A 144,179-nucleotide genomic window follows, 5' to 3' on the forward strand; every position below is an offset into this window, starting at 1 on the left:
AAAATCGGTTTTGATTCACTCGAATGAGTTCATGAATATTATAGCCACGGTTTGAAAAGATTGCATTCCTTATTATATAAATGTATTTGTTCATGAGTATGTAAGCATACTTAACCGATTTTAGAACTTAACCCACTCAAGTATGCAAACGGGTATGCATACTTATGTTCCCGGATTTGGTCTTGTTCACCAGTATGCAAACGGGTACGCAAACTGTCGTTCATGACCGAACTCAGTTGAAATCAGTACGCATACGGGTATGCATACTATAATTATCGGACTTCAACTGTTGAATCAGTACGCTATGGGTATGCATACTAAACTCCCAGACTTGGAATACACTTGCAACAGTTAGCATACAAGTACGCATACTGTGCTATATCCAATCAATGGTTAATTGCTCTAAACTCTCATTTTAATCATTGAAACATTCTTAGAAGACGAGAATAACTGTCTCACACAAACTATTAGCTTCAAAGCAATTTTCAAGTGATCAAATGATCAATACGAAACATTCCGAGTCTACATTAAATGACTGTCTCACACAAATCATATAAGATGTTACCAGGCGATCTTCACATGATCATCTTTTGACTTTCGTCAAGAATAAAAGATGAACTTGGTTAAAGCGAAAGCTTATCAACACATATTTCGAGAAATATGTAAGCGAGTTAAACTCAGCTCGAAATGTCAAATGTGTATAAAGTAAAGTCTATATAGCTATATGACTTTTGTCTCAATAGGAGATAGAATAGAAATAGACTTCTGAGTGAAAGATGAGTTCAAGTCTCCACATACCTTTTGTTGATGAAGTTCCACAAGCTCCCCTTAGTAGTTCTTCGTCTTCAATCGATGAACGTCGTGAAGTCTAAATCTCAACTACACATTCTATCCTAATCTGAGACATAGCTATAAGTACACTAGAAATCAAGACTTATAGTTTTGACAACTAAACTTGACATAGAAACGCTTGCGAGTTCGACCGAGCAGTGCTCTAACATATCAAAAGAGATTCAAGTGGTGTTGTGCAGGTATTTGAAGGCAATAGAATATTTGAAGACGAAGAAGAATTCTTATTAGTTTTCGTATCTTGTGGATTTAGTGCACAAACCTTGATCGGTCGGGATCCAACTAGAATCAGTTAATCTTTGATAGATCTGATTGATTAGTTGCGTGAGATCGACATTCTCTATATTTCTCTTTGAGATCCATATTGATTGAATGCAAATCTATACTTGACTATTTTGGTAGTTATTGTTTAGATTGATCTAACCAGACAAAGGAGTTTATTAGATTAAACATAAGATCCTTTGTCAAAGACTCATCTTATCTTGTGACAAGATTGATTAGAGTGGTTACCACACAGATTCTTTCTTTGTTGTTTGGAATACGATCCAAATAACTTGTTAATGACGTGCGTGACTCTAGAAGTCGAAGGTACAGGGATACTGAGAGAACTAAGTATCTAGGGATAGTCTGCTTGGTCTCAACTATACGAAGTTGGTATTAGATTTTGTATAGCGACTTAATTTTGAGAGTATTCAAATCTGGACTAGGTCCCGGGGTTTTTCTGCATTTGTAGTTTCCTCGTTAACAAAATCTTGATGTGTCTTTTACTTTTATTTCCGTATTATAATTGTTATTATAATTAAGTAAAATACACAAGTACGTTAACTCCGTAATACTTGATATTGATCCTATAGAGTTTCGGTTATTTCCGAACCTATTATCAAGTAGACACTTTGTTGTCGTATCGTCTCGATCTTGTATCCATAGTTAATCACACAAGTGATCTTGTTGTTGTATTGTTTTGATCTCGTATCCATAAACGATCACACGAAGTGTGAACCGAATTTTCGTATTGTCTCGACTCTGTCCATAAAAGATCACATTCGGTAGAGGACTTATAGGTTGATAAACAAAAGATTGTGGTGTATTTGGGTACCCTCGTCTTTTCAACTTCAAAATACTAGATTTTTCTCCTTAAAGCAATAATTGAGAAGAAATTCTTTCAAGGAGTTAACTAGGAACTGAAAAGAAATAATTCTTCATATTAATTGAGATATTCACTGACTTAAGATTTCAAAGAGGAAAGATCTTCGGAAGCTCTCTTCAGTTCTGATCTCAGAAACTCTTGATCCTTTTTAACAACAAGAAGATGAAAAAAAATACTTCAAAGTCTCTCAGAAGATTATCAACTAGGCCAGAATACATGGAGGTGTTTGTTTTTAGCTTTTTAACAAGATACGACATGATGATATTCGCTGAATTCAAAATATCAACATCATAATCAGTAATAACTTTCTTTTCTTCTCCTATACTTTCCCAAATTTTGCAATTGGTGACACAAGAGGTATTTCATATCTTTGTCAGTTTTACAAGGCTGACTTGAAAAAAACTGTATGAAGATTATCAAAACAAGCGTGTGGTATATAAATAGTTTCTCAAGGTATAAAAACAAGAAGTTTGAGAAGTTTTTTTCAAAAACACGTATTGATACCAAAGAGGGGTTTAAGGGTATAGATGGTGACTTTTGGACTGAGGGTAAAATGGTTATTTTATGAGTCAGGGGTGAAACCATCATTTTGTAATCTAAGGGAAAAATTATCATATTTCCAAAACGTCCAACTCGGTCGAGGTACTCATGCCCACGAGTATGGTCAGCTATCAGGCTATGCGGAGAAGTGAGTAAACTCAAACACAGTTTAGTCAAAATAAAGCCCAAAGATTCATCGAGGAAATCAAGACGAACTTCGACTTATGAAGAAAGAGAAGATGGCTCAAAGATGAGGAAGCCTAGTTAGGCCGAAAAATCCTTCATCACTCTTAAGAGAAAATCCTCCATCACTCAGAGGCAAAGATCCATCATCGCTCTGAGGCGAAGAACCTCCACCGCTTCAAGTTAAAGGGTCTTCGTCACTTCACTCCAAGGTGAAGATCCCCATTCCCCAAAAGGCTCAATCTCTCACGTGACCATGGTCGGCCTCTCAAGTTAAAGACTCCTCAGCGTTACAACGAGTCTTTAGACGACAACTATTAGAGACTCCCAGGGTCGTCCTAAACCTCCAATAGAACAACAAGACTCCTTATAATTATCACGGGTCTTGGCTCGAGCATGAGAGACCTTAGAGTTACCATGAGTCTCTCTAAAATCCACGAACTCCTTAGCCTTTCCCGGGTTCGGAGGAGGTTTACTACTTTGAGACAAAATCACGAGTGCTAAGCCTCGCCATAGCGCATCGTCAGGTTCGACTACATTTTCCAGTGCTGAGCAGTGCACCATTCATATTTTACGACGTCCCTGAGACCCACTGCTAAAGGTTGATGATATCTTCGTAGTACGACAACAAATGTTGATGACATCTTAGTCGTATTCTGTTGAGAATGAGCGACACTACGATGGGTTGATGACATTACAGTCATACTGCTCGCTTTCACTGATCACGGACAGCCACAACATGTCAACATTTGATCAAATTCAGGTCATAGGGACCGACCTTGCCTTAAATCCTCTTCACAGAGCCGACCCCACACTCCTTCACCTAAAGAAGACCGTCTACGATCAGGTCATGATAGGCCTCATCCAAGCTTGGGTTCAGCACACACACGGCTACAACCAACCTTCTTGATCTCTTTATATGACTCTGAATGGCCTCCACGTGTGAACATACATATTTTTCCATTTAAAGTTATAACAAATCAGAGAATCTTATCACGTCGTACAACACATCACATACAAAGGATGGCCACGTCACAAATTGGGGATAAACTTAGGGTTTTGGTTTGGCGGTCTACGACGACGTATGTATATCATCCTACCCACACAGAAAGAGAATAATCGTTTATGAGTAGTCAGTTGTATAAGATATACTCAACTGTCGATCTATCCTTAGCTACTCCTGGGATCTAGAAGAAGGTGTTGATCATCTCTTCTTATAGTTATCCCACCGACTAGAGATTAGGGTTTTGAATAGCTATAGATATACCAACAATCAGTCATTCTAAACACAACACGGAACAACCAGAACAACGTAACAAGTTCTCTACAACACACACTCTCTCTTAGGGTCTCTTCTTTTACAACTCTCTGCAACTGAGAAACTCTAATCTCATCTATTTCGGCTTCCCTCCCTAGACCAACCCTACCTCTTCATCTGCGATAAAAACATTCTTTGAACGACCATTATCTTAGTTTAGGCAAGGACTGTTCGTCATCAGCCTCTCGTCCTCACAGTCGAACAAGTCATATTACACGACTAACCCTCCTATATTTTTCGACATATACAAAGGGAAACCCTTGTGGCGGTTTCATAACTTTCCAGAAAAATTAACATAAAACCAACAGTCATGAACCAGACCCGGGATCAAAATCCTTTAAGTTGCGGAACAGACGGCAACAAAGATTTTAGGGATATAATTTTCAAACAAATTTCAAGAAATAATTATGAAACCCTTTCGGGAAAAGTTTTGAAATTTATTTTGTGAGATCACAAAGTCTGAGACGAATAATACTTTGTGATTTCTATCTATTTTGTTCCTGATTTATAGTTCGCGAACTAGAATAATCAATAAGAACAAGATCCAGATATCAAGAACTACCAGGTAAAGGATAGTTTGGTAGGGCTTTACAAATCCCTTAATAAAGACTTTAAAAGTTGTAACCTGATATTGTTTCACAAAGAAACCTAGGTTTTTAGAGGATAAATATAGTTGCAACTAGGATACAAAAGTTCCAAGATTGAGATTCTAGTATGAAGAGAGTCCTCTATTTATATTGATGAAGATGTCTAGGTAGTCTACAAACAAATCTGAGTTCGTAAACTTGTTTCCATATTTACGAATTACTTTGTTACCAAACAAGATTAATTTCTCCTTACAGATTGATCATGTAAGCATGTGAGAAGTTTTCCCTAAATCACAAAGAAGAATGTGCAACAACATAGTAGTCGAAATAAACGTCGTGCACCAAGTGGTTATCCTAAGAACAATGATTAAGTTGTTCGTGAAACCTCAAGTAAAAATCGGAGTTTAATAACTCTCAAAACCATAATAGTTTGCGAGTACTTTTTCGTCTCGGTGTGACTACTAATTTTCCCATAGTCTACGTAATATGAGAAGCTCAGAGGATCATATACTAAGTAGTATGGATACCTCAATAGAACTGACATTGTTGAGTAAGTAAAAGGTATGTTCGAAATAAGATCTACTCAGAAGATCATATACTAAGTAAGTAAAGATACTTTGAAAGAGCAGATGCTAAGAAATCAAAGGTATCTCTATAATACAGAGACGAGTAAGCAAATAAGCTAAATAAAGAGATATTTCAGAATACAGAGATAACTCAACAAGTAAATCTCTAAGAGAGAATATATTGTAAGTGCATCTAAGTTATCAACACACAAGAGAATACGTGGTTTGGTTAATCTTAACCTACGTCCACGGGTAAAGATGGTTATAAGTTTATTATTGATCTTGTTACATTTGAGTGGAAGAACTCCATTGAAGAAAGTATGAAGCTCTAGAAGTAAAGAGTAGAAAGAGAGAGCCTTTTCCCTAGTTCCTAACCAACCCAAATTGCCCCTTCTCTTGAGATGAGGATGGGTATTTATAGCTCCACATGCATCATGGATATCTTTGGTGTATTATGTTCCATCGAGATATGATGGTCCTTGGTCAATCTAGTACCTTCGTTGGCCACCCACCATCTCCAATTAGACGATGCCACCTGAGCTTCCCCCACGTGCCATCGTGAACTGTGAAATCCCCGTACAAGTTGTACCTTCGTTGGACACGTACCTTCGCCAGTCAGAGGATGCCACGTACTCAAAGCCCACGTGGTTGAAGACCGCGCCTTCGTACTAAAAGCTGTGCAGACTGCTCAACTACCTCTGACAGAAAGACACACCCACGTGCCTATACTACAATCTACTGCTTAATAACTAAGCAATCTTCGTAGTGATTTGGTGTACTCCGTTGTAACGTACTTTGATACTCCCACCTTTAGCATTGCGCCACATGTTGATGGAGATAACTTCATAACTTAGCATCCTAAGGAGATATGTGGTATATGCTGTTGTAACATAATAATTTGCTCCACCTTTAATGTTATGCCACGTGGCGCATCAGATTTTTGGTACTCACAGTTTGCCCCTTTACTTGAGGGTTGTTCGAAGAATGACCCTTAAGAAAAAATCTTGATGCTCTTTCGTTTATTTCGCTGAAATATCACCGAAGTATCAAATAATTTTGCTGAGATACCTTCGAAGCAACTTTCTAGGGTATCCTTGAAGTAAATTCGCCAAGGTACCATTGAAGTAAATTCGCTGAGGTACGATTGAAGTATTGAAGTAAATTGCTGAGGTATCCTCGAAGTATAAAAGTATCGAAGTAATTTGCTGAGGTACCCTCGAAGTATAGAAGTATCGAAGTAATTTACTGAGGTACTTTCGAAGTATATTACTGAGGTACCCTCGAAGTATAGAAGTATCGAAGTATATTACTGAAGTACCCTCGAAGTACAAAAGTATCGAAGTATATTACTGAGGTACCCTCGATGTATAGAAGTACCGAAGTATATTACTGAGGTACCCTCGAAGTATTGAAGTATCGATGAAGTACTTGTATAAGTATCAAAGTACAAGATTCTAATGCTAATATTATCACACAAATATGCGTATGCTTGTATGTATGTATGTATGTATGTATGTATGCATGCATGCATGCATGCATGCATGCATGTATTTATTTGTTTACAAGGGACACGCCTTAGTAAATGACAGCTTAGACTGGGATGGTGGTTTTCACCCTTTTTTAAAGTGGAGCCTTCGCTTGCTGCTTAGGTATTTTTGCTACCTTTTGGACCAGCTGTCGCCTGATTAAAATATAATGAGGCTAGAAGGTACCCCCTTCATAGCATGCATCTAAGTTTTAGCTGAGTTTGAGCTTATTGCTTAGGCGTATATTGTTTACCTTTTAGTTTTTCTTTTGGCTAAGGTGACTCTAAGATGTCTCTTTACTTGCCTGGTATGGAGTTGTCTCCTGGTGTGCCTTCGTTGTTGTAGCTTCGCTCCTTTGCAATGGAAATATACCTTTTGGATCCTTTATCTTTGGTTAATATTTTCGCAGTATTGTTTGTACCAGCGTAAATATAATACGTACATATACCACTCCGTATTTTTTACCTTTTGGTAATGTGTGTTATAACATTTTGCTTGCTTTGTTGCACAATATTTATGACATAGTGTGACCAGTTTGTCGTACAATCACACCATCTTGGTACTAAGGTATGATTAACCTTGGTGGAACATTCAACTTCCTACCAGGATATCCTTTAGCCAGAAGGTATCGTGGCGGAGAGGATCCCTACGTGGGAAATAATTTTCCTGTAATCCTACGCTTTCAGCGCGAAGGCTGCTTTACTTCGACAGGGTATCTCTATAGGGGATATCTTATTTTTTTTCTTATGCCTCATAAAAGGAGCAATCGCCCCGAGGATCCGAGATTGACATATGCGCAGTTATGCCTTGCCTTGCCTCATCGTCAATTCTGACGATGGGTGTCATTTCTAACCCTTCGTTTTTGTCGTCAATTCTGACGGTGGGTGTCAGTTCTAACCCTTTTTTTTGCATGTTTGTTTTATTTTATACGCGTTAAAAGCTATATTCGAAATCCAAGCTTTATATTGATTGCTGAGGCTTATAATACCTCTTTCCAGGGGTATATCACAGTTACATATATAATTATATCATATAAAGATAGCATACCTTAAAGTTGTATTACCTTCAACATGTATTTGTTGTCTTTGATTGATGTTGTAGAGGCGCCATGATTGATGTATGTTTGCCCCCTTTTGCTTTTGAATGCTGGTTCTTGTAGCTTTTGAAAGGAAAAGTATTTGTATTTATGGAGCCTTCGTCCGTGAGGTTGCCTCCTTGTCTGTATCAGCTACATGTTCGTCCTAGGTATCACATGGTACTTTGTTTGTAGCAAGATGCTCATTGTGGCTTCGTTATGGTTGTAGTGAGTTGCTCTTGCAGGCTTCGTTCCCTTACACTAGTATTTTGCACTTCATAGGTTCCTCAGATGGGAGAGTCGGGGTATTAATTGCTGAGGCTTGGGGTATGCGTATGTATACATACTTGTTCATCGTTGCGTCTGAGTTGTGCACTTGTGGGTATACAAATGTATACAGGCTTAATGTATTTCTAGGCCAGGAGCATTGCAGTAGTGGTGGTTGAGAGGTTGCGTCTTCTTATGCGTCGTTGTCTGACTCCTCGTAGCCGAGTATGAGTTGTAGCCTCGTTGAGTATGCATACACCTACGCACACGGGCTTTGTTGACTTGTACATAGATAACTTAGAAAACAGAGATAACTCAACAAGTAAATCTCTAAGAGAGAAGATAATTTAAGTGCATCTAAGTTATCAACACACAAGAGATTACGTGGTTCGGTTAATCTTAACCTACGTCCACGGATAAAGATGGTTATAAGTTTATTAGTGATCTTTTTACATTTGTGTGGAAGAACTCCATTGAAGAAAGTATGAAGCTCTAGAAGTAAAGAGTAGAAAGAGAGAGCTTTTTCCCTAGTTCCTAACCAACCCAATTTGTCCCTTCTCTTGAGATGAGGATGGGTATTTATAGCTCCACATGCATCATGGATATCTTTGGTGTCTTATGTTCCATCGAGATATAATGGTCCTTGGTCAATCTAGTACCTTCGTTGGTCGCCCACCATCTCCAATCAGACGATGCCACCTGAGCTTTCCCCACGTGCCATCGTGAACTGTGAAATCTCCGTACAAGTTGTAGCTTCGTTGGCCGCGTACCTTCGCCAGTCAGAGGATGCCACGTACTCTGAACCCATGTGGTTGAAGACTGCGCCTTCGTACTAAAAGTTGTGCAGACTGCTCATCTACCTCTGACAGACAGACACACCCACGTGCCTATACTACAATCTATTGCTTAATAACTAAGCAATCTTGGTAGTGATTTGGTGTATTCCGTTGTAACGTACTTTGCTACTCCCACCTTTAACATTGCGCCACACGTTGATGGAGATAACTTCATAACTTAGCATCCTAAGGAGAGATGTGGTGTATTTTGTTGTAACATAATAAGTTGCTCCATATTTTGTTGCGCCACGTGGCACATCAGATTTTTGGTACTCACACTCGGAGTTCAGCAATCTTTCCAAATTAGTTCGTGTACTCAAATACTCCATGAACCTCTTAAAATCAATTCGTTCACGAACTGAACGAATCAGTTCGTGTTATGGAGAATTAAAAATTATCCATTAACATCTCAAAATCAACCAGTTCGCAAACTAAACAAATCAGTTCGTGTACACGAGTTAATTAAAGAATAATTCATCAAGTCTTATTATTTATAAGTTCCAAATTTGTGAATATAAAAACCAACTTCACGACTCCTTATGAACTTAATATGCAGTTGTGATGTGTCGAATAATAAATTGCTCTCATCCAATTATGCGATAAGTTCTATATTGCTTGAATTTAAGTTTCGAGTTTTACCATGTAAGAGTTTGTACTTGAGATTTTTCATTGCAATGTGCATCACAATATTAAAGTCTTATGACATGTATCGGTAGATGGAATGGTAGATAATATGATAAAATAGGATACTCAGTCTTCACATACCTTTGTTATTAAAGTTTTTGTATAGACGTCTCATTTGTTCTCCACTCTTGAATCTTCAAGGTCAATTGGTGAACTCTGATACTCAACTACCATCCTTTATTCCAAGTCCGAGACTGACCATAGTAGACTATAAATCAAGTTGTAGTTTTGATAAACTAAATTTGACAACAAGCTTGACATACCAAAACTTGTGAGTTTGACCGAGCGATGCTCTAACATGTGTCCTCGGTGGGAGAATTGATGAAAACAAGTAGGAGTGAATATTTTTCAACCGAGAGAGCAATTACTGCTCGTTGTGCAATTTGAGTTTCTTGGTCTACCGTTGTAATGTTAACAATGGTGTCGGACGAAGACGGGGACCATGCAGATGATATCACTTTTCACGAACATGGCCACGATAATTGCTGTAATCAGAGTGAAGTCTAGGATGTTTGTTGTGACTAGTGGAAGGGCGAGATATTTGAGAAGCATGTCGATCAATGTTGAGTGCATCAGATTCAACATGAGGAAGTAGAATATCATTGATATTCTGGTTATCTTAGAGCATTGCTCGGTTGGATCCGCTAAGCGTTGGTATGTTAAAGTTGGTTATCAAATTTTAGTATCAAAACTCAAAGTAGCTTGATTAGATTACTAGAGTCAACTTTGTTAGGTTAGACTAGGAAGTCTAGAAATATTAATACATACAAGTATTACTATGAAGACCTACAGATTCTGAAGACGTATCGACATCAACGAAGACATCATCCTTCTAGTTGAGGTTAGTAATACAAGACTTGACTTATTTCCATTTATACATACATTACTTTCAAGTCGTTTAGATTGAAAACATAACATGCGAAGTTATATATATGAAACTCTATTATTAGAGACTTGATCATCTTATTATGATCAAACTGTCATGGAAGAATATACAAGTTGTTTTACAAATTTGGTATATTGAATTACGAAGTATAACATCTATCTTTTGAACTTCGTAATTTCAACATATACATAATCTTTATAACTTTTTATTAGATTGTGTAATGAACTTAGGATTGATTTCATGCCTAGAAAACTATGTTTGATTACATGAGTTTGAGGAAGTAGACCTATGAACTTGTTTCGTATTTGAACAAAATTAATGAATTGGTAGTCCGGTTCATATATAGGATCTATATCAGAACCTATCCATATGCTTTTGGGATCTCTAGCAAAACCAATACCTACCTATTGGGGATCTCTAGCAGAACCGACCCCTATGGAAAAACCGATTTCCGATCTCACATGCACTTTATGGATTGTGAGATTTTGAAGGTTGGGTTTGAAAAATATGAAAGTTCAACATGTCGACATTATGAGTAATTTTAACTTGTATGTAAATCTTATCTTTTATTGTTCAAAGATATTCTTTCATACTCAAGATGGGATCTCAAGCCGAAATGTTTGAGAATATTTTTGTTAAGATCTTCGTATGTATATGTTTTGTTTTTCGAGCAAGCAAAACATATCTATGGAAGATATATTAGTTAAGTATCTTGTATGCTAGCTCATATTGACCTGTAATCCAAGAGGGATTTCGGTACGACGGTTGGATATTGGTTGGAATTAAACAAAACCGAAAATAAGTGTTTATTGCATATCTTGAGAATATTTTCGGTTATGGAAATTCCTTTGTGTCCAAACTACCTTGGTTTATAAATAGTAAAGTTTTTTCTTCTTGCAAACTCATCCTAAGGCAAGCTGACAACTTCGTTTGTAGTCTTGCAAACTCATCAAAATCAGTTCCTAGTTTTACCTTCTCTTTGTTCAAAACTTCAATATCACTATGCAGCTTACTCTTCTCATCTTGGAGGCATTCAAAACCAGTTTCCACTTCAGAGTTTCTTTTCTTGAGCAGTACAACATCCATTCCTAGTTGAGTTTTCTCTTGGTTGAGAAATTTAAAATCACTTCGCCTTACATCTTCTCCTTGTTGAGAAACTCAGTTTCAGTTATCAATTTAGTCTTCACACTGTTAAGCAACTTAGTATCATTTGAATTGGGATTTCAAATGTAGGCTAGGGTTGTGTGTTACGCCATGATTGCTCCCTGCAACCTTAATTCCTAGCACTCTCAGCTCTGCATTCATTCAGGTCATCAACAAACACCTCAATCAGCTATTCTGCTTCACACCAGCACAACCACCAACATAACATCACCAAGTCGCTTCAGTTTAGCTCACAAAGCCTAGCCATTAATTTCCACATCTCCTAGTACTATCTCAGCTCATTCTTCTGCACTCATCAACACTTACTTAGCTGCCTCAAGCAACTGAAACTGTGCATCAACTCACACTTCATAACTCAACCATAGTCATAACCTGCAACTCCATGCCTTCCACTTACTCCATCTCAGACTGTAATTCCTTCTCAGCATAACCTGCTTGTAACCCTAGCATACATCTATAAAGCAATCATCAATCCGCTTCATTTTTTTTTCTGCATTTTCGTATTCATCAATAGGGAATACTGACCAATAAGAATCAATAGGGAAGACTGACCTTTTGGCTTTTGGATATAATCTCTGAATTGGAAATTCCCTGCAATTTTGGCTACATCAATTTGTCTTATAGATAACAGAAAGCTCTGCAGATTGTATCTAAGATTTTGAAACCAAGTAAGTGCAAACTCAAAAATTAAAGAATGGAAACGTGAGAAAAGGAGGAACATCAATATGAAGTTCGTAGCAAAGAATTCCACCATTTTCAGAACCCTAATTTCACTTTCAGTTCTTCAATTTCAACCCTCATCGTTACACAGCAACATCTCCATCATCTTCTCTGAACAAAACCCATAAATTACACACCCCAGGACTTCGTTCTTCTGTTAATTTGACAACATCCCCATACCTTGACAATCACCATGGTAACAGCATCGAACCCATCTCTCTGATTTCCATCATCACCGATTTGAGTTCCTCAACCCTTCTCTCTATTAACAGAGAACCACATCTTCTTCTCCGTAACATCCAGACTCAGAAAAAACCTCAAATTCTCAGACCCTGGATTTAATTCTTCAATTAATTTTGAATTTCGCTGCAAAACCCTAACTCTTTACCTCAAACAGCAACGACCATTTCCATTCTTCATGTTGTTAATTGATGGCAGCATTCACATCTTCTACTTCGAATCCTTCTCAATTTCTATCTTCAATCATTTTTATTTCAATCATCTTCCATCAATCTTATATGTTTCGATCTCTTCTCTCGGTTTCATGACTGAAGAATGAAGAAGAACGAACGAGAAGGAAGAAGAAGAAGAAGAAGTGTATCTCTCGGTTTCGAATCCTTAGTTATTTCCTTCTTAATTTAATCCACGTAACTTCTTAAGTTGTCAATAACCTCTTGAAGTTCTTGTAGTGTATCTTCCGTCTTTTTGTTGTGTTCATCCGGTTATTGGTTTTTCCGATCAAAACTATTCATAAATTGGTGCATTAGATCTTCGAGAATAGAAGAACTATCTTTAGGAGCATAACTTTTCATAGTCTGGTCGCGTTCATCCATCATTTGAATGTACTGGTCCGATTTTTGATTTTCTTGATCCATATTATCCATAAATCGGTGCATTAGAGCTGTAAGACTAGAAGAATCGTGATTAGAAGGATAACTATCCCCCATCCTTGTGGTTTTTCACTTACATACCCGTCATAAGGTTGTTGATATGCATGAGAATAACCATAAGGTTTCGTATGATATTGATCATAGCCAAAATATTGGTTTTGATAATACCCATGGAATGGTTTGTAGCTATCATAATATTGAGATTGAAAACTAAATTGATTACCACTATAATATGATGATTGGTCTTGTGCTCCGTACATGTTATGTCTGTAAGGAAACACGACGACTCAAAAGAACAAAAGAAAAAATCTAAAAACAAGCTAAACAAATAACAAATCAATTAACAACCTCTCCCGGCAACGACGCCAAAATTTGATGCGTGTCGTAACCACAACAAATTAATCAAGATATTTCCCACTAACTAACTGGTAATATAGCGGTAGTAAGAGATCGTTCCCACAGAGAGCTGTGTAATTGATATGTTATTTAGTTCAACAAAATAATAAAAGACAAGGGGGATTGTTTGATCAAGTAAAATAAAAGTAATAACAAATAAAAGAAAGAGATGATTAAGGAATCCTTCGTCTTTACCAAGCGATAACTAGATTAGTATACTTATTTACCTTCGTTAGAACCATTCATAACCAACCGTAGAATAGCAACTAGCTCAGTGCTATCCCCCAAAACTCCTTTTACCACGAATACAAAAGCTCTCCAATATCATATTCTATCCAACCGAACCACCAAGTAGTAGCTCACTCAAGGTGTAATCCAATCGAACACTTTAGGCTTTGTGAATTAGGTTGATCCCAGTAGTTAAACTCTTATCTCAAGGTTCACTTGCTGATGTTATCTTCACTCGCAATTTCTCCACAGAATCCCTCTGCAAGGTCTCGCGATTTCTACTTGTGTATGAATTATTCGACGATTACTTATCTCCTAACTCAATACTAACAATAGAACAATCAATAGACTAATCTAGTATGCATCCCAAATCAATCTAAGAATCACTTATAAACATTAGATGTAGTGAAAACAAACGATAAGATGATTAAAACTCATAACAAACTTGTATAATAATAAAGCTTCACGCTAGAACATTGAATTCATCCTTTATCAATAAAGTTTAGCCTCTCATGTTTACACCGTTTCCGGTTTTTCGATAAGCCCTAATTTTTAATGAAGAACAAAAGTATAATATGATGTGTGTTGTCTTTTTCTTAGGTTAAGAAGTCCCTTATAAAATCTCCAAATTGTACAAGTGCTTGTGTATCGATTCCCGTGCAAAGTAGTTGCCAAAACTAGTCAGGATTCCCAGAATAATGCACGTCCAATTCTGGCCATGCAAAGAAGTTGCTTACGCACAGACTATTGAGCTCGTGCTGCAACTGTAGAAGCCCGGCCCATAAACTTGTTTCACTGTCAGTCTCGGATGACGGACAGTACATTCTTTGTTTCCTCCCACGGACAGGACTTTCTGTCCGTAACTTCTCCTGTATCTTTCTTTTCCTTTTTCTTACACTGTAATCACGGCTAGGACTTCTATCCGTAAGTTTTCCTGTAACTTCTTCCATATTTCTTTTAGTTTCTCGGCTTCTCTAACTCCAACTCCTCCCCTGTCACTGGCAACAACTCCTATCACCATCACATCGCTGGTTAAAACTCACAGCAGCTTCCCTTGTTGAACTCAGGACACAAAACTCATGAAGACGTTAACTCCTTCATTGCTTCTCAACTCGCATCATTCGATCATTCTCCAACGACTGCATCATTATCTATCAGTTTCATAAACTCGAAACATCCTCCAAGTCTTCACTATCAATCAAACCAAACACCATTGATCACTGTCGAGCTCCATTGACAGCGTCAATCAATCAGCGACCAAAACTCAGCTCGGATAATACTTCTCCATAACTCCATCTCTTCTCAGCAAACCCATGACCTTCTGATAAGCCGCAACAGTCCCAGCTGACTTACTTCTCGGTTCAAGCTGCATCTCCATCAACGACTGCATTTCCATCATCCATCCCTCACAGCAAGCCACTTCTTCGTCACTCCTCCATCACAACACCGATCACCATCTCATCCCAGCAAGTTCCACCGTCGAATATGATCATCAGCATCAACCTCCAACTCCATTAACACCAACTGCTATGCGCTAAGTCGAGCTATCACTGCATGTACCTCTTGCTTTTGCCAAGCTCATCATCCAACTATCTCGAGCTCAACTACTGACTCCATCACCAGCGTAACGACCAGTCCAAACACCCATGAATCGCCAGTCTCCAACATCAGCCATCGATTAATCATTAGCTGCTGGGTCACGGGAATTTGGGAAGAAGATGAAGGGCTCCCTTATCGATCTTAATGGTGTCTTTAACAATTGTCTGACTGACAGTTTAGTTCCTCGCAGTGGCCGCCCCTAACGAAAGAGCGGGTGCTCTTAGTAATTCTGTGCGCTCACTTTTCCGACAATGTTGACTTACTTCCAATGCTCCTAACTTCTTCATACGACGTCTGAATAACTTCGTTCCTTCGTCGTTGCCTTCGTCTTTTCGTCATCTTCAAGGTGATAGTAAGAATTCTTAGATTCGAACGAGTTTCACTTGGTCTTTGGCCCTTCTCCACTTGTAGACTTTACTTTTGTAGCCCTTTTCACTTCTTTTCGGATGATCCACCTAATAAAAGATAAAAACTAGAAAACAATCATAATACAAGATAATATGCTAGAAATATAGCTAGAAATATAGCTAAAACAAGCATGGAATTGACACTCAAAACTTGTAAATTAAGCACTTATCACATGTACATAAGAAGACATTGAAGACAAGAAGATTTCTTATTGGTTTCGTATTTCTGTGATTTATCTTCGTGCTCAAACTTGATCGGCTGGGATCCAACTAGAACTTATTTATCTTTAATATACAATTGATTTGCTAGTTGTATTAGATCGACAAACTATCATTTGGTGGTATTCTTTAGTATCCAAATCTGATAGTTTGCATACCTGGATCCGGTTATCTTGATAATCCAGATCTTGGTAGATCTTACCCAACAAAGAAGTTTATTAGATTAAACGGAAGAGCCTTTGTTGAACTCAATTATAGTCTCTGATTTAATTCTTGAGATTGAAAGAGTGGTTATCGAACAGATTAGTCATTTCCTGTTTCGAAAGACGATCCAAAGGAGTTGAGTGCTTGAAGTCTTCACAGCGGCTGAAACAACTTAAAATATTGGACTCTATCTTAGGATTCGGGTGCGTTGACCAGATTGGTTGTAGGCGCAGAGATACTGAGGGAACTAGGTGACTAGGGGTAGTTTACTTGGTCTCAACTATACGAAGTTGGTAGTAGTCTTTGTATAGCGACTTAATTCTGATAGTATTCAAAATTGGACTAGCTCCCGGGGTTTTCTGCATTTGCGGTTTCCTCGTTGACAAAATCTTGTTGTGTGCTTTTACTTTACTTTCCGCATTATAATTATTGTTTAGTTATAATTAAAGTAATTGCACTTCTACGTTAATCAAGCACTTGGATTGATCCCTTTAGTTAAGTTTCAGTTTCGTACTTATACTATATACCAAGTGTATATCTTGTTGTCGCCATTTTATTGATAGTCTCTATGTATATTAGATCACACAAATTATCGAAATTATAAGTTATTATCGAAAAGATTATGGTTTACTTGGTACCCTCATCATTTCAAGTTCTCTTCCCCTAGTTGAACCTGATTGAATATCGCAATACACTTGGTAAATGTTCCAAATTTGACTCCTTAAGTTGGAGAAACAATTCGTGTAGACCTTGGAGAAACTCATTGCACTATCGCATTCAAGACGTTCGAGCAAGGATTTTACAGCTCCACAAATACAGTGTTCAATATCAATAGTGAATCAAATTGATCCTACAAAGCCTTGATCTTGGTATACCCAAAAAAAGAGATTCTTGTCGTATTGCAGCCGCGGCAGATTTCACAAAGTAGCAATATTCGAGAGAGGAAAACGCACTTTTAAATCTTTTCGTACAAAATGAGAAGATTTAGGATATAATCAACTAGCACAGATGACCAGATGGACTGAATTAAGTAGCCAACTTCCGACGAGGTCTTCACAACGTTCTCAACAATTATATGTTAAAGGATCAATTGGAGGGGTTAAGGTGCCGTATATAAAACCTAATTTTCCTTTAACATTCATGCCTTTAATAATCTCACGAACCCAAGAAATATAGTTATCTTCTCGTAGAAGGTGAGAAAACGACACAATGGCCGGGTTATCAGAAGGGTGGGTTAACACAAGAATCTAACACTGGGGTATGCCAGAGTGATTCCTCACTAGTTTTGGAATGAGAGGATTGGATCGTGAAGTGTGATGACTTGGAGTGGATAAAATGGTTTCATAGTGGCTTCCATTAGAGGAGGATTAAACAAGGCTAACAATGTAGGGGAAAAAATGGATCGTCTAAGATGATACCATATGAAAACTAGACATGTTCCATGTTTTCTGTCACACAACTGCATAGGCTGAGAGTTCCTCTTTCATTATGTTTCCATCAAAGATACAAGTTAGAGAAGATAATCTTAATCAGACTAAACGAGATTACAAGATAAGTTACAGGAGGTTTCTAATTACAACATACCTACAACAGAATTCGTTCAGGCAAAGTCAAAGTGATTTACAACAGAATTCAGTTTCTTCTAACCGCACACTTGAAAACACATTAGACTGCACGCAATACTTGAACTGTTGGGTTACTTCTAATACTTGCATTGACTGCATACTTAACTGGAACATGTATAGACATACTTGACGACAGTTCATGAAGTGATCACGCAATCGGCCCAACGAACAGTTACAAGGGAAAACATTGCACAACCGCCTATAGCACTTTCCAGATGAACCACATTTAGATCGTAATACAAATTATTCTGCGTTATCTCCGATGAATCATGTGGTGTAAAGAAGCTATAAGATGTAAACAATGAGAAAAAATAATATCTGGTAATTCATGAATATTTTTAAACCTAGAGAAAAAACCTTTTTTATCTTTGATACTGTAATTTAGAGGATGTTTGGATATCAGAAGCAAATTTCCATTCTAAAAGTCAGACACTAAAAAGAGTTCGCTCCACGAAATTTAATTTTCTTGCTTATAGAATTCACTTATAAATTTTGCTCCTAGCCTAACTTCTGGTTTCGTCTTTTCTTCCAATGTATCCAAACATGCGCTTACTCTTGGACGAATATACTACTTACATTACTACGACATCTATGACCAAGCACACCTACTTGGCCTTCACATTTTCTGATTGCAGATTGTAATTAGCCCCCCAAAAAATGTATTCCCCGCAATAAATATCCTTGATTTGTAATCCAAATTGGATCAATTGGGCCAATGTTAATACGATGTAGGTATTTGTTTTGATCAGAAAAGACCAGGGGTGTAAATTTTGCCCAGCAGCCCAAAGCCCAGTATCGTCCGCCCTGTCCCATGACAGCCTAAGGGTGCCCATGGCCAGTTATGAGATGGTCTGACCTAACCCATTTAAATAAGGGGACGGGCACATACCACAAGTCAAATCTCCTTGCCCGGCACAATAACCGTCTTTTTAGCCCGTCAATATTACCCGTCATGTTAGCCCGCCAATATTACCCGTGTACCTAACTTAGATGACTGTTTTCATTTTTTTATCGTAGAACATACTCGGTATAAATACTTAATACAGTCAACCCACATTATTCTCGTCTCCATTTTTCAACTTTCATTCCATAGGAATCCAAATTTCCTTACCATATAGAGAAAATCTTGGGTAAAATCTAAGGCAGTGTCTTTATCTGATGATTCAATTCAAGAAATATTATAGGAAGTTTGGTTTATCTTGTTCTCATCTCCATTTTGTATTCTTTTCATATATTAGGGCTAGGAAAAACCGGGAAAAAAAAGAGTTAGATTTCTTGAGTTTGATTTGGGCGCGGCCATTTCCACCTACAGTGTGTTTATTAACTTTTTTGATTCACCTGAGGAGTTTTTTCTCTTTTAGGTTTTAGTTATCTGATTAGAATACTTTGAACATGATTAACTTCATTTGAATTGGTAATAAAAATATTTGATTATTGATTTTAAGTAAAACTTTCTGTATTATGTTAATAAATCTTCTCTTTCGAAGAAAAAAAGGAAAAAAAAGATTTTAAGTAAAACTTGTATATTACTGCATTAATTTCTTTTTACTTAAGTATTTGTAATATTGAAGGCCCTTTCCAGCAGCCATAAATCCCGTCCCATTTAATAAGTGAGATGTTTGTTCCTCTTCCAATTTACACCCCTAAAAAACACTCAGGGAGACTCGAAACCCTGATCGGGGGGGTTAGAATTAAAAAGTCTGAGGTCTGAACAATTAGGCCATCGGAGTCTAGTTGACTTAGGTATTTGTTTATATTCATACAGAGTGTTTGAGATCTTATGGAAACGGCGGAAAATTTCGATTAGGAGCGTATGAGTGTGTATCTTCGTCAAGGAAAGCTTCTAATGAGGATCTTGAGATGGACTACCTTCTAGAAGATGAAGAAGACATAAATAGAGACGAAGAAGACGAAGATAATGATGCATTTACACTTAGATTTCACGGGGAGATGAATCCTTTGGATTTCACAGAGGATGATGCGTCTGGAGTTGAACCCTATCAGAAATTCGAACGCCTTGAATATGAAGCGTTGACTGCAAAAAAACGAAAATTGTTAATAAATAACCGCCCTCGTAATACTTCTGCAAAGAAGTCTAGGCAAGAGGATGATTATGATCATGTCAGGAATGTGTTAGAAAAAACGGGTTTTTTTTGTTTTAAAACCAAATATGCATGGACTATGTTTTGATCCCTAGACCTATTGCCCACTAGTTGTTTTTTCTTTTGAATTGATAAAACAACAGTCCCACATAGACTAAAATCTAAAGAGTTTTAGACTTAAATACCATAGAATTTGCTAATGGGCATGGCCCTTTGGGTCAACACACTTTTGTGTGAGGGAGAAAACCTAGACTAGAGCAAGGTTGCCTTTCCCGTACGCGCGGTACTTCGCAACGAAGCACGCACGCCGCCGTCCGTCGGTGTGGGTGTGGGTTCACTAGATCCTATCTTTTTTCTGAAAGTTTTCTTACGGGTTTTTTTTCTTATGGGTTTCCATACATGTAAAAGAATCTTCTCTTGTCTTATGTGTCTGACACGCGTGCTTCTTTGTTGACTGATTTGTCTGTCACGCGTGTTTCTTTGTTGACTGACAAAAGCATATACTGTTTTCTGTTCGCATGCTTCTCTTGGACAGACAAAAACTTTCACTTTACACAGTCTTCTAGTCAGCAGCTTTACAGCCTTTTCTTTTACACGGTATTCTTAGCGACTGTTTTCCTGACAAGGTGAGAATCTCTGTCCCTCTTTTGTCATACGCATGGGAATCTCATTCCATTATTTCTAACGTCCAAATTTTTCTTGAACACTATATAAGAGAGGAGTTTTCAGCTCAATTACACACAACAGAGAAACATCTCTTCTTCTGCTCTTTTGTTTTCTGTAAACAGTTACTACCCAGTTTTCTCTGTTTTAAGTTTTGTTAATCATTGCTGCCAAGTTCTAAGGGTGTTCTCTTGTATGCTACAATGAGGAACGCTAACGATAGTTGTATCCTGGAGGAATCTCGTCGATAGTGCTATAGCATATCTCTACAAGAGGAGTAGCCGGAGAATATTGTCTTTAGGACAACTATATCATACGTGCCTCTATTATTCTGCGACAATTTTCTGCTGCATCAGAAATCAACCATTGGTTCGAGCTAAGTATTTTTCACAGTATTTTTTCAATTGTTGTCAATATTTCCAACAATCTAAAGACAATACCCGACTACTTTTGGTTTTTCGTAACAACATGGGTAAAAGTACTGTTGACAAACCGGATAAGTTTAGTGGAAAAGACTTTAAAGGATGGCAATCAAAAATGTTGTTTTTCCTCAAAGACCAAAGGTTAGATGAAGTTGCTTTACAAAAACCCTCAAGAAGGCTTCATGACCGTGGTTATGAAGATAGACTGGATAGGTGGACTTGGAAGAATTACATGTGCAAAAATCATATTCTCAACTGCTTGGATGATTCCTTGTATGATTTTTATAATGCAAAAGACAATTTTCCTGCTTTTGATTTATGGGAAGCCTTGAAGGAAAAATATCTCGCTGAGGCTGCTGGAAGCAAGAAGTTTTTGGTAGCTAGGTTCCTTGATTACAAAATGACCGATGAAAAACCTGTGGTCGATCAATTCTTGGAACTTCAGCTGATCATCAACGAAATTCTTGCTGAAGGCAATGTTATTGATGAACCTTTCCAAGTATCTGCAGTTATAGAAAAACTTCCACCTTCGTGGAACGAGTACAAAAGGAAGCTGCGACACAAGACTCGTGAAATCACCATGATAGAGCTGGGGAAAAGGATTCAAGTTGAGGAACTATTGTGTTGCAAGGACAAAAGCCTGATGCTGAGCAAAGACATGTCCAACAAAGCTCATATCCTAGAAGAGAATGCTGCATCAAAGAAAGGACATGAAGGAAAATCTGAATCCAACAAAAATGGTAACAAACGTAATAAACGTCGTAACTCCAAAGGTAACCATCTTAAACCAAAGGGTGGTGTCTCTAAAAACACCATCAAAGGTGACTGCTATAACTTTGGTAAACCTGGCCATATGGTAAAAGACTATAAGGCACCTAAAAAGAGCAAAAATGATCCAAAACAGAAAAATAAGGCGAACTTTGTAGATAATTCTGGATATTTTTCTGGCAAGGTGTCTGAAGTCAACCTTGTCTCTAATATAACCAATGTGAGAGACTGGTGGTTAGACTCTGGAGCCACCAGGCATGTCTGCAAGTTCAGAAATGCTTTCTCCTCTTATAATACAGTAGGACGATAAGAAATTGTTTATGGGTAACTCTTCCACCACGAAAGTGGTGGGAAAAGGCAAGGTTGAATTGAAGCTCACTTCAGGAAAAACTCTCGCATTGAATGACGTGTATCACGTCCCGGACATATGCAAGAATCTTATCTCAGAAACCATTTTACTTGGTAAAGGTTTTAAATTTGTAGCTGAGTCTAACAAAGTTGTAATCTCTAAGGGTGGTGACTTCATAGGAAAAGGTTATGTCACTGAAAACATGATTAAGCTTAATGTACTTTCTTTGAACTTGAATGTTAATGCATCTTCTTCTGCTTATGTTTGTGACTCCTCACATGTATGGCATGATAGACTAGGACATGTTAATTTCAAATCCATTGAAAGACTTTCTAATTTAGGCTGCATTCCTAAAATAAACATTGACAGAGGTCATAAATGTGAAATTTGTGTTGAATTTAAATATGCAAGAAAACCCTTTAACAAAAAGGTTGAACGTAGTACAACTCCCCTAGAACTAATCCACTCGGACTTCGGAGATTTGAAATCAACACCAACTAGAGGTGGTAAAAAATGGTACATTACTTTTATCGATGATTACTCACGATACTGTCAGGTTTATCTTCTTAGAAGTAAAGATGAAGCCTTAGACGCTTTCAAATTGTATAAACTTGAAGTAGAAAACCAAAGAGGTGTTACAATTAAAACTCTTAGGTCAGACCGAGGCGGTGAGTATGTGATACCTATAGGAGAATTTTGCAAACTTAATGGCATCATTCATGAAACTACAACACCTTCTTCACCTGAGTCGAATGGAGTAGTTGAAAGGAAAAACCGAACACTCATAGATATGGTGAACGTTATGTTAGCTAGTTCAGGGCTACCTACGAACTTGTGGGGGGAAGCAATTCTCTCTGCTTGTTATATCTTGAACCGAGTTCAATTTAAGAAATATGACAAAACTCCATATGAGTTATGGAGAGGTAGACAACCTTCCTATGCATTCTTTAAAGTGTGTGGGTGTTTGGCCAAGGTGGCCATTCCTCGCTCCAAAAAAACCAAAATAGGACCTAAAACTGTGGATTGTGTTTTCCTAGGCTATCCTGAGCACACTAGTGCTTATAGGTTCATGGTCATTGGTCAGAACACCATAATGGAATCTAGAGATGCAGTGTTTTTTGAACACATTTTTCCTTTAGGGTATGGACCTCGCAAAAGGGTCCACGATGATCGCTCAGATGTTCCTTCAACTAGTCAGCCCCCGTATCTAGATGATGAGACCGAACCTAGAAGAAGTAAGAGGGTTAGAACCGAGAAAAGTTTCGGTCCAGATTTTGTGACTCTTACTGTAGAGTCTGAACCCCAAACCTATAAGGAAGCTATGACTTCTCCGGAAGCTCCCTTCTGGGAAGAAGCTTCGATTAATGAGTGGGATTCCATTCAACAAAACGAAACTTGGGAGATTGTAGACTTACCTCCTGGTAGTAAAACCATAGGTTGCAAGTGGGTCTTCAAAAGGAAGCTTAGAACAGATGGAACTATAGAAAAACACAAAGCTAGGTTGGTAGCTAAGGGCTATAGACAACAGGAAGGATTAGATTTCTTTGATACCTATTCACCGGTCACAAGAATCACTCCTATTAGGATGCTGATTGCTATTGCTTCTATTTATGATTTGCATATACATCAGATGGATGTTAAAACTGCATTTTTATATGGTGAATTGAATGACGAAATTTATATGGACCAACCTGAAGGTTTTGTTATGAAAAGGTTTGAAGACAAAGTATGCAAATTGAAAAAATCTCTATATGGTTTAAAACAAGCACCTAAACAGTGGCATGAAAAATTTGATCATGTAATGATTTCTAATGGCTTCAAGGTTAATGAATCTGATAAATGTGTTTACATTAAATCTGTGGATGATTCTCATGTTATTGTGTGCCTATATGTTGATGATATTCTCATATTAGGCAGTAACCTTGATATTATTAATACCACTAAAAGCATGCTTAACGAAAATTTTGACATGAAAGACTTAGGCCCCGCAGATGTAATCTTAGGGATGAAAATCAGAAAGACGTCTGATGGATATAGTCTTGATTTTGCTGAAACTGTACTTAAGAGATTTAATCATGAAAGTGTGAAACATGTATCTACTCCTTATGATCCCAATTGTAACTTGAAAAAGAACAAGGGTGAGGGAATTTCTCAACTTGAGTATTCTCGCATTATTGGCAGTCTTATGTATTTGATGAACTGCACAAGACCTGACATTGCCTACACTGTGAGTAGATTGAGCAGGTACACTTGCAACCCTGGGAAGGATCACTGGAATGCTCTCTACAGAGTTCTACGGTACCTGAGAGGAACTTCAAACTATTGCTTAAGTTTTGGGAAGTATCCTGTTGTGCTAGAAGGGTATTGCGATGCTAACTGGATATCAGACTCAGATGAGTGGAAATCCACTATTGGGTACATCTTCACACTTGGAGGTGCGTCTGTGTCATGGAAGTCTTCCAAACAGACATGTATAGCTCGATCGACCATGGAGTATGAGTTTATAGCCTTGGAGAAAGCTGGAGAGGAAGCTGAATGGATACGAGGTTTCCTGGGAGGAATTCCACTCTGGCCCAAGCCTGTGTCTTCCATCGCAATCCACTGTGACAGTCAAGCTTCTATTGGTTGGAAAAGAATAGTGTATACAACGGAAAGTCTATACATCTACAAAGAAGACACAAGACAGTGAAACAACTACTCTCTACTGGTATCATCTCTATAGACTTTGTGAGGTCTAAAGAGAATATTGCAGATCCTTTGACGAAAGGATTATCTAGAGAGGTAGTTAGATCCACATCGAGGGGGATAAGACTTAAGCTCATAGAATAAATCGCCATGAAGGATACTCAACCTTGTGAATGGAGCTCCAAGATCAAGGTTCAATGAGACAACTAATTTTTGGTGATGTCGGAACAACACTATCTTAGTCCCTCCCTATGGTGTAACTTTGTGATAGTGATACCTGCATGATTTAGGATGATCTGTAAAGATCTTAATGAGTACCATGGCTTTGCTTAAAGAGGGGTGTGGCAGGAAACTCTTAATGGACTCACCTATGTGGATGTTGGAAGTGAGGCCGCTTCCTATGAGAATTTGAGCTGATTCTCTAGAGACATTCATTAAGTCCGGGATTTAGCCCACGGCCAAAACGGGCACAACGGCAAGAGCTTGGCAGCTTTTCTTCGAGACATCAAGTGTGGTTGTTATTTCTGAATTGCATTCACTGTTGGCGGTTCAAGACATTGTGTTCACCGCTACAACAAGCAGTTCCGGTAACCTCTCACTAAGTTAAGGTTCAATCTCTGGGACACCTTAGCCTAAATTTGATGTAATCAGTTTTCTCGTAATTTTGTCGACATGTTTTATCATTCATGTGGGGGATTTTTAGAAAAAAACGGGTTTTTTGTTTTAAAACCAAATATGCATGGACTATGTTTTGATCCCTAGACCTATCGCCCACTAGTTGTTTTTTCTTTTGAATTGATAAAACAATAGTCCCACATAGACTAAAATCTAAAGAGTTTTAGACTTAAATACCATAGAATTGGCTAAAGGGCATGGCCCTTTGGGTCAACACAATTTTGTGTGAGGGAGAAGACCTAGACTAGGGCAAGGTTGCCTTTCTCTTACGCGCGGTGCTTCGCACCGAAGCACGCACGCCGCCGTCCGTCTGGTCGGGTGTGGGTGTGGGTGTGGGTTCACTAGATCCTATATTTTTGCTGAAAGTTTTCTTACGGGTTTTTTTTTCTTATGGGTTTCCATACATGTATAAGAATCTTCTCTTGTCTTATGTGTCTGACACGCGTGCTTCTTTGTTGACTGATTTGTCTGCCACGCGTGTTTCTTTGTTGACTGACAAAAGCATACACTGTTTTCTGTTCGCATGCTTCTCTTGGACAGACAAAAACTTTCACTTTACACAGTCTTCTAGTCAGCAGCTTTGCAGCCTTTTCTTTTACACAGTTTTCTTAGTGACTGTTTTCCTGACAAAGTGAGAATCTCTGCCCCTCTTTTGTCATACGCATGGGAATCTTATTCCATTATTTCTAACGTCCAAATTTTTCTTGAACACGATATAAGAGAGGAGTTTTCAGCTCAATTACACACAACAGAGAAACATCTCTTCTTCTACTCCTTTGTTTTCTGTAAACAGTTACTACCCAGTTTTCTCTGTTTTAAGTTTTGTTAATCATTGTTGCCAAGTTCTAAGGGTGTTCTCTTGTATGCTACAATGAGGAACGCTAACGATAGTTGTATCCCGGAGGCATTTTGTCGATAGGGCTATAGCATCTCTCTACAAGAGGAGTAGCCGGCAAATATTGTCTTTAGGACAGCGTATATCATACGTGCCTCTATTACTCTGCGACAATTTGCTGCTGCATCAGAAATCAACCATTGGTTCGAGCTAAGTATTTTTCACAGTATTTTTTCAATTGTTGTCAATATTTCCAACAGAATGTTGATGAGCTGATGGGAGGGATGGTTCAGTGGAAATGGAAAAAATCAAAGAAGATGAAGAAAATGGGTAGAAAGAAGGGATCCAGAAACAAACTTAGCAGTGAAATCTCTGGAAAACTTGGTGAGGCTTATATCCTTTTTGCTAAACGGCAATATGAAGAGGCAATACGTATACTGATGGATGTAATCAAGCATGCTCCAAATTTATCTGAAACGTACCACACTCTTGGCCTTAATACGAGGAATTTGGAGATAAGAAAAGAGCCATCAACTTTTACATGATTGCTTGTCATATGGCACCCAAGGAACACTCATCTCTCTGGAAGAGGCTTGTAGCTCTGTCTGTAGAGCAAGGGTATACTGGCATGGCTGCATATTGCCTCTCTAAAGCGATAAAGGCCGATCCTAATGATTTGGGTCTTGGATTAGATCGTGCAGCACTTCACATTGAGCTTGGAGAGCATCAGAAAGCTGCGGAAGAATATAACCGGATAGTCGGACTGTTTCCTGAAAATGTTGAAGCGCGAATGATGGCTGCGAAGATGTTACACAGAAGTGGTCAGGTAGAGCAGTCCATCAGCATTCTGGAAGACTACATGAAAGAGAGAATGTCAGAAGATCCAGAATGGAGTGTGATTGATCTTCTGGCCACCATACTCATGGAAAATAATGAACATTTTAAGGCACTTGAGATGATTGAACATTTTAAGGAGCAGTTGCCACTGAGTTTGAGTGTCAAAGCAGGAATTTGTCATGTGCATCTTGGAAATATTGAACAGGCTGAGAATTTGTTTATGAATTTGCAAATGAAGCATAATGGAGAGAACGCTGGCTTAATTACAGCCGTGGCGAACGCGTTTAAGAATCTTGGGCATTATGACACTGCATTGAAGTATTATTTCTTGCTGGACGGAATTGATCAAAACGGCGGCAACTGTTTGTTGCATATGAAAATTGCTCAGTGTTACTTAGCACTAAAGGAGCGAAGGCAAGCAATTACGTTCTTTAATAAATCTCTGGGTACAAAGGCAATGGAGGGAAATGTCGATGCTCGCCTAACTTTGGCTTTTCTTCTTATTGAAGAAGACAAAGAGGATGAAGTGATTAAATTGCTTTCTCCTCCAGAGGGTTTAGCATCAACAAGTGATACAAGCTCAATGGCTTCTAAACCTTGGTGGAATAATGCGGAAGTTAAAATGCAACTTGCCCGTGTTTATCACTCTAAAGGAATGCTTGAAGACTTTGTTGAGGCAATTTTGTCACCTGTTCGTGAAACACTCTTTATTAAAAGCTTGAACCAGAAAGTTCGATCAAAGAAACGGCTCTAGAAACCTGTTGTGTCTGACAGGGCAAAGTTACCAGATGATCAGCACCACACTCATTATGTAGTTCGTGGTTTTAGACAGCTAGCAGCACCTTCAGAACTGTTAAAAGCTTATAGAGCGAAGAAGTCACTTCAGAAGAAAGCAGCTCTGAAGGAGGAGAGAAAGGCTGCAGTCATTGCAGCAGGCCAGGATTGGCACAGTGAAGATTCTGACGAAGAGTCGCCGCAACAAGCACTGAGAGAGCCTCCGTTGCCAAAACTCCTAAAGAACGTTGAACATTATCAGCTTATTTTAGATCTGTGCAAGGCATTGACATCACTGCGAAGAAATTTGGAAGCCCTGGAGATTATTAATGGCAGTCTAAGATTGGCAGACAATACAATTCCGCTTGAGAAGAAACAGGAGCTTCGGTCTCTTGGGGCTCAGATAGCATACAACACGGCTGATCCAACATCGGGTTATGACTGTGCAAGATACATTGTTCAGCAGCATCCTCGCAGCTTTGCGGCCTGGAATTGTTACTACAAAGTTATTTCCAGATTGGAGAACAGGTTGGCAAAGCATGTTAAGTTTCTGCATAATATGAGGTGCGCAGACACTGATTGTATACCTCCCATGATCATTTTTGGACATCAGCTTACCAATATCAGCCAACATCAAGCAGCTGCAAGAGAATATCTTGAAGCATATAAACTAATGCCAGACAGTTCATTGATCAAACTCTGTGTCGGGACTGCTTTAATCAACTTAGCACTTGGATTTAGACTTCAAAACAAGCATCAATGTCTAGCACAAGGCTTTGCATTTCTCTTTAGCAATTTCAGACTTCCAGGAAGTTGCCAGGAAGCGTTGTATAATGTTGGTCGGGCATGTCAACATGTTGGTCTGGTTACTCTAGCAGTTTCATATTATTAGAAGGTGTTGGAAATGCGGCAGAAGGATTACCCAATCCCGAAGCTCCTAATGATGAGTCAAGTATTCAAGAAACAAAGCAATCGGGTTACTGTGATCTCCAAAGAGAAGCCGCTTACAATTTGCACTTGATCTATAAGAAGAGTGGTTGTCTGAATCTAGCCAGGCAAGTTCTCAAAGATCATTGTACTCTTTAAAGATACTATGTCATACTAGTACTCCTGGTTGAACTTGAAGTTCTGGATCTGCGTGATAGAAATAATCAAGTAAAAGAAAAGTTACAAATTTTTACATGGACTAGTTTTGTTAAACAAATTAGAATCATTGTACAGTTTATCATGGCTGTGAAACCCAGTTAGCAAAACTCTTTTGATTTCTTAGTGTTTAGTTTGAGCGCTGACTGTGCAAGAATTTGTCCCATCTCAAGACGACTCCAGTCGTTTATCTAAACTGGCAGAATTATTTAATCCGTCAGTCTGGGAAAAAATTATTGAAATGGCAACTTGTTCATATAAAATGTTACAAGCTTACAAGAATTAAAAGGACTACATACAATGATACATATGTGGAAAGGGGTGTACAATGGCAAACAACTGTTGCAAGGCCTTCCCCAAGACAAAAAAATAGTTTATATTTGAGCAATCCCCTTTTTTACAAGCATATCATATACTCCATCAATTTTGCTTGGGTCTACTTTAAATAGTCGATAAGCATCAGATGTTTTGGTAATGTTGCCACTGAAAACCTCCTTCGACATAACTTCCAGCATTTTTAGATAATGAGAAGGAAGCAATTTGGATTCACGGCACAATCTTTGCTCCTGCGAAAACAGCAAAAATAAACTGAAATCAGAAAGCAATTCTGGAAGAAGAAAAAAGATTCCTGCTCTCAAACCAACATACGGTTACATGCATGACTTTTCATAACTACTTCATCAGGTTGTCAGTATAGCAGACCATCACCTTCGACTCCTATTTGTGTGCATGAACCAACAATAGGTTTCAGTTCTAGGTTGTTATATAAAGAAAAACAAGATAACGAGTTCGCAGCCCTAAATCTTAATACGTTTCATATAGCCTCTAAGTGCAGATAACAACGCCCAAAACAGCAGTCACTCGAATCCAAGAAACAACCTGATTGATGAAATTCAAGCAATCAGATGGAGTACCTGGAGGTTATGCTCTAAGTCACGCTTAAAATGTTCAAATTTATCAGTCAGAGATCATCAAATATTTAGACAGATCTAGATTTGTTGGTCAAAGACATAGTAGGAATAACTAATCCATCCAACTCTCAAAAGGTACTTTGAGAGGGTGTTTGGAGTTCAAGAAGATTCCACAATGTGTTAACAGTTTAGAAAATCAAAGTGGACCCGGGAAGCTCATCAAACATCACTTTGAACATGAGCCAACATACTCACCCTACTGTGTTCCCATGTTTTATTCAGTACTAAACAGACAATTTGTTGATGGATGTTAAACCTGGGCAAGGAAGACGTGTGCCAGGAACTTTAAGAAACTAACACCCTTCTCACAATTGAGGTTTGCCTAATGTCACTCATATGTTGAGGTTGTTGTACCCATATTAAATGCGGATCAAAAAACTAGCACTCAATAGTAGCCGAAACTTGAAAATCTCATGAATAAAAATATTGCAACAAACAAGTACAAACTTACAGCATCAGATAGTAGGTCAGACCCAGGAAGTCCGGTGAGATCCCAATCATCCAAACAACTTGCAAAACCCAGTGCTGGTGTTGTAGATAAACCTTTGCCACCAGACTCGAACCCAGCAGACCCTTTTAAACCACCTCGAGGACTGCTGCCATCAGGTTCGCTTTTGGGGCGGTTCACCCTTTGCAGAAATTTACCACTAGCCCCAAGCTGAGAACTTTCCTTCCCTTTGAAAGCGCTTTCCTCGGCCTCCCTTTTCCTTTTCTGTTCACGATATCTGTTTGCCTCAGCTGATGTGCGACACCCAGCAGCTCGGGCTTCCTACATCACATTTAAGAGATGAATTACAAGAGGAAAAATGACCTATGGTGATATAATAAATGACAAAAAGGTTTCAAGGTTTGAAGAACCATATAAAAATTGTATCGTTGGCGCACTATCTTATTTTTAAGAGGGTGACTCAAAAGCAAATCATGAGGTGCGTAAAATCAAAGAACGACTGAGGTATCAGGTCTGGCCTGGAGTCAAAACTTTAAGCTTAAAAATTGAATCCACATAAAGAAAAACCTTGCTCTAAAAATATCTAGGACGTGGGCCACTGGGTGGCAAACATTCTTACACCAAACGGATAATTATGAACAATTTAGAGGCATCACTTTCTCAACGAAGACTCCACATAATACTAGTACTGTTAACTCCACTTCACTAGCCCAAGCTGGCCCAACTCAGTCTCTGACAGATCGAGTAGTCTAGGTTTAGATTTTTCCTAGGGAAATAACAGCCCTGGCCCTTGGTCACGTTTAACGCCAGAATCTCTTTTAGTTCTAGACAAACTCAAAAGTGGAGATTATCCTCCATACCTCATTTCCTTTAAGATGCTACTACTGCTACACGTACTTTATATTTAATACATGATACAAACCATTAGATTCTATGATAATATGACTCAGTTTGATTTGCATGCATGTATCTTTGTCAGCAACTATTCATGGCATACCTAAACCACTTGCTAATTCTCCCAGGAAAAGTTCTAGGGTAGTTCGGAAAAAAATGCTTGCCTGAACCAGAACTAGTAATTTTCTTTGTCAAACAAGCAACATACCTGAAGTTCTTGAATTTTTTTCTTCATTCCATGCTCCTCAATAACTGTCCTTATGAGTTCCTCGTGTTCTTCTTTCGAATGAAAGCGCATGTAAACCTTGTAGCGTTGATATATCTCTCTTTCTTCAGGAGAGAGATCCTTCTCCAGCGGATCAGCGTTCAGTAAATTTCTTTCCAATATAAAGTCCTTCCTTCGCTTCCTCTCGTCAAGCCTGCCAAGAATCTGTCAGTACATTTGATCTATAAGGAAAATGAATGCAATTCACCTCAAAGCAGGTCCAACATGGGAGAGTTATAAAAGCAGAATTTCAACTACAAGAATGCATTCGACATTCAAATTGAACACTTACTGTAACATGTTAAGAGTCTCATAGTAATTGAATGTTCCACTTTTATGATACTTCGCATTCACGCATGCAATATATAAGCATGTTTACTACCTGAAACTTGATGTCGTTCTATCACAGACCAAGTGTGCCATGACAGAGGAATCAACTGCCTACATATATATTCTAACCAAAGTAACTGTGCTTACACTGAACTATAGAGTACTTGCGTTACGCATCAAAAAGCAGAATAATAATTACTCACTGCAATCTTACAGTTATGTTTATAGTCTTCATTGAGCAGTTAACTCTATCATGTTTTGCAGATGTATAATATGGTTTATTCAATTTCTCTTTAACAATCTACTATTGTACGGGGAACTTAGAAAACGAGTATACCTATTCAGATAAATACGCAACACTCGCAGCTTAAGTTCACACTCGGCTTCAGTATCAGTATCCTTGAACTCCATCTCTGCAAGTGACTGCTCAGCATCATTGTCGTATTCGGGTTCAAACTCATGTCTTTTAGCATTATAGCCACTTAGTTCTGTCATAGATGGCCCCTCTTCTCTGGCTGGTATAGGTTTCTTTCCCCCAATACTTCTGTCCACGTGAGAATCTGGCAGCAGCATATAGCAAAATAAAGTTACCTTGTTAAGAATTCTAAGGATTGGCACTGTAGACTCTGAGAGTATAGACACTACAGGGTTGTCCAATTGCAACTTAGTTAAGGATGTTACCCTGGTGAACCAATTTAAATCACAAAGGAACCCCCCACATGGCCCACAAGGAACTGGTCTCTATCTCCAGGAAGCCTATAAGAATTAACCAGTAAGGTCTTGAAAAGTCGAGGTCCCAAAATTCATTTGTAGGACTACCTGCCCCATGTACGTTTAATATGGCCTGAAACCTAAAGTTCGACTTCTCTCTGACGATTCTATATGATGGAAGGGAGACCAAAGCTAAGGGGAAATTGAACATGCAAAAGCTTGTTCCCTCAACTGCATTAAGCATATAACAAACAAAGACTTCCCAGAAGACTTAAGGTTAAGAGCAGTGCACGATAAAGCTTTAGGGAGCCGAAGACAAGAAAGGTTTGTTTCCTAAGTTTGCTTATTCATCTGTGACTCCAAGTTTCCAAGTAAGCTAACCTTCCACTTTGACTGGATCTGCCGTCTCTTTGATTTGGGCCATACTTGATGCTTTCTTAACTGCACCTGCTGATGCTCTATTGATGCTGCTAAAACCAGTCCCAGAATCGTCTGATGCTGAAAACAAGTTTGTGCTTCTTGCATTATTTACAGCATACATGAAATTATCCGGTCTCATGACCAACTAAATCAGACTGACAGAGAAGGAACATTGAGACTACATACCTGCAGTTAAGCTAGATGGTGATTGACCTTCAATCCTGATGAAGCAAACCAAATTAGCATGGAGCTTCTAAGGCTCTAATAAAGAAAGAAAAAGGCTAAAAAAAAAAAGAAAGATGGGAAGGACAGGCAATCTTCTGCATATAACATAATAAGATACTGATCATACTTGACTCTAGAAGGAGAGAATGGAGAATCTTCTTTCAGCGTGAAATCGCCAAATGTAGGAAACCCTGTGGCAGCCACTGTAACATTTAGAACAAAGAACTTTTTCTTTTTTATTGCAAGAAAACAAATGTTCACTAAAAAAATAAAAATTAAGCTGGACATTCTTTAAGAGGAAAAAAAAAAAAAAAGAGGAAAAAAGAAGACGGGAAGATAAGCGAAAACATTCAGCGGGGATCAATAAAAGATCATTGATCTATTTTAAGCAAGTATTCTAGAAACCCAACTTGAACCATTCAGCATTTAAATGTTTGATATGCACAACTAATTTTCTCACAAGTTTCTTTCTTTGAACTAAAAAACTCATAAGATCATCTGTATATCAAATCAAATGCACCAGTTTGAGAGCATGCAGAAAGAATTGGAAGATGATCCTCCCTGGCCTTGATCTACCAGTAAAAAACATATATTCATCGGAAAAGTACAAACAAGGCATATTAGGAAGCGTGATGCATGAGTATTTAACAGAACTACATTAAGATTTTACCTAGTTAAAGGTCACTAAGACAAATACACCTGTGTTACATGGACACGGTGTAGATGTCTTGTATCCAATACGCTACTTTGACAAGACAACTTAAAAAACTGAAATACGTGGACACGGCACACACAATATAAATATCATTGAATTTAATACTTTAACATAGATATATAACTATATAAGGTGGTGAATTTGCAAGATATATGCATATAATATGTATGATTAATCCGAAAGGCATTACATAAACTTCACTGGAGAGAAGAAGTCGGGATAAGAAGAGGGCAAGATCAGTGGATTTGGAACTAATATTTTGTTAGTAAAGTTAAAACTTCTCATAGAATCTAGTCAAATATTTAAGTTTCCTAATATTAAGGTATTGATTTATCTTGATTTGATATCTGATAATTTAGTCAAAGTCTTCTAACTGGGTTGTATCTTGAAGTATTGATACGCGTGTCCGTGTAAATACATATTGACACGGCTGAAATATTTTTTAGGCGTGTTGTTGTAGCACATAATGCACTGATACCAAATAGGTGCCTTGTCAAATTCTGACGTGTAACAGACTAATTCACTTCGTCCCTTCTAAGTTCAGTTACAGCTACATACTTTATGGCATTTGACATAATAATAGGGAAATGATCGTGGTTAAACATTATTACCAACTGGTGTGGAATTCACATTTCTACCAACTGTAAAATAGATTCAAAGCAGAATAACGTAGTAAACGTTTTGAAGTATCCCCCCATTAAAATTGTTCCCCAACTACTAGGATGCCCACATTGTCAAAAGGCGGTGACGAGAAATTTCGACACTAACAACCACCATTAAAAACGGAGTCCAATCTATTTTTCAACCAACAATTTCTGGAACAGTGAGTCTCAATTTAACTATCATCGATGTTAACTTGCAGCTTTCTAATACCTTCTCATGTGCACAATGAGATGTGGCGAATGACATGGTTTGCATGCTATCCAACTGATCAAGCATGTCGTAAGCTAGCATATGGAAGCAGAACCTAGACATAGAATATATTTGATATACTGAAGGTGCACTATCACCATGGTCCTCACTAGTATAGCCCACCTAGTCAAATATGTATGGAACGCTGAATCCAGTTCTTTATTCAATGTTATCAGAAATGATATCTGCTGAGTGTAACTTCAAATTCTAACAAAGAACAATTGACAGAAATATAATATTGAGCAATAGTAAGGAGTGACAGATATACATCAACTGAATTTAGTTGAAGCAACATCAGGATAATTCATGAAAAAATGGAAAAATTAGCTGCAGAAGCCATGACCCATGACTAACCTTTCTTGACCTCATTGTGTCCCTTTGCCATAGCAAGAAGCTCCTTTCTGTTCTTTCCAACAACATGAGACATGTCCTGCAAAAGATGCATCAGAAAATTATTGCTACCATTTTTTTTACAAGTGACTAATTATTATTGCTGCATAGAAACATACATGGCTAATGGCCTTGGAAATATCAGGTAAAAAATAATATAAATCTTACAGGGAGTGGGAAACACGGAGAATTCATATAGGCAGTCGTGAAGTGATCGATACATAAAGCTTTACTCTTCGTACCAACGTGCTCTGCAATTTCTGCCCAGTTACCTAATCCATACATTTCAATACCCTACAAGGTAAAAAATTAGCAGGCATAAGCTCCCCCACATTGTCTATACAAGCCTTAAATGTGGATGTGATGATTCCATATGGATTCATGTAACTGTATGTGGATTCATATGGACGTTATGATAAGTAAAGGAAGTACCTCTAGAAGCAATATCTCTTCATCTGCATTCCAATCTGGACAAATAAGGGGAAATGACAAATTGTCCTGTTGAAGAAAATAAATAAAAAGAGAAAAGCAAGAGAGTTAATAAAGTACAATACTCATATATAATCTGCACTAGATCATATAAGATGTGAGACAACCATTTGCAATCGCAATGGAGAATTAGAAAACATATGACCAGAAATCGGTGCCTAATCACTTAACGGTAAACGAAGAGTAATCATTTTCTGAATATCAAATGATTTACATGGCATGAATTTTTCAAGTCGTTGTGTTTAAAATCCTAACTTTTTGACCCCTATATAATCTAAAGTTCTAAACATATGTTGGATTATGATACATATTCTCTATATCCTATGCACTATCAGAATTAGAATAATTTACCATATATACTTTTTTGACAAGTATATGCACATCTCTTTTTTTTGACAGTGAGTATGTTTCACACTAAGTACACACATTCAACAGTGTATCATGATCATTTGTTTCATCAAGTAGCTTAAGATGCATATGCACATACCAACCTAAACAGTTATTTCAAAAGGAATAAAAAGCAAGTAGATACTAACCATAACCCTGTAAGGGTGATTGCTCTTGTGAGGTGTAACTTCAGCTCCTACAGAAAAGCACTCTATGCATAGATCAAAATCAGGGCACTTTACACACTTGATACGAATCTTCCCAGAAATATCTTTATTGCAATAATTGCAGTGGTATAATGCCCTCTTTCCATCACTTGTTCCTGGAGCTGTTTCATCAAAAATAAAAGAAAACTCACTGATGTTATCTGATTGATGCCTTCGAGATACCAAGATTCTAGGATAGTGAAGAAAGCCCATAAATGGCATAAGAAATACATGACAAATGCTTTTGTATTTAGTGTACAGGTATTGCAATTCAAACTGAAATATATTACTGAACTGGTAACTGAGAGGAGGACTAAGACCCTCATTTTCTCAACCAAAGGCGGTGATAGGCGTAATATATGACAAGAGGGAAAGATAACAAAAGATTACCATACACTAGATAATCATCCAACAACCTCCATAAGGACGACTTCAACATTTTTTGTGGCAAGAATCTCAATAAGACGGGTGCATGGTGGATGGAGCATGAACACTTTTTCCGACATTAACTTTTTGATGCATCAACTCTTTTTTATCTTTTGAATTATCACTACTCACAGAAGCCATTTTCAGGACAAGGTCAATGTTCTAATATGACGGTTGCGCATAATGCTTGTGGTGAAAAACTCAAGGTCCTAGAAATTCTATCAAATTGTTGCTCCGCACATGTCAAAACCATAGCCCATAGGTTGAGGGATGTGGTTTGAATAGTAAAAGAATATGCGGAATACTGGATTAGCTTGAGAACTGAAATTCATTGACACATTATTTTACAAGGTCAATATTCTAATATTGATGGTCGGGCACTGAGGAGCCAGATCCACGATCGACTAGAAATGTTTTATCAAAATTCTTTCTAACCAATTGTGTCTTAAATTAATTATAAAAATAAAATAGGAGACTATGAAGATTTTCACATATTTATGTCTGAACAAACCTGCACTTGAAGAATCTAAGTTCTCTCCACTGGTAGCTGCCCTTTTTCTTTTAGACCTAGAAAGGAACCAGAAAATAAAGTGAATTTTCACGGAGGTGGCAGAGAGACCAAAACAGCAAATAACTAGTCATAAAAAAGATGCACAAAATCCAAACAACAATAGGCAAGGACATATACGAATTAATCAGAAAATGCTAATACTTGAAAGATAATTACCCTGAATAAACATCTGAAACTAACTCAAAATGAACATCATGAAGCATTTTATAGTCATGGATATATATTAAGATAACACAACTCTCATGCCTAGACACAGGAAAAACCTACAAAGCCTTAATCTTTATCATCCTTTGGTGGTTATAAAGGCACAATAACCATTTATTGGATACAAAGCAATTCTAAATTCAAGAAAATTGTCACAAATAGTTGGCAAAAAAGTTTCAATTCAAGAATAGACTCTTCCAGTACTGACTGACTGTACAAAACAATCCTCTAGTTGAGCTCAAAATTCACAAAGGAGCTGCATTTGTAGCACTAAAGACCTACTAAGCCTTATCAGCATCATCCTTTGATGGTTACAAAGGCACGATAACCATTTCTTCCATACTCAGGAATTCTAAATTCAAGATAATCCTCACAAATTGTTGGCAAAAAGTTTCATGAACATGGTCTCTTTCAAGTATTGACTGACTGTACAAAACAATCCTCTAGTTGAGCTCAAAATTCACAAAGGAACTGCATTTTCAACACTCGCAAATTATTTCCATGAAATTACAAACTTCCCAAAGTTTTGTTTTCTGGAAAAGAGAAAAAATTCCCAACGGAACCGAAGTATCAAGAGATTGGAAGAAGAGAGCCATAAGTACCTGGAACTTAGATCCTCGTCTGCTGAATTAGGAACACCACGGTAACGCCCCATGATTTTATTCAAAGTTGCAGAAGAGAAACCCTAGATTTCTCCTTTCTCTCTATACTATAACGGTAAACTGAAAATAGTGGTTGACGGACAAAACCCTAGATATTTTAATGTTTAACCAACAACAACAACACTTGAACTCGAAAACAAAAGTACATCAGAATCAGAGACACTCCCACGAATTTTAGAGGGGTGGGGAAAAAAATAACGGTTTAGTCCAGAGCGAGACTAGTTTGAGCGATAAGGTCCAAATTATTTCCAATTTTTATTATCTAGGTCCACTACTTTGTTTTTTTGATTTATCCGGCTAGTCTATGAAATCACAAATCACCTTACTCATCTGACTCAATGTATTTGTTTTTTGAGTCAGATCAAATTCAACTGATTCAAAAATACGCGAGTGAATGGTTTGGTGCCACACGAGGACGCGAGGAACGCTTGAACAACAGCGTGCAGTGATCTTTTCCTAACCGACTTTTGGTTGGGTTAGGAAAACGATCTCATGTCAACGCGAGGTCTCAGCGGGAACATTTCCTTAAGTATTTCATTTCACTGCAGTTAGACGTTTAGACAAAGAAATGGGCAAGACCGCAAATGTTTTGCCAAACGATCTCATGTCAAATTTAACTTAAAATTCTGCTCAAGGAGAGTTTAGTTTCTTTGTTCATTGATTTAGTTGATTAGCCTCTAGCTTTATAGAATGTTCAGTGTTACTGATGATAACAAAAAATCTAATATTTCTTCACACAAGTTATAAGCACCGGGTTAGGGGCTTGTATGCAATAAAATGGTAAGCTCCAGGTAAGGAAAAAATTCTTCCAACAGAATCCCATGAAACTGATATAGGTTATATTTCTTTCTTATCTCTTCACAAACGATCAATCAAACTAGTCATTCCCGTAAATCTAATCTTTAAGGCACAATGATCATCGCCAGAGACGGCCAGGCTGCTGCTGCTTCTGTGATTTAAGCCTGCATAATCACCACAAAAGTTTCAGCATCCACCGAAGTAGAGTATATTTCACATAAATGAACAGGGTGAACAGGGAACTGTCGTAAATTGCATTGCCACAGAGCATTTCTGCTAACAATGTGGATGAGCAAAACTGCCACTACAAAATAATGTTTTCAGATTGCCTGTTCTTGCACTAAAAAGGTATATAGCAGAAACCAAAAAATCAGCCACCCGACTGGGTACCTACTGTACTGAAACCCCTACGCAAAAGTAATGATGCCTATATAACTGGACGATATACCTTCCATAATTATTTATTTTGTCACACCCAAGGATGCATATGAGCATACAAAAGAATTTTCCAATATGTAGCATTAAGATATGAATACCTCTCTTCCTGATCCACATGAAGAGTACAAAAATAACCAATTGAACCAGTTACTTACTTCTGAAGCTCCTTTGAACGTTTGATGAACTCAGTTGGAATATCCTGGCCTTTATAAGATTCAAGCACTGGTCTAATATCAGCAGGTCTCTGGCGAGCAACAACTGTTGAATTAAATCAGGTCAGGTTATTAAATTGTCATACTCATAGGCAGTTAATACAATCATCCCACTACGAGAGAAGTATAAGATTACATACACTCTAGAAATGGAATAAGATCCAAAAGAGTTGTATCTTCTGGGTCGACCTTCCAAGCCTTAACTGGAAGAGCATTCTCTGGCTGCAGTGTAGATTCTAATGCATGACCACTTACATATATGATCCTTTTAGGATCTCTATTCAGCTTTGACAAGTCCTGCACACGAAGTTATATTACATAAAGCAGTTCATCCCCTGATAATGCTAGTTTATTTTTATAGAGCATCATTGAGAACAAATGCCTCGCAGATGAAACTAATAGGGATTTTTTGTAGATGAAATCCTAAATGATCCAATTCTGAGTAAGTTAATCATCCCTCCCAATATAACTGTACCTTTTTGGCTTTTTCCATTTCTTTTTGTTTTTCAAGGTCATGCCATGGTGTATGTAAATAAGAATAAGAATATTAACATAAAAAATCACAGGAACACTTAACACACTAAAACAAGAATAAAAATGGGAGTGTGGCGTGGGGAACTCAAATAGATTTGATGACAAAATGACAATATAAAGGAGTGGCGGCTGAACCAGAGACAGGATCAGACCTTAGAAATGCTACAGGATAATAATCATGATTTTCATCAGTATTCATTTTCCAAGTTACTATGGCTGTTCTTTTTTACGTTTTAAATCATCTTTTGATTAGTGTTCAGCCAAAACTGTTTTATGGTTAAAAGGGTAATGGATCCCTGAGACGTTATAATGGCCGTTCTCTAGACTTGATACAAACTTAACATAGCCTATCAACAGTATGTGTCTAAAACCTTTTAAAGGTACAACATTTCGTTATCTTTGGCCCAAATAAATCAGTTTCTAGTGTGACCAATACGAAATTTCACCTACAATCTTGTACTTTTTCAGCCGAAGTTTAGTTTACCTGAATATTTCCAAACAAATGAGGGGGAACTTACTTAAAATTTGCTGAATCTTTTTAATATGTAGGAACACAACTGCATTTACATAGTTAACCTAAATATTGTGGGTAAAGTATCTTAAATAATACGTTTTCTAAATTTTATAGTAGATATTCAGATAGTTTATTAATTCTTATCAAAATTAAATGTGAATAATGACACAATTGCCTTGAATTGTCATTAACCAACACGAAATGATTGAATTCCAAAAATGATCCGATTTTTTAGGTAACCGAAATATTGCCGGAGATTGTAAATTACTACCTATGACTGTAAGCTTTATGTTCCAGTTTCTTATTTTTCCAGTAATGGATTCACTTAAGTTAGTTTTGGTATAAAGTTTACACTCTTATGTTGATACAATAGCAAGTTTTGCAAACTTTATGGTGTTAAGTTTGAGTTACTAGCAAGCCAACTTATTATAGAACCAAAAACATGAGTTATCCACATGTACACCAAAATCGCAGACTATCAAAAGCATTACATACAATGTGCACATTTTGCTTTAGTGACCAGAGCCATTACAGAGAGACTCTTCCTAAACTAGGGTCTGGGAGATCAAATGCTAGGTAAGCTTGCCAATCAGCATTGAAAACCAAAAGTGAGAACAATATCACATCCTACGAGTGGCAACCAAGCGATCAAGTTAAACACATGCAAGCAAATAATAATGAGCATAGAACAAAAGACAACCAAATAATTGCAATAGTAGAGAATAATAAAGCAAGAGAACAACAATTACCCTATAATGCTTCCCATCCTGATATCTGGTTGCAGACCTTGATAGCCTAAATCGTATACATCCCTTTGCATCAAGCCTTTCAATTATCGGATCGACATACTAGAGTGCATCCACAAACAAAAGAATTAGAGAATAATCAATAACAGGGGCAAATAACAAATCGTCCGGTGGAACCAGTAAATCAACTTACCATCTGTAGCTGATCAGAATAAACAACAATTTCATAAAATTGGGCAAGATGTTCCAAAAAGGCTTCAACTCCTGGTCTTTTGAAGGTTCTCCATCCTCTTTCACGCTTAAAACGGCAAGAAAAACTTTTCATTATCAGTTAAAATTGACGAAGTGCAAGCCCAAACAACAAAAGCTCTTCATACAAATCCGTAGTTCCAACAAGTAACTCACAAGCCATATGGACTTAAACTATGATGTAATAATTGTGAAAGGCTGCAGCACAAAGATGAAGGTGACAACTTCACCAAAGAGCAGAAGCTTACCTTCCAATCAGAGTGTACCAATGTCTCATTCAGATCCAGCACAAGAGTAAAAACATGTGGGGCCTCCAGAGGATGCATATCTGGGAGAAGCTTTTCAGATGTTGGTTCTGTAAAACCCTTCACGAATAGAAAGGGATAAGAAATTACTCGTAGATGAGAAAAAAAAAAGACAGCAAATGTACAATATAATACACACCCGGACATGTTCTTCCAATGTCTTTCTGAGATCCAGGTACAGCTCAGTGGATTTAGCAGGGACTGCAATAACAGAATAAAATTACTGAAATCAATCGTGTGATTGAGATACACTAATCAAATGATGAGAACTCGTCCACAGCGGATTATAGGAAGTGTAATAAAGAGACGCATTCTGATGTGGCTTATGTAAGAATGTAGAATGCCGAGACTCAGAAGATTAAATCCGTCCAAGGAATTTGATAGAAGCGCTCACCCGTCATTGCAGTTCTGTAAGCCAGAGCCTTAAATTTCTGTTCAGGAGAAGAAGAGAGAGGTTACATTTCTGATAACATTTAGATTCACACAATAAAAACATCAATATAACTAAACGGTTACAACCAACATAAAAAACTATCTTGATATTAACACCTAGAGCCATACATACCTCAAGACCAGGTGCATCATTTTCTACAGCATAATTTGTAGCTTGTCGTAATGCCTTTGTTTTCTCATCCACTTCTTCCAAGGAGTAAGCTGCAAAATCAAGATACATTTCTTTTTTTAGAGACAACAATAAGGGCATTCGTTTATAAGTCAATGCAAGTAATATTTTTTTCTACTTCCCAAACTTCCTCATAGTTTCCCCTTTCTTTCTTCGATTATCAAATTGACAGTTCAAAATCTCATAAGGAGGATGTCAATTAAATGAATGAATGTAATGATTCGGCATTAAACAACGGAACATGGTATCACCCGCATCATACAGTACAAGGCTTAAGAAAAAAATTAGGGTATAAGTATTCTCACAGTATGATTTCAAAAGGTTAAAACTCAATTAGCCAAATGGGGTTCTTTCATTCAAATAATTAATCCCAAACCAGAGATCAAATCAAGATCACAACAAAGAAAAACCCTAGAAGTGAATACAAAAGTACTAACCATATGTGGCATAACCAGCAGTAATAGCAGCTCCAGCAAGAGATGCAAAAAGCCCAAACTTCAAAAATCTCCACGGATCATGATCGTCGTCTTCAAAACCCATGTTAGGAACAGGGATAGGAGGAGGAATAGGGGTAGATTTACTATTACTAGCATTATTGAGAAGAGATGCAGAAGAAACTATGGGAGCCTTTGGTGGATTTCCTGAAACTGTTGAATGAAATCGATTACTTTTGTTTACTAAGAATAAGAGAAGTCGACGAGATTGAAGCTGTGACATTTTTCAGTATTTTTTGTTTCCTCTAAGAAATTTTTAGCTAATGGAAGAAGTAGGGTTTTGCCAAGAGTTTTGTTGGGAAGAAAAGTAAACCAGAGAGAGAGAGACGGAGGCAGGTTTCTTTTAGTTCAAGGTACTTTGAGCCTTCCCCCAATTTTATTCCAAGGCCACTCAGCAGCATAGCTGAGCCCCGCCTTGCCCGCACATCCAGCCGGTTGGCGACGGAGTCTCTGTTGAATCGATAGAGAGATTTTTTTTCAGTTTTCATACACACATTTCTTTTGAGTCGTGCTGTGACGAGATCACCCGTGATAGTTTGTGTAAGGACTCACTTTATAGCCATTGGATATCACATCTTAGACATGCGTGCATCTCTAAATAAAAAATAGATCATAAAATTATTTTTATTATATTTTTCCCTTTTATATATGTTTACTTAATTTTATTTGTATTCTAGTCCCTCTAATAAGTATAAGTCGGTGAACAAAAAATTTTATTTTCATATTTTCTTGTCGCCTAAAAACCTAGAACGGGTGTTTTTTTTGCTTCTTTTCTTCTGGTTTTACAGACAAGGAAGAAGACTTCCTCAATTCCGATCTTTGAAGTGATTGATCACGTGCAATAATTTTTCAATGGAGTTTGCTTGAGTTCTTATTTTAACAACGACATCTTTTCATGTAACTTCAGAGCGTGAGTGGCCACGTGATCATTCTTAATGCAATAGAAGTCAAATAAGCGTCGAGTCTTTTAGTGCGAAGGAATCATAAGTTCATAATAACTCACCCAGCAAACATAAAGTTATACTCTTCATTTTTGGTACTTCATATTCCGTATCACGCTGTTCCAACAAATACACCAATCTTCTCTCCCTTTCCCCTATGGCTTTATCATATTAATCAATCTCTATTAAAAAAAAACGGAGATTTGATGACCTTACTATTAAGAATTGGTAAAGCTTAATGAGAAGCTTGAGATTAATAAGACCTGATGACCTTACTTCTCGTTGGTGAAAGAAAACAACTGTGTTTATTTGGAGGGACTAAATAACAAATAAAATTAAATATAAGAATATATATAAAGATATTTGAAAAAAAAAAATCACTGTCTAGGGATGAGTGATATCTTGGATGTAATATCCAATAGCTATAAGGTGAGTCCTTACAGGAGCATCATAAGGGTAACCTCGTCACAGCACGACTCTATTTTTTTTTTCTTTTTCAGAGATCAAACAAGAGTAATTTTTTTTTGAGCAATTGTTTTGAAAATGAGTACCAAAACAGTTAGACAAAGAAAAAGAAACAAAAAAAAAGGAAAATCTATCTTCACAATATGTGATGTCGTCTGGATTCAGGATAAAGAAAAAGAGTTCATAAATGTTAGACGACTAGTTGGTCTTGGTGTATTATCTAGCCATCCCGAGCGAATTGGTTTACCTAAACTAAGAGGTGGGTGGTTTGAGATCAATAGTGTGTTTGAGATCCTTCCCTTATTTGTTCAAGACGGCGTGCGAAGATATCCTTGGCAGCGTTTATATTATATGAAAAGCAAAAACCACATGACTCAAGTTGTACGAGTTATATTAGAATATTGTCAGGATACTGCAAATGTGTTTTTTTTTCAAGGATTTCAAATGTGGTAAGTTTTATTTTTCCAATTCAATTGTTAGTTTTATTTAGATTAAATGTTTAGTTTTAGATACAGACTTTAATTATGACCATGTTATTTTTAGGATTTACACCATTAGATTTGTACGTGTTGATGGGAATAACATGCGGGGGAAATTTACTTCCATTTAACCAATTAAAGTGGGAGTCGAAAGGAAGATGGAAACAACTACTTCCCTTGTACTCAAATGGCATTGAAAGAAAGACAAAATCCAGAAAATTACACGCAAATAGAATAAGAGTGTCAGGGTTAAAGAGTTTTTTGAAGCGTTACGCTAGGAGAATGACAGTTAACCTAAGTGAAGAACAACAAAACTTGTACCATGTTGATTATCCTGAGCTTGAACGTATTTTTGTTTTATGCATGCCATGCCAAATTAATTTCAGCAATGCTAGATCGGTGGAATTAGTTGATTTTCTCGAAGCTTTAAAAGATTTATCTAAAGCATCAACATATGATTGGGGGTCTGCAATTTTAGGTGAACTATATTTAACTTTCGGTGAATGCTCGTGTGTTACTTCATATAGCTTCAATGGTTTTTGGGTCGTATTGGGGGTAAGGACCACAATCCACGATCCCTTTCTATTATTTAATTCATTATCGATTTAATTGTTAAAATGGTAAAATATACTAAAACAACAATGTTTATCAATGTTATTTTCAGTATTGGTGGTATACTTACTTTGTTGTTTGCGAATCTGATATTTGCAATAACCGTATAATTTATTCAGTCGTGTACAAGTACAAAGCCGATAATTGGATTGATCAGATAAATGACGGTCAAAATGTCGCTGCAATTTAGAGGATGCAACAATTGTGCAGAACAAATGTAAACATGAACGAGATGTTGTATATTTCTCTTGACAAGTAGCATCAAGAAACATCACAGATAATGCTACAGTTAAGCCTTAAGCGAGTTATGTTTTATGGTCCTGTCAGTGGTCATGGTATTTGGTAATATGGATAAAAACATATTTTCAGCTACAAGAGAGAAAGGTAAAAGCAACCAACTCGTTTCTAACCTCGATAATTTCACAGGATGATTGCACAAAGTTGTTTAAATAATGAAGAATTTTGGGAAGAAGTTGAAGATTTGAAAGGATCCCATAGAATGAATTTGATTACTATAGTTTGTTCAATAAGATTTGCAAGCCAAATATTGTGCAACCAAAAAACTTGGGTGTGGATTTTCCAGCAATTGATAATATGCCACTTACTGAATCTGAACCTCCATCACCGACGGGCGAAGCATATACGTATCCTAGTAGTCAAACAGGTTCGTCCAATATGCCTTAAATATTTTGGGATGTCAAAACTTTATCTCCTTCGGAAGATATTATTATTATTATTCAAATTGGTTATGAAAGTCTGCATCAGAGGTATCTATATTATGGGATGGTGGCATCACCATAAGAGTATCAGAACCGGTTGAACACTTTTGAACACTTTAATGCATCTTCTGGTGGATTTCAGACTTTTCACTTAAACCATGCAGATCCAGAGGGACAATTTGACGTTTGCAATTTCTGACACTCCAAGAGGTTCAAGATATGATGGTATGAGTGTAAGTCGTAGTGGCATAGGTTCACGTCGTGCCGATAAAGGAACAAGTTCTCAAATCGGTTTAAGTTGTGATGGAATGAATACAATCCATGGTGGTAGCAGTCAAAGAAGTCGTGGAAGTCGTAGAAGTCGTCATTTCACTCCAAATTTAGTAGAAGAGACTCGAATACTAGCAGCTGATAGAGGAGAATATAGACATAATGGATATTCAGATACATACTCCTAGTAGTTTCTTACAAATACCCTAAGTTCAGGTATACACTCCTGGTGGTGGCTTGAACATTGATGCATGTAGGCAATCTGCAATTTATACCCCAACCACATCATCATTTCAGCATGTACAGGTCGGTTGAACCTACCAAGCGTTGGTATGTCAAGATTGGTTGTCATATTTTAGTATCAAAACTCATAATTCTCTTGATTACATTACTAGAGTCAACTTCGTTAGGTTAGACTAGGAAGTTTAGAAATATTGAGACATACAAGTATTACTATGAATACCTGGAGAATCTGAAGACGTATCGACAGCAAAAAATACATCATCTTTTCACCTTAGATTAGTAATACATGACTTGACTTGTTTTTGTTTTTATATATTAAGCTTTCAAGTCATTCTGATTGAAAACATAACATGCGAAGTTATATACATGAAATCTAGTATTAGAGACTTGATCAAATTATTATGATCACGGTGTCAAAGAATAATATATCAATAGTTATGAATGTTTTATATTGGTATATTGAATTACGAAGTATAATGCTTATCTTTTGAACTTCGTAATTGTGACATCAACATAATCTTTGTAACTCGTTACTATATTGTGTAGTAAACATAGGTTTGATTTCATGCATAGAAAACTATGTTTAATTACATGAGTTAAGGAAATAAACTTACGTAACTTGTTTCGTAGTTGAAATAAATCAATAGGATCAAAGGTCCGGTTTTTATTGAAGAACTTAAGTCTGGATCGATCCTAACCTATATAGGGAATCAAGGTAAAACCGATCTTAACTTATGTTGGGGATGTACCAAAAAAACTTAGTACCTTATTGCATCCGCCCAACTTTATAGCAAGATTGCTAATAGGGGACACCGATATGCTTGGGGGTGTACCAAAAAAATAAGTAAGATTGTAACCTGACACTATGCTCAATTTCAGTTCAATCAACTGAATTTGTTTTTCTTTTTCGAACCCAATCAAGCGAGTACTAATTGAGCTACTGTTCTAAAGACAGTTTGAGAGAGGGAACTCTCATGATCCAACGATAATTCTCGTACTATAAGACTTATCATTCTCGTTTAACCAAAATTTGCTCCTCATCCCCCATGAAAGCGAAACCAAAAACGAATATACTCCCTTCGTATCTGGAAAAGAGTTACTATCACTTTTCCAATTTGGCCTATTTTCAGGCTAAAATGAAAAGGTATCACTAACTCTTTTCTAGAAACGGGAGGTAGTATTCGCCATCCTTTTTATCCCTTCCATACACTCAAAACAATACTTGCAAAAAATTATTTGTCGACATGTGTGCGCAATCTAACATGTCCATTTCCTAAAAACATAAATTAGTTCAATTTTAAAGGCTCAGATGATAAAGAGTAGGTATTCCTGATTACTATGTAGCAAAGATTACTACTATTATTATTTTTTACAATAAAAGAAGAGAATTACATAAATGCAGCAAGCTGCAGTTCATCAATCCATGAAATATGATGAGTTTTTGATTGCCTAACCTGGCTAGGTTAATCATATCTCTAGAGTTTTTGGATATTCAATCCTAAAAAAATATTTTAATAAAGTTACTCATTTGGCTTAAAGTTCTTTCCACCATGTCGTCAACTTTCCATACTACTTTGTCACCACCTTTCAAGATTTTTTTTAGCTTCTTATTTGCACCCGCTATGTTATTGCTGCTGCACTTCAAAATAGTTTTCCACTGCAATGCCTCCAGCGCATCTATGGCATCTCCTTCATCTCTTGAGTGAGTTTATGTGGAGAGGATTTTCCTTCCAATGGTGATGCCTGCTGAGTTGGTGATGCTGATGCCAATACTTGTTAAGTCAGTTACTTTGTTATAGAAGGACAAATAACCAAATGTGAGGAGCTTGGTATCATTAGAGTTGACATTCATTTCCTTGTGATTTTCTTTCTTTTCTTGGCCATATTTGTAGTGATATAGATGGTTAGAAATGTTAGAGCATTGCTCGGTCGAACTCGCAAGCGTTGTTATCTCAAGCTTGTTTATCAAGTTTAGTTGCCAAAACTATAAGTCTTGATTTCTAGTCTACTTATAGCTATGTTTCGGATTAGGATAAAATGTGTAGTTGAGCTTTAGACTTCACGACGTTCATCGATTGAATATGAATAACTACTAAAGGGAGCTTGTGGAACTTCATCAACAGAAGGTATGTGGAGACTTGAACTCATCTATTACTCGGAAAGTCTATTTCAATTTTATCTCCTATTGAGACAAAAGTCTATAGCTATATATACTTTACCGTATACACATTTGATATTTCAAGTTGAGTTTAACTCGCTTACATATTTCTCGAAATGTGTGTTGGTAAGCTTTCTCTTTAACCAAGTTCATCTTATATTCTTGACTAAAGTCAAAAGATGATCGTGTGAAAATATCCTGGTAACATCTTACATGATTTGTGTGAGACAGTCATTTGGTGTAGACTCGGAATGTTTCGTATTGATCATTCGATCACTTGAAAATTGCTTTGAAGCTAATAGTTTGTGTGAGACAGCTATTCCCGTCTTCCAAGAATGTTTCAATAATTGAAATGGGAGTTTAGAACGATTAACCATGATTGGATATAAGCACAGTGTGCGTACTTGCATATGTGTAGTCCAAGACCGGAAATCTAGTATGCATACCCCGTATGCGTACTGGTGAGTCAGTTGAAGTCTGGGAACCATAGTATGCATACCCGTATGCGTACTGGCGAAGTCACTTGAAGTCTGAGAACCTTAATATGTGTACCTGTACGCACACTATGTTCAACTGAGTTAGGATGTGAACAACAGTATGTCTACCCGTTTGCATACTAGCGAACACGGTCCATGTCCGGCTACTTAGGTATGCGTACACGTCTGCATACTAAGCGGGTTATGTTCTAAAATCGGTTTGCTCATGAACAAATACTTTTATATAATAAGGAATGCAATCTTTTGCAAGCCGTAGCTATAATGTTCATGAATCAATGAAAGTGAATCAAAACCGATTTTGCTTCAATTGTGTCTTGTATACTTCTATGAGAATATAAACAATTGAACAACTCAATAAACTAGTTTCATTTGAGGCATTTGAACTAGTTATGGTTAAGATGAATAAGGTTGATATGAAAGTTCCCATATGTCTAACTTCGGTTAACTATTGTTGAGCCAACAAGGTGCACACATTTAAGTACGATTACTCATATCTAAATGAAGTCACATTTCATTATGGTATAACAAGCTAAGTTCGATCTAACGGTTGAAAGATATTAGCTTGGTTCTAACCAGGTTTTCATCTAACGGTGAATATTGAATGCTTTGTTACCAAGGTAACTTATATTGCAAACCCTGATTTGAAGACTATATAAAGGAGAACTCTAGCAACTGGGAAACCTAATCCGCACACCTCCTATGTGATACTAGTTGCGACTAGAATCGATTCTCCATTAACCTTAGGTTTTCCAAAACCCTGTAGGTTAACGACTTAAAGACCTCATTGGGATTCTGAAGACAGATCCAACTATTTTCTTTGTAGTTGCGTATTTTGATCTTACGTTATTCTATCATATTAAGTACTATCTTCTCTAAGATTTGCTTGAGATTTATCTCTGATAGGTAAGATACAAAAGTAATCACAAAGCTCTTTGTCTCATTCTTTGTGGTTCCGCAATAACTAGTTCGACTACCATATCGTTAGGTTATTGTGAGGTGATTGATAATTAAGCTTCACTTGGTGTTGTAAGACCGGATTATCAATTGGTTTCTGTTCACCTTCATTTATCAAAAGACGGAACGAAACTCGTAGGTATTTATGTGGGAGACTGATTTATCTATCCCAATAGACTTTTCTGTGTGAGACATATTTGTTTATCAAGTCTTCGACTTTGGGTCGTAGCAACTCTTAGTTGTGGGTGAGACCAGCTAAGGGAATCAAATGCATAGAATCCGACGTGGTTCTGAAGACGTAAGGAATGCGACTGTACCTTAATCAGTGTGAAATTGGTTAGGGCTCAACTACATTCCAGTCCGAAGTTAACTGGTAATAGGCTAGTGTCTGTAGCGGCTTAACACAGTGTGGTGTTCAAATCTGGACTAGATCTCAGGGTTTTTCTGGATTTGCGGTTTCCTCGTTAATAAAAGTTTTGGTGTATGTGCTATTTATTTTCCGCATTATATTTATATTTTCTATATAATTGAAATATCACAGGTTGTGCGTAGTTCAATCAATTAGATAATCCAACCTTTGGTTGTTGATATAAATTGATTGATACTTGAACATTGGTCTTTGGTACCGTTCAAGTTATTTCTCTTATCAATCAGGCTCACGGAATTTTATCTGTTCGATTGCAGATTGATTTGAGAAATAGATATATAACTCTTGGATGTATTTTCCTTGATTGAGTATGACTGTCCAGTTGATTCTTTTGAAAATATATTGGAGTTAGTCCATACAGATTTCCTAAACGAAATATTGGGTGTGGTTGTTAGACCCCCGCTTTTTCAAGAAATCTGATTTCCTATATTTTAAGGTTCTATAACTTTTCTTGGGAATATTCTATCACACCTTGCCTTCCATATAAACCATCATATGGTTGCACAGACTTCATCCCATGATCCCGAGGATAGTTTTTTTTTAACCGGTTGGAGCATCATCTAGTAGTGTTGTTCTCATTATGGGCGGGTCTTTCTAGATTTATGTTGCATCTTGCCCAGATTTCCCTGGTGAAATCATATTTCATGAAAATATTCACTTGTTTCAGGACATCTTTTGCAAAGTTGGCAGACCGTGTCAATGTGTTGCATATTGGAAGATAAATAACTACTCATTGAAAGAATGTTGTAGTTCAATTTATAAGTCAACATGTGGATCCTGGGATGATATTCATTATCCAAATCTTCATTGTTGTATGGTCAATAGGTTGAATTTCTTTTTTCACAAGGATGTTGTACTTGGAATTAATAGATAGAATTTCATTTGTGTTATGTCGTCATCTTATAGTGTCTTTTCTATTTGGCCTTAGTTTAATTTGGAGAGCAAGGAGGAAATCAGCCTAATAAAGAGTGTCTGCAAGCTTAGGAATATTTCAAGAGTGATTTTCAATAAGATCTTTGACAACGGTTGGTGAAGAAGGATTTTGGGTTCTTTGAGGATCTAAAGGGGTGGTTTGGCCTGGAAGCCAAACATCCTTCCAAAATGTTTATCTCTTCACCATCTCCCACCTCCCAGATATAATGACTTTGAAGGAGTTTGATACCTTTGTGCACCCCTTTCAGCCCCAAGAAGAAAAATCAGTGCAATTTGAGTGAAAGGGGTTAGATCAGTAATACATAGCTTTCATGGAGGATGCTAAAAGGGAATCTTGTTGGTGAAAGAGTCTCCAACCATTTTTGACTATCAACGCCAGATTCCATTTTTCCAATTGTTTCATCCCACTGCCACCATTCTCATTGTCCTTGCAGGGACTCTGTCAGGCTTTAATATAAAAACCCTTCTTAGTGTCATCTTTACCGACCAGTAGTCCCTCATTATATTAGTGTCCCTATTTTTTTTATATGAGCAGGGAGGATAAAGGTGGACATAATATACACTGGAATTGGTTTCTACGACAGTTTTAACCATTATATTTCTACCAGAACGAGAGAGATTTTTAACTCTCGAACCTTTATTAAGTATGATCTCCATGTTGGAAAAAACCGGTTCATAACTTTCGATCTTAGATTTTCTGGTGAAGGGTGGAGCACCTAGGTATTTTTTTCATTTAGGGAGATTTGTTGGACGTGCATAATGTTACTGATGTCTTTATTGAGAGAACTAGAGGTTTTGGGTGTAGAGAAAATACCATATTTATGGAAGTTGATCATTTGACCGGAGCTAGTTCCATAGCTAGTCAAAATATTCATCAAATTTTTCGTTTGAGTAATGTTGGCTTTGTAGAAGATTAACCAATTAATCATCTTCAAATAGGAGATCGCTTATGAAAGGACTCTTCTTAGAAATATTGAAGCCAGAGATTTGTCGCTGAGCTTCAACATTGCACAAAATTCTGGGAAGTAATCCATGCAAAGAATGGAGAAGTAAAAAGATAAAGGATCACCCTGTTTCAGTCCTCTAGTTGGTTTAAAAGAATGCAGGGACTTCCATTAAGCATGAGAGCAGATGAACTAGTGCTAATGCACTAGTGGCTAAGATTGCACCATTCTCTGCTAAATCTCATCTTTTCAAGAACAACCATCAGAAAGTTCCACTCGACCCTATCAAAGGCCTTAGCCATATCGATTTTTAATCCCATGAAACCTTTTGTTATAGTCTTTCTTCTTATAAAATGGATAATCTCGTGGGTAATAAGAATATTATCAGATATTTGTCTTTGGGTCACAAAGGCATATTGGTAGGGGAAGATAAGATTTTGAAGGAGAGATGAACTTATACACTATGTTGCATAGACAGGTAGGTCTATAGTCACTAGGAGAGGCAGTGTTTTGGAATTTTGGGATGAGAGTGATGTAGGTTTTGTTTAGTTGTTTGAACATGTTCCCACATGAGAAAAAGGCTCTGACAGTGTTGCACATGTCTTTGCCAACCAAATCCCAATTTTTCTGGAAGAAGCAAGCTGGGAAGCTATCCGGGCCAGGGATGGCATTAGGTGGCATACAAAAAATGGTTGTTTTGATTTCTTCCTGACTAGGATTATCTATGAGGGTGGCATTGTCAGTGCTAGACACCACATAAGGGATGAGATTAACAATGTTCATATCAATACTAGGATTGGAGGAAGAGAGAGGTTGTTCATAATGAGAGGAAAGGCATTCACTCAGTTTGTGCCTGCCTTCAGTCTACTCCTTATCCTTATTGTAGAGACCAGAAATGTTATTTCTTCTGGTCCTGATAATAACATTAAGGTGAAAATAACTAGTATTCTTGTCCCATAGACCTATAAACTTTTGTTACCTTTGATCTTAGGCATCTCTTCTTCATAATTATACATTTTTATTAGACCAGATTTAGTTTTTATGAGGAGAGGGTTATTCAATCCAATAGAGTCATCCTTTATGAAGTCCTTGAGGATGAGATTTAGATGTTGGATGTTGTTTTCGATATTTCTAATGGTTCAATTCCATTTACTGGCACCATACCTATAACATTAGAGAGTTTGTTAACTAGTTGAAAAGCATGAGAGCCTCTAGATTCAGTTTTCCAAGTTGTCTCGATGACCTCCTACAACTTTGAGACTCCAGGTAGAGGCCAAAGAACTTAAATGGATTGAAGCCAGATTGAGGATCATTGTCAGTGTTTAGGATGATAGGAGAATGATCAGATCATACGAGAGGGAGATAATGAATTATAGAGTTAGGGAATTGAGTGGTCCAAGTAGTATTGGCCATTCCTCTATCTAATATTTTCTCAGCCAGCATATTCCTCTCTTGTTGATTGGTCAAAGTATAAGGGAAACCACTATATCCTAGGTCTAACAAACATATTTTGCAAAACGTGTCAGAGAATTTCATTATGGTTGTTTAGTTTGGAGTTCTTCCACCTCTTTTATTATTGGCACTTAACAAAAGGTTAAGGTCTCCCATGAGGAGCCAAGGGATTTGGACTATATTAGCCATTTTTTGGACCAGAGACCAAGAGCCCTCCTTTTTCTCAGTGTAAGGACAACCATACATGCAAGTTATGAGCCATTAAAACTTGAATTTCTCAAACCAAATTAGGAAATCAATTTGGTTATTATCTTTGTGGATGATGTCAAGCTTTATGATGTCATCCCAGCATATAGCCATACCACTAGTAGCTCTAACAGGGGGTAGAAAGAGTGATTGTAGAAAAGAGAAGAGTGAAAAACCTTTTCCACAAAGACAAAAAGGATTATTAGTTTCAAAAAGAAATAAGATGTTTGGTTTTTCAATGGAGATTATGGATTTAAAGTTTTTCCTGGTTTCTATCGGACCTAAACCCTGAAAGTTCCAAGAGACAATCTTTACAAATTGCTAAAAATAAGAAACTATAGGATATGAGAAGACCACTAGAGATTTGGACAATCCTCTAGTGGTATGGTGTAAATTCCGGGTAGAAACTTATAACATTTCCTCTACATAAATAGAGATTTGCCTCTATCTTTACAGAGGTAGTGGAAAAAACAAACACCAAAATCAGCGGGGTCCACCACTACACAGAGGAAAAAACAAACATGTGGTAAGTCTATAAGTTCTTTTACCTTTTGCCACTAACTTCTGGTCTTAGTTCATCATCTGTACTAGGAATTCCTTGACAAGTTAGTTTACGGACCAACTTGGTAAAAAAAGTAGGATATTGTGGTCTTGGTTCGTTTTTGATATTCTAACATTTCTTATGGACTTGCTTCGAATGTGCATGTGGTTACAACACTGATTGACATGTATGCGAAGTGCGGTAGCATAGATGGAGCTCTGGAAGTATTTTACAAGTCTCAAGCCAAGGATGTCACTTCTTGGAATGCAATGATCAGCGGGCTTGCACTGCATGGAAAATCACACGTACGTTTCCCTTAAACTCTTTTCTGATTTTCAGAATAGGAATAGGATATTTGGGAAAAACTGGAAGCTGAGTATGCACCAAAAACATTTGCTCACCAAAGTTGCCTAAAGAAGCAACTCCACTGCATGACCAAAGGTAACAAGAACTTGAAAACTTATCTCAATGATGCAAAACGTTTGTTTGACCAGCTAGTTGCTTCTGGTTATATTGTATCAACTGAAGAAAAGAAACAGTGTATAAGCAATGGATTGAATCAAACTTATGATCCAATCGTCACTGCTCTAAGCACTGTTGAAGGGATGGATATCCAGACCTACACATCACACCTGCTCTCGTTTGAAATGAGAGTTGAACAACAACTTGCTCAAATACAAGCTCCTGTTTCCAACTTTGTTGCCTCTAGTTCCACTGCAAATAATAAAAATGAGCCACGTAGGTTCAATAACCAGAATCGTGGACCACCTCCTACAAATAACAATCGTCGCCAAATGCAGCAGATCAGGAGTCCAGCTAATGGAGAAGTCACCTGTCAGATATGTAAAAAGCGGAATCACACAGCAGATTGATGGTGGTTTCGTTATGACCAACAAAAGGTTCAACAGCACAAGCCTCCAACAGCTTACCTTGCTTTTCCTGGTGACTCTTCAGGTGCTCAATGGGTCACAGATTCTGGTGCTACTCACCACCTGACTGCTGATGTCAAGAACTTGTGTATTCCACATGAATATGATGGCACTGATACAGTTAAAGTTGGTAATGGTAATACTTTGCAGATTGCTAATATTGGCAATGTTGTCTTTACTTATAACAATAGAAAGTTCTGCCTGAATAATGTATTCCATGTGCCAAAGATAAAATCTAATATACTGTCTGTTCATCAATTTTGTAAGGATAATCATGTTTGATTTGAGTTTCACACAGATTTCTTTGTTTTGAAGGACAAAACCACGGGAGCTTTGCTGCTAAAGGGGGGGAATGATAATGGACTGTACGTGTTAGATGGAGTGAGAGACTTAAATAAACAAGCAACTTCATTTTTCTTTGCAAGCATACCTATCTGGCATCAGCGGCTTGGCCATCCTATGCTGAGCACAGTTTCTAAGATAGTTAATAAATTTTCCCTTCCTTTTTTGAATAAGAGTTTTGGTTTCTGCCACTCCTGTCACATTAGCAAGAGTAAGCGTTTACCTTTCTCTCGTAGTGCTACTGAATATGCACCACTAAGTCTTGTTGTTTCAGACATATGGGTCTCTCCTAAGATTTCAAGATATGGTTATCTTTATTATTTATTACTTATGGATGCTTTCTCTCATTATACCTGGGTTTTTCCAATGGTCAAAAGATCAGATGTGTTTCACATTTTTACTCAGTTTCATAAGCAAGTGGAGAATTTATCAGGTCATAAAATCAAAGATTTTCAATCTGACAATGCTCTTGAGTACAAAACACTCACTTCCTATCTAAACAATTCAGGTATACATCATCGATTTTCTTGTCCTCATACTTGTCCTCAAAATGGTCTTGCTGAGCGTAGAATAAGACATGTTACAGAGAGTGGTCTAGCCCTTTTATTTCATGCTAAGCTTCCAACAGAATTTTGGTCTGATGCTTTCACCACTGCTTGTTATCTAATAAATCGTTTACCAAAGTTCACTGCAGAAGGAAAAACTTCTCTAGAGCTACTCTACAACAAAAAGCCAGATTATTCTTTCCTTAGATTTTTTGGTTGCTTAGCCTACCCGTGCCTAAGACCTTACAATTCAAATAAACTAGAACCTAGGTCTTTACCATGCATTTTCCTAGGGTACAGCCCATCTCATAAGGGCTATAAGTGCCTACATTCTCCTACAAATAGGGTGTATATTTCAAGACATGTTAGGTTTGAAGAAACGACTTTCCCTTTCTCTCCTCCTCCACAGCAATCTCCAGAGGTTAGTTCTCCAACTCAATTACAAGCACAGAGTTTTTAAGTTCTCCTGTGTTTCAGTCATCACCTGCGGTTACATTACAGCAACAGCAGATGTTGGAACCTATTTTACACTCGTGTGCGTCTCCAGAGGTATCTTCTCCTGAGCACAACAATGTATCTACAATGCCGTCAGATCTTTCGGCTAGTATGCAGCCTTCTCTGCCTACTGCATCCCCTGACGTGCAGTCCCAAGATCTAACGCTGCAGCAAGGACATCAAATGATTACTAGAGCCAAGGCAGGAATCACAAAACCTATCCAAAGACTGTGTCTCACTGCTTCAAAACACCCGCTGCATGATGCTGACTTCATGGAACCTACATGTTACACCAAAGCTTGTACAATTCCAGAATGGAGAAATGCCATGGACAATCAGATTAATGCATTACTCAGAAATGGCACATACTCTCTTGTGCCATATGAAGAAGGTATGAACATTGTTGGCTCTAAGTGGGTTTTTCGTATTAAAAGCAATACTGATGGCTCAGTTCAGCGTTATAAGGCTCGTTTGGTGGCCAAGGGTTTCAACCAACAGGAGGGTTTAGATTATGGAGAAACTTTCTCTCCTGTGATAAAACCTTGAACCATAAGGATAATCCTCTCTATTGCGGTTAATAACCAGTGGAAGCTACGACAATTAGATGTTGAAAATGCGTTTCTTCATGGAATTCTTGAAGAAGAAGTATATATGAAGCAGCCTTCTGGATATGTTGATCCAAACTACCCTAATCACGTCTGTAAGTTGCATAAATCCTTGTATGGACTTAAGCAGGCTCCACGTGCGTGGTTTTCACGCCTCAACAATCATCTTATCAAACTGGGGTTCACTGCATCCATTGCAGATTCGTCTCTATTTATTAAAAAATCTGGAGGTTCTGTTGTCTATGTGTTGATATATGTGGATGACATCATTGTGACAGGCTCAGACTCTAGCATGGTGGATAATTTGATCTCAGATTTGGGCTCTGAGTTTGCAGTGAAGGATATGGGCAGTTTATCTTATTTTCTTGGTGTTGAGGTCTTACAGCAGGGTCAGTCCTTAGTCTTATCCCAAAGAAAGTATGTCTCTGATCTGCTGCGACGCACAAAACTTGATGGCATCAAACCTGTGAGCACTCCTCTAGCAGCCAATGCTAAAATTCAGAAGCTTGGTTCTGAGAAGTTTATGGATCCTACACTCTATCGCAGTGTGGTTGGTGCACTGCAGTATCTTCACATTACACGACCAGACATCTCTGTAGCTGTTAATAAAGCTTGTCAGTATATGCATGAGCCTTATGTAGAACATTGGGAGTTGGTTAAACGAATCCTGCGCTATCTGAAGCACTCCATAGACTATGGGTTGTTTTTTACACCTGGTGGTGATTATACACTGAATGCATATAGTGATGCTGACTGGGCTGGAAGTTTAGATGACAGGAGATCAACCAGTGGATACTGTATCTACTTTGGAGGCAATCTTGTTTCTTGGAATGCAAGAAAACAGAAAACGGTTTCGAAATCATCTACTGAAGCGGAATATCGTGGTGTTGCAATTGCAACCTCTGAACTCATATGGATTCAGTCTTTACTCGTTGAGTTAGGTATTTCAACTCCAACACCTACTCTCTGGTGTGACAACATCGGTGCTACGTATCTTACTGCTAATCCTATTTTCCATGCTCGTACAAAGCACATTGAGATAGACTATCACTTTGTGCGGGAAAGGGTTGCACGCAAGCAGTTGCATGTTAAATTTGTCAGCAGTCGTGATCAACTTGCTGATATCTTCACCAAAGGTTTACCATCACCAAGATTGTAGTTCATCAGACACAAGTTGCACATTCATCAACTCCAGTACAACTTGAGGGACGGTGTTAAGCATACTGCAGAGAGTCTTCCTCAAGACTCTCAACTCAGTCAGTCAGTAACCAAAAGTGACAGCACTAGTCAATAGGCTTTTAAGCCGGTCTTCTTGTTAGCTAGAAACTAGTTCAAGTCTTTCACTTTGTAAAACAACTTTTGATTTATTTTGTAACTGTATTTGGGTTTATCTCTTAATATAAATAAGAGTTCTATCTCCACAAGTATTCTGTGGAAGATATTCACCAAACAACATTCTGACTTGGAGGCTGACGATATAACCTTCATCGGTCTTCTGACTGCATGCAGCCACTCAGGTTTAGTGAATGAAGGATACCGTCTGTTAGAATCTATGAAGAAGATTTTGGGATTTCATGCAAGTCTGAGCGTTATGGTTGCATGGTGGATCTTATGGGACGAGCGGGTTACCTTCCGTTCGAGCCTGGACCGACTGTATATGGCCCTCTGTTAGGCGCTTGTTTGGTTCATAGGAATTTCGAGGTGAGAAACATGGTTGCTGAACACACGACGAAACGAGTGGATCGTTTAAGTGATGGGGAGTACATGATGTTGCTAATCTATGCGCATCCTGTGGTAAATTTGAGGAAGCGGATAGACGAATAAGAGATATGAACAATGCTGGGATTATTAAAACGTTTGGTTATAGTATAATTCAGGTAAAGGATAAAATGATAAAGTTTGTAGTTGGGGATAGATAACAAACAACGATTGTACTCGGTTATGAATCATAAGCCAAATTTTCTGCCATCCATAATATTTTCTACAACATCCAAAACATGAGAGATAAGTGATGCTGTGACATTTCGTACCTTTTTTTTTCGGGTTTAAGTGAACCCGTTAGCGGATTCTGCACATAGAGTACCAAACTCTCCGATACTTGCGTTTTCTTTTTAAGTTGCCAAAATTTGAGAGCCACTAAAAATTTATTTAGCCACATGGGTTACCCCATAGTAGTGATGCTAGGTGTATCTAATTATGGCTATGGAAACATTTGGTTTCTCCTATATGGATACACATGTAACGAGTCTAACGACACACAAGTAGCATGCCTTGCGCGTGTCAAGAAGGGAAATAAAAAGATTTATGTTTTGAGGGGTTTATATTTAGGGGATTTTGTCACCCTTTCCTTCTCTGTTTTTGTCTCCATCTCCATTGTTTGACTAGAAACCCTGGATAAGCGTTTCAATCACCTTTTCTTTGTTACGGTTGGAAGATCAAAAATCTATTGGCTTTGTACCAGTGGAATTATACATATAATTTCATGCAATTTGTGAAGGTTTTAGACTTGTTTTTGTAACCATGAAAACAGCCAAGGATGTGTATCCTTGCCGTTGCGGTAGGGAGTTGAGTGATGAAGATATTACTGGTTTAAGAGATTGAAAGGGTTTAAGACTATTATGTTGTACTAGAACTCAGAATTTTCAGGTGAAGAAATTGATTGAGCCCAATGCAACAAGGAAAAACTCACCTTCTCAAGCATTGCATATTAAGTGTTTGATAAAAGGCCTGAAAGAGGTAGGGAAAATTCCTTCTTCGTTTTTCTTTGGTTTAATTTCATGCTTCACTAAATTGTTTGATTTTGAAGAATGGGTAGTTCTTAATCATCTTGTTACTGAGTTTAGTGATTTGATTTCTTTTGCTCATGACTTTGAAATTGATGATGAGCTGTTGGAATTATAAAATGAGATCCAAATGTGGGAGCTATAAACTGAGATCCAACCGTCGGATCTTGCTGATTTTTGGATATGTTGTTCTTATATGTATCGGGAAAACCCTATTAAAATTTCAGCATGATCGGAGTAGGAGAAGGGGACGAAACTGTTGCATTACAGAGAAGCACACAGCATTCCTACCTTATGTTACAATCCCTTTTGGATTAACATTTGTATGGCTAAACTTGATTCTTATTTCGTCCTTTTGGAATTGGTAACTTACGATCTTTGTTTCTGTAATTCTCATTCATGTTGCTGCTTGTGTCAGATCCTCTAAAGTATATATTTGCACACACTTTACTTTTCATCTTACATAACGGTATGTTTCAACTGTTACGGAAGTGGCACGTATGGGTGTTGACTGTTGGAGTGCGATGTGTGCTAAATAACTATGTTTTCTTGTAAATTTACTAGTACAGTGCTAAGGTATCTCATCCATATAGGCTATGGCTCTACGAGAATCTCATTTTCGATTCCTTTTTTTCATATTCCTATGTATATGACTCTTTTATTCTGTGGTGTCTAATATTTAGAGAACGTGGGAATTTCTTTGGCCTTGTCGGAGTCGTGATAGATGAATTTCGTCTAATATTTATATCCTTGTCGCTGGCCTTAAATAGTATGGGTTGTTGTTGGGAATCCTTGTGTTATACATTGTAATGTTGGGTTTGAATTCAAACTGATCCCTTACTACATGTCGTATTAGTGCAGTCTACTGCCTATATACTTAGTGAATTTTCATTGTACTGTTATTGACTTTGGGATATGACTTTATGAGCTGGAAGTGCTACTTTCATTTCTTTGAATCTGGTAGTAAATAATAGTTGGTGTAGATGTATATCGCATTACAAACATATGGTTGTCTTAGCATACTAGTCAAGTACTGACATATGTATATTACTGAGTAGTGCTTAATTGTTAGAAATGTTATTTCTAGACTTTCAAAAAGGGATACCTTCTGAATGTTGCACTTTTAGCACTCAGAGTGATTCATCAGTCGGGACCTTTAAGGTGGGATTATTATGTTTGAAATGATCTATGGATGATTTTGCTAACTTGCTCAGTTAGCATTTCTATTTATCTAACATATCGTCTTTCTATGAATTGTAACTATGGTAGTATGGTTTATAAATCCCCTTAAATTATTGACTGATCTTGAAATTGTGAATGCGGCGTTCGTTTTAGGGTACTTTGAGTCATCCCTTTTGACTTACAGAACTAGTCTACTGATAAAGGTGAGGTTGGGGATTATTAACCTATGTAGGTACCTGGTTGGTTTTTTTAGGTCACAGAGATCTTGATCCAAGGTTCGTTACTGGTTTGCTTACAGAGAGTGTCATTGTGTTTCTATCTCATGTCGGGATTGATGTTGATAGGCAGTAATAGTTGTGTCTGTATTGCTGCTAGCTAAGTTTAGTTCATTGGACCGGTGGGTATATTTCTTCTGTTGGTAATAAGTAGTAAATAACAGCGTAGGCGAAAGCTAAACTTTAGAATTTAGGAACTGCAGTACAGTAAAGACAGAATTATCATGGACACAAACTGTCTAGTTTCATTTTGATTAATGTGAGCTTTAATTCTGGTAAAGACACTTTCTTTTTCTCTAAATAATAATGTGTAGAATTTGGAGATTTTTGTAAAATCATTAATTTGTTGCTCTGGTATATATATCATCTTTATGGAACTGTTGGTGACGTGAAATGGTAGGTATAGTTATTGCTACGCAATTCATACTATCTGTTTTATAGAGATAATTGTTATCATTGTGGGTAGTTCATACTATCCAAACAAACAAATGACGAACTACGGTCGTGCTTGATCCCTTCGAGCAGCGGAGAGGGTACGTAGGCAGCCGCTTTGCGGTTCAGCACATATCACAAGGGTGTTCATATCATTTGAAATGAGTTGGTTACTGCTTTGCGGTTCATACTAACTATTGAGAGATGATTGCAGCCCTGGCAGTTTATAAAATGTTTCGGTAAATGGTAGTTGCAGTACTGGCTGTTTATACTACCTGATGAGATAATTGTTGTCTCTTCGAGATAATTCATACCATATGATAACTGTCAACCCATCAGACAAGAGATGGTTATTACCGTTCAAGGTAATTCATATCATCTGTCAAGGTTTGTGAGTTGAGCAATGGTTATTATCACATGAGGTAACTCATGTAATATGAGAAGGATGGTTGCTCAATATTATGGCAGTTCGACCTAGAGATGATTGCTCAGCAGTTCATATCATCTGAGAAGGATAGTCAGTTGAGCTTGACCAAGTACTGTGAGTTGCCAGGCCAGAAATGGCACCCCACCTACGGGTGGCTACCCGGAAGACTGTTTGTTTGATAACAGTGGCTGGTATCGGACTATCCTGGCATTGAATTACCGTTTGTTTGATAACGACGCGTTCTGTCAGGCCTTAATTGGCACCCCACCTACGGGTGGCAACCCGGAAGACCGTTTGTTGGATAACGGTGGCTGGTATCGGACTACTCTGGCAAGAGAGATTGTATCCTCACAGAAAAATGATGAAGATCATTTGTTGGTTACGATGACCCTTAAGTCTCGGTAGTGGAATCATTAACTCGGTTCGAAACATTGGTGATGTTGGCTCCTTGAGTGGCGTATCAGAGAGCCGGAGCTTGCCAAGCGGGCCGTAACCCGACCCGTTGGGAGTGAAAAATTTTCTGGTCCGTCACAGATGCGCTGCTACTTCTTTGCAGTATCCCGACGCAACTGCGAAAACCATTTATAAGAAGTGAAACATAAAATGCAGGTAACCAAGTATAAATTAATTGCCTGCTTAGAATCTTATAACAATACTTATGTTTCAGAAAATCACACATTTAATTTATTCATACAGAATAAGAACAACAAGCTAAAAACATGCGAATCCATGAAGCAATATACAAGCAAAACCATATTAGGCCATAACAGACTGCCATTTCATACATTAATTTCTATCGACTTACATGTAGCTATACCAAATTCTTCGATTGGTCACATTGAAAACTAACATGGGTTGTCTTTACTTGGCCATGACTATATCTGGAAGCTACTTGGTTGGAATCGTTCATCGTACAATCTCCGGTGGCCACACCTCTCTGTAGGGAAAACATCCCTAGGAACATAGCAAGGTGGTATCTCTAACCTCTTCATAATCTTTAAGTTTGTTCATGCATTCTCAATATCCCGGCTTGTCAAATTTGCACAACCACATAGATCCTAGTACTCCAATTTCACGCACCCTTCAGATATTGCCGCAAGGCCATGGACTGTTAACTTAGAAAATCGAAGCTCAAGGTGTTCTAAATTCGGCATGAACTTTCCTATTGCAGCTGCCTCGACATTCCCATTCTGCGGGCAAACATTTAAGTACTCATTCGGCACAATCCCGACATGCTGAGATGAATTTAGCAGATTTCTTTTCCAGATCTTGAGATTTGGACAATTGCTTCCTATTAACTAGGATTCATGAGATATCTCATAACAGTAGCTAATGTCTAGTTGTGTCAGCATGGGACAATGTGATGCTATCTTTCCAATAGATGCATCGGTGACATTTGGGCTGCATTTGATTGACAATACTTGCAGATTTGGGCACCTGCAAGCAACATCATTAAGAAAGTGTGGCAATATCCTTATAGGATCAATACTCCCTCAGTTTCAGGAAAAGTGATAATTTCATAGGAAGAAAAAATATATGAAAGTATCAGAAGAAAAAATATATGAAAGTATCACTTTTTCTGAAACGGAAGTAAATTATCATCGAAAATGGAAGAAAACGAGCAACAAAAGAGAGATTGATAAGAACAGTGCCTAATCCGGATCTCCTTGATGTTAATTCCACCACTCCAATTGACAACAAAAAACAGAGAATCAATTTTTCTCTCAAATTCTGGAGACCACCAGAGAGAAGATTCAGTTTTGGAATAGAAAACATATTCCAGATCAACAACAGAAAAGAAACAAGGATCTTTGCAGGCATGAATCCATGATTTGCATACAAACATGGGTCCTGTCCATCTCTCTTCTAAACTCAGTCTTGATAATATGTTTGTGAGGCACTCACAAGTTAACTCTGCCCAGTTTGGGTTTCTGGTTTCATCTTCTTCATGATCTTTTTCTGCCATTGCTAGAGAAATTGAGATCATGTTGGTGAAATTCTATCATTTTATATAGAAGACAAAGGAACCTAAATGGATCGGGTTACCCGGCTAAAGTACATGTGCATAACCCATCAAAAAGTTATAGTGCGCCCAAGCTATGTCGTGTGAGGCGCTAGGCGAGGCGAGGCACCAAGCCACCTTCGCCTTGCCTAGTGCCTAGGCGAGCCCAAGGCGACTAGAAAAAATAAAATATAGAAGGCAATGGCTCATGTTTATAGCGCCTTGGGCGCTTTATTAGCTATGCACACCCTAAGCGCCTAGGCGAGCGTTTCACAACATAGCGCCCAAGGGATCAAGCCACATCCTCGAAAGTGTTCGTGGGGGTAAATTCCGGGTTCCCCGTGGATTGATAAGAAAACTAGATGACCATAGTTTGGTGCCTAATGGCACAATCTGGGAACACAAAGAGTAGCTACTAATACACTGTTTTTGGCACTTAGGTGTTGGAGAGCACAATGGACAACTCCATCCCAAGCTTATTACAGCTATTACAAATTACTGCTAGACAAAACTACAAACTGATCAACAACACTGGACAACTACTCTGAGTAGGAACTGAAGCTGTGAATTGAAACATTATTCACTATGGAGGGTTGAAAGTCGAAGGTGTTGACGTTCTTCCACAATGCACTTTCGGAATGCCTGGCATTATTTATCCATCTCATAATCATGTTCTCAATCAGTAAACCATCAATGTGCTCCAATCTAATCCCAGTTGAAGGTTGCTTATTTCGGCCGCACACACCTGATTCATTGTGGACTACAACATCATCTTCCAAGTTTGTACTATGGTAAGTAAGATTGACATTCAGGAACTTGATATTCCGCAGGGCTGCTTCGGGTCTTGGACCACCAGATACCACCAGAAATAACAGTAGAGAAAGCTCATAAACAATTCAGTTTTTCCAGGAAAAGAAAACATAAAGAGTAGACAAATGCGGAAATTATGGTCACTATATTGGTTTTAAATCAAATTTATTATTATTTAACTTAGAAATGTTGGACTCATAATCTTGAAAATAAAATAATGGTAAAAAGAGAAATCAGATTATAATTATAGTTAGCAATTCTTCAAATGATCCACGAATTTTGCCGCATCAATCGGGAATGCACTATGCGTCGTCTTACTGAAAGTCCAACCTAGATACATGCATCTTTCTGATTTATTTGCGAATTTCTCATACCAGATAAAAATTTGCTAGATTAAGACAATAACAGTTACGTAGCACATGATTCTATGATACACACTAAACGTACAAACATTTAGTTTGGTACAAAAATTAAAGGCGTGGTGCCTAGCTTGCTTTTTTTATGGGTAGTCCGCACTAATGATATATTAGCTCTCGAACATTACATCCATTCTGCACCCAATTTGTTACCGACATGGTTAAATCCAACTCTCAAACAACTAAGAAACCCGAATGTTGTTCTCTAGCAATTCTAAGTGTTAAATCCAACTCTCAAACAACTAAGAAACCTGAATGTTGTTCTCTAGCAATTCTAAGTTCGGTACGTGATTCTAAAATCTCTAAAAGTTGGAAGTTTTATGCAAATATTTACAAAATGTTTGGAAACTTCTACTCTACGAAAGTGAATACTAAACTAAAAATGAAAATTCTATATGCAAATACTCCTCCCACTCAAATTTTACATTGTCTCCAATATAAAATTTAGATGAAAAATTTCTAATACAATTATGAAAAATTAAGAAAATTTTAACAAAAAGTTAGAAATACAAAACTATTGAGTTGCCTTCCATCGAGTGCTTAGTTTAACATCGTCAGCTCGAAGTTTTTATCCTCCGTACACCACAAAACAATTAATAGATTTCAGGTAAATTTCTTTTGTTGTGGTTAGACCAATAGGAATTTTTTGTTTTTTCACACCACCGATTTTTGGTATTTTCAACCCCAATTCTCTTTTTTTTTCACCGGGAATCAAATGCCTTTGTCACACAGCCCTAGTTTTATACCACCACTTACACTTTCTATGTTCTTCTTGAATCTGTTTCTCTCTCGCAATATCTTTTGCTTCTTTCTTGATTCATTCAACCTCTCTTTCTCCAGAACCCATTCTCCATTTGTATTTCGTTGTGCTGTAAGAACTAACGATGCGAAAGAGTATGATTTCATTATGTTAGGTTTCCTCTGATTGTACTGAAAATCATAATTTTTCTTTTTGATACCGTTATTCGATTCAACAAAACCCTATTCTCTATTTGTAAACCCTAACATGATTCCGTTGTTTTTTTATTTATTTTTTAGGTACGTTTTTTACTGGAAAAGGTACCAGCTGCAAAACCCTAATCCTATTCTCTATTTGTGTCTTTGATTTCTCAAGTTTTTCTCTTCATGTAGAAAATTCAGTAGTCACAAATAGAGTTCTTCCTGTTTCAGGTCATATGTAATGATTCTAAAAAATCAATGGGTACATTTGATTTGATGATCCGAGTATTATTGTTTTCTCTTCTTTGATTAATTAATCATGGGTTAACTCCTTTTATGTTCCTTATACAGGCTCTTGGACTAAAAACAAAATTAATCATGGGTTATGACGACTTCAAGAGTGAAGCAACACGAAGTGCAACAGACATTATACCTGAAGGTGTCACCAGTAGTTGGTTTGAACCCCAATTCAATTCCAGATTGGTCCCATCCACCTCTTACTGAGACAGTCATCCCAGAAACAATGGTGCGGTTCTCGATATGTACATTTATGCACGAGTCTATGTCAATTATAAAAAATAGACGATCAAATCAGCAGTTGATTTTTAATGTAGTACTCCAGAAGAGAGATGTCACCTTTAAAAGCTAATAGAGGATATGTAATATGTATACACGAGTTACATTGCATGTGCCTCTCTTTTAAATTGTTGTGATATATGGCGATCACCAGAAGAGAGATGCCACCTCTTCCGATACTGGCATGTGCCTCTATTTTGTATCACAAAAAAAATATGGCGCACTATTGTGGTTTTTTTATTTTTAATATTTGATTCTGATTGTTTGCTTTATTTCTGTAATTTTCTGTTCATAGTTTGCATATGGTCAGTGAGAAAAATCGAGTGAATCTTTTTTTTAATAAAAAGAGAACAGAAGCTCTAGAAAGAGCAACTTACTCCAAAATTACAACAATAGTTTGAGAATCGACTGAGCTAATCATAGCTCCAAGAGGATCCCTAACCAAATTAGAAGAGTTATTACAGTAATCCTGAATTATAGAGTTTGGACTAGATTGTAAAGTTTGCCAAAAAAGATGCAAGTTGGAACCTTTCCAGTTCATGTTCTGGAATAGAAGAGAAGTGGTAGCGATCCTAGCTAGTTTGGCAGCATTGTTTTGACGTTGACTATCTAATTTAGTGAGATTTCCCAAAACAAAGTCGATAACTTCTAATTTCCTATCTTCAATCAGAGAGGTTTCTTGGAACCATTGTTGTACTGCAATTTTGTAGGCTGTGTGAACGGCTTGTAGAATATCATCCTCTTCTGCTTCAAAGTTGATGTTGGTATTTTTCATCTCTTTTCCCCAGGTCAGTGCTAGTTGAGCTCCTCTGCAGGCTCTGCTCGATCTACTGAGTCCAATTGCTGGGTCTTTAACATTTCTGGCTCCCATGCATTGGTATGAGAAAGAAAGAGCCACCAAAGCAAAGTTAGTATACTGAAATCCATCACCATTAGCCAAAGTATTATAAGCTTCCATAATATGTATGCTAATAGTGATTCCAAATTTTTCTTGTAACTGTCTGCCTCTGGTGTGAGTGCTCAAGTTATCCTCAACATTGTTAGCTTGATAGTAGATGTTGTTTAAGATATGACTGGGTTTGTTCAGAACCCTGTCATGGGAGCAAAGGTGTTGAGTGATTTTCAAAGCAGTAGCAGCAGCATTAGGCTCAATATGTCTGAAAACTTTGTCACATCTAGCTTTCCAGATAAACCAGCATATGGTAGCATAAGAAGAGTTCCAGCTGGTTGTGGTAGTGTCTGGTGAAAACCAACTATTAAACCAGTCATGAAAAGATATGTGATTAATAAAAAGCTGGTGATTCTACCCAAAGAGATTCCTCCAAACATCTGAAGCAGCAGGACATGCTAGGAGCACATGAGTAATGTCTTCATTTGCACACTTGCAGATATTACAGAGAGGGTCAATATAGGTTAGGATACCAGCAGACTTGGCATTTTTTGGTAGAATTCCATGAGCACATTTCCATATGAATAGTTGGATGGCTGGGTTGGTATCTAATTTCCAAATATCTCCCCATGGAGCTGTAAGAGTATCTCCAGCATATTTATCCTCAATCTGTTTATCATAAAGGGATTTAACTGTGAATTTTTTAGTATGAGTTAAGCTCCATTGGATGGTGTCCACAGAGTTAGGGTGATGATGTGTCTGGAGAATGAGTTGTTGAATATGTTGAGGAAACCAGAGGGAAATTATGTGATGATCCCATTCCCCAATAGTATTGAAGAGTTGGTTAACAGTTTCCAGGTTGGAGGGGCAGTGAAGAGGTTTTTGGAGAATGTCAGGTAGATCTTCTATCCATCTATCTTCCCAGATATGTATGTTGGTGCCATCCCCTATTTTCCAGATATAGTACTTTTGAATGCAGGTGATGCCCTCTAAAATTCCTTTCCAAATCCAGGAATCAGTGTTCTTTGGCTTTGTTTCCATTATAATGACTTCCTTGTTTGGGAAGTGAGAAGCCTTCATAGTACTGGTCCACAGAGAGTGTGGTTCTTCTATCAATCTCCAAGCAATTTTAGAAATCATAGCCAGATTGAAGTATTCCATGTTTTTGAAGCCCAGGCCTCCTAGCCCTTTTGGTTTGTTGACAGCATCCCAAGCAATGTAGAAGAGACCTTTGGGTTTGTCTTGATCCTTATTCCAGAAGAAATTTCTTTGTATATTATTTATCTCCTTGCAGGTGCCTTTTAGAAGTTTGAAGCAATTCATTTGATATATGTTAGATGTTGAGGTAATTGTTTTGATCATAGTGACTTTGCCAGCTGTAGATAGAGTAGATTTCCAACCTGCCAGTCTGAGCTTCAGTTTGTTCACACCAGGTTTGAAAGCTTGAATCTTGCTTCTGTTGGTGAAGAGGGGGGACCCCAGGTACTTGTCAGAAGTATCAATTCTTTGAACTTTCATAGTATCACTTATGCTGTCAGCAATGCTAGGATCAGTATTCTTACTGAAGAATATACCAGATTTGGAGAAGTTTATGAGTTGTCCTGAGGAATGCCCAAAGTCTTGAAAAATCTTGATTAAGTTGTTGCATTCTTCCAAATTAGCTTTGCAAAAAATCATACAATCATCAGCAAAGACGAGGTGATTGATATTAGGTGCTTCACTGCAGATTTTGGTTCCATGAATAAGACCCTCAGCTTCAGCAGCAGTCAAATATCTAGATAAGGCTTCCATACAGAACAGAAATAAATAAGGAGATAATGGATCTCCTTGCCCGAGACCTCTAGTTGGTTTAAAGAACTTTCCAGGAGATCCATTCACCAAGACAACCATGGTGGTGGTGGATATGCATTGATGAACCAGATTGCACCATTGAGTGCTGAATCCCATTTGTTGCATGACTTGCATAAGGAATTCCGAATTAACTCTGTCAAAAGCCTTGGCCATATCAATTTTGATTCCCATGGTGCCATTAGCTCATTTTCTTCCTCTTCTAGTATTCATGTGATGAATAATCTCATGGGCAATAGCTATGTTGTCAGATATTTGTCTGCCATGAATGAAAGCAGACTGAAAGGGGGAGATGAGGGAAGGTAAAAGAGGTTTTAATCTTTGAGCCAGAAGTTTTGATATTATTTTGTAGGTAGTATTACACAAAGATATAGTCCTGAAGTGGCCAGGGGTAATGGGGTTATCATTTTTGGGAATAAGGGAGATAAATGTAGAGTTCATCTCTTTGAGAATGTAGCCAGATGTGAAGAAATTTTGGACCATAGAAATGATGTCTGCACCTACAACCTCCCAGTTTGCTTGGAAGAAGTTGGGTGGAAAACCATTGGGTCCTGGGGCTTTGTCACCAGCCATGCTAAAAAGAATGTTTTTGATCTCCTCATCTTCAAGAATCTTAAGGAGATCATCATTTTCAATCGTGGTGATGGTGGTGGGTATGAGGTTTATGAGAGATGGATTTATGTTTATGTGTTCAGCAGTGGCATAGTAGCAAAGTGATTGGTGAAACAGTCAGCCACTTCCTCTTTGTTGTGAAGCCAGGAGCCATCAACATGTTGAATAGAGTCAATTTTATTTCTTCTGTACCTTTTCTTGGCTGATAAGTGGAAGAAGCTAGTATTCTTATCTCCAAGTTTGATAAGTTGATCTCTGCTTTTGGTCTTCCAGAATTTTTCTTGAATGTTTTGCCAGTGTTCAACTTTCCTTTTAGCTTCTCTTATTTCCTTGCCTCTATTGCTGTTAAACTGATTTTTGGTAATCCATTCCAGGTGTTGTATGCTAGCTTATAGATTAGTTTTGATGTTGCCATAGACATCCTTGTTCCACTTTTTTAACTTAACTTTGATATCTCTTAATTTCCTAGCAATCTTTATAGCAAGAGATCCTTTGTGATGAGTACCCCAACATTCTGTAATGATGACTTTGCAGTCTTGGTGATCAAGCCAGGGGCCAAAGAATTTGAATGGGATGTGACCTTGCTTCCAATTGGGGTTGGTATTGAGAAAGATTGGGTTGTGATCAGAGCCAATGGCAGGGAGATTGGATATAGTGGTATTTGGGTGTATTTCAAGCCAGGCTTCATTAGCCGACCCTCTATCCAATCTTTGTTCAGTAAGGTGAATACCAGTTCTTCTGTTTGTCCAGGTAAAAGGACACTCAGTATATCCCAGATCAGTAAGATTTGCTTCTTCAATTTCTCCAAAAAAATGTTAGCTTCAGAAGTATCAATAGGATGTTGGTTGAATTTCTCATGTTCATGAAGGACAACATTCAAATCACCCATTATCAACCAAGGAAGAGTATTAGTTTTATCAGTATTCTCTATCATTTTCCAAGAATTGATTTTATCAGGTGTGGTATAGGGACTACCATAGTAGCCTGTGAACAGCCAGGGTGTGCCTGTACTAGGATAGATTGTGGCAGTAATATGGTGATTGGTGAAGTCTTCTATAGTTACCTTAAGATTTGTTTTCCAAGCTAACACTAGGCCTCCAGCAGTATTGTTTTTTCCTTTAGGTTCAACAAACCAGAAATTAGTGACTCCTATGTTTTCAAGAATAATTTTTAAGTTGCTAGACTGTTGTTTAGTTTCAGACAAAAAGAATATGTCAGGATTATGTTTATCTAGCATGTTGTTTAGGTGTCTACTAGTTTGGGGTTGTCCTAGGCCTTGACAATTCCAAGCCATGGCAGTGTAGAATTGCCATAAGTAAGACACATTGAGATAAGAAAATAAGATATCCTATGCAAGAGATAGTTGAGTGAGTGGTATTGTCATTCTTCTTACTTAATCTAAGGATATATAAAAATTTCATAAGAAAGATCTTGTTCCTATTATCATGTTGTTTAAATTGTAAAGAATGATAGGGAGTGTAATATATTACCTTGAGATTTGGGGATGGATTCGCCCCCTCAGGGCCACCTATAGTCAAGTTAGTCAGTTGATCTTCCTCCATTTGCATGACAGTGTTATTGCTCCTTTTGGTTGGATTATTCTGATCCCCAAGCTGAGAGAGGTGCTCAATAGGTGTGGAGGAGATAAAGAGCTTCCTTTTGGGGTCAATTAGCTGGGGGTGCAGGTTAGTGTCAACTGCTTTAAGTTTGAACTCTTTTTTCCTTCTTTCCCATAACAGCTTCTTCTGGTTGTTGAAGTCATCATTGATTTGTTGTTGGATTTCTGCTAGAGTTGGGGTTGTGGCAAGAACATAGGGTATTGAGAGGTTTGTATATGGGTTTTGAACTTTTGGAAAGATAGTATCAGGATTGATATCACTTATTCCCCCATCTTCAGTAGTAGGATTTTTCTTTTTAGCAGCAGTTTTGATGTTGATATTCTTCTTTTTAAGCATTTTGTTCTTGTTTTTGTGCTGATCCAGGATCCTTTTGTGATTCTTTTGATAAGCTATAACCTCAGGGTTGATAGTAGGTATTTCTCCCTCTAATGGTTGATTCAGTCCAGCTTTGAAGATTATGAAATCCTCTGGACCATCCAACTTCTCGCTGCTAATCTTATGAGCAATCTGCCTTTGTGCTAGTCTCATCTTGATTGCAAATTTCTCAGCAGCATCTCTGTCAGAGTAGTGTCTTATTTTGATATTACTTTGAGGGCTACTGATGTTGGAGTTGGTTGGGGTGTTGGATGTTGATGGGTAGGCATTGTTTAGATTGGATGGGTGAATTCTTTGGTTAACTATTGGTAATTGTTTTTCCTTGTCTTCACAAAGCGGACCAGGATGGTCTATGATTCTACATACCTTACAGAAGGCAATGCCATGTAAGGCATAAGCCATTTCAAGCCAGTGGGACAGAAAGGGTGTTTCATAGGCATCAATACCATATTTGAGAGCTCTGGTAACATCAATGGTTAAGAAGACTTCCAAGTTCTTCTCATCTTCATCTCTTCCATAAGCTTTCTTGGCTCCTTGAAAGGTTCCTGCTGGTTTGATGATGTTGCTAATATCAGGGATGATGTGTCTTGGTACTTTTTTGATAAGAGCCCATATCTGAACTCTATAAAAACTAGCATCATCAATGTAGTCTGGACCAGATGGTGGAAATTCAGTTAAGACTATAAGTTTATCAAAGATTCCTCTAGTTCCTCCTTTTCTAAATACCTGGTAATCTTCAATGCTGCCAGGTCTGATAGAGTAATAATTTCTTTTTTTCCTTCATAGATTAACTTATGCTTGTCTTCTAAGCTCCCAGTTAGTATTGATGAACCTTGAGATGGTCCTAGTTTCATGAGAGGTTTTGCTGCAGTACCTTCCTATAAAGACCCATTTACAATCTTCTTTCTTTTGGGGTAAGATGTTTTCAGCATTGATGAAGACTTTTGGGAATAAATATTCAGGGATGTTTAGTGAGGAGTTCATTTGTTCAACCAAATTTTCAACTTGATGGGTGGAATTAGTTTCGGAGGTGGAGGCCATAAGAGGTGTTGTGAAACTAATAATGGTTGTGAGAATGGTATAGAGAATTGTATTGTGATAAGTACTAGTTCTGATAACTTTAATTTGAATTTGAATGTGTAGATAGACTGGTTTGTGGTGGTTCATTTTGTTGTTTAGTTGTGCCTGATAATGACGTGGCTTAAAATTCCAAATTTCATCTGAAGAAAAGCACAAGTACCATGTGCTAGTAGTCCCTCCAGAGTCCGTGTTGCTGGGCTTTACTGACTATCTTGGATTGTTTGACTATTGATATACCTTGAGGGGTTGAACTGTGAAAAGAACAAACTCTAACATAAAATAAATTATAGTAGCTAATGGGGTTAGCTATCCACAGAGTATTATGTATGATGATGCCTTTGGTTATGCTTAGCAGAGTGTGTCCAGGGTGAACTCTAGAATCAGTAGACTTATCAGTGATAATAATACCATTTCTGAGAAAAGTAATAATAAGGCTTAGATAGTCAGAGGAGAGTAGGATTACCATGCTGACTAATTGAGCAATGCTAAGGAAGGGCAAACCTTGAGTTAGCTTCCTGAGGAGGGAGAGTTGTTCAAGAGTTTGGCAGTGAAACACATGACTGGTCTCTCCTTGAGTGTGGTATCTTTCAAACATATGATTGATACTAGCATTGAGGAGTTCAATTTGTAAAACAAGTAAGAAGTTTTGTTGTATTGAGAATTTCCAGTCAGCCTTGAGGGTTCTTTGAGTCAGATAAACCGCTAGCTGAACTGGGAACCTGTCTGACTGAATTGCACTTAAGTGGGTAATACGTGGGAGATGCATTGGAGTAGTTATTGGTGCCGAATGTTCTGTGTTGCCAAATGTAAGAATTTCCTCCTTCCAATTGCCATCTGTCACACAGTGAGACATGAGGTTAGTGGGCTTGAATTTAAAATGGATGTAATCCATAGGATGTAGGTAATAATGCCCTTTAGAGAGGAGAAATGAAGCGACAGAGATAGGTTGTGAAGTAAGGAATACGAAAACGTTTTGGAAACCGTTGTCTCTTAAAGAAGATAGACCCCAGAAACTGTCTCCTCTAATCTTTATAAATGCGTCAATTGAAGGGAGAGGAGACTTCAATTGCTCTGTTGAACTTCCTTCTGCTCTTTCTTCATAATTTTTGATACTTAGGGTTCTCCAATTTCTATGTATGATATGGGAAATGATGATGATCGAAAGGGAAAGCGGAAACTTCACGAGGTTGAGGATGAACCAAGAATCCATTGGTATCCTCGGGAGCATTGTATTACTTGGTTGCCATATGGTATTCCCTTTCCACAGGGTTGTGAATCCCCTGAGTATGAAGCCGATTTCTTCTGGTATTTGGAGGATTTGCAGCATAATGTTGAAGTGAAGCTTAAGCAAGATTTGCAAGAAGACCGACCACCAGGTGCAGTTATGCATGAGTTGTTGATGGATTCTCCAGTAGATCGTCTTCGACGGCACTTCAATCAACCCAAACCTGTAGCCGTTGGACAAGAAACAAGTAACCCATTTGCAGATATATATTCTAAATTTGGATTTGGTAGTAGCGCTCAACATGCAGCTGAAGGTGTGAATCAAGATGATGCGACTATGAATGGAGATAATGGTGAGAGCTATATTACTGGGATGCCCAAATCTGCAACACATCCTCAACTGGGCGGAGATGATAATTGGATTTTGTATGCCTTCCATCCCAAATATGGGCCTTTTGAGGTTCATGAGGGTGTTGCTTTAGTAGCTGATCGATTCCTGGTGTCTGGTGTTAGTCGGATTGGTTACCAATCTATCACACTTGATGCTAGAGAAAGGAGGATCGTTCGTCATTTGGCTGGTCAACTAATGCGCAGAGACGGGCCTATGCGGTTTCCGGTGATGTATGCTCTTTTTCCTGCTACAGGGAGAATATGTCGTGCTATTTTTGCAGGTTTTGGAGCTCCATGAACCCAACCAGCTGCTAATCCAACTGCTCTTGCATTTGTGCCCGAGAGAAGTGCTTCTATAACTACTCCTGAACCTTCGATTTTGGCTCCTGATGTTGCTGAAGGTGGTGCTGATACTGATGAGCTTCAATCTCCTGATCCTGGTGCGCCAAGAGTAACATCTAGAGTTTGATTGACTCACAGTCGAACTAGAAGTGTTAGTCAGGGAAAACGGAGCAAGACTCGAGATATTCCACAGTAGCTGGTTAGATCTTGCTTCTTTATCTTCTTTATTTAGATTTCAGGGATTATTTTGGATGTTAGGGTGACTTTTAGATGTGGGTTTGTAATTGTTTTGGGTATTTCTTCTCTTATGGTAGCGGATTTGATGTTGAAGGTTTGATGCTTTGTTTAGACATGGATTATGTTGTTTATACTTTGTTTTGAATGAATGGTATTTAGATTTTTCCGTGAGATAATTTGTTATATTGGGTTGTGTGATATGAATACAATTGTTGTTGAATTGACAGTGTGGGGATGATGGTGATGAATATGACCTTGTGGGAGGTAAATTGTAAACATATGGGTAGGCTTGGATTGAAAAGTTTCAGGGGGAGGGTTAAGATTTCTTGTTTTTATCCAGCAGGATCTAAGAATGTTGGTGTGTTTCTGGTTTCTGAGTAATTGTCTATCATGATCTTGAGAATAGAATTCCTTCCAGTTTGCCATGTTGATTTTGCCAATATTAGAAGTATTAGTGATTGATGAAGCCATATAGATGATAGTAGTACTAGGTGAGTTTGGGGTCCTGTATTTTTGGTGATTTTTGAGATGCCGATGTTATTAGTGATGTCTGTGATGATAGTGAGACTGGTGTCTCCTGTATAAATTGATGATTTCATAGTTTAGAGAAGTGAAGAAGGAACATCAATCAAATTTGATTTCCGGCATAGAATTCTGGCTAGAAACGGTGAGAACTAGCCGTTGAGAAGAACGTTGAGAAGCAATAGGACAAAAAAAACGGCTAGAAGAAGCCGGGAGAAATGGTTCCACGGTGAGCTAAGAGAAGATGAGAGAGATGGAGTCGTACATTAGAGAGAGAAATCTTGAAAGCTTTTATTTGAAACATTGCATCAAAAATTTTAGCTTGGAATGCAATCGAGTGAATCTTAGATTAGAAAGAATGTAAGACAAATAGAGTTGTCATACCTTAAACCAGAAATAACCCTTTAGAGAGCTCGAGCCACGGAGAGCTTATATGAGCCATTAGGAAAGTCGATTGTTCTAAAATTGCAATAATTTTCATGTTATATCCATATTTCTCTCTACAAAACTACAATCACGGGCGTAACGCCTAGTGTAGAGCTGGCAAACAAGTCGAAACCCGCAGATTAATCCGTGCCCGGCCCCAGGGGTGGAGCCAAGAATCATGGGAAGGGGGTGCAAAAATTTGCTATAGGTGCAACCAAAAATTTTAGGGGTGCAAAAATGCAAAAAAAAACTTATTTGTAAAAAAAAATTCTTTTAGAGCCTATAATGGGCTTTGGAGCCAGCTGGGCAGGGGTGCAAGTGCAACCCCTTGCAATGGGCTAGCTCCGCCCCTGCCTGGCCCATGAAAACTCGTACCCGGCTTGGCCGGGTTAGGGTTACAGAAATGACGGCTTGTAAGTAAACGGGTTAACCCGTACCCGAACCATAAACCCGCGGGTAAACCCATTAACCCGTGTACAGTAATAATTAGTAATAAATTACATTTTATTTTCACCGTTAGATTATGTAGGGTTAATCCTATCCCTACGTTAAAGATATATAAAAACACCCAAAAAACCTAGCAGACGGTTCTTTTCTGCTTTTCATTTCTTCTTCCTCTTTCTCTTCTTTTTTCTCCCCACCGACCACCTGTCTTCTCCTGCTGCTGCGCCTCCTCACCACCTCCATCATTTCTCCTGCGGTTGATTAAGTTTCTGCTGCTGCTGCTGCTAAGTTTCCTTCACAAGCTGGTATACACAATTAACAATTTTCTCTTACTTTTTATGATTCTTTTGTTTGTATTATGAAGGTTGTAGGGTTAGGGTTTTGTTTTGGTGAAATTTCTAGGGTAAGGGTTTGGCCGTTTGGGTAAGGTTTTGTTTGTGTTTTCTTGAAATTTTGATTTACTTGCTGAAGTGATGTTTATGTAGTATAACATGAATGGATGATCTATAAGCTAATACTGATTAGTCTAATTTTGCTGTTATTTTGATTTAGTTGGTGAAGCGATTTCTGAGTTGTTTATCTGATTTTAGTGACAGCATATTGTAGTACTGATAAGTAAGTGTATTTGCTTGCTTGGTTGTCTCTGTAGTGAGAAGAAATTTGAGATGTAAAATTGGGTTTTGCTAGAATATTGAGAAATCTTAGGTCCTGGTGTGTTCTAATAACAACTTCACAAAGGTTTGAGGACCCGGAAGATGTAAAAAACTAAAAATAAGGATGTCAAGGACTAATTTATACTAATGTGCAAGGGTAATATTGCAATTAATAATATGATTTCGGGTGAATTTCCTCTGCTGTGGTTAAAAGCTGAATCAACGTCTACTACTACCACTGTTCGACACAACAAACCCTAAACTGCGGTAGCTAATAGTCTCTCATAACCTCCGTTATTCTATGATATAACCTCCGCTCCGAACCCTTTGTACTTGCCGTTTCTTCTTCCTAACACAAGTATTTTCTTCTCACTTCATCCCTTTCTCTTTATTTATCCCTGTAAATCTTTTTCGGTTGCTGCACTTTTCTTTTCTTTTTTGTTATTGTTTCACCGATGTTTATTTTTTTATTTTTCTTCTACTGATTTCAATTTCTCTTTTTGTTTCCTAGCCCTAATCTTCACACGAAACCAACAAATCAAGTAAAGTCACAGGTAAAATCACCATCTGTCATCTCTATTTGTTTAAATATTTCTTATTTGCTACAGCATGATTGCCGATTGTACAAAATTTAATAAGACCATCGTTCCCATAAGACCAGTCTGTAATTGCTTTCCTGTTGATTTCTTTTCTTTTTTTCTTTATTTCTATGTGGTAATACTGATACATAAATCTTACTGTTTCATGTTCAGAATATGGCAACTAAAGAGAAATAGAAAGTACAATTCTTTCTAATGATTTGCGTAATCATATTTCTATTGATATTGGTGCTGAAGCTTTAAATATTGTTCTTGTAGGAAGTAAAGTGTTTGAAGAGGTAATATTTAGCGATTTCAAAAATGCGAGCTCAAGCACTTAGCCACCATCACAATCCTCTTGCTGGGATTGCCACTTTTTCTCCCAAATCAGCAAACATTAGAAGGAGATGTAACTCCACTGTGCGAATGGCACTCAAGGCAGATGGCCCATCGATAGCTGTTGTGGGTGTTACTGGTGCTGTTGGACAAGAGTTTTTGAGTGTACTCTCAGATCGTGACTTCCCTTACAGAAGTATTAAAATGCTTGCTAGTAAAAGATCTGCAGGAAAACACCAAGAATTTGAGGGGAAAGATTATGTTATCGAAGAGTTGACTCATGAGAGCTTTGATGGTGTTGATATTGCATTGTTTAGCGCTGGAGGATCAATAAGTAAAGAATTTGGGCCTGCTGCAGCTGCACGTGGTTCGATTGTTATTGATAACAGCTCTGCATTTAGGATGGATGCAAATGTCTCACTTGTTATTCCAGAAGTTAATCCAGATGCCATGTCTCACATTAAACTTGGGTCTGGCAAAGGAGCTCTTATTGCTAATCCAAACTGTTCTACCATTATCTGTTTAATGGCAGCAACACCTCTACATCGCCATGCCAAGGTAACAATTCTGTTTTCCATCTTCAATTTACTGCTGTTAATTAGTATGTTATTTGTATGCCATTCCCTGAATGTTATCATGTTAACTTGTTTATGTGTATCATAAAAGTGTGTTGATATGTGCTCTAAAGTACACGTGAACCTGTAATCATACGTTTCAATCACAATGAACACTCTTAGTTTGCTAGATTTTATCCAACTGAGTTCTTTGCCTGTCTTGTGTTTGCATCTACTAGGTAAAGCGAATGGTTGTTAGCACATATCAAGCAGCTAGTGGTGCAGGTGCCGCCGCAATGGAGGAGCTTGAACTACAGACTCGTGAGGTTTGATATACTATCTCTCTCTCTCTCTCTCTCTCTCTCTTTATCTTCATTTTGGTGCACGTGATTTTTACCTTTTTCATTATTACATGTTGTTCTCTGGTTCCTGATTAAATAAACATGTTTTTGTGATTAACGTTAGGTCTTGGAAGGAAAGGAACCTACCTGTAAAATTTTCAGTCAGCAGGTTTGTCCTTCACACCTCCTGTCTTCCTCTATACTTTGATCAAAGGAACGTATCTTCTGATTATTCACTTTTCATTGATGCAGTATGCTTTTAATTTGTTTTCACACAACGCACCTATTACCTCAAATGGGTATAATGAAGAGGAAATGAAATTGGTAAAGGAGACTAGAAAAATATGGGTAAGTAAGGTGACATACTCATTCCTTTCTGGTACATTATACAAATTTTCCTTTTCAATTGAATGTGTGTATTTTCCCTTGGGTGCAGAATGACAACAATGTTAAGGTGACAGCCACTTGTATAAGAGTTCCTGTGATGCGTGCACATGCTGAGAGCGTGAACCTTCAGTTTGAGAGCCCACTTGATGAGGACACGGCAAAGGAAATTCTTCAAAAAGCTGCTGGTGTTGTTGTTATTGATAACCGATCCGCTAATCACTTTCCTACTCCGCTAGAGGTTTCTACCGCACAACTCTCACCTTTCTTTGATTCTCGTTTTTTGTTTGTTAAAAGGTTAAACGGGTTACGTCTTTTTTATGTTCAGGTATCAAACAAAGATGATGTTGCAGTTGGAAGAATACGCCAAGACGTTTCTCAAGATGGAAATCAAGGGTAAGATGAATAGAAATATTCAACTCAATTACATTACTAATTATGGCTTTTCAAATATATCAGTTTGATCCTAAAATTGAAATTTGAAACAGGCTGGATATATTTGTCTGTGGGGATCAAATTCGTAAGGGAGCGGCTCTTAACGCAATACAGATCGCAGAGTTATTGCTGTAATTTGAGAGTTTATTCGCCATAAGTTTTGGTATGACTTAGAGTTTTGGATCTCCGGCTAATGTGTCTCAGATTACCAGATACTAGTTTTATTGCATTTTTGTTAGGTTGGTTTTATTGCATCGTCCGTCGTGTTCAATCTAAGAAAGACGGTGTAATTTTGATTGTACTGAAAACTCAATTTTGCTTTTGATTCAATTAATTTTAGAGATACCATCGGGAATTCGAACGCAAAGTGCCTTGGCAACCAAATACTGAAAAACAAAGAAAAAAATCTACAATGGACCAGGAAAGGTTCCATTCTCCCTTTGCTCATTCCATTATCTACCTGCAGCCATGTAAGATTTTTGTTAGAGGGAAAGCAAAAACGGATTCGAGGAGAATAAAAATCGCAATTGACTCACTAACTAGGTCTGAGTTAAGATATTTATTTGAGTCAGGACAAAATTATCCATAAACTTAATCCCTCAATCCGCCGTTAATAACAACAATAAACTTAATTTTTTCTTTTCGGGTTTGCGTAGGAACTGATGCATTAACAATGTGATTCTCTCTTTCAACAGTATGATTTGATGACTTTATATGTGTTGATCTAACGATGCATCATACATAGTTTGTAGATGATGAATTACCTTTTTTTCGGATATTGTTTGTAGCTTTATTCAACCCAAAAACAGAAGAAGGGGATCTGGATATTGTTTTGATATCTAACTAATTAAGATTTTTCTTCAAAGCAAAGTTTAAAAGCTTCATTGATACCCACATGATAACCAGACGCCCTAACTATTGTTACGGTTTTGGTTTTGAGATGCTTACTTCCTTCTCATCATTTTAATTTTGTCCAACTTGATTTGATTTACCATATTAACATTTTGTGATTATTTTCAATTCCCTTATTTAAATTGAATTCTTCTGGTACTTTGTTTATAGAAGATCCATTAAAATAGATTTGGTGCTAGTGACTGAAATCACCACAAACGAAAATCCAGTAAAAACCAAAAATCTTGCTTAATTGAACAAGATCACCATTGGATTGATTCTGTTTTTATAATTATCTTAGATTTGTCGCATCAATGGAAGTTTAAGTTTTGGGAATCGGTAACTGCTAGGACAAGGTTAATTTTGTCCGATTCATACAAATTTATTAAATAGGTTCAAGTTACTGAGTCAACAACGATTTCTGTACTTCTCAGATCAGTTTTGCTCTCCCTCTAACGAAAATCCCATGTATAGTATAACTTCGTTAAATTAATCCGCGATAAATTAATAATTTCGCTAAGATAATATTTTTTGCCAGTCCCGACTTGGGCCAGTGTGCTAAATTAATAACCTCGCTAAATTTATAAGATAATAAAAATTTTAAGTTTCCAATAAGGCCCAACTAAAATATAAAGTAATAACCAGTGTGATAACTGTTGTGGAACTAGAAAATAGAGAAGGAAAGACACAAAGTAGAGACGAAGAAAGGGAGAAGAAAATCTTATTAGATGATGTACGATAGACTAACATTAGAGTCTATATTTATAGGGCTAGACACAAGGGAATCCCAGTAATAAACGGGATTTGCCCTAGATATTCTTAACATAATTACACGTTTATAACACTTCCCCTGATGACATTGTGTCTAAGCTAATTGCCTCGTTAAAACCTTGTCAGGAAATTCCAAAAGGACAAAACCTGATCGAAGAGAAAAGAGTACAATTAAGAAAACTTAGAAAAGATTTGGACATACAAATGTTGCCTCATTAAAACCTTGACAAGGAAAACCCAATGGGAAAAACCTTGATGAAGGAAAAGAGTACAACGTGATAGTCCAGTAAAATACCTTCTAATTTGATACTCCCCCTGATAAGTACTTCAGTTAAATCTTGGCTTGCAAATCTTCGAGTCGAGTCAATTTCAAAAAACGAATTTCTTGAATGCTGGAGATAGCAATGCGTTCGTGAGAAATTTCCCAGTTGATAAAGTCTTCTTTTGTGTTAGTCTTCTAATGGTAGTGTTCTCGAGTCTCCACGCTTCTTTAAATATATTGAGCACTTGCTTCTTGGATTGCTAGCTTCTCGAAGATGATTTGCGGAAATAGTTGATGTAATTTCTTCAACAAAGTGCCAATATTTAGTTACAGTTGCATAGGTGAACAAAAGTTGTGATCGTACCATATATGGATTAGAATAATATTCAATATGGATTAGAATAATATTCAAAATCTAAAATGGACCCGGAAAGGTTCCATTCTCCCTTTGCTCATTCCATCTATCTACCTGCATCCATGTAAATGCAAATGGTTAAGCTAAATATTACTGAAAAATGTTTTCTCAGGCATCAGCTAATTGAAAACATACCCATTCACCAGGGCAAAGTGATCGATAATATCTTGCGAATTTTTCACACTTAGAAGCACCCTCACCTTTAGCTGCAACACACCTGAAGAAAATTGCAACACCGAATATGAAAGAAATGGGTAAAAATAAAATTTTGACTGCAGAAAAGTGAGATTTTATTACCTATGATGTTCGATGTAGCGGGTGAAGCAATGTCTTGATTGATTTGTAGTCGGAAACCGAAAATCTACAGGTGTTGTCTCAAGCTGATAAACAATTTTTTGGTGTCAACGGGGATTTGACAGTATATGTGAAAAAGCAGGGGTCTCACAACACCACCCAATATTTCGATTAACAATATGTATGGACTAACTCTGAAACACTTACTAGAGAATCAACTAGACAGTCAGACTCAATCTAGATAAAAGTATTTCAAGGAGTTAATAGCTTTCTCTTGTTTTGATTCACTCAAACTAATAGAAATCAGCGAGTCTATAATCAAACACAAGGAATAACTTGGACGGTACCAAAGACCAATGTCTAAGGATCAATCAATATCAATCAACAACCAAAGGTCGGATTTCCAATTGATTGATTCAAACACACAACCTGTATTATTTCAATTATATAAACACATATAATGCGGAAATAAAAATAACACAGACACCAGAATTTTATTAACGAGGAAACCGCAAATGCAGAAAACCCCGGGACCTAGTCCAGATTGAATACACACTGTATTAAGCCGCTACAGACACTAGCCTACTCCAATCTAACTTCAGACTGGACTATAGTTGAACCCCAATCAGCTCCTACTGATCCAAGGTACAGTTGTACTCCCTACGCCTCAGATCCCAGCAGGATACTGCGCACTTGATTCCCTTAGCTGATCTCACCCACAACTAAGAGTTTCTACGACCCAAAATCGCAGGCTTTAACAATAAACAAATCTGTCTCACACAGACAAGTCTATCAAAGGATCAATCTGTCTCCCACAGAAAATCCCTAAAAGTTTTTGTTCTGTCTTTTGATAATAATCATGGTGAACAGGAACCAATTGATAATCCGGTCTTAAATTCCCGAAGAACATCCTAGATTAATCAATCACCTCACAACAATCTTAATCGTATGGTAGCGAAACAAGATGTCGTGGAATCACAAACGATGAGACGAAGGTGTTTGTGATTACTTTTTATATCTTGCCTATCGGAGAACTCTCACGATCTCAAGCCAATCAATATGATTTTACTGTTACGATAGAATATGCAAGATCAGATCACACAATTACGATAAAAGTAGTATCGGTCTGGCTTCACAATCCCAATGAAGTCTTTAAGTCGTTAACCTGGTTTTAGAAGAAGAAAACCAAAGGTTAAAGGAGAAACGACTCTATCACGCAAACTAGTATCACACATAAGGTGTGGGGATTAGTTTTGCACAATACTATATGTCTCCTTTATATATCCTTTCAAATCAGGGTTTTGCCTTAGTTACAAAGCAATCAATATTCACCGTTAGATGAAAACCTGATTTAGATTCAAGCTAATATTTCTCAACCGTTAAATTGAAAACTTAGCTTGTCATACACAAATGACTGTACGCTTCTAGGTTTGTTAACCACACCCAAACATGTACATTGTTGGTTCAACAATAGTCTACCCAAAGAGGTTAACCATATGAGCGTTTCATACCAACCATGTTCTTCTTCACCATAACTAGTTCAATTGACTCAAACGAACTAGTTAAGAGAGTTGTTCAATTGCAAGGAAATCTTATGTAACTACACAAGACACAATTGAAGCAAAGATGATTTGATTCACTCGAATCGGTTCATGAACTTTAATAGCCACAGTTTGCAAATTCATTCCTTAGTCTTTTAAGATTAAGTTTAGAAATCATCTTTAGATATATAACCTTCTCAAGTTCGCATACTAAGTTCGCGGACTTAAGACACCGGATAGAGTTTACAAACTCCAGCAGAAAATCTCGGGTTCGAGAACTACGCCGGTTCGCGGACTGGGTTTGCGGACTTGGATCACGCAAGTAGTTTGTCAACTCCAGCAGAAATTCTCGGGTTTGAGAACTTCGGCAGTTCGCGGACTTGGCACTTGCCATACTTCCAGTTCTCTTGATCAACAAAGTTCGAAAACTTCGGTTCAAGGAATCTATTGGTTATGTAATATAAACTCTCATTCCAATCATTGAAACATTCTTAGAGGACGTTATACAGTTGTTACACTATTTCTCGTCAAAGCAATTTTCAAAGTGATTGAAACATTCATGACTTTCGTCACTAGGTAAAGATAAACTTGGTCGAAGCAAAAAGCTTACCAACACATATTTCGAGATATAGATAGGCGAGGTATACTCGGCTCGAAATACCAAATGTGTATGATCTAGTCTATATATATAACATATGAATTTTGTCTCAAAGAGTAGGAGATAGAATAGATAGACTTTTGAGTGACGAATTAGTTCAAGTCTCCACATACCTTTTTGTCGAGAAGTTCCACCGGTTCCTTGAGTAGATCTTCTACTTGTATGATGAATCTCCATGAAGTCCTTGAGCTCAACTACACTTACTATCCTAGTTCGAGACTTAGCTATAAGAGACTAGAAATCAAGACTTATAGTTTTGATCACTAACATTTAAAACATGCTTGAGATAGCAACGCATACGAGTTTGACCGAGCAGTGCTCTAATAATCTCCCCCTTTGTCAATTTTAGTGACAAAACTATCAATACATATGGAATACAAAAAAGATAATGAAACTTTAGTAGCTCCTATTCTATATGTCTAATCTTCAACATTCCTTGAAATCTTCGTCACTTCCAAGTACTCCAATGATCCCAAAGGTTGTAAGTTTAGCATCACCGTTGTTGAAGATCTGTAGTTATAACAATGAGAAAGCATCGGTCTCGATTATTGTTATAAAGTGTCATAGTATTATTACACAGTGTCAAAGTCCAATTGTATCACAACTTCAACAATAATACTATGGTGATATGTATCACCCTCCTTAGTCAATACTCCATCTCACATGAAAACCACTCCCCCTTACACAATGATCCGAAAACCATATGTATTTGTAGTGTGAACTACATATTAATTCTCCCCCTTTTTGTCAATAAAATTGGCAAAGGTACAAGAACGAGATCATAATGAAATTTCCATGAGAGACATTTCATGACTGAGAGAAAGAAACACACATCATCTTATTTAGATGCAATCATATAGCCGAAGCTAACATCATTCATCAAGGAGTTTAAAGATACAAGATAACCCCTCTAAAATTCCACATCCGCACACCCCTCAATATATGACCATTAAGCACAAGTTCAAAAGAACTCTCTCCCATTAGATGTCATTCCCAAGGGAACAACAACAAGCGACCTTAATTTCAAGAGAAACGAAGGATTTTATTGGACAGCAAAACCATGAGAATGATTTTTATATCCAACACTCAATCAAATTATTCATAAGTAAACTCTAATCGGAATACATAATCAAATTAACCACAAAAGTGATCAATTTAATTCATTGTGCTCAACATAAGTAAACTTACGGAGCTACGACTAAGTTAATCATACAAGAGAGTGATTGTCTTAATCGTTCATGTACTCAACACAAGAGAATTTGTGGAGTAATAACTAAATAACCAAGGAGATGATTAATTTAGTTCTAAATGCTCAACATAACGTACCTCACGGAACAACCAACCAAGCTAATCAAAAATAATCAACTGAGTTGTATCGTGCTCAACATAAGACACATCACAGAGCCTTACGGTAATACAAAAAGATGGATCAATGTAGATCTATACCGTGGAATACACAAGGATTCATTCTTTTGCACAAGCATATACAATAACAATAATCCTTGGATACAAAATATTTTAACCTATCTTCCATCAAGGGTTGACAATATAGGCTTAACTTTTGTATATGTCAAAAGTCTATTCATTCTTAAACCAATACATGAATACCGATCGTGAACGACTTTACTTTTGACAAAAATATGGGACAACAAAGTTCACAGACGTAAACACAAATATCCCATAACAAGTTGCAATATAACAAAATCAAAAATATTGCAAAATATCATCCTCCAAATAGTCTTAGAATTTTAAACCAAAAAACCTAAAAACAAGAAGATGAAAATAATAGCTATATGTGGTCACAATCATCGCTATTCAAAGCACTAGTTATTCTTCCAACTAAACCAAAAAGAAGACTTACTAGGCATTGTAGATCTTCCTCAAGGCATCTACAGAAAACTCCTTCTCATTATTGAAAAATCCATTGATAATGGGATCGTTCAATTCCTCTAGATCTTCAGAAATGTCAGTTAACTCACTAAGTTCTCTTTTTAGATCACGCAGAGCATTCTTGGTTAGAGACAACCTTTGTTCATAGTGAGTTATCTCTTCCAAAGAGGAAATGATTCGAGATTTTATATCATTTCGCTTGTTGATGAAAGCTTTCACCATGTCTCTCAAATGATTATTATGATACACATAAAAGAGACAGTTAGAGGAAGAACTTTTTTCATAGATTGTTGACTTCTTCTTTATCATCCTCGAGGAAGTGATTCCTTTGCACAGATATACGTTGAATGCTTGTACTGCATCACTTTTGGAAGTGCCTCTGGTTACAGGAGCCATGAGAACGTATGAGAGGGAAAAATAATATGAGAAGATTTATAAGTGTCAAACCCTAGAGATCCTTGACACAGTCTTCCACAGTTTAAAAGTCCACAATCTATATTGTTAGGAGAATATTTTCTTAACAAAAATAGATACAATACTTGAGCCACACAAATGAAGAGCCTCATTTTCTCAAGTTAAGAATAAGGATGCGAACGTCTCTGGAGTTAGATAGATACAATGTGAGCCAGACGCTCCCCTTGTTTACCAAGGCTTGTTGTATAAACAGGTTTCCTTCCTCTTCTGATTCTGGAAGCATTACTTTTATAAGACTTTTGTTGATTATCCAGATTCATCTTTTGCATGCTCTTTCGCAGTCTGGACATTCTTTTGTTGCTCCTCTTGAACTTCCAACACGTGATTTGAGTATGATTTGCATTTCCACAAAACGAACAAATTGATGATTCCTTGTCTTGTTGAAGTGCCTTATATTTATCACAACTGCCAACCTTTTATTTCCCATGACACTTTGGACCATGGTTGACAATACCTGCAGACTTGCTTTTAAACCCTAAACCATTGGTATTTGCAAAGGATTTCTGACCAAATAACAGTGCTGAGATTTTATCAGAACTTCCAGACAATCGTTGAAGATCATCTTTGAGAGTATTAATCTCTTTTTCCTTTAGAACAACGGTTCTGGTGAATTGATCATTAAGACAATCTATCTCAAGATATTTTACCTGGATTAAAGATTCTAGTTTCTTCAATGAAGCTTTTAATTGAAGATTTTCTTGAAGAACCTGTTTATTCAAGAATTCAAAAATCTTTGTGTCAGACTCAACTTCTGAAACAGACCTTGAGTACGTGGAGGTTTCTGCCGCGAGAGCTGCGGTTTCATCACATCCAATAGACGCATTCAAAGCGTTAATACTTAGAGAATTTTCGTTCATAGAATCTTTAGTATCAACAGCTGACAGGAGATGTTTATCACATCTAATGCTTCTTTTTACAAATTCCTTGATCCTTTCTTTGAACAATGGTTTATCAAACCTATTATCATTAGAAGAACACTCATCATCCCAAGACACGTTAGAGGATTTACTTGTCTCGGAAACAACGTTGAATGCAAAGGTTTGAACAGAACTTGGATCATGAATTGTCACATGTCCAAGAGAGGTATTTATGGAGAGGGTGTTGAGGTTATTTCCTCCATTGATGGCATGCTTCTTAGAAACGTATCTCTTTTCTTCAAATAAAGTTTCTAAGATATCTCAGGCATCTTTAGACTTAGTGCATGTAGACACATAGTGTTGAAGATCTGGGGTAACGACCTGTCTAATAGCATTTAATCCGTTAGAGTTTTGCATTGCAGCAAGAGATTCTTCAGGACTATAACTACCAACATCCTTAGGTATAGATACAACTCCTTTTGTATTAACCGGAGGATCATAGCCTTTAACAATACGTACCCAGGTTTGAAAATCACAAGCTTGAAGATAAGCACACATAAAAACTTTCCACCCTGAGTAGTTTGAGCCATCAAGGACTGGTGGTACGTTTACTGAGATAGCACAGTTGTCCATAGAGTCAGATCGCTACAAACACAGACTTGTAAGGTCTTGAACGTGTTTGCCTGCTCTGATACCAATTGAAAAAGCGGGGGTCTAACAATACCACCCAATATTTCGATTAGAAATCTGTATGGACTAACTCTGAAACACTTACTAGAGAATCAACTAGACAGTCAGACTCAATCTAGATAAAATTATCTCAAGGAGTTAATATCTCCCTCTTGTTTTGATTCACTCAAGCTAATAGAAATCAGCGAGTCTATAATCAAACACAAGGAATAACTTGGACGGTACCAAAGACCAATGTCCAAGGATCAATCAATATCAATCAACAACCAAAGGTCGGATTTCCAATTGATTGATTCAAATGCACAACCTGTATTATTTCAATTATATAAACAAATATAAGGCGGAAATAAAAATAACACAGACACCAGAATTTTGTTAACGAGGAAACCGCAAATGCAGAAAAACCCCGGGACCTAGTACAGATTGAATACACACTGTATTAAGCCGCTACAGACACTAGCCTACTCCAAGCTAACTTCAGACTGGACTATAGTTGAACCCCAATCAGTCTCCCACTGATCCAAGGTACAATTATACTCCCTACGCCTCTGATCCCAGCAGGATACTGCGCACTTGATTCCCTTAGCTGATCTCACCCACAACTAAGAGTTGCTACGACCCACAATAAACAAATCTGTCTCACACAGACAAGTCTATCAAAGGATCAATCTGTCTCCCACAGAAAAACCCTAAAATTTTTTGTTCCGTCTTTTGATAATAATCAAGGTGAACAGGAACCAATTGATAATCCGGTCTTAAATTCCCGAAGAACATCCTAGATTAATCAATCACCTCACAACAATCTTAATCGTATGGTAGCGAAACAAGATATCGTGGAATCACAAACGATGAGACGAAGGTGTTTGTGATTACTTTTTATATCTTGCCTATCGGAGAACTCTCACGATCTCAAGCCAATCAATATGATTGTACTGTTACGATAGAAGATGCAAGATCATATCACACAACTACGATAAAAGTAGTATCGGTCTGGCTTCACAATCCCAATGAAGTCTTTAAGTCGTTAACCTGGTTTTAGAAGAAGAAAACCAAAGGTTAAAGGAGAAACGACTCTAGCACGCAAACTAGTATCACACGTAAGGTGTGGGGATTAGTTTTGCACAATACTAGATGTCTCCTTTATATATCCTTTCAAATCAGGGTTTTGCCTTAGTTACAAAGCAATCAATATTCACCGTTAGATGAAAACCATATTAAGATTCAAGCTAGTATTTCTCAACCGTTAGATCGAAAACTTAGCTTGTCATACACAAATGACTGTACGCTTCTAGGTTTGTTAACCACACCCAAACGTGTACATTGTTGGTTCAAAAATAGTCTACCCAAAGAGGTTAACCATATGAGCGTTTCATACCAACCATGTTCTTCTTTACCATAACTAGTTTAATTGACTCAAACGAACTAGTTAAGAGAGTTGTTCAATTGCAAGGAAATCTTATGTAACTACACAAGACACAATTGAAGCAAAGATGATTTGATTCACTCGAATCGGTTCATGAACTTTAATAGCCACGGTTTGCAAATTCATTCCTTAGTCTTTTAAGATTGAGTAGATCTTCTACTTGTATGATGAATCGCCATGAAGTCCTTAAGCTTGTAGATGGTGGATTTTCGACAAAGGCTAAAATCGTAAACCCATAATTATACGAACTTCTGATCCAACAATCAAACGTGAGTATTGAGACACGAGTCTCTCATCAAATCTCTGTCTGAGAATACTTTCTCTCAGAGTACATGCAGATATGTAGTCTCTCGGCTGGACAACGACATATCTCATGAATAGCGAACACTTCAGTAATTATTTCTATATAGAATCACGAGATTGGCGGCTCCTAGACAGCTTGCTCTGCTAGTATAGAGCGATAACGTCTTCAGGATGCAAACAACAGTTTTCCCTGACTATATAAAGGATATGAAGCTCCAGCAAGCTCATGTCAGAATAATTAATGCTCCTAGACAGCTTGCTCTGCTAGTATAGAGCCATAAGTTAATTATTCCTAAATTATTGGATTAATCCACTGAATTTCCGAAAATATTCAAATATTTTCGCAATATTTCGCTACTTCAATCTATGGTTCTTCCCAGCAGAATTCCATGGGTTAGTAATAAATATTCAACGCACAGGCGTCTGAGCTACCTCCGAGTAAGCCCCGACTCAAATGGTGTAAGTGTACTCAACGATGATGCACTGACAATCACCGCATGAACGAGTATTTCAAAATACGACGAAACGATGAACCTATGCAAAATAGGAAGGAAAATAATAAATAATTAAATATTGACCAAGGTGCTGAGGGATTGGGCTCACCGGCCGGCCGGCCGTGTCGTGGCCAATCCCACGCCAGTTTTATACTTTATCATATTTTTTGTTATTTTCCTTGATCTTATGAAAATCCTTTCATTTGAACAAATATCCTTCGTTTTGAGGAAACTCCTCAGTTTCATGGTGTTTCCTTCGCACCAAGGAGATAATATAAAATTGGGAAAAACATTGTGGGGTCGTGATTATTGGCTAACCGGCCATGCTTTGATCCCGGCCATCCCCACACCTCATGGTTCCTCATTATTTTATTATTATTTTCCTAATCTCATGAAAACTCCTTAATCTCATGGTATTTTCATAAAACCATGAAAATATAATATAAAATTAAGGGAACTCGTGGGACCGGGCCCATCCGACCGGCCATGCCTCAGTCGGTCCCACACGCCCATATTTTATTATTATTATTTTAAGGTTTCCTTGATCCCATGAAATTCCTTGATTTCATGGTATTTCTTTGAAATTATGAAAATTCCTTCAAATCATGGAAAATAATACACAAAAATTACATAAAATTAGGGAAACTTGTGGGACCGGGCCCAAGCCGGCCGGCCATGCCCTAGTCAGCCCCACACGTCCTTATTTTATTATTTTTTGCTTCCTTGATCCCATGGAAACTCTTTCACTTTAAGGAAACTCCTTAATTTCAAAAAAATTCCTTGATTTCATGATATTTTCATAAAATCATGAAAAATATTATAAAATTAGGAAAAGACACCATGGGACCGTGGTCACTGGACGGCCGTCCATGCCTTGTCTCCAGCGGTCCCACGCCTTATATTCCTTCATTTTATAATTATTTTCCTTCATCTCATGAAGTTTCCTCAGTTTCAAGATTCTCAGGACTGAGACACGGACGTGAGCATGTACCTTGACCGGCCAGGGTTGGATCTTTGGCTAGCAATGAGACGGTCCCACTTATTTTCATGATTTGACCTAATTTGCGCAATTGCACGTATTAGGTCCAAAACTCTTCCAAATAATTTTGGAATTTCATAGAATGATCCTCAGTCGATCCCGTGACCACCCAGGGCCGGTTTCATGACCCCATGGTCAGGCCCTCACCCCTTCATAATTAATTAGGTTTTATCACCTAAGGCTCAGACGAGCATTTTTCGAATAAATGATTAAACCAACATTTAATCATTTTTTCATCAACAAATCACCAACTCTTCAAGATACTTTGGTGTTTACTCACATGAACATATGTGCACTACATGGTCGATCCATGGTCTCATGTAGCTGATCCCTCTTTCATTCCATGGTTGATTTTGAAATAAACCATCAATTGGTCACCAATTGATCAAATTAGGGTTTCTGAGTCCAAGGATCATAATTCCAGATTCAAACACTAATAACTTTACAACGATCTCATGATCGGTATTCTTATTAATTATGATCGGTTCAACTGCCAGTATTCTAATTAATGTTTTATTTTGGTCACGCTACCAATAATTCATCAGACGAACAACACTTGCTCAGATAAGCAATATTTGCTCAAATCAAGGAATATTGGTTCAACTATCAATATTCAACAATTCATAGAATGAGAAATACTTGCTCGCCTCAACTATCAACGTGAGAACTATACCTATGTCTTAACAGACACGTTCAATTCATGAGTTTCAAAACATTTTGCAAAATCATGTTCAACTCCGCAAATACATGGACTCATCGTCCCATAAAGTCATGAAGTCAACAACTGACTAATTAACCACGAGACGACAATCGTGTCACATGGGGGATATTAATTAGGGTTTTGATCTGGCGGTCTAAGGCACGTGTGTTCATACACACGATGGAATGTGAACAAGTCGTGCAATCAGTTGAAGAAGTTAACAAAGTAGTGGATGGAAAATCGACCAAGTCTCCGCACGATGAGCAACTGGTTTCAAACACGATTTCCATTTCCCCACTCTTTGATTCCATCAACTGTCACACTTCATGGGATCATGGTGTCTACAATTCCAGCAATATAAATAAGTCTCTGAAATTATGATTGAATATACAACGATCTCACGTCCCACAGACAACACGATATTAACTCAACATCTGAGTAATTACTCTCAACAGAGGTTCAATCATTCAAAACTTATCTTATTCAGAATTCATAACACACCCACAATCTTTGATTACCATTGATTCCACACATTTCTCATCTTCCCTCATACAGATCAACCCATCCTCTCTTGTGACCGAATTTACTCTGGAACGACCATTGTTTTGGTTTTGGCCGGAGTACTACAGATTGATCTCTCGAATTCAAAGAACTCCCTTCTTGCAGTGCATCTGTGTGAGGTTGAACATTTCGCTCGGTTCAAGGAGTCTCCTCCGTACGGTCGTCTCCTCAATCCCGTGAAAACCAGCAAATCGTTTGCCCCATCTACAGATTGGCGACCACAGTGGGAGATCATTCTCTCGGTTGCAATCTCATTATTTCACAAGATGGTCGGTCTTAGGTCTGGGTTAGTCACAGGTTCCAACGCAAACGGCGCTAGCACTAGCAACAACAACAATAACAACAACGAGGATATCCCGGAAACGATTCCGTCCTCTAACACTGATGGTGGTGATGTCACTCCTCCTCACGTCAACACGGATGATCATCCTTTGTTCGGCCCACACCCTGAGGAAGTCATAGGGAATCTACCACCTACTATTGCTGATCTCATCAAAGTGCAAGAGACTCTTGCAAAGAATCAAACCGATATGGCTACAACACAGAAGGAGCTATTTAATCAACTGAAGGCTCTCACTGATATAATGTCAGGGAAGATCCAAGGAAAAGGAAAAGAAAAGGAAAAATCCTCAGACGCCGATCCTGAGGTAATTCCAATTCATATAATTGATGATGATGAAGCTCGAAAAGCTGCGGACGATCCATCGGCGAAAGAATCATCAAACTTCATCACTCAGGAAGATTTAGAACGCCTTCTGGAGAACCGTGGAAAGGACAAGACCCCACATGTCCATCGTCACCAGCCTCCATACTCTGCTGCTACGCAGAGGATTCCTCTTCCAAAAGGTTATATCTCTCCAACCTTTACTTTGTACGACGGAACCGGCAATGCTCGGGAACATGTTTCTCGGTTCCTGGAAGCTTTGGGTGAACATGAGCATAACCATGTTGTTCGCCTCAAAGAATTTTCAAAATCCTTGAAAAGCATAGCGTACACCTGGTACAACAACATCGCACCAGGAACTATCAACAGTTAGGGAGAAATGGCTAATGCTTTCTATAGGAAGTATTTCTTCGTTTCAGATCAAGTTACCCTCTCTGATCTCGGAAGGATGTTTCAAAAGAACAACGAACATCCTAACGATTATGTGAAAAAGTTCAGAGTTCAAGCGTTGGATTGCCATGATCCGAATGTCACAGAGCAGCAACTTTTGGACTTATGCATCAACGGAATGATTCCAGTCTACAAATCCTTATTAGAGAATCTCAGGTTCCAGACCTTCTCAGAACTCCATGAAGCAGCCAAGAGGTCGGCAACTACTGCACCTGCTATATTAGAAAGGACTAAGACTGCAAAAGATGAAGAACCACGAGAGGCCAGAGGCAGCAACAGACGTTTGATCAACAAACAATACAACCTTCAACCTTCCACAAATGCTGTCGCGGAAGGAATTAAACGGAAAGCTGATCCACAACATAAGCATACATCCTCAGCCCCTTCAAAGGCGCAAAATAAAGATAATGGGCAAGCTCCTCCTCAACATACGGAAGATCCAGAAGCACCTGATTTTCCCTGCTCAATTGAAGAAGTTATCGAATTACTGGATGCTTGGATTCAAGACCGTGCAATCAAGTTGCCATATGTCAAGAAGGAACCAACTGAAGAGGCCATGGAAAATCCTCGGTACTGTCGCTTTCATAAGTTCGTCAGTCACCCCACAAGTGATTGTAAAACTTTGAAACGCATATTCAGAGAAAAGGTAGAATCGGGAGAACTCAACCTGGGGACTGAAGGAGTACACAGAAACCCCCTTCCAGTCCGAACCTTTACCATCTCTGAGCCTCCCGTCAAAGAAGCAATTCAATCCTTAATCGAGCATGTCTGCGGATTGCTATACTTATCAAAGGCTCAAAGGAAAGACATGTTTGCGGCATTAAACCACATCGTGTCAGGCAAGCGTCTGTTGATTCAAGAGACACTCACTGAGCCTCCAGCAACGGACAAATAAATGTATGATTGGGGACTGCTCACCACGGTGCACATCAAAGGAAACAAGTTCAAGAGAGAATTTGTTGATGTCGACACTGCCTCAACATCATCCCTTTGAAAACTTTCAGAGCCGCTGGCATTACTCGACAGGAAGCTACTCATGCCCCCATGGCAATCAGAGATCACGAAGGAGTTTCCAGAGACGCGTACGGCTACGTCATCCTCAAAGTCAAAGAAAATTTGGTCTGCACTGAGACCAAGTTTTACATAATCTGAGAAGATCCAAGATATGATATGATTCTTGGACGCACATGGATTCATGATGGGAAGGTGGCGCTGACACCTTCAATTACACATCTCTCCGCTGAAGAAACCTCCGACTCAGAGGAAGAGAAAGAAGATACCTCACCGCTCGAGTATCTGGAGGAGCTCAAAGCCTTGACAAAACTTACACAAAAGCCTGAGGAACACCCAAACGATTTCGTCAAGAGATTTCTCCCTCAGACAAGTCTTATTCCTTCTCATGTGCCCATATCGTCAGTTTTCAAATATGCTTATTTGGTTCAAGGGCTTCAATCCGCAAACAATTTAGCAATCGCAAAATGCTATGAGTGGATAATCTCTCCTCAGCAATATTTCACCCAATGGTTGGGTCCAGAATCTCTTCAAGTGGATCATCATATCAACAGATTCATTGCCGAAGATGTGGCTAAGTATGACAGACATTACGAGGGATACTCCTTCCTGCACGAGTGTCCATATGTGCCACAACCATGGAATACCACCACACGAGAAATTCTGAATCAACAGAACATATTCAAAGCGCGAACGACCAAACCTAACAAATTTTATGAAGGGGACCTGGTTCTCAAAGCAGTTCAGCGCAATCTTCACTCGGCAAGAAACTCCAATTGGTAAGGACCATTTATGGTTGCTAAATCCATAACCGTAGGATACTACAAACTGATCAACACAGATGGCAGAACCCTGCCAGTAATTCACGAGAATTGGCTTAAGGCGTTTGTCTGAAATTATCAGGCATTTGAGGTACTGGGCGTTTGAACCATTCATGGCGTCTGGATTTGGCATTTATGATTTTCTTTCATTGTATTTCAATTCCTCCAAAACGTTTGCAATACTTGCAATCAGTATTTGAATTCAGCAATTTATCAAAATTCAGTTCATATTTCTTAAAAGAAAATCTCTATCAAATCCAAAAGAAAATCCTTAACCATCTACCAATCCAAAACCAACTAATATCAAAACCCAAATAAAAACCTCGCATCTCTCAGAAGTTCAGAAATTCAAGAGATTATGAAAAAGGAATCAAAGAAAATCAGCAAAAAAGGGTTTTTGCTCCTCTGCATCCTTCAAGACTTGCAAAGCTGCCTTCTCCTTGTTCAGTTCTTCAGTCATCCTGGCAATCTTGTCTTCTTTCTCCATCACAACATCATTGGGAAAGGATATGTTGTTCTCACATGAGTCCTTGATAGCGTTCATTTTCTTACGAAGCCACTTCACATTGAAGCCAAGTCTTTCTGAATTCTCCAAATTAAACTCCCAATCAAAGAGTATATTTAGAGTCACAGTATTTCTGGACCTAGTGCATATATCACTCACGACACGCAAGATAATACCTACTTGCATTGTTAAGGCATAAGCACGTCCAGGGTTCTTATCAACGATCATGTGACCAAACTTCTTCCATATTTTCTCATACAAGCCTGCATATCCAATGGGAATGCTGAATCCACCAACTAGTTCATGATACGAGAGTGAAGCATAAAATGGAGGATCAAAATCAACTCCTGCACTTGGATATTCATGCACCACTATACGGTTCTCAATTACTGGGGCAACTTCTACAATCAGGTCAACAGTATTCTCTATCGGTGTTTCAGTTTCTTCTATCACTGAAGCAACAACAATCTGGGTTTCCACAACTTCAGTGACAACCTTCTCATGGCCTTGAAGTGCAGGGATGGTTGTTTCTTCATCAATAACTCCAGGGCAGTTCGAGTTATCCTCATTGGATTCAATATCCTCAACTTCGGTATTTGACACCTAATACGAAGATTACATGAGGTTAGAGTCATTTAAGCATGAAACCAAGTGAGATTATAAAATACAGTATACAAGCAATGCAACATCATCAAAGTTCATCATTATGCACCCAAGATGCGAGCAAATAGCATGAAATTCATGAAGATACGTTTTACAGTAACCTCGTCTGAAGAAACTGTACTCTTCCCTTTACTAGAATACAAACTGGGAGAAATATACAAGGAATCTGAATATGGGTTGTATACCATTCTCTTCGTATGGATGTCCTCTACAAAGTGTCAAAATTCCATAACAATCCGATGAACGAGCAAGGATATGTGGCCAAAACATTGAGCAACATACCATCTGAAAAAGTTCTGAAAGTCTCCTGGAAGTTTAATATTTCGCCTTTTTCAGGCCCTGAACATGCTCAAAAATTAAAAAGCTTCTCTGTTAAAGCTTGGAAATTTTCCGGGAATAAATATGCATATGCAGATCATGAAAATCCGACTCCAGGTGAAGGTTTTACGACATTTTTTGCTAAAACACTGAGTTCTGAATTTTCTGACGACGAATTTCGACTAAGTTTTTCGTATATACACATGGATTCTCGTTCATTCATTCACAGATCATCACTTTCATACTTCTATGAAGAGGATACAAGACATGTACTTACTTGGGGAGTCTCCGAAGTGTTCGAGGAATTGAGATTGTCCGTGTTAACGACAAAGGGATAATTACTTCTATTCGGCTCCGATTCTTTGGAAGTGCCTTCGTCTCTATTCTCAAAGGATGGTCGAGTATCAGCACTCTCCGTCTCCATGACGGCATCCTCCTGGACACATCCTTAACAATCAACATTTTATCTAAAAAGCATCATAATTGAATATGCGAAGGCATACTTACGGCTTCTCCTTCATCGCTCAAATCAGGAATTTTTGCAGAAAACCGAAGACCATCGATACTTGATGGAGTAAAATTCTGCAACGGAATAACAACATTGGTTTCATGATCCTCATAATGTGGGCGAGAAAAATTCACAACAAGGGGAATACCGAGAACTCACCAAAGAACCAACTGGGGACTTTATGGTATTAGGTAACAGCTTATAACTTTTGTTCCTTCTTTCTACACCGTGAACAATCGCTTCAGTTTCTGAGAAATCTACACGGATTCGAGGTCTTACATTAGGACCGTCCTGTGGTAACATTCAGTAACATAATTAGAATACAGTTCTCATAATTTCATGAAGATTATACGAAGAAACATACCTGAGAAGATCCTGGAGACGATTTTCGTTTATCACCAGAGAGATACTTCAATCTTGGTCGACCAGAAATCATCTCAGTAGAAGGAGGATCCTTCACTGGAGGCTGACCAGCCATCACGTAATCACGCAACCGCTGAAGTTGTTGATCCCAAAAGTCTACGTAACCTGGAGTTACATATGCAAATTTCTCGGAGCAAGGGAACCAATAATTACTTCCTTCTACATGAGTATGGTCTAAATAGGTTCTAAGTTGTTCAACTGATGTCTTCCTCCTTCGAAAAGTTGGAACACACTGATCCATACCCATTTGTCGAGCTGCTTTGTCAATATTATATTCCTCCACTGAAAGTCCTCCGTATATAGCCGATATCAAATGACCAGGGGTGCAGCTCAACATGAAAGATCTTTCGCCATCACTCAGATTTGCACCAGACATCAGCATCACACTCTCTCCAGTATTTAAAGTTGTTGGCTGGGAAACATAAGAAGGAACTGACACCCACGGGCGAAAGTTGAACTCGGATTCATCATCCAACACATCAATGAGGCATGCTTTAGACCGAGGCTGCTTTGTAGACCAACGCATGATCCTGGCATTATCTTTTTCAGAGAAAATGTGACGAGCATCAGCATTCGATCCTTGCAAAATATTACGTGGAATAGGCGCATAATTATTGAAGTGCTCCCACATCAAAGCTTGAAGAAACATCGTATTGGCATAGCACTCAATCTTCATAAAGTCATTCGATACACCAGAGTCTATAACCAAGGAGTCTAAGTTAGAATACAAAGAACCCAGGAACAAGCTACCTATTGGGAGTTTCTCTCCTTGAGCCATCTTGATAGCAAAGGGGATCACGAAGGGCTTCAACAAGTTTCCGCTGTCTTCAAATATGTCTCTCGACAGCCATAGACATAAGAAGGCAGTAATGCGTAACATACCGTCGATGGGACTATCAGAAACCTCGTCTTTTGGCCACTAACGTGTCAACCAGTGAGCATAGCAACCTTTACTGCCAGGCGCCTTATTCACTTCCTCCATTGCAGCTGTCAAGATGTTGGAAATTGCAGTCTCCTCATCTGAAAGATCTCCAGGGAGATTGCCCGTGATTGGGAGATGCATCAAAGCAGCCACATCATCTATGGTAACGGTAAACTCTCCCCATCTGCATATAAAGGTGTGAGTGGGAATCCACCAACGAGCAAGTAGAGCCACAATACCTCTTGCATCATGGAAAATGAATAAGTCTCTAGAAACCTGAATAGCTCTCGTCACTTGCGCCTGATCGAGCATAGCCCTGACATGAGGGAAACCCAGCATATGTCTCGCCCATCCCGAGAATTTTTCTAAAGGTCGTCGAGAAATCTTAAACTCTATGATTGATGCAAGGAAGATACCTCGTTCAAGACAAAAATGAATCACTGTCTTAGTAGTCACCAATTTCTTCTGAGTAACATTTCTTGGATTTATCAGAAGACGATATGCTGGAGATTTGAGATGTTTTTCAGCTTCCTCCTGAACCTCAAAAAATGCATCATCCACATTCGGAACATTCTTAATTCCAGAGGCTTCATCCTCTTCTTAGCCAACGGAAGTCTCATCCATACATGTCTCATCTCTGGAGATATCATCATCAATACACATTTCATCTCTCGAAGTGTCATTAGCCTGAGTTGGACATCTTTGCGAAGTAGCTGTAAAATTCACACTGCATTCTACTTCAGTATATCATCCGAATATGAAATTCAACAAGATGATGAAGTCATGCAAATGGAAATGATAGCATCTGCAAAAATGGTAACTCTTAACTCTTACCTTTTACGCTTCCACTAACGATAGTGATAGTAATGGTAGAGTTAACACCTCAAAAATCGTTCGTCTCTTAGAAATCTACAAAAACGAACGAAACTCAAATTTTCACAAAATCATGAACATTTCTACTGTGTGAACATTCACCATGGAATTATGAGAACTAAAACATTACTTCATCATAAATAATTGTTTACTTTGAACATCGCTCAAAATCAAACTTGTTTTTGAAAATATATGTTTACAAAAATATAAACGATAATTCACGTTTTATCTTTTGCGAGTGATAACTCGCGCTAAAAAAAAAGACACACTCTTTTCCGTGAGCATGTCACGGTTTTGCATACAAAAATATTTTTCGTGGACAGACCACGATTTTATATAAAAAAATCTTTTCCTTCGTATTGTCATCCGTCTTTAAAACGAAGGTTTATTTCAATTTTGTGAAAGATCACACATTATAAGATAAAGTTTTGATTTACATGAAAGCTCATAAAATTTTTTTTATCCCTAGACACAAGTCCACATATAAAAATTAAAACTTTTTTCCTTCGTGCTATCGTCGTTCTTTAAAACGAGGATTTATTTCGGTTTTGTGAAAATTCACTCTTTCTATGATAAAACTCTGGTTCACATGAAAGCTCATAAACTAAGTTTTATCATTGGACCTAGGTCTACATATATGAAAAAAAAAATCTCTCATAAATCAGGGATTATTATTAGTTTTCAAAAACTAACGATCAAACGAACATACGTTTTCAAAAACAAGGGTTTTCAACAAAACTCACACTAATATATGCACATGTATATATAACTCAAACATGAATCAATTCATGAAGCTCATAACATCAGCAAAAAAAAAAAAGACTCACACTAATATATGCACATGTATATATATCTCCGAACGGATGATCGGCGGCGACTGCCGGCGGCAAAGTTCCGGCGATTTTTTACCTTCTTCCTATGATTCGAGCATGAGGGAGATGGAGGGGTCAGGGTGCTCGTCGTGAAGTAAAAAAAAGGGATTAATTCCCTTTTATATCTAATTTTATTTCCAAAACCTAATTTCACAAGGATTTCCTTATTGGGCTCGGCCGGCGAATCCTAAACGACCAAGGTCCCACCGTCCAAACCAGCGGTTCAACACCAATTTATGTTCATCAAACGATGCTTTATCATGCCACTGTGATCTTCATCCAAGTCATGGTTTGCTCGTACTATCAAAATCCGGTAGCGTCTTAACTTACGACTAAGTTCAATTACTTATATTGTTTATGACCGGAAAATCACCATTCAATGCTGACTGAGGAACATGGCTTTCCTCACTAAGCAGGGGTCTTAATTTAGATGGTGGATTTTCGACAAAGGCTAAAATCGTAAACCCATAATTATACGAACTTCTGATCCAACAATCAGACGTGAGTATTGAGACACGGGTCTCTCATCAAATCTCTGACTGAGAATACTTTCTCTCAGAGAACATGCAGATATGTAGTCTCTCGGCTGGACAACGACATATCTCATGAATAATGAACACTTCAGTAATTATTTCTATATATAATCACGAGATTGGCGACTCCTAGACAGCTTGCTCTGCTAGTATAGAGCGATAACTTCTTCAGGATACAAACAACAGTTTTCCCTGACTATATAAAGGATATGAAGCTCCAGCAAGCTCATGTCAGAATAATTAATGCTCCTAGACAGCTTGCTCTGCTAGTATAGAGCCATAAGTTAATTATTCCTAAATTTTTGGATTCATCCACTGAATTTTCGAAAATATTCAAATATTTTCGGAATATTTCGTTACTTCAATCTATGGTTCTTCCCAGCAGAATTTCATGGGTTAGTAATAAATATTCAACGCACGGGCGTCTGAGCTACCTCCGAGTAAGCCCCAACTCAAATGGTGTAAGTATACTCAACGATGATGCACTAACAATCACCGCATGAACGAGTATTTCAAAATACGAAGAAACGATGAACCAATGCAAAATAGGAAGGAAAATAATAAATAATTAAATATTGACCAAGGTGCTGAGGGATTGGGCTCACCGGCCGGCCGGCCGTGTCGTGGCCAATCCCACGCCAGTTTTATATTTTATCATATTTTTTGTTATTTTCCTTGATCTTATGAAAATCCTTTCATTTGAACAAATATCCTTCGTTTTGAGGAAACTCCTCAGTTTCATGGTGTTTCCTTCGCACCAAGGAAATAATATAAAATTGGGAAAAACATTATGGGGCCGTGATTATTGGCCAACCGGCCATGCCTTGATCCCGGCCGGCCCCACACCTCATGGTTCCTCCTTATTTTATTATTATTTCCCTAATCTCATGAAAACTCCTTAATCTCATGGTATTTTCATAAAACCATGAAAATATAATATAAAATTAGGAAAACTCGTGGGACCAGGCCCAACCGACCGACCATGCCTCAGCGGCTCCCACACGCCCTTTATTTTATTATTATTATTTTAAGGTTTCCTTGATCCCATGAAATTCCTTGATTTCATGGTATTTCTTCCAAATTATGAAAATTCCTTCAAATCATGGAAGATAATACACAAAAATTACATAAAATTAGGGAAACTTGTGGGACCGAACCCAAGCCGGTCGGGCATGCCCTAGCTGGCCCCATACGCCTTTATTTTATTATTTTAATATTATTTGCTTCCTTGATCCCATGGAAACTCTTTCATTTTAAGGAAGCTCCTTAATTTCAACAAAATTCCTTGATTTCATGATATTTTCATAAAATCATGAAAAATATTATAAAATAAGGAAAAGGAACCATTGGACCGTGGTCACTGGACGGACGGCCATGCCTTGGATCCAGTGGTCCCACGCCTCATATTCCTTCATTTTATAATTATTTTCCTTCATCTCATGAAGTTTCCTCAGTTTCAGCAAAACCCTGATTTTGTCATATTTTCTCAAATGGTTGCTCAAACGCACGCCAGAAAATATCAAGATTCTCAGGACTGAGACACAGACGTGTTGACGACGTGAGAATGTTACCTTGACCGACCAGGATTGGCTCTTTGGCTAGCAATGAGCCGGTCCCACGTATTTTCATGATTTGACCTAATTTGTGCAATTGCACGTATTAGGTCCAAAACTCTTCCAAATAATTTTGGAATTTCATAGAATGATCCTCAGTCGATCCCGTGACCACCCAGGGCCGGTTTCATGACCCCTTGGTCAGGCCCTCACCCCTTCATAATTAATTAGGTTTTATCACCTAAGGCTCAGACGAGCATTTTTCGAATAAATGATTAAACCAACATTTAATCATTCTTTCATCAACAAATCACCAACTCTTCAAGATACCTTGGTGTTTACTCACATGAGCATATGTGCGCTACGTGGTCGATCCATGGTCTCATGTATCCGATCCCTCTTTCATTCCATGGTTGATTTTGAAATAAACCATCAATTGGTCATCAATTGATCAAATTAGGGTTTCTGAGTCCAAGGATCATAATTCCAGATTCAAACACTAATAAATTTACGACGATCTCATGATCAGTATTCTTATTAATTATGCTTGGTTCAACTACCAGTATTCTAATTAATGCTTTATTTTGGTCACGCTACCAATAATTCATCAGACGAGCAACACTTGCTCAGATAAGCAATATTTGCTCAAATCAAGGAATATTGGTTCAACTATCAATATTCAACAATTCATCGAATGAGCAATACTTGCTCGCCTCAACTATCAACGTGAGAATTATACCTCTGTCTCAACAGACACGTTCAATTCATGAGTTTCAGAACATTTTGCAAAATCATGTTCAACTCAGCAAATACATGGACTCATCGTCCCATAAAGTCATGAAGTCAACAATTGAGTAATTAACCACGAGACGTAAATCGTATCACATGGGGGATATTAATTAGGGTTTTGGTCTGGCGGTCTACGACACGTGTGTTCATACACACGATGGAATGTGAGCAAGTCGTGCAATCAGTTGAAGGAGTTAACAAAGTAGTGGATGGAAAATCGACCAAGTCTCCGCACGATGAGCAACTGGTTTCAAACACGATTTTCATTTCCCCACTCTTTGATTCCATCAACTGTCACACTTCATGGGATCATGGTGTCTACAATTCCAGCAATATAAATAAGTCTATGAAATCATGATTGAATATATAACGATCTCACGTCTCACAGACAACCCGAGATTAACTCAACATCTGAGTAATTACTCTCAACAGAGATTCAATAATTCAGAACTTATCTTATTCAGAATTCATAACACACCCACAATCTTTGATTACCATTGATTCCACACATTTCTCAGCTCCCTCCTACAGATCAACCCATCCTCTCTTGTGACCGAATTTACTCTGGAACAACCATTGTCTTGGTTTAGGCCGGAGTACTACAGATTGATCTCTCGAATTCAAAGCATTCCCTTCTTGCAGTGCATCTGTGTGAGGTTGAACATTCGCTCGGTTCAAGGAGTCTCCTCCGTACGGTCGTCTCCTCAATCCCGTGAAAACCAGCAAATCATTTTGCCCCATCTACAGAGCTCAACTACACTTACTATCCTAGTCCGAGACTTAGTTATAAGAGACTAGAAATCAAGACTTATAGTTTTGATCACTAACATTGACAAACATGCTTGAGATAGCAACGCATGCGAGTTTGACTGAGCAGTGCTCTAACAATATGAATCCCGAATTCAGAACCTTACCTTTATCTCTGGTGTTTCATCTGCAACAACTTCTTGATCACTTGTTTCGTCTGCTACTTCAGGTTTATCCTCATTCTCAGGTAACGCATATTGCTGCATTTCCATAACAACATAACGATTCAAACAATATGTTGTAAATCATTAACAATAATGAGAATCGATGGTACCTGAGCTAGGCTGCAGCTTTTCTCTTTAGTAACTTCTGTTATTGTTTATTACTCGTGAATTTTGGTTTGTCAGATACAAAAGCTCTCTAAATTCTGATTCATTTTGATGAGCAAGTGAAATGTCCACAAGTATAAGCACAATGCATTATTTTACTGAGGAACTGAGAGAACGTGGTAAAAATTTCTTCTGAGCAAGTAGGAAGTGATGTAAATTAAAGACCACAAAATCTCTAGATTAACGCAACAAACCGTGTCTACAGGGTCTAAAATCATGTAAATTAGTTTAGAACACAAGTCAAATAAAATAAAAAACAGAAAACAAATAAATTAAAAACAACAGAATTATGCCTCCACACAGGATCGGACTACGGACCTCCAGTTTACAAGACTGGCGCTCTACCACTGAGCAAGAAAGCCAACATGTTTTGTTGTGCATCCGTTTTTATATTGTCTTTTTGTCCAACATTTGGACTTTGCCAACACTTTTTGGCTCATAACTCCAATAAGTTTCAAGTTTTGCTTGTCCCCTGACATGGTTGAGCTCAGCTTGCAATAATATACAAGTTATACAACTAGAACTTGAACTCCAACATGTACGTGTGTTAAAGTCTTTTCTTTGAAAGCAGACGCATAATGTATCTTGATCTTAAATAGCTCATGAATAGCTTGGTGTGTACTCCATTCATCTGGTCCTAGTTTATACGATCAAGGAAAAAAAGACGGCGTTTAATAACCCAGAGCCATTTTTCATCAGGATGTTGCAGTTCAACAGTTTTGGCAATGAAGGAATTGAGTAATATACACGATGAAATGAATAACATTCAGCCATATAATTAGGCAATGCTTAGACTACATATTCATATAACTTTCACTCAATTACATAACGAAATGTACAGACTATACGTATAAGTTTCAATCTCCAGAATTCAGGCAAACAAAAGCTATACAATGCCCTTGTAATGGATTGGGATATATATTAAATGTATATGCCAAAAAGAGAGAGAGCTAGCTAGCTAAACTTACAAGCACTTAACCAATGGATGGTTCCCTCCTGTGGAAGCTGGTTTTCCTAATAAGATCACCAAATCGCCGTAACAACGCCTTCTTCTTTCTTTGCGAGCTCCCGTTCCCAATCATATCATCGAGTTGACTCCCATTTAGATTCTCTAAATCTTCCAGAGTTAACATTTTTCCGTCATCCGCAAAATTCGAAGGTGGTGTTTTCAGAGGAGGCGTTTTATGGTGGTTGTTATGGTTTGGTGGTGCAACTGGTGAATCCGCCACGTCAAATATCGAACCTTTGAGCATTTCCTCCTTTTCAGGGTCCTCTTCTACATACATGGACTTGTGGTAGTTGCTATGAGGGACTTTCATTTCCTCTAGTTTCACAGAAAGAACTTCAGTTAGTTTCTTAGAATATGAATGTTCCTTGAGAATAGAGTTTGAGTTTTGTACTTCTTTCAGTATTTCTCCAAAATATTGTTTCTCCTCCATCGTCTTCGTTCCCATTGTCGATGATGCAGAAGAGTTTAACAACCTCTTCAACTCCTTGATATTCTCATGTGTTGCAGATTCCTTGATTCTAAGGGCCTCGTTTTCTCTAGAAAGACTCTGCAATATATAATCTTTCTCCAATAGTTCGTCTTTCAAATTGGTGTTTTCAGCTCGAGCAATCTCTGCACCTTCCTTTGCAACTGTCGACTCATTTATGGCTTGTTTTAGTATGTCCCTCAGCTTGCAATTCTCATCCCTTGTTTTCAGTGCTATACTTTCCGCGGATTTCGTTGATTCTGCCAGTTTATTTTTCCCTCTTTTTAAAGCATTACTCTCCTCTTCAGCCCTCTTGATGCAATTGACAAACCCAAGTTCTCTTTCATTGGAAGACGATATCGATTCGTCAGCTTCAATTTTCAGCCTTTCAGCTTCATCTTTAAGCCCGTCTCTTTCTTTCTTGACTTCATCCAACATCCCTTGAAACATATCCTTAGTGTTCTTCAACGCTTTCTTTAATCCTTCGACTTCTTCTCTTGCATTTTTAAGATCGGATTGGGAAGAGCTGAGCTTCTCCTTATTTTCATTGTTTTCTTTTGAAACTTCAATCACAACTAATGCAAGTTCATCCATTGTCGTCCTGCTTTTCTCTTCTGCTTCAGTAGCTAACTTCAACTCACTTCGGAGCGTAGTTTTTTCCTGACATAACTTATCCAGTTCTTCCTTCAATCTATCGCCCTTAGATGATGCAAGTTCTTGACCCTCCTTAGCATGAACAAGTTCCTCTTTCGCAACGTGAAGCTTAGACTTGAGAGTTTCAACTTTTTCTTTCATAGTATCTGAATCAACCCTCGGCGTCTCAAGATCCTTATGCGTCATCTCAACATCTCTTCAAGTTTCCGCAACCAAATCCTCCAAATTCAAAAATTTCTTCTGAAGAGAAATAACCTCATTCTTAGCTTCTTCCAGCGACACCTTGGTTTCCTCCAGCTCTTTCTTCTGACAATCCACTAAGTCTGCCAATTTACGCTCCTCCTCCTTCGCTTTCGCAATTCCACCCTCAAGTTCATGCACTCTTATCTGGCTTTTGTCAGGATTTTCTTAGGGAATCACTGACAACCGCGGAATAACGGATCTTGAGATATTATGATGAATAATAAGTAAACCAAGCACAAGCAACTATAATAATACGAGAAAGATAAATCAACTCACAAGACACAAGATTTATAGTGGTTCGACCAATACATACAATTTGTATATATTGTCTACGTCCACTTTGAGTCGCACCAACTCAAATCCACTATGAAGAAAAACGATTACAACGTCGTGTGAATCCCAGCAAACCCTTGGTTACACCGCAACAATTACCCGAGACGATAACCTTGTCTCTTGTTCCTCACCAATATGCTCTCACAACGAAACCCTAGCTTTAGACCTAAAATCTATACAAGAAATCTCTCACCGATCTCTTAATCGTTTTCTACACAATGTACAAATCCTACAAGGCCTACCTATTTATATAGGTTACAAACTTGGCCACCAAAAATTCTAGCCGGTTTAGGAAACCCCTTCCCTAAATAACCACGGCTAACTTTAGGAAATAATTAATTAGTCTTCAATAACTAACAATCTCCCACTTTGAATACTTATTGATTGTCTTCCATTCTTCAACTTTGGATTGACGGTGCTAAAACATCTTCCTTGTTAGTGCGGCTCCCCTCCCAGATCCTCATTCTGAGAGACCAACTAAAGCCTTGCATAGCTTTAGCTTGTCTGATGTAACTCCCTTGGTAAACATATCCGCCGGATTCTTCGAACCAAGAATCTTCTCGAGCTTCAACTCTCTTTCTTCTAAGAGATCCCGAATGAAATGATAACAGATATCTATATGCTTCGTCCTAGCATGATAGGCTGAGTTCTTGGCTAAATGTATAGCACTTTGACTGTCGCTAAACAAAACATTATCTCCTTGTTCCTTTCCCAACTCAGTTATAATCCTTGTAACCAAATCATCTCCTTGCTCGCTTCCGTCACCGCTACATACTTCGCTTCCGTAGTAGACAATGTCACCAACTTCTGTAAACCTGAGTTCCAACTCACCGCTACATACTCCGCTTCCGTAGAAGTCTCTTCAACTTGTACTTCTCTGCCATAAGAAACATCATGCTCTTCTTGTTCCACACTTCTTCCAGAAACATCATCAATATCGATATACAACTCCTTATCGACGTTGCTTGACCTGACATCTTCAACTTGTGTTGTATTCCTTTCCTTGTACAGCTCATTCTCATTAAAAGTGACATCTCTACTTCTAATAACTTTGTGACCCTCATAGTCCCAAAGTTTATACCCAAAAGCGTCAATTCCATAACCAAGGAATATACACTTCTTTGCTTGAGCACCTATCTTAGACCTCTCACCGGGACTAAGATGAACATAACCAACACAACCAAAAACTTTCAAATAGGAAAGATTTACCTTTTTTCCAGTCCAAACCTCCTCTGGTATCTTCATATCTAATGGACTACTAGGTGTCCTGTTAATTAGATAAACAACCGTCTCTGTTGGATGTGCCCAGAAGGTCTCGGGAAAACCAGACTGCAACCTCATGCACCTTGCACGTGCATTCAACGTCCAATTCATACGTTCTGCTACTCCATTCTCCTGTGGTGTCCTTGGAATTGTCCTCTCCAAACGAATTCCATTTGTAGCACATAACTGTAAGAATTCTGTTTTGTCATACTCACCACCGTTGTCTGACCCTAGACACTTCAACTTCAGACCAGTTTCTGTTTCAACCAAAGCTTTTCACTTCTTAAACACTTCATACACCTCGAACTTATTCTTCATGAAGTAAAGCCACACCTTCCTTGAGTGATCATCAATAAAGGTGACATAATACTGGAACCCGCTGTGAGATGCAACATCAATTGGTCCCCATACATCCGTGTGAACCAAATCAAGTTTTGCACTTCTCAAGTCTCTTCCTCCTCTGCTGAAACTAACTCATTTTTGCTTTCCAAGAACACAGTCTTCACAAAAACTCATATCAACAGACTTCACCTTAGGTAGATATCCTCCCGAACATAGAATATTCATGTTCTTCTCACTCATGTGCCCTAATCTTCTATGACATAAGTTAGTGTCTTCACCACTACTAGACACTGCTAAAGTAGTTCCATCTGAAGTCCGGTATAGAGTATCGACTCTAACTCCACGAGCTAACACCATAGCCCCTTTCTTTACTTTCCAAATGTGTTTCGTTAACACAACTTCACAGTCATCATCACAAACTTGGCCCACAGACACCAAGTTCTTCTTCAAATTTGTAACGTGCCGTACATCCTTCAATTTCCATGTCGAACCATTTACTTTCAAGATCACATCACCCAAACCGATGATGTCGCATGCTTCGCCGTCACCCAAGAATACTTGGACATAATATCCTTATTTATAAGAGATCATAATACTCTTATCACCTGTCGCATGGAAAGAAGCTCCCGAGTCTATAACCTAAGACTCATCTTACTTGTCCTCAGAGAGTAGTAGAAAACCTTCCGTAATCATCTTCTTGTTATCAACAAGGACCTTCACCGGTTCCGCAGCTGCAACTACGTTGACCTCTTCTTGATTACCTTTGTTTCCACCATTATTAGCACCATTGTTTTCCGGAAAATCACGCTTGTAGTGTCCTACTTTCTTACACGCCCAACACTCAACAACACCTCTAGGCCGGGATTGAGATCTCCCCCTAGACTTTCCTCTAGACTTCCATATAGTCTTGTTGTTGTTCCTATTTGAACTTCTGCCTCTATCTTCTTCATGCATACTTAAGGCCGAGCTTGAAGAACTAGAAACATAACCTTGTTTTATTCTTCTCTCCTCTTCAGCAATTAACATTTGTTGCACATCATCAAGCTTCAACTTCTCGCTCCCTGCGGAATTGCTAATGGTTGTCCTTGCAGTCTCCCAACTCTTTGGTAATGACGACAACAACCGTAAAGGTTGAACTTCATCATCAAAAGTAATACTAACTTTTGAAAGCTGAGAAAAAATTGAATTAAACTTCCCAAGATGTGCTGAAATCGCTTCGCCTTCTTGCATCTTCAGATTAAATAATTGTTCACACAACATAAGCTTTCACGAGGCTGATGACTTTTGATACAAATTTTCAAGTTTATTCATAAGATCCTTCGTACTAGTTTCCTCTTGTACGTTATTGTAGACTTCCTACGTTAGACATCGACGGATCACGGCTACACACTTGCGATCAAGAGTTGTCCATTCATCATCTTTGTGTGCTCCGTTTTTCGCAACTCCACCCAATGGATCATCAAGGTCTTTCTCATATAGGTAGTCTTCCATCTGAGACTTCCAAAACGCAAAGTTCTTCCCATTAAAAACTTTAACCCTAGCTACCGTACTTTCGTTATTATCACCCATAAATCCCACTGAAATCGTACTACGATAAACCCTAAATCTCTAACCCGAGCTCTGATACCAGTTGTCAGTATTTTTTTAAGAAAATCCTGACAACACTGACAACCGCGGAATAACGGATCTTGAGATATTATGATGAATAATAAGTAAACCAAGCACAAACAACTATAATAATACGAGAAAGATAAATCAACTCACAAGACACAAGATTTATAGTGGTTCGGCCAATACATACAACTTGTATATATTGTCTACGTCCACTTTGAGCCGCACCAACTCAAATCCACTATGAAGAAAAACGATTACAACGTCGTGTGAATCCCAACAAACCCTTGGTTACACCGCAACAATTACCCGAGACGATAACCTTGTCTCTTGTTCCTCACCAATATGCTCTCACAACGAAACCCTAGCTTTAGACCTAAAAGCTATACAAGAAATCTCTCACCGATCTCTTAATCATTTTCAACACAATGTACAAATCCTACAAGGCCTAACTACCTATTTATATAGGTTACAAACTTGGCCACTGATAAGCACGAAAGTGCTACATTTTATACCCATATTTATATTAGATAGGACTCAATATTTTTACTAATGACACTATTTTAGTGCATTTGCAGAAAGTACAAGTGAATTCGATCATCCAGAGAATAAACATCAAAATGTGAGACTTAATGGTGAAGCGAGTCGATGTCAGCACACTAATGCCACCTAAGATTGGTCAAGAGTGACTTTATTATTGTTAGCATAAGAATGGAAGAATATCACCTCCATGACCACGTGCAAGTGAAGAAAAAGGAAAGATTAATATATCTTGTCCTTACATAAGTTCTCTTTCTATATTTATATAAAGAATCTGAAAGAATATTTGAAGCCAACTGACATCATTTTGCAAATACAGTTAAGGTGGGACCCAGAACATGCAAGAAAATATCATGCTTTCTAAATGAAATTCATATACTATGGAAAGTGGAGATTCGGTGATACTTTACAATGTCTCGTCATATTATGACACGCGACACAACATCATTGAGTGAATTTATATTTTCATGACATGTGGCAGACTTCTATTGGGAGGTGATGTGGCGACGAAGAAGAAAAACGTGAATTCATTTGTGAGCTATAATTATGCGTTGTTTTAAAATATACTAGGGGGCGCCCGGCCACAGAGATGGAAGAGAAAGAGGAGAAGGATTTTGGAGTTCTGTTTTCGATTCTTAGTTTTTCTTTAGCTAAAGTTTGATTTTAATATGTTTATGGTTTTTGAGAAAGCCATGTCTAGCTAGAGTTATGTTAGGGTTTGGGTAGAAACCAATTTAATTGTGTAAACTCTACATTTATATGCTCAATAATGATTTAAATGACTAGTAGTTTTTCTTCATATAGCTTGGTATTTTATTGTTCATGTGATTTTCTTGATTATTTATGCTTTTGAATTGATATTTCGTGCTTCGGTTAAATCCCTAGACGTGGTATGCAAGGATAGATAGGTAATGCTTTAGAATCACTACTCATGAAGCGAAGAAAACTAGAGCGGAGAAACAATATTTGAAAATGCATGGAATAGATTTTTAAAGATTAGTAGAGTTTGCATAATTAATTGGTGGAAACCGAAAATCCTAACAACCTTCTATCATTCTGTTTTTCGTTAAAATTATTTATTGTTTCATTTTGTTTCAAATTTCTGAAAACTCATTAAACATTATCTATTTGATTATTTGGTCTTGGTATTAGTTAGAAGTAGTATTTTCACACTCCTCGTGGGAACGACCTGTACTTGCCATTGGCCTTACAAAATGAAAATCCAAAGCTAAATGCTTCATTCTGGTGTGAAAAAAAGGGTTAAAAGCAAGAGCTATAGAAATTTTATTGTCACTGTCCACAGAAGGAGGAACATGTAGAAAAATATGAAAGTATTTGAGAAAATTGCAAATCCATACTATCTCAGTTGTTGTAGCACCCAATGATTTGTACTCAGCCTTAGTCGAACTTCTTGAAATAGTGGCATGTTTCTTAAAAGACCATGAAATAGGATTATTTGCAAACAAAACACAATAACTACTAGCACTCTTTATGTCTGTAGATGGGGCAGAACGAGTTGATGGTTTTTACGGAATTGAGGAGACGACCGTGCGAAGGAAACTCCTTGAACCGAACGAAATGTTAAACCTCACACAGATGCACTGCAAGAAGGGAGTGCTTTGAATTCGAGAGATCAATCTGTAGTACTCCGGCCTAAACCAAGACAATGGTCGTTCCATAATAAATTCGATCACAAGAGAGGATGGGTCGATCTGTAGGAGGAAAGCTGAAAAATGTGTGAGATCAATGGTAATCGAAGATTGTAGGTGTGTTGTGTATTCTGAAAATAAGATAAGTTCTGAATGATTCAATTTCGCTCTGTTGAGAGTAATTGCTCAGACGTTGAGTTGTTGATCTCGTGTTGTCTGTTTGACGTAAGATTGTCTTCTTTTCAATCATCATTCAGAGACTTATTTATATTGCTAGAATTATAAACACCATGATCCCATGAAGTGTGACAGTTGATGGAATCAAAGAGTGGAGAAATGGAAATCGTGTTAAAACCAGTTGCTCAACGTGCGGAGACTTGGTCGATTTTTCATCCACTACTTTGTTAACTCCTTCAACTGATTGCACGACTTGCTCACATTCTCATCATGTGTATGAACACACGTGCCGTAGACCGCCAAACCAAAACCCTAGTTAATATCCCCATGTGACACGATTGATGTCTCGTGATTAGTTAGTCAGTTGCTGACTTCATGGGACGATGAGTCCTTGTATTGTTGAGTCGAACATGATTTGAAAATGTTCCGAGGCTCATGAGTTGAACATGTCTGTTAAGACAGAAGTATAATCTATGAATAAACGTCGATAGTTAACGTGAGCAAATATTGCTCGATGAATTGTTGAATATTGATAGTTGAACCAATATTCCTTGGTTTGAGCAAATATTGCTCATCTGAGCGAATGTTGCTCATTTGATGAATTATTGGTAGCATGACCAAATAAAATATTAATTTAAATTCTGGCAACTGAACCAAGAATAATTAATAAAATGTTGACCATGAGATCATCGTAAAATTATTAGTGTTTGAATCTGGAATTATGAACCTTGGACTCAAAAACCCTAATTCGATCAATTGATGATCAATTGATGGTTTATTGAAAATTAACCACAAAGTGAAGGAAGGAGCGGCTACATGGGGTCATGGGTCGACCATGTAGCGCCCATATGCTCAAGTGAGCAAATACCAAGGTCTCTTGAAGACTTGTTGATTTGTTGATGAAAGGATGATTAAATGCTGGTTTAATCATTTATTATAATGCTCGTCTGAGTCTTAGGTGATAAAACCTAATTAATTGTGAAAATATGAGGGACCAACCAAGGGGTTATGAAACCGGCCCCGGGTGGTCACGGGATCAACTGACGATCGTTTCATGGAATTCCAAGTTGTTTGGAAGAGTTTGAACCTAATATGAACAAATTAGGTTAAAATGATGAAAATACATGGGACCGGCCTCTTGCAAGCCAAAGAGCCGACCTTGGTCGGTCAAGGTAGTATGCTCGCGTCACCAAAGTGTTCGTGCCTCAGTCCTGAGACTTTTGATATTTTCTGATGTGCGTTTGAGCAATCATTTGGGAAAATATGAAGAAATCAGGGATTTTTGCTGAAATTGAGGAAACTTCATGAGATGAAGGAAAATAATAATAAAATGAAGAAATCATGAAGTGTGGGACCGGCTATGGCCAAGGCATGGCCGTCCGGCCAATAAGCCCGGTCCCATAGCATTTTTCATGATTTTATTATATTTTTCACGATTTTATGAAAATACCATGAAATCAAAGAGTTTGTTGAAACTAATAATAATAAATTAAGGGTGTGGGACCAGCTTGGGCATGGTCGGCCGGTTAGGGCCCGATCCGGTGAGTTTTCCCTAATTTTATGTATTATTTCCATGATTTGAAGGAATTTTCATAATTTGAAGGAAATATCATGAAATCAAGGAATTCCATGGGATCAAGAAAATATAAAAATAATAATAATAAAATAAGGGGTATGTGGGACAGGCTAGGGCATGACCGGCCGGCTGGGGCCCGGTCCCACGAGTTTCCCTAATTTTTTATTATTTTTCATGGTTTGAAGGAAATACCATGAAATTAAGGATTTTTCATGATATTAGGGAAACAATAATAAAATAATGAGGAATCATGAGGTGTGGGACCGGCCAGGATCAACGCATAGCCGGTTGGCTAGTAAACATGGTCCCATGATATTTTTCCCAATTTTATATTATTTCCTTGATGCGAAGGAAACACCATGAAACTGCGGAATTTCCTTAAAATGAAGGATATTTGTTCAAATGAAAGGATTTTCATAAGATCAAGGAGAAAAACAAAAATATAATAAAATATAAAATTGGGCGTGGGACTGGTAACGGCGCGACCGGCCGTCCGGTGGGCCCAGTCCCAGCGCCTTGGTTATTTTCTTTCCTATTTTGCATAGGTTCATCGTCTCTTCGTATTTTGAAATACTCATTCGAGTGTTCAGGTGCTCATTATTGTTGAATACACTTGCACCATTTTGGTCGGGGCTTATTCGATAGTGCTCAGATGCCCGTGTGTTGAATATTTATTACTAACCCATGGAGTTCTGCTGAGAAGAACCATAAATTGAAGTAACGAAATATTATGAAAACATTGAATATTTTCCAGGTATTCAGTTAACGAATATAATGATTTAAGAATAATTAATTGATGGATCTATACTAGTACGATCGTCTAGGAGCATTAATTATTCAGGAATTGAGTGATATGAGCTTGTTGAAGCATTATATTTCTTTTATATAGTCAGGGAAAACATTGTTACATCCTGAAGACGTTATTGCTCTATACTAGCAGACAAGCTGTCTATGAGCCGTCTAATCCTGCAATTCTATATAAAATTGATCATTGAAATTGCTCAATATTCATGAGATATGTCATTGCCTCAGCTGAGATACTTCACATCTATATATACTCTGAGAGACAATATTCTCAGTCAGAGATTCTTGTGGCATGAGCTTTCACGCTTTCGATAAGAGACATGAGCCTCAGTACTCATCTGATTACTGGATCAGGAGCACATACAATTATGGGTTTACGATTTTAGCCCTTGTCGAAAATCCACCATCTACACTGTCATCAATATTACCAGCCCAATGTACATCTGTGTAACCCTGTATAGCTGTTAAAACCTTTGTAAAGAACAAACCATGTCCATGTGTGCCTTTAACATACCTTAGAATCCTCTTAGCAGTTAGAAGATGAGAAGTAGTGGGACACTGAAGATGCTGACAAATTTGATTAACTACATAGCTAATCTCATGCCTGGTTCAAGTCAAATACTGTAGTGAACCAAATAAAGACTTATATTCAGTAGCATGTATAAACAAATTTCCATATGAAGTACTGAGCTTGAAATTATCAGGACAGGGAGAAGAATAAGGCTTCACCCCAGTTATATTTGTCTTGCAAAGGAGATCCAAGGCATACTTAGTTTGACAGAGAAAAAGACCTCTGGAATTTCTCTTAACCTCCAAGCCAATAAAATAGTCCAAAGGACCCAAATCTTTCACAGGAAAAAGAATACCTAGATGTTCAATGATGGCGTTGCAGTGACCTGAATTATTACCAGGGATGATTATGTCATCCACATATATACCAGAACAATAGTCAATTTTGAGCCTAATTTCTAAACAAATAAGGAAGAATCTTCAAGAGAAGGCTTGAAGTCAAGACTGACTAATACATCAACAAGTTTCTCATACCAAGCTCTTGAAACCTGTTTCAACCCATATGGAGACTTGTTAAGCTTGCAAGATGGTTGTTTAATGTAAGTAGGCATTGCTGATGTCAAGTTGTTTAATGTTCCAATCATAATTCACAGCTAATGATGGAACAAGTCTAATTGTCGTAGGTTAACAACAGGGCTAAAGGTATCATTATAGTCTAAGCCATCGAGATGGCTGTTCATAGGACGTGAAAATCAGTTCCACAAGTATTTTCCTGGTTCTTGGCATTATACATGGACCAGAGAACCTTTGCAAGTGTTATTCTTCATGCGTAGAGGAACCACATTGCAGTAGAGAGTGTTTTTTTTATAGGTTTAGAGAGAATAATCTTGTAAGTCCATTGTTTAAAATTAACTTTTTAATCTTCCCTTTAAGTTAATGAAAAAGAATTTATTGGCTTAAATTTGTTTATGTGTTCTATTGGATCGAAAGTACTCCCCAAGTTCTGTGAAGCATAGCATGACATTAAACCCTCATTGTGTTAGAGCACTGCTTGGTCGAACTCGCAAGCATTGCATATCAAACTTGTTTGTCAAGTTTAGGTTATCAGAACTATAAGTCTTGATTTCTAGTCTACTTATAACTATGTCTCGGATTAGGATAAAATGTGTAGTTGAGCTTTAGACTTCACGGTGTTCTTCGATTGAAGACGAAGATCTACTAAGGAGAGATTGGAGGAACTTCATCAACAAAAGGTATGTGGAGACTAAAACTTATCTGTCACTCAAAAGTCTATTCTATTATATCTCTTATTGAGACAAAGTCTTATAGCTATATAGACTTTCATATTATACACATTTGATATTTCGAGCTGAGTTTAGCTCGCTTATCTATTTCTCGAAATATGTGTTGGAAGATTTTTGGTTTAGCTACATTCATCATTATTCTTGACTAGTTTAGTTGGAAACAATTTATTTGTTGGAAACTAAATAATAAGTCAAAAGATGATCATGTGGAAATTGCCTTGAAACATCTCACATGATTTGTGTGAGACAATCATTTCATGTCGACTCAGAAAGTTTCGTATTGATTATTCGATCATTTGAAAATTGCTTATAATATAATGATTAGTGTGAGACATCCATTGTCGTCTTCTAAGAATGTTTCAATGATTAAAATGGGAGTTTAGAACAAAAACCCTTGTCTGGATACATCATAGTATGCGTACCTAGTATGCAAACTGTTGTGGTATGATTCAGGTCCGGAAACCAAGTTTGCATACCAGAATGCGAACGGTTTTAACTGAAAAATCCAAGCTCGCATACCAGTATGCGAACAGTTCTACCTGAGTTAAGGTACGAGACACCAGTATGCATACCAGTATGCGAACTGCTGGACAAAGACCAAAGTCCAAAAATTTAGTTGGTATACCAGTTTGCAAACTTAGTGGTTAAAGTTCTAAAATCGGTTAAGTATGTTTTCATATTGAATGCTTTTTTACTAATCTATCTTAGCTTTGATTGAAAGCAAAACCTGATTTGAAAGGTTGTATAAGGGAGAACTCTAGCAACTGGAAAACCGAATCCCCACACTTCTGCGTGATACTAGTTACGTACTAGAGACGATTCCCCTTTAGCCTAAGTGTTTCCTAAAACCATTATAGGTTGACGACTTGAAGACTTCATTGGGATTCTGAAGCCATACCCAACTATTTTCTCTATAATTGCGTGATCTGATCTTACTTGTTCTTTCATATTGAGTACTATCTTCTCTAAGATTAACTCGAAGTTTATCTCTGATAGGTAAGATATAAAAAGTAATCACAAAGCACTTCGTCTCATTCTTTGCGGTTCCACAATAACTTCTTCTACTACCATATAGTTAAGTTATTGTGAGGTGATTGATATTTCTAGGATTTTTTTCTGGAATATAAGTCAGGATTATCAATTGGTTCCCGTGCACCTTGATTTATCATAAGACGGAACAAAACTTCATAGGAATTCTGTGGGAGACAGATTTATCTATTAGAATAGACTTATCTGTGTGAGACAGATTTGTTTATAAGTCTTGACTTTGGGTCGTAGTAACTCTTGGTTATGGGTGAAATTAACTAAGGGAATCAAGTGCGTAGAGTCCTGCTGGGATTCAGAGACGCAAGGAGTGCGATTGTACCTTAATTGGTGTGAGACTTGGTTAGGGATCAACTACATTCTAGTATGAAGTTAACTTGTAGTAGGCTAGTGTCTGCAGCGGCTTAATACAATGTGGTGTTCAATCTGGACTAGGTCCCGGGGTTTTCTGCATTTGAGGTTTCCTCGTTAACAAAATTTTTGTTGTCTGTATTATTTCTTTTCTGCATTATATTTGTTTATATAATTATTTTTGGATAGAAATTGATTGACACTTAAACATTGGTTTTTGATACCGTTCAAGATATTCTCTTAACAATCAGTTCATGGATTTCATCATGTTGGATTGCTGACTGATTTTAGAAAGAGATATAACTCTTGGATATCTTTCCTTGATTGAGTCTGACTGTCTAGTTAATTCTCTTGGAATTTTATTGGAGCTAGTCCATACAGATTGCTAAACGAAATATTAGGTGTGGTTGTTAGACTCCTGTTTTTTCACCTTGTAGTATCGGCTGTAATTGAAGGAAAAAAAAATCTAAGTAAGTGTTTCATTACATATGTAGTATCGGCTGCAATTGAAGGGAAAAAAAATCTAAGTAAGCCTTTCGTTACACACTCAGCGTAATGTGGTTATTTACAAAGATGCAAACTTATAAAGCTGAAATACGAATGTGTCGCTGTATTTCCGAGGCATAGTTGCGCAAAAATTTGCTTAGAGCATTTACAGTAGGGCGGCCAATGGATACCCGTTTACCCAGAACCGGACCGGACCCGGGTGAATCGGGTCCTGGTCTGGGTACCAGAACTGCACCCGTTAGTGTTTTTCGGGTCCTAACGGGTAGACCCGAATAGACCCGTTAATAATCGATTCCTACCGGGTCCTACCCGACGGGTACCCGCGGGTAATCGGGTATTGTAATAGCAGTGGTTTTTTAAGGTTAGTTTTGTAAAACTCGAGGGAAAATAATTTCCATACATATCGTTCCTACTTCTTCATAACTCGGAACATTTTACCAGATCTAGTTTTTTTCTTCTTCCGACTGCAGCAAACAATTTTCTCGTTCCTCTCACTGATGATCGATAATCAATTGATTTAATTCTCTGATGCGATATAGATTGAAAGGTATACTACTTGCTAGCTATTTATGGTTTGATTTATATATTTTCAGCTTGTTTACATTTGTTTAGGGAAATTCTGAATTGGGGTTTTCAAATTTTTACACTCGTTTAGGTATTGTTGCTTACTATCTATTGAGGACCTGGGTTGACTATTGGATTTTCTTTTAGTGAAATTCTGGAATGGGTCTTGATTATTATTTTCTTAAGTGAAGATAAACATGGGTTTTAGTTTTACTCATTTGGTTTTAAGTATTTTTGTTATCTAGATTTGTTGTTATGCATGTCATTCTAATCTGACCATTCTTATTTTTGGTTTAAGTAAATTTGTTGAGATGATGAATATGGTATGCTTTTTTGCTTGGATGTCTCATTAGATGTTTGTTTTTTTTGATTTAATGATTTTTTTTTACTTCTTGTGATGTATGCTTGCTAAAAATAAGTTTATGTTGGTAGTCAATTTAGACCTACATCCAAGGAAAGAACTAGTTGTATCTCGTGGTAATTAACTAGGAAAAATAGAAAATCAATTGTGATTTATCATGATTGTTTTATTTGATGTTTATCGTTAACGCTGCAAAATGTCTGGTCTAGATTTTAGCCTTTGTATGGATTATCTTTGCAAGAATGTGTAGGCTTCTTTTTCTCTCCAGTTTTAATAAGGCAGTTGATGTTTCGTTAACAAAGAATGGTGAGAGACCTTAATAACTTAGATGATCAGGCAGTAACTGAAGTAAGTGTTCATGTGCATTCTTACAGGTTCACTGCAGATGAGACTTGCAGAGAGTACATGAATAAAATCATATGGTTATAGAAGGAGAGTGATGGATTTAACATCCATTAAACTACTCTCCTTTCGTAGTTTTGTGACAACCTCTTTAGGGGTATCAAGTTATCAACCACCATGTTGGTGGTGTATTTCGCAGTTCTGTAACAACCATTTTAGGAGAATCAACTACCATGTAGGTGGTGTATGCGGCTTAATTGAATTAGATTGGATTAAATTGAATTAATTTTTGATGTTATGCAAACTTCCCTTCGTTGTTTAGTTTACAACATGCAATAGCTAGAGTTTTAAGTCTGAAATGTGATTTTTAACTCTGTTAGATTTTGACTGGAAAAGTTCAGTTTCATATTATGAAAGAATATGTTAGCAATGGAATTGTTAAACTCATTACTTTTCATGTTACAGTAGGACTGTTTAGGATTTATAAAGATATTCAAAGAACCGATATATACCCAGACCCGGTAATTACCCGTAGTATTTATAGGGTCCAGTTCTGGGTCCACAAAATTGAGAACCGACCCGGAACTGATTCAAATAAACGGTTCCGGTTCCGGGTAGTGTACTACCCGGACCCGATGGGACCCGTTGACAGCCCTAATTTATAAGGGTAACCATTCGTGTATCAGAGCACATATCGTTTGGAGCATTTGCAGTGACAACTTATGTTGTGGGAGGGTATTTAAACAAGCTTGGAACTTGTTCTTTTGTCAATGGTACGCACGGTAGGTAGGGGCACCATTATCTCGGTCTGGGGATAACTGACAAATTATAATGAGTATAATTTTATTTTTACTTTTTCAATCTAAACCGTTAGATTAATTTCTGAATGGACGGTCAATTTCGGACATCATCGGTGATATAGTTATGCCAGGATAAAACCCAAGGGATTTCCATTTCCATTTCCAGCCTTACAAGGGTTTAAAAATCCAAGGAGTAGAAGAAGAAGAAGAAAGCTTTCTGTATCCGAGGTTAGTTTTGTTTCTGCATCCGATTTTAATCAAGTTTTGTAGATCAAAAAATGACTCTTTGAATTTGTCTCTTGTTTTGTTTAATTGGGGTTTTAATTCGTCGAGATTTAGGGTTTAGTCTTATTGATTTTGATTAGTCCAATCGGTAATAGTTAATCCCAAGCGGGTACAATACCTACGTCACATTGAATGAAATTGGATCGATTCTAGCATTTTTCATTTTTTTCTGGCGCCTAGTAGTACTAGTGCTTTACCACTAAATATATATCCAAGTGGATTTCTGTAAGGACTCTCAAGCTCGTCAACGCTATTAGACCAGTCATGAGACGACTAAGCCGTTATTGACCCGATTAATCTGAGACGAACGTTAATTAATAAAAATTAATCTAGCAACGATCTAGTTACAAAATTAGTATTACTAGATAGGTCTCGAAAAGTTGCGAGATAGATTACTCGAACGTGTCAATCGGATATCGGACGAAGAAGATTTTATCAGATTAATGAGAAGAGCACAATAATCATTTTTGCATCTAAACCGCCTGGCTGCCCTTATCATTTATCTGGGTGCCTTTATCATTTTCTTTGGCCTTATCAACCCAGATCGAGCAGATAAGCTCATTCTTTCTTTCTTCTTCTCTTTTCTTTCTTCTTCTTCTTTATTTCTCTTCTTCTTCTCTCTGTTGATTTTGATCGCAGAGATTTATCCTCTTCTGTTCGAGATTTTCTTGTAAACCTTGTTGTCTTGATGAACTGGGGGAAGAGATGTTATTTCTGAAGTTGAGTTAGTCTTGGAAAAGCAGAGATTTGGGTTGGTTAATTTAGGGTTTTGTGTTTATTGATTGTTCTTTATGAATCGTTTCGTTTTAATCGACTATAGAGTGGGTTTGTGTTTAATTGAAGTTTAAATGATTCTATAGGGTTTAATCGCAGTTTCTCAGTTAATTGAATTAGAGTTAGGACTTCTCAGAGGATTGAATATTTGAGTTCAGTATGAGTGATGATTAAAATGAATATGATAGTGATTGAAGTTGATTTATTAATTAGGGTTTTGCTGAGAAGATGAGTTATGTGTATGATGTTAGGGTTTGAGTTTGAGATAATAGTAATTGAGAATTGAGATGAATTTGATAGAGATGTGTGAAGCTTGGATTGCTGGTGGTGTTTGGTTATTGAATACATGAATTGGTGGTGGTCTGGTTCAGATTTAAATAACAGGGAAGTTTCAAATGAAGCTGAGGTTGGTGGTGATATCACTGAAGTGCTAATTGTTGTGGCTGAAGAATGATGGTGTTGAACAAGGTGAACTGAGGAATGGTGGTGTCATTGCAATAAGAGTTGTAATTCAGTTACGTATGATGCATAAGGAAGAGTTGTTATGGATTTGCAATTGGAAGAGTGGATATTTGTATTGTTACTGAATTGGTTATGCTGAGTTGGTTTAAATTGTAGTAATGATGATGTGGGTGGAGATATGCTGAAGTGTAATATCTGGAATTGAGAAGGGTAGCAACTCTTGGTTGATGCTGTGATGAAGATGAGTTTAATCCAGTTAGTGGGGGTGCAAGTTGTAGATATTGCAGGTGTAATGGTGCTGGTTGTTTAGTTGCACTGAATTGAAGTGTAACTGCAGCTAAATATCAGGAATTTGATACAACTTGGAGCTGAACTCTAACTGGTGGTGCTGAACTGAGATTGAGTTAAGTATAGAATGAAGCTATGATGTACTTTAGATTAGAAGTGAACTACAAGGGGTTAATGGTGAATGCTATAAAGAACTGGTAGTGATGGATCTGAAGAATTATTGAACTTGTAAAGAAGAGGGTGAGTTGTAACTGGTGGAAGTTTATAACTATAGGTGTTGGTGTTTTTAATGAGATGTTGCATGTGGATTTAGTAATATTATTGGTGCAATTGCAAGAAGTAATGGCTCGATTGGAGGTGTTGTATCTAGGTGCAGATGAGGTTGAATGTGCAAGTGAATTCTCAATCGGAAGAGGTATCTGAAGCAAAAGGGTCTTGTTGTTGTGTTTGTCTTAAAGTTTAGTTGGCAGGACAGTTGAGAAGAGTATGAAGGCAGTGTTAGAGATGATGTTGATGTTAATAGATTTGATTGAGATTCTAGAATAAGGAATAGGGTTGTATTTTGGTTAAGTTGTAAGGTTGTAATTGAAGTTATAAATGCATTTTTGACTTAAAGTCTTGGCATGTTTTGTGTTGCATCTTGATTGTGCATTTGTATGTCTGGCTTGTGCAATGGCCTGTGTTAGAATTTTGTTTCCCCGTCAGTTGTCAGATTGATTTACCCTGTCTGACTTAGGGTATCTGACTGAGTTAACTCAGTGACCAGACTTGACCAATTGACCATTGACTTGACTTTGACCAGGACCAGATTTTAGACTTTAGACTTGACCTGACCTTGACATGACTGTTACTTGACTCAGATGGACTGGGCCTTAGATTAATGGGTTGGATTAGTGGACTTGGGCTTCAGCCTGATTTTCCTATGTTGATGATTTGGACCCCTTATGGTCTAAATTCTCCTTAGGCTTCTTTTACAAAGTTTTGGGTATTTATAAGATTTAGCTATTGGACTATAGAACCAACCTAATTGGATTATTAAACCTTAGATATGCTAAAGATAGATAGTATGAAGGTGTAGAAATATAAATGGGCTTAGAACCATTAGATAAAATTGTATGTTTCTTTTGTGAGCCATTTTGGCTAGATTCTTAGAGTTCTCGTGTGATTAACAATTAGTTATTAACAACGATCGACTCAAAGGATGAACCAGCGGATTGAGGATCTCAAGGTATGCGAGGCTTGTCATCAATCAGGTGGGAACTTTATAACCTTCTTGTAATCATTGAGTTTCTTTCCTTTGCAAGCATGATGTGCTTTTACTATCTATATGAATGTAATTGTATGTGTGTGATATGCGCTATGTGGTTTCCCTCGCGAGGAGCGCCTGTGTCTCCTCATAGCTCCTTGCTAAGTTAAGTAGGGTAGTATGCCATCCGTCGGCAATAGTAGGATGATGAATAAACCTGTGATAGTGGCAATATTTTGAATCTAGCATCTCCTGATCAGTTGGTGGACGCGCTACCGGGGGTAGTTGGACTACTCCCTCTCGTACCCAAATTTCCAGCAACTCTATAACTCTTCTGACAGGCAACGGGAAGCATGGATATTTTGAGTCTGGCTTCTCCCGCATCAATAGTTGCTGTGGCGGAAATTCTTGCAGGATTTGGCATGAAGCTCTCTTTGAGGGCGGAACTGACGCTTGAGCGATCATTGATTCATGAGCGGGAAGTTTACTTCTACCGTATTGCTGAAAGGTAATTTCTCTTGAGGGGCCTGCGTCAGCGACGGCGACACGTGGTGGCTGAGCTGGATATTGTTCATTGACGCAGTGTTCGTTTCCATAAGCGTCTTTGTAGTTTTCCCCCTCTTCAGGTTTCAGCAAAGTAGTCGTGGTTGCGGACTGTTGGACAACTCTTTGAACTTCTGCGAGGGTTTGGAGATAAATGTTTTCCAGCAAGGCTTCATAGGCAGGCTCTTTACCTTTGTCTCGAAGATGTTGTGGCACACCTGTCAAGTCTCCTCCCCCGGTATTGTGAAATTGTCCTGGCTCTCTGTGTTGGCAGAATCCAATTGGCCGCTCTTCTCCTATTCCTTTATGATGTGGCTAAGTGCTCCGTCAGCATCCTCATTGGTAGAGTCGCAGGCTTTAGCCAAATATTTAACATACTTCGTATTAGTCTTGAAATTGGCGGGATCCTTCGGATAAGACTTTGCTGATTCTTCCCACAATCAGCTTATTATACTCTTCAGGATACGAAGCGTCTCGTTTTGCCGCCTGATAATGTCGACTTGGATGGCAACCATATCCTCTAGAATTTTTGTCATGTCTTCCATGGTAGTTGGCTTCCATCTATTCATTGCTTCTGCAAGGTTCGAATGACCCAAATACATCTGGAAAGAATCTTTGACTGAAACGGGTTTCAATTAACGATTGAATTGGGCCTAAGACCAATTGGGATGGAAATGAAATTGAGAATTGAATTTGCAACCTAGAGATTTAATCTCCCACTATGGTCGCCAATTGTTTGTGGGTAAAAATTGTTTCTGTTGATTTTGGTAAATGTGGGTGTATGGATGAGAAACAAATCTAAACCTTAAACAAATGCACTGCACGGGAGTACTTTAGATTCGAGAGATCAATCTGTACAATCCTGGCCTAAACCAAGAAATGGTCGTTTCAGTCTTGCTTCGGTCACAAAGTAAAGGAAAAGGGTTGGTCTTAGGGAGGGAAGCGAAGAAGGTATTGAGACCAGAATGGTTAATTCTGAAGGTGTGGCTATTTTATAACTTGTATCAGAATGTGGAACTGGCTTGTGGAATGTAAGCTATCAGTTCTTTGGTATTTTTATGGATATTGTGTTGTTGTTCTTACCAAAACTTGTTGTTTGGTCTAAAATAGGTAAAACCTATTTATACAAGTCATATTGAACGCACCATGATCTCGTAGAAAGTAGAAGTGATTGAGTGATGAAGAAGTGGGGTTATGTGTAACTGTCAGAAACCATGCTCCCAATATGGAGGGAACTGGTTAGTTTACACCCACTACTTCTTGCCGCCACTAACTTCCCTGCTTTCCGACACTTTCTTATAATGGGCGTGTTGCACGCCGCACGCTGTAAACCGCCAGACCAATACCCTGATGAGCATCCCCCAGTTTGTGACATGTTTGATGTATCGAGTGTTTTCATGAAAAACATGTAGCAGGTTGCTATGTGTGGCAAGTCAAAGTCAGGAGACTTGCCACAGGAGAATAACACGTGATGCTATTTGGCTTGTCTTAGTTGGTCGCCCAAAACTTGCCACATGCCTGTCAATTCTGTGGCGAATTTGGATGGCTGAGATCGTAACTCATGAGAAAGGGTGGTCATTGATTATGGCCACATTCTGTTGGCGCCTGATGGTAGCACAATGGCGTCATTGGCACATGCCAATGGTATAGTGGCATATAGCGGCATGCCAGTGGCATAGTGGCGCCTGGCGTAGCCATGACGACTATTTTGGCATATTGGTGTTAGACCCAAATATGGCTCTGGCAATATTGGCCATGTTGCTATATCAAACTTAAGGCCTTAGGAGAATTACTTGACTTAGTTGGCGTGGCAACTTTAGCTAAATTAGGGTTGGCATATCGAAACCCTAATTAGCGTATGGCATGGCCGCGGCACGGTGACGCTTTATGCAATCGGTGCCATGGACACATCAAAGGAACTATGGCAGGCCATAATATGGGAATAACTACAAGGCGCAAGGATGGCCACGGGTGATTATACAATGACGCAAGGTTTGGCGGGTCCCACATGGCTCGTGGCATGTTGTAGGGCCAAAGTAGCGTAATTGGGCCACGACTGGAAATTAGGATTTAGACTAATGCCACTAAGGCAAAGTCGTTTAGAATACCCTAATTGGAACATGTTATGGCGTTTGGTCACGGACAAGGAGTGGATTAGCACGTTGGCGCACTATTTATGGCATGTTGACACGGTCGGCATGCTACTGCGGCAAAGTGGCACGTTTGGCATGTTTGGCATGTTCGGCATGCTACTGCGGTAAAGTGGCACGTTTGTCATGTTTGGCATGCCAATTAGTGTATTGGCACGACATGGCATGTTTGGCATGCCACTAGCACGCCGGAGCGGAATGGCACGTTTGGCATGTTTGGCATGCCAATTAGCATGTTGGCGCGGTTTTTGGAAAACCAATGGCTTCGTGACCATTTGGCGTAGTTTGCCTCTTTTAACACTGTGTCAAGTTTGGAGCAACCTGATTGGTTAATATAAGAGAGGCCCAGCGTGTGGCGGGTTTAAGGCGACCTGATTGGTCGAAGGAAAATAGGGCCGGTTGGGCAACATGGGGCGTGCCTAAAGCATGGCCACACCTCCCTTTGCTGTTGCTCCTATTCCGTGGCTCCTTTCAGATTTTGGGTAGGATTTTGCACCTACTAATCCATGGCGGATTAATTGCTTAGTTCGCCTAAGATTAATTTCGACCAACGGGGTCTAATATATTGCGCAAGGCGCAAAACCCTAATTTTTGCAAATTAGTCAGGGTAATATTCGAATCTTGTGAATTATCACAAAATTAATTGAATTTTATGTGTTGACACAGAGTTTTTTAAGTTTATTGCTAGAGAGTAGTATGCTTTCTGATTGAGTACTTTATGCAAGGACCTTAACCTTGATACTTAGAAATTCGTGTTACTCTGCTGCGAGTGAACACAAATTTTCATGCCATATCAATATTAAGGGTTCAGACGGGGAATATAGCACAGAAAGCATTCAAAGAAACTTATAATAAAGGCAAGGCAAGGTGCCGAAATTTACAGAATCTCTGGGATTGTTGCTACATGCACCATTCTGGATAAATTTCATATGAAAATATTGAATCGCTCAATAAATGCGCCAGTGAAGAGGTTGAATCACTCATCACTTTTATATGGATCTGTTTCTTTGTAGAGTGACGGCATATTAAATGCAAGGTTTACAATTTTAACCCTGAACTAAAAACCACCATCAACAGTACCCTTAAGACAAATATAAGTTCTGGAACTTACATAACTTATCCGGTTTGCGTACTGGGTATGGATACCACACCTGTTTCAAAACCACAGTTCTTTCCCTGTATACATACTAGGTATGCGTACTATTCTAGGTTCACGAGTTCGCAGACTTTTTTGTGGTATGGATACTGGGTATGCGTACCACTAAGTCAATGTCTACATATAGCTACTCTGTTACGTGTATTGAGTACATGTACTTCGACTTTGTGTGAGACAGTCATTTGATGTTAACTTGGGAAGTTTCGTATTGATAATTCGATCACTTGAAAATTACTTGAAGCTAATAGTTTGTGTGAGACAACCATTGTCGTCTTCCAAGGATGTTTAAATGATTGAAATGAGAGTTTGGAACGTTTACCTATGTCTGGATACAACACGGTATGCATATCTAGTATGCGAACTGTTTTGTAATGGTTCAGGTTCGGGAACCTTGTTTGCGTACCTAGTATGCAAACTGTTTTACCTGAGAAGGTATGGGAACCTTGTTTGCGTACCTAGTATGCAAACGGTTCTACCTGAGTTGGGTCCGGGACGGCTGTTTGCGAACCGGGTTTGCGAACGGCTTGACAGGCCAAGGTCCGGAGCTGTTGTTCGCATACCTGGTTGGCGAACACAAATGTAAAGTTCTAAAATTTGTCATGTATGATTCTCATACTCATGAACTAATACATTAATTATTGAAGGAATGCAATCTTTGCAAACAACGGCTTAATGTTTGTATAAGTACTTTTTACGATTACGAATCAAACTGATTTCGATTCAATTTGTTCATATATATTTCTATGAGATAGTAAAAAATGGAACAACTCTATTTGAAACACAATTAAATTCATTTGATTATCTTTCATGATTGATTGATCTTCATATTTGATCTAAAAGTGTTAGATGAATGCGGCTAAGACAAAAGTGTTCATATGACTAACTTCGGTTAACTATTATTGAGCCAACTCATTATACACGTTTAGGTACGGTAACCCATATCTAAATGAAGGTATATTTCATTTGTGTGTAACAAGCTAAGACCATCTAATGGTGGAAATTGATTGCTTTATTTTAAAGCAGACTTAGCTTGAATCTTAAATAAAGTTTTCATCTAACGGTGAATATTAAATGCTTTGTTACTAAGCTATCTTAAATTTGATTGAAACCAACCCTGATTTGAAAGACTATATAAGAGAGAACTCTAACAATGGGAAAACCTAATCCCCATACTTATGTGTATTCCTAGTTGCTTACTAGAGTTGATTCTCCTTTAACTTAGGTTTTTTCCTAAAACCATTATAGGTTAACGACTTGAAGACTTCATTAGGATTCATGAAGCCAGATCCAATCATTTTCTCTATAGTTGCGTATTATGATCTTACTTGTTATATCATATTGAGTTTTATCTTCTCTAAGATTTACTCGAGATTTATCTCCGATAGGTAAGATATAAAGAGTAATCACAACAGTTCTTCGTCTCAGACTCTTGTGATTCCACAATAATTTTTCCTATTAATCAGTTGGGCTATTGTGAGGTGATTGATATTTCTAGGATGCTCTTCGGGAGTATAAGACCGATTATCAATTGGTTCCTATTCACCTTGATTTATTAAAAGGCAGAACAAAAACCAAATAAAGAATAGACATATATGTGGGAAAGATTTGTTTATAGTTGTGGGTGAGATCAGCTAAGGTAATCAAGTGCGTAGAATCCGGCGTGGTTATAGAGGCGTGAGGAAAGCGGTTGTACCTTAATCGATATGAGACTTGGTTAAGGCTCAACTACATTCCAATCCGAAGTTAACTTGTAGTAGGCTAGAGTCTGTAGCGGCTTAATACAATATGGTGTTCAAATCTGGACTAGGTCCCGGGGTTTTTCTGCATTTGCGGTTTCCTCGTGAACAAAACTTCTGGTGTCTGTGTTATTTCTTTACCGTATTATATTTTTATATAACTGAAATATCACAGGTTATGCGTAGTTCAATCAATTGATAAATCCGACCTTGTTTGTTGGATAGAACTTGATTGCCACTTGGGCATTGGTCTTTGGTACCGTCCAAGTTATTTCTCATATCAATCAGGCTCACGGATTTTTATCCATTTAATTTGATGATTGTATTGAGAAAGAGATAAAGCTCTTTAATATACCTCTTGATTGAGCTCATTTTTAAGTTGGTGCTCTCGGAATTATATTAGAGTTTAGTCCATACATATTGCTAAACAAATTATTGGGTGTGGTTGTTATACCCCCGTTTTTTCACTTCCCACATATAAGACTATATTTGTGATTTCCTTTTTGTTCGTATATTAAGGTGAGACTGGAAGTCGATAGAAATATACAAAGTCTAGCTAACCTCAAAATATAGACTTATGCTTCCCGAAGAGCAGCCTAGATTATTTTTCATCTCACAAGTATTAAACCCGTGGAATCACAGAGTCCGAGATAAAAAAAAACTTTGTGATTTCTATTTATCTTGTTTGAGTGAGTAGCTCAACAATCAAACAAGATCAGTATACATGAATTATCAAGATAAAAGATAGTTAGACCTGGCGTCACGAATCCCTATGAAGTCTTTGTAGTCGCTAAACCCTAAAAGGGTTTTAGGAATAGGACAACTCTAGTTTACAACTTGGACACACAAGAGTAGTGTCGGGATTCAAAGATCCTAGTTGTTTGAGGTTCCCATTATATATACTTTCAAAGTATAAATTTTTTTTTAGGTTTAAGCTAAGATATCTTTGGAACCAAGCAAACAATATCCACCGTTAGATAAATCTTTGAAATGTGATTGACATATCAAGATATACACTATGGTTAGGATGAACCGTAACCGAACTGTGTACAAAGACATTGTTCATAAGCAGTTAGTCGAAGCTAGTCGATTGAATTATAAGCTTAATCATTTTCATATAACACTTAAGACTTTAAGTTTGAGTCACAACCATAAGTTATAATGTGATCAATCATGTATATATAGTGTTCTTAGAGATTTATCCAAATGTTAATTATCTCACAAAAATAATTTTATGTGCATCTGAAAATATTTGATAGGGCAAGTACGTGTAATCAACCTTGTTCGTGACCATATTTGTCATGGTACATGTACCGGGTATGTGTACCCTTAAGAAAAATATAAGTTATGGGACTTACAAAACTTTTCCGGTTTGCGTACCGGGTATTGGTACCACACCAGTTTCAAAACCACAGTTCTTTTCCAGTATGCATACTAGGTATGCGTACCATTCCAAGTTCACGAGTATGCGTACCCATATATAGCTACCCCGGTACGTATACTAAGTACATGTACTTCGACCCCGGACCTATAACAGTTTTCCCAGTTTGTGAAACTGGTATGCATACTGTCTAGTATCCAGATTTACAGTAGTTCTATGTTTCTCTTTAAATCAATTTGAAACAATCCCAAACAACATCAATGACACAAATCATTTTTCCAAGATATTCTCGAATTATAATCTTGAATCACAATTTAGATTATGAACAATAAATTGTTCTTAACCGAAATTCATCAAGTATGAACAAATGTTCATTAAGCTTAGTTATATATATTTCGAGAACTAATTACCAAGATAAACTTGACTCGAAATTCTTGATATACTTAAGATAGTCTAATTAGTCATGCGACAACGTCTCATAGATAGAAGGATGAATATAACTTGAGAAAATAGGTGGTTTTGTCTTCACTTACCTTTTGTTGAAGAAGTTCTCCAAAAAACTTCGGTTGATCTTCGACTTCAAACGGTAGAACGCAATGATGTCCGATTTTCAACTTCACTTCTATCCTAATCCAAGACTTAACTAATTGTAGACTAGAAATAAATATATAGTTTTGACAACTAAATTTGACAACAAGCTTGACAACTAAATTTGTCTCATTAGTCTTAATGACTTTCATAGAATTATGGTTTTTCCGAGTTGATGATGGTATTTACAATGGTTGGCTTTATAAATGGGGTGGAGGAATTTCTGATTTCAGTTTTTCAGTTTGAAGAAATTTGATTTGAGGAAGTGATTTTCATCAATCGGGTTGGTTTTTGTTACTGCATTTGATGCATGTTTTCAATAAATATTTTACTAAAAATTTTTCTTTAAATTCAAATTGTTTTTATAAAAATGATTAAGTTTGAATTATTTTTTTAAGTTCTGATGTATCAATTTATGCAAGAATTCGGTAGGTTTAAACCGAGAATAGAATCAGTTAGAAACAACGTTGAATATGTGTAGCTAGACATTGATTATAACGTGATTAATGGATGAGAATATCAAATATTTTGAATTCTATTAGGATTACAATTTCTAAGTACCTTGTTAGACTCGGATTTGCAGAGCAGGATTTATCAATGGAGCTCAATACAACAAGGAAAAAAATTTGTGGACCACCGCGAAAACTGCACATCGATTGTTTGATAAAATGACTAAAAGAAAAGTGAGATTTTAATGCAGAAAGAGAAGCTCTCACGCAAGGAATGGTTACTTTGCATCCTATTATGTTAATGCATTGAATGACATGTTGATAATAAAATAGTAAAATTATATATCGCTTAACTAACATAACTAGAGTACAAATCTATATGTTGGCTTCCATAAGAACAGAACTGCAATGAATAATAAGTAGTCAATGTTTGAGTTACATAGTTTTCTATAGCAGTCTTGTTGTTGGTTGCAAATAATTGATATTTTATTACTTCGTTATATGTCAAATGCTGGAATCCTTTTTTATTTGTGTTATAGGGACACAAAAATGTAACACCAACCCCATAAGCATTTTGTTTTGTGGAGACCCGAAAAAGCAATACCAACCCCATCGACTCACATATCTGAAACAAGTATTGCAGCTTCCAAAATAAAGTGTTGCAACATCCCGAACTTCGAAGACATCAACTCAGCTGACAAGAACCTATCCTATGGAGCAAGACTAAGGATATGTTACATACTTCCAAGAGGAAACAATTAGAAAGCCATTGTTCTCTCATTTTCTTAGTTTATTTTCTTGTATAAGAAAAATCCGATATCGTCTGAAAATCATGCTTCTTTCACCGCATAAATTCTCTTTGCAACAAGCAACAAAAACAATGATGTTATGGGTTTTCAACAATTACCAAATATATTTTGACTTCTACCTTGTTAATTGCCAAACTTATGTATTTACTTTCTGACTTATAAGTCCAAAAGCATTTCCTGCTTTTGCTTCTACCTTGTTGATTGCCAAATTTACTAATAGCACGTTTGGATACCAGAAGCAGAAGTCAGACGTAAAACTATTTTGCTTCACAAAAACTGGTTTTTCTGCTTTTAAAAGTCTTTTTGAAAAAATATTATCATACTGACTTCTGATTTTTCGACTTTTAATAAAGCGTTTGGATACCACAAGCAGAAGTCAGAAGCCAAGATATTTTGCTTCACAAAAAATCGATTTTTTTGTTTCTAGAAGTCGTTATGAAGTTTGATTACCCAAGCTAACTTCTTGCTTTTTTTGACTTCTTACTTCTGGACGTGTATCCAGAGTCCGGACAAGCTTAAAAAGAAAGAAAGAAAAACTACTCGCCATGTTTTAGGTTTCACGAGCATCTTATCAGGCTTTATCTGTTGTTTCTTAAGCTTTCCCCAATCATTAAATAGAAATCTGTTATTCCTCCAGTAATTTAATTAGGTCTGTAAGAAATCTTCCTTCCGAATTGTTGTTATCAACTCTTCTTGTAATAAATCTTCGTTTGAAAGTTCCGGGCTTTCCACGCCCTGTTGCCATTGAAATCCATGATCATCTCTGTTCAATGGATCCGAATTTAGTTCAATCCACTCCTCAAATCGAAGAAGACGATGAGTGGGGTAAGGGCTTTTTCACTTTATTTATCCATTCTCTTATGTTATAGCATATGCTATCATGATCTTATTGAATTTTGATCGGTTTTTGATTTGGGGGTTCAAGTTTCATGTTAGTTTATTTTCTTACTTAGGTTTTAGGGATAATGGTGAAATTTGTTGAACTGTTGAGCCTCTAATTACTGGTAGTAAGAATCACAATAGAAGCATGGATGTTACTAAATTGACTTCTCCACATTGGCCTAGTTATGACCCCTTAAAGATAGTTGTAGAGAAGTAATGTATTTGTTGATTAGTAATATAGCAAACTTGATTGCATTGTAAAACAGCAAACAGCAAAGAAAGCAATATCACTGCAAAGGCTGATGATGCGTACACGTTAGTGTGATTGATAAAGATTTGTGAAACAAAATAGTATAAAAGTAATCTGATAGGTCTCTTTTGGTGATTGTTGTCTCCAATCATTACCTCGAATAGGTTAATCCTTTTTATCATTTATCGTGTTCGAATTTTCATCTGGCCGGTCAATGACCTGTGACCATGTGTATGGCTTGATTGGACTACTTTGAATTCAAAGAAAAACATGGATCCATTTGACTTGGGGTTCTTACCTGAAATGGAAAATCTAAGTTTTTGACATGTTTCCTGCTTTTGTGAAGTTATGAGAAACTCCATAACATGGATCTCTTTTATTGCTGATTTTATTTTAGACCTCCGGAATAGTATCCCACATATTTGACTTACACATAGGTTTTTAAGCTTTTGTTTGTGAGTACTCTATCTGATTAAGATACCCGGAACTCAATGTAATGAGTTCTTTTCTATTGCACTGACATTGCACTTTTTGTTTTCAGAGCTGAAAAATCTTGTGTCTTGATGCCTTTAAGTCAATAAAAGTAACAGTCTAGTAATATTGATTCTTGATTACGTGATTTAAATCTTGGACATCATGTGATGTTTATAGGAAATGTTTCACTGCAGTACTACCTCTGTACCTTTTGTGGAACGGAGGGAGTACTATATAAACTTTTACAACTGGTGGAAGTATGTGGTACCATACTTGGGTTTCTCCTTTAAAGCTATACAATTAGTTCATCTGTTAATAGAATTACTTGTGATTCCTAAAGTAAATACAGCTGTTCAAAACATAAACCAGTCTGAAACTTAACAGCACGAGTTACTTTTCGTATTTACAGACGCATTAACTAATTTCTTTTACCTTGGATATTTTTTTGTACAGATACCGACGGGTTTGAGATCCCAAGCTTGTCAGTTGGAGAATCTGATCTAAGTAAGCTGGATGTTCCAGAAGTGAAGGACAATAAAATCTCTGTTTCAAAGGTTAGTTTTTCAAGGGTTATTTCATTTATTAGATTTTCAGCTCTTTAATCATCATTACTTAGACCGAAACATGATAACAACTTAACCAAATGCTGAAATCAGATATTAAGCCTAGTAATGACATGTTCTACAACTTATACAATCAGCAGCATACATAGTACAAACAACATACATACCATCATTTAGATAGAATTCAGTAATATCATTAAATGTGTATTTATTCCTTCTCTACGATTCTTCTCGTAAATTTATGACATCTAAGAGTCATAATAATCACTGAGTTTAAGACTTAACATCTCACTCAAAGTAGTATCAAAACTACCAAACCTTTAGGTCCTATAGACAAGTTATTTACCATTTCGAGACATGATTCATCTTAGATGTTGTAAGTACGAGTCACCTTTAGGGTAATGCATACTCATAACTTCCAAAATGAAATACAAGCAAACCCAAATAGTCACATGCATTCTCATTAAAGCTATTAATTTCTCTCAGAGCATCACTTTGGCGACACTTAGTCTGGTAATAAAAGGTATAGATGGTTTACAATTTGCAGCTTTTAAAACCGAAAAGTCAGATTATATAGTTACGATGAACTACTTTAATTTGAAGTCCAAATATACCGGTGTACGTACACTTTACCGCGACCTTTATTTAGTCGAAATAAAGGACTTCAACATGGAGAAAACTGATGCAGAAACCTCTATATGAACGAAAAGATCTGTTGTATGAGCAATAACTGGCCTTAGTGTTCTTTCATCGTCCTCTTGCTACTACTCTTTGAACATATGAAGAAGTAAAAGTCTGCATGTTGATAGATGAATCTTCTACGACTAATTCAGTACTCTGTGTACTAATTTTTCACCCTTTAAAGGCATGTAGGAAGACTGTAAATCCTGTGTCAGAAGAACTACATCTGTATGCCGAAAAAGACTTATCTCTAGTATTAGACTTGTTTTACAACAACTCATAGAATCAGCACCATATATAGTACAAACACCATAGATGCCTGAAAAGATCATAAAATTTAGATAGATTGATTCATTAATAGCCACAAGTTTGTACTTATTCCATCTCTACAGCTTTAGCAACAATATGTAATCAGTAATTACATCAACTTAGTGGAATAACATCGTAAACAGTGCATAAACATCGAATATAAGAAATCAGGAAACTAATTTTTATGTTTATGGATTATATTTTTTACTTCTATTTCTCATGATTGAATGACGGATAAAATTTATTTGCTTTTATTGCTAGGGGCTAGAAGAGAGTCGTCTTTAACTTGCCCTGTGTACGTCTGTTACTAAGCTTTCCATCATGAGTTAGAGAGACACCACTTTACCTAGCTACATATACTCAATCTTAATCTAAATTACATGATTAAACTTGTAGCACTTTAATCCAGATTATAACAACTTCAAGTTAATTCAAGCTAATCATGTATTAACTTAAACTACACTTGATTTGTTGCGTAACTCATAAAAAGCCAACATCTAGTCCTTACAAAAACATGGATGATGACTAAAAAAGTTACTTTTTTATACTTGGGCATTGATATATGTTTTCATATTTCATGACACTCATTAGCTTGAATGAGAACTCACAAGATATATTTTTTTTGCTGAATCACAAATTTTTATTGATAGAGAAGCTAAAAAACCAAATTACAGGACTGACTCAATACAATTTTACAAGACAGACCCAAAATAGAAAAAGCTAAAAATAAACTGACTAGGCCCAATCAAAACCAAGAACACACTTTTGCAGTGATAAGATAATTGCCTGACATGAGTTTTTCTTTACAATCAATTTCTGTAGTATGTTGTATGTGGCATTTCTACTTGAGCTAAGGATGATGGCCTCCCTTTATGAATGATAGTTACTCCTTGAGCTAGAGCTGTACCATGACTTGCTAAACTTTCAGCTGTAAAGTTAACTTCTTCGTAACAATCTTCATATTGAATGTCAGCTAACAACTCACAAGATATATATTTATACTAAACTTTTAAGCAAATTCCTCACGGAAATTGTACTCGAGAAGAATCTGATCTGAACTTGGAACATCATAAAATTTGTCCCTTTACCGGCAGAAACCTATCGAACACAGCATTATAGACTTTATGAATAACCTTCTTCTTTCAATAATAAAAGTTTATACCCAGAATATTTGTGCTGATGGCCTTCAATGTGTTGCCAGGTTAGTAAAGAAGAAGAGAAGATCTACTTGGGCCCACACGGGACACCTCCTTTTCAAGTGAAGCAGCAAGACCTGAGCTCCACCTCTGGCCGTAAGCAGCGTTTTAAGCAAAAACTTAAGGACGCAGACAGGAAATACTTGGGAGCAGGAAGAGAGAACAAGGTCGAGAATTTGCGTGAACTCGTTGGAAGCAGCAAAGGTAGCAGCTCCATGCCCAAGAATTCCCCTAGGGATTGGCTTGACCCACATTGCGATGAGTCGCTGTTTGAAAGGGCATATTCTCAAAATTAATGCGAGTCTTGTTTTTAAGCAACTTAAAAGATAAATTCGTTTTGTGAGGCTCGTCTGTTTTCTTGAATTTTACTGAAGGAGTCCAGCCTTCGCGTTTTGAGTCTTGTTTTCCAGATCAGCAAAGGTTGGAAAGCAGCTCAAGTATTGCAATACTCGGAAGTAATCCACCCTGCACCTTGCCATTCATCTTTGCGGTGGCAAATTGAAGTTTATTTGATGCTGTTACTGGATTTGAGACACCAGAAACAATCTATATAAGGTTATTTGTCCTTGGACAGTCAGTGTAAGCAGATAATATTTGTTCTTTGAATTCATGCTCATTCTTCGAGGCAGTGTACGTAAAAGCAAAAAGAGTTAGGTTAGTCGTTGAATTGCAGAGTACATGGCATGTTCCTTTTTCAACAAGGATAGTGTTTGTGTACTTTTCTTCGGTGTCTTTTCATATTTCAGTAGGCCCACAAATGATTTGGCAAGAAGGATGTTTAGGCCCATAGGGAAGCAACTCCTGCAGAAACTCAATCGTGAATCCTAGCTAAAAATCAGTGTAGATTAATCTGTGTTTCGATGTTGTGAACCTCATGGCAGCTAGAACAGACGGTATTTATTTGTCACAAGAAAATTTCTATTGACAGAAACATAACAAGTACATGAGCATACCCATTCAAGAAAAAGCTTACAAATTGACAAGGTATACATATATAAAGCTGATTCGGGGTAGTGGAAAGTTGAGTGTGAAAATTGCAAAATGTTGTTTTTCAGCTGTTTACCATTCATCGTCATTAATCAGATGCATTTGTTCTCTTTCTTTCTTCTGTAAATTCTCCGTTCGACTTTGTAAATTCTCCGTTCGACTTTGCTTATCGAATAGGGACTTTAATCCAACCATTGAAGAAACCAATTGCTAAGATTATGAAAGGAGTGGACATTCCGAAAATGATGATGTACGGGAGTGGTGTCATCATTGGATTCTCTCCTTCCCTTTCTCCTGCTGTCTGCCAGTACCTACACACAGTTTGCCAAATCAAAACTCTTCCATCAGGAACTCCGAAAATGACAAACTACGAAGCTGTAATCAAGGGCCTGACTGAAATGCTTACTGTTCTGGTTCCTGTTCTTTGGTGATGAATTTCTTCTTGTCATCTGGTTTCTTGATGCCTTCATCTGCTCCACCTACAATACCGAATTTTTCCTAATTATAATAAGGGAAAAATGTTTATGGAAACAAATACAAAAATTTACAGAATGATCTTACCCAACTTTGCATGAACTTGGAAACTCCTAAGGTTTCTCTTAAGAGCATAAGATTGAATGAGTGGGAAAGGGCTTAGTAATGGTTTTTGAACAAGAAAACTGATGCTAGGCTGAGATGTTAAAGTCATCTTAGCCATGTTTCTTCTCTCTCTTTTTTCTTTCTTCAACCAACATTTTTAGTCCTTTGTTTTCAATATAAACCTTGTAATATCTCGCCATTTGGGTGGAGAATAAGTTCTAATGAAGTAGCCTTATCCATTGATGAAATGTCCAACATGTCCTTGTCTCTCTGACACTCTCCTTCGGTACTGTAGTTGTGAAATTGTATATAAACTGCCAAATTGGTATTGCAACTTGCAAGTTACTGAGCATCACCGGCATTTTGATAGCATTGTAACAGCAAATCTAAAGGTGGACAACAATCAAATGCTAACTTTGGTAAGCCATCTTTGTCCACTTGAACCAATCGTTACACTATGGAAAATATATAAAAATTCATCTCGAAAAGCACCTTGTTTTTTTTAGACTAGAGACGATCGTTTGTGCATTGGATGCAGTAGGAATTCATATTTACATATTTTCGAATTGCCCTGAAGCTGTAATACGGAAATGCCAACAACTTTAAGTATGTATTCATTTCAGATTTAAACAGATTTTAGGTGACGGCAAATGGAGAAAGGTACCCAGTCCTAAAACCAGTCTTGGCAGTTTTCCTAAGGTCCATACCGGTATAGCAGTGACACAGTCATACCCGAGGCTGCAATTCAAGGTACTTCGTTTATGTTCATCTCAGACGGGATTGGGAAAGCACTGTGAGGTGTTTGACTCCACCAACTGGACTTTGAAGAGAGAGCAGTTTTTCAAATTTACTCAAGGCATTGATTTTTTACAAGATGCTAATAATGTATTATTATTATTATTATTTCTATAATATAAACATTAATAATTATTATTATTATTATTATTTATTTTTTTTTAGCAAAACAGAACTTGAACCAATAATTATAAGGTGCTCAAGTTACATTATCTATATTAAGTTTCTCAAAGTGAAAGGATGAAAAGCAAATAATATATTAGAGAGAGTCTAGTCCAATTGACCTAGTCAATTGTCTGTTTGGTCATATTTGGTAATATAAGTTATAGTTTGGTCATAGGGTGATGTCATGGATGATGTAAATGTCATCTTGTAGTGGCAGAAATACCCTTATATTATTGTTTGGTCCTAGAAAATAATGGTTTGGTCCTAAGGTGACCATATATATACAAAAATTTAATAGAAAATATCTCATTCTCAGATTTACTTTCTCTCTCCTATATTTTCAGATCTAGAATTTCTCTTTCTTTTTTTCTTTTTATTTTCTTCCCGCTAGTGATGAAGAAGATGAAGATGATGATGAACGATTCTCTCTTCTCTCTATTTTTTTCACTGCTAGTGATGAAGAAGATGAACGATGATGATGATGATGAATACGATGAAGTTTTGCGTTTTTTTTTTTTGATGTTTGCTTTTGTTTTGATGATGAAGACGGTGAGGTTGAAGATTCTGCTGCTATTTATGATGATGATGAACCTTTATCATCTTCAGATGCTTGGGTAAGTTTCGGATCTACAAAAGAAGATGAAGATGACGGAGTTCATTTCTGGAATGAACTCTGGTTTATGATGAAGATTTTGATGTTTTTTCGTCTGTTGTTGCTGCTGATGATGGAGAGGATGAAGATGATGAAGATGAGTTGCTGCTGCTGATGAAGAAGATGAAGATGACAGAGTTCATTTCAGGAATGAACTTTGGTTTTGTGATGAAGATTTTGATGTTTTTTCTTGATGGAACGAACTCATTTTCTATTACTGTTGTTGTTGTCAAAGATAGATTTGCTGATGTTGAAGATTTAATTAGGTTTTTGTTTTTCGTGATGTTTGCTGCAATTGGTGATGATGATGAAGATGAAGATGAAGACGAACTCAAGATAGATCTGCTGTTGTTGAAGATTTAATTAGGTTTTTTGGTTTTCTTGATGTTGCTGCGATTGGAGATGATGATGAAGATGAACTCGTCAAACCCTAGAAATTTGTTGCTGTTGAAGATGAATATTTATGCGTTTTGTTGTTGTTGCTGCTGCTGCTTAAGATGAACTTCATTCCTGGAATAAACTTCATTACGGAAATGAACTTCATTTTTGGAATGAACTCTGTTGTTGATGAACATAATCGTTTATATAGGTTTTTATCAGGAGTTCGTTCCAGAAATGAACTCTGGTTTATATAGGTTTTTATCAGGAGTTCATTCCAGAAATGAACTCTGGTTTATACAGGTTTTCTGAGGAGTTCATTCCAGAAATGAACTCTGGTTTATGTAGGTTTTGTGTGGAGTTCATTCCAGAAATGAACTATGGTTTATGTAGGTTTTATGAGGAGTTCATTCCAGAAATGAACTCTGGTTTATGTAGGTTTTTGTTCTTAATAATGGAATTTTTTGTAGAATTTAATGAAATAATGAAGTTCGTTCACATGTGATTTAATTTGGTTTTTATTAGGTTTTCATTTGTAAGAATGAACTTTGATGGTTCATCACACAGAATGAACTGCTATAAGAAAATAAGTAAAAATTAACACGGAAGGGTACTTTTGTCTGTTTTATATTTTTAAATAATTATGGACCAAACAGTAAAGGCATTTCCCAAAGGACTAAACAGACATGGACCCACCTAAAAAAGGACCAAACGATATTTTTCCGGAAAGGAAAAAAGAGGTGGAGAAAATAGAAGTAAACGAACCCTAAGCACCCAGCAACACTTGTCAACCTAGCCGCATCTTCTGCATCATCACCATGCAAGAATAGAGCGCCAATAAGCTTCGATCAACTTCAACTTCTGCTGGCTCAGCAGCACAGTCATCCTTCATACCCGCATATTCTGTGCTTCCACCATAAACCTTTTCAATCTCTTTCCTGTAAGGTTCCAATTTCTCCTTAAGATCAGCAGTACATCCTTCCAATGCAGGGGAAATCTCAGCAGGAATGCCATCCTTCACACCCACATCTTATGTGTTTTCGCCATGAACCTTTTCAAAGTCTTGTTTGTACTGATCCCAATTGTTCAGTAGAAAAGAAAGAAACGCTTCAAACGCTTTAAACGCAGAGGAATTCTTCGTTTCTTGAGTCTCAGAAACCGATATCTTTTCCTTGATATCATGCCAATACTTTTTCGCAAAATGACAAACAGTTTTCTTCTTTCCTCCCTCCTCCTGTCTGGAGATCCGCTTCGTCTTACCGGCCGCCATGGTTTTGATGAAGGGGTTGCGATGAGAATAGAGGTTTCAGATGGTATTTTCCTTAAACGAAGGTTTTGATGTATCAACTTAATGCTATGGTAGGGCCTCACCCATTGATTACCCATAATATCAATCCTAGGGGAAACTAGGG

General features: G+C 37.7%; 8 protein-coding genes, 2 long non-coding RNA genes and 2 pseudogenes across 11 annotated transcripts; 5 read left to right on the forward strand and 7 right to left on the reverse strand.

Annotated features, from left to right (window-relative positions):
- Nucleotides 1–19,776: 19,776 nt before the first annotated feature.
- LOC113336815 lies at nt 19,777–29,112 on the forward strand (annotated as a pseudogene).
- A 225-nt stretch (nt 29,113–29,337) lies between these two features.
- LOC113336910 (transcriptional adapter ADA2-like) lies at nt 29,338–38,618 on the reverse strand. Of its 2 annotated transcripts, none has more exons than XM_026582614.1 (13): nt 38,336–38,618; nt 37,470–37,525; nt 36,476–36,654; nt 35,883–35,948; nt 35,619–35,744; nt 35,415–35,490; nt 33,561–33,624; nt 33,395–33,429; nt 33,170–33,286; nt 32,415–32,637; nt 31,691–31,901; nt 30,592–30,909; nt 29,338–29,735 (listed from the first exon to the last, which is right to left on the reverse strand). In XM_026582614.1, the coding sequence occupies exons 1-13, from the start codon at nt 38,386–38,388 to the stop codon at nt 29,544–29,546; spliced, it is 1,716 nt and encodes a 571-aa protein (XP_026438399.1). In that variant the 5' UTR covers nt 38,389–38,618; the 3' UTR covers nt 29,338–29,543. The 2 variants fall into 2 exon arrangements, with proteins under 2 accessions (XP_026438399.1, XP_026438398.1); XM_026582613.1 differs by having other exon boundaries at nt 33,561–33,636.
- A 407-nt stretch (nt 38,619–39,025) lies between these two features.
- On the reverse strand, nt 39,026–43,783 carry LOC113336949 (mitochondrial import inner membrane translocase subunit TIM50-like). The gene is made up of 10 exons (XM_026582663.1): nt 43,251–43,783; nt 42,757–42,845; nt 42,586–42,622; nt 42,331–42,392; nt 42,135–42,251; nt 41,831–41,935; nt 41,641–41,739; nt 39,984–40,140; nt 39,787–39,889; nt 39,026–39,357 (listed from the first exon to the last, which is right to left on the reverse strand). Exons 1-10 carry the CDS (start codon nt 43,528–43,530, stop codon nt 39,312–39,314), a joined length of 1,095 nt encoding a protein of 364 aa, XP_026438448.1. The 5' UTR covers nt 43,531–43,783; the 3' UTR covers nt 39,026–39,311.
- Nucleotides 43,784–63,943: 20,160 nt separating this feature from the next.
- On the reverse strand, nt 63,944–65,169 carry LOC113336816 (annotated as a pseudogene).
- Nucleotides 65,170–67,166: 1,997 nt separating this feature from the next.
- LOC113336670 lies at nt 67,167–68,214 on the forward strand. Its single transcript, XR_003353992.1, has 2 exons — nt 67,167–67,490; nt 67,722–68,214. It is a non-coding gene; the product is annotated as an uncharacterized LOC113336670 (long non-coding RNA).
- Nucleotides 68,215–68,319: 105 nt separating this feature from the next.
- On the reverse strand, nt 68,320–70,857 carry LOC113336817. Its single transcript, XM_026582490.1, has 2 exons — nt 69,254–70,857; nt 68,320–69,199 (listed from the first exon to the last, which is right to left on the reverse strand). Exons 1-2 carry the CDS (start codon nt 70,855–70,857, stop codon nt 68,320–68,322), a joined length of 2,484 nt encoding a protein of 827 aa, XP_026438275.1.
- A 7,241-nt stretch (nt 70,858–78,098) lies between these two features.
- LOC113336911 (aspartate-semialdehyde dehydrogenase-like) lies at nt 78,099–81,586 on the forward strand. The gene is made up of 9 exons (XM_026582615.1): nt 78,099–78,259; nt 79,119–79,161; nt 79,465–80,079; nt 80,315–80,401; nt 80,541–80,585; nt 80,669–80,764; nt 80,853–81,041; nt 81,129–81,196; nt 81,289–81,586. Exons 3-9 carry the CDS (start codon nt 79,507–79,509, stop codon nt 81,368–81,370), a joined length of 1,140 nt encoding a protein of 379 aa, XP_026438400.1. The 5' UTR covers nt 78,099–78,259; nt 79,119–79,161; nt 79,465–79,506; the 3' UTR covers nt 81,371–81,586.
- Nucleotides 81,587–83,574: 1,988 nt separating this feature from the next.
- Nucleotides 83,575–99,354, reverse strand: LOC113336818 (cytochrome c oxidase subunit 6b-3-like). Its single transcript, XM_026582491.1, has 4 exons — nt 99,208–99,354; nt 83,872–83,954; nt 83,710–83,791; nt 83,575–83,628 (listed from the first exon to the last, which is right to left on the reverse strand). Exons 1-4 carry the CDS (start codon nt 99,352–99,354, stop codon nt 83,575–83,577), a joined length of 366 nt encoding a protein of 121 aa, XP_026438276.1.
- An 8,159-nt stretch (nt 99,355–107,513) lies between these two features.
- Nucleotides 107,514–109,005, reverse strand: LOC113336819 (WEB family protein At4g27595, chloroplastic-like). Its single transcript, XM_026582492.1, has one exon. It carries the CDS (start codon nt 108,852–108,854, stop codon nt 107,514–107,516), a length of 1,341 nt encoding a protein of 446 aa, XP_026438277.1. The 5' UTR covers nt 108,855–109,005.
- A 12,369-nt stretch (nt 109,006–121,374) lies between these two features.
- LOC113336768 lies at nt 121,375–122,493 on the forward strand. The gene is made up of 2 exons (XR_003354009.1): nt 121,375–121,469; nt 122,222–122,493. It is a non-coding gene; the product is annotated as an uncharacterized LOC113336768 (long non-coding RNA).
- Nucleotides 122,494–135,353: 12,860 nt separating this feature from the next.
- On the forward strand, nt 135,354–139,928 carry LOC113336885. The gene is made up of 3 exons (XM_026582576.1): nt 135,354–135,681; nt 136,916–137,016; nt 139,217–139,928. Exons 1-3 carry the CDS (start codon nt 135,627–135,629, stop codon nt 139,505–139,507), a joined length of 447 nt encoding a protein of 148 aa, XP_026438361.1. The 5' UTR covers nt 135,354–135,626; the 3' UTR covers nt 139,508–139,928.
- A 179-nt stretch (nt 139,929–140,107) lies between these two features.
- Nucleotides 140,108–140,957, reverse strand: LOC113336886. Its single transcript, XM_026582577.1, has 3 exons — nt 140,760–140,957; nt 140,605–140,677; nt 140,108–140,509 (listed from the first exon to the last, which is right to left on the reverse strand). The coding sequence occupies exons 1-3, from the start codon at nt 140,893–140,895 to the stop codon at nt 140,365–140,367; spliced, it is 354 nt and encodes a 117-aa protein (XP_026438362.1). The 5' UTR covers nt 140,896–140,957; the 3' UTR covers nt 140,108–140,364.
- Nucleotides 140,958–144,179: the final 3,222 nt, after the last annotated feature.

This window comes from Papaver somniferum, unplaced genomic scaffold, assembly GCF_003573695.1.
Source record: "Papaver somniferum cultivar HN1 unplaced genomic scaffold, ASM357369v1 unplaced-scaffold_154, whole genome shotgun sequence".
Taxonomy (NCBI): Eukaryota; Viridiplantae; Streptophyta; class Magnoliopsida; order Ranunculales; family Papaveraceae; genus Papaver; species Papaver somniferum.

Coding starts and splice junctions, on each gene's coding strand:
- LOC113336910 (XM_026582613.1), bottom strand. CDS start 38,388: ATGGGGCGTTACCGTGGTGTTCCTAATTCAGCAGACGAGGATCTAAGT. Junction 35,949..36,475: donor ATCACCCTTACAGGGTTATG/GTTAGTATCTAC, acceptor TTTCTTCAACAG/GACAATTTGTCATTTCCCCT. Junction 30,910..31,690: donor AAAAAATTCAAGAACTTCAG/GTATGTTGCTTG, acceptor AATGTGATGTAG/GAAGCCCGAGCTGCTGGGTG.
- LOC113336949 (XM_026582663.1), bottom strand. CDS start 43,530: ATGTCACAGCTTCAATCTCGTCGACTTCTCTTATTCTTAGTAAACAAA. Junction 42,846..43,250: donor TGCTGGTTATGCCACATATG/GTTAGTACTTTT, acceptor TTGATTTTGCAG/CTTACTCCTTGGAAGAAGTG. Junction 41,936..42,134: donor TGGTACACTCTGATTGGAAG/GTAAGCTTCTGC, acceptor TGCCGTTTTAAG/CGTGAAAGAGGATGGAGAAC.
- LOC113336817 (XM_026582490.1), bottom strand. CDS start 70,857: ATGGGAATCAAAATTGATATGGCCAAGGCTTTTGACAGAGTTAATTCG. Junction 69,200..69,253: donor GTTTGGAGGAATCTCTTTGG/GTAGAATCACCA, acceptor CTGGTTTAATAG/TTGGTTTTCACCAGACACTA.
- LOC113336911 (XM_026582615.1), top strand. CDS start 79,507: ATGCGAGCTCAAGCACTTAGCCACCATCACAATCCTCTTGCTGGGATT. Junction 80,586..80,668: donor GTAAAATTTTCAGTCAGCAG/GTTTGTCCTTCA, acceptor TCATTGATGCAG/TATGCTTTTAATTTGTTTTC. Junction 81,042..81,128: donor ACTTTCCTACTCCGCTAGAG/GTTTCTACCGCA, acceptor TTTTATGTTCAG/GTATCAAACAAAGATGATGT.
- LOC113336818 (XM_026582491.1), bottom strand. CDS start 99,354: ATGGAGACGGAGAGTGCTGATACTCGACCATCCTTTGAGAATAGAGAC. Junction 83,955..99,207: donor ACACTTCGGAGACTCCCCAA/GTAAGTACATGT, acceptor ATTGTTTATCAG/CTTGAGACAACACCTGTAGA. Junction 83,629..83,709: donor CACTTTGCCCTGGTGAATGG/GTATGTTTTCAA, acceptor ACATGGATGCAG/GTAGATAGATGGAATGAGCA.
- LOC113336819 (XM_026582492.1), bottom strand. CDS start 108,854: ATGACGCATAAGGATCTTGAGACGCCGAGGGTTGATTCAGATACTATG.
- LOC113336885 (XM_026582576.1), top strand. CDS start 135,627: ATGGATCCGAATTTAGTTCAATCCACTCCTCAAATCGAAGAAGACGAT. Junction 135,682..136,915: donor CGAAGAAGACGATGAGTGGG/GTAAGGGCTTTT, acceptor TTTTTTGTACAG/ATACCGACGGGTTTGAGATC. Junction 137,017..139,216: donor ATAAAATCTCTGTTTCAAAG/GTTAGTTTTTCA, acceptor ATGTGTTGCCAG/GTTAGTAAAGAAGAAGAGAA.
- LOC113336886 (XM_026582577.1), bottom strand. CDS start 140,895: ATGGCTAAGATGACTTTAACATCTCAGCCTAGCATCAGTTTTCTTGTT. Junction 140,678..140,759: donor CCAAGTTCATGCAAAGTTGG/GTAAGATCATTC, acceptor TCGGTATTGTAG/GTGGAGCAGATGAAGGCATC. Junction 140,510..140,604: donor AAAGAACAGGAACCAGAACA/GTAAGCATTTCA, acceptor AACTGTGTGTAG/GTACTGGCAGACAGCAGGAG.